Here is a 114,444-nt window from a genome sequence, read left to right as displayed (position 1 = left end):
TGGTACTGTAAGTATTCAGACCCTTTGCTATGAGACTCGAAATTGAGCTCAGGTGGATCCTGTTTTCATTGATCATCCTTGAAATGTTTCTACAACTTGATTGGAGTCCATCTGTGGTAAATTAAATTGATTGGACATGATTTGGAAAGGCACACACCTGTCTATATAAGGTCCCACAGTTGACAGTGCATGTCAGAGCAAATACCAAGCCATGAGGTCGAAGGAATAATCCGTAGAGCTCCGAGACAGGATTGTGTCGAGGCATAGATTTGGGGAAGGGTACCAACAAATGTCTGCAGCATTGAAAATCCCCAAGAACACAGTGGCCTCCATCATTCTTAAATTGAAGAAGTTTGGAATGACCAAGACTCTTTCTAGAAAAAATATAGAGAATAAACAGGGATCTCTAAGGTCAGGGCGTGACAAAACTGGAGAATGTCAGCTACAGTCTCTTCAGAAATTCAATTCATGTATTCACAGCCCTTGATATTTTCCATTTTCTTTTGTTTTAGAGTGGAATTCAAATAGATTTAATTGTCATTTTTGGTCAACGATCTACACAAAATATTCTGTAATGTAATTCTAACATTTATTACAAATTAATGAAAAGTAAAAACAAATCTTGATTAGATAAGTATTCAACTCCCTGAGTCAATGTTAGAAACACCTTTGGCAGCGATTACAGCTGTGAGTCTTTGAGTCTCTAATAGCTTTGCACACATGAATTGTACAATATTTGCCCGATATTCTTTTTTAAATTCTTCAAGCTCTGTCAAGTTAGTTATTGATATTTTCTAGACAGCCATTTTCAAGTCTTGCCATACATTTCTACGCCGATTTAAGTCATAACTGTAACTAGGCCACTCAGGAATATTCAATGTCGTTTTGGTAAGCAACTCCATCTAAGATTTGGCCTTGTGTTTTAGGTTATTGTCCTGCTGAAAGATGAATTCATCTCCCAGTGTCTGTTGGAAAGCAGACTGAACCAGGTTTTTCTCTAGGATTTTGCTTGTGCTTAGCTCTATTCCGTTTCTTTTTATCCCCCAAAAAACCCTAGTCCTTGCTGATGACAAGCATACCCATAACATGATGTAGCTACCACAATGCTTGAAAATATGAAGAGTGGTACTCAGTGATGTGTTGTGTTGAATTTCCCCCCAAAACAACACTTTGTATTCAGGACAGAAAGTACATTTCTTTGCCACATTTTTTTCAGTATTACTTCAATTAAGTGCCTTGTTGCAAACAGGATGCATGTTTTGGAATATTTATATTCTGTACAGGCTCCCTTTTTTCACTCTGTCATGTAGGTTAGTATTGTGGAGTAAATACAATGTTGTTGATCCATCCTCAGTTCTCTCATATCACAACCATTAAACTCTGTAACTGTTTTAAAATCACCATCGGCCTCATGGTGAAATCCCTGAGCAGTTTGCTTCCTCTCCGGCAATTGAGTTAGGAAGCACTGTTTTTTAAAGTTTTTTACACATCTACCGATTGGTGCCCTGCTTTGCGAAGCATTTAAAAACCTCCCTTGTTTTTGTGCTTGAATCTGTGCTTGAAATTCACTACTCAATTGAGGGACCTTACAGATAATTGTATGTGTTGGGTATAGAGATGGGGTAGTCATTCAAAAATCACATGAACCACTTTTATTGAACACAGAATGAGTCCATGCAACTTATTGTGATTTTGTTAAGCACATTTTTACTCTTGAACTTAAGATAGCCATAACAAAGGGGTTGAATACTTATTGACTCAAGACGTTTCAGCTTTTCATTTTTTATTAATTTGTACAAAATTCAACAACAAAAAATCCACTTTAATATGTGGTATTGCGTGTAGATCAGTGACACAAAATCTCAAGTTAATACATTTTAAATTCAGGCTGTAAAACAACAACATTTGGAAAAAGTAAAGGGGTGTGAATACCTTCTGAAGGCATTGTATATACTGTATACTGAACAAAAATATAAACGCAACATGTAAAATTTTGGTCCCATGTTTCATGAGCTGAAATATAAGATCCCAGATATGTTTCATAAGCACAATTTCTCTCAAATTTTGACCACAAATTTGTTTACAACCCTGTTAGTGAGAATGTATCATTTGCCAAGATAATCCACTCACCTGACAGGTGTGGCATATAAAGAAGCTGATTGAACAGCATGGTCATTACACAGGTGCACCTTGTGCTGGGAACAATAAAAAGCCACTCTAAAATGTGTAGTTTTTCACACAACACAATACCACAGATGTCTCAAGTTTTGAGGGAGCATGCAATGGGCTTCCTGACTGCAGGAATGTCCACCAGAGCTGTTGCCAGATAATTGAATGTTAATTTCTCTATCATATGCCACCTCCATTTTAGAAAATTTGGCAGTACGTCCAACCGGCCTCACAACCGCAGACCATGAGTAACCACGCCAGCCCTGGACCTCCAAATCCGGCTTCTTCCATTACGGGATCATAGGAGGTGCTGATGAGTATTTTTGTCTGTAATAAAGCCCTTTTGTCTGGAAAAACTAATTCCGATTGGCTGGGCCTGGCTCCCTAGTCATGTGAAATCCATAGATTAGCGTCTAATGAATATATTTCAATTGACTGATTTCCTTATATGAACTGTAACTCAGTAAAATCTTTGAAATTGTTTCATGTTGCATTTATATTTTTGTTCAGTATAGTATATATGTAACGGATGTGAAATGGCTAGTAGCGTTTCAATCGGTTACGTCACTCGCTTTGAGACCTTGAAGTAGTGGTTCCCCTTGCTCTGCAAAAGCCGTGGCTTTTGTGGAGCGATGGGTAACGATGCTTCGTGGGTGTCAGTTGTTGATGTGTGCAGAGGGTCCCTGGTTCGCGCCCGGGTCGGGGCGAGGGGACGGACTAAAGTTATACTGTTACATTGATGCTGTTGTCCCGGATCACTGGTTGCTGCGGAAAAAAGGAGGTCGAAAGGGGGGTGAGTGTAACGGATGTGAAATGGCTAGCTAGTTAGCGGTGGTGTGCGCTAATAGCGTTTCAATTGGTTACGTCACTCGCTTTGAGACCTTGAGTAGTGGTTCCCCTTGCTCTGCAAGGGCCGCAGCTTTTGTGGAGCGATGGGTAACGATGCTTCGTGGGTGACTGTTGTTGATGTGTGCAGAGGGTCCCTGGTTCGCGCGAGAGGACGGACTAAAGTTAAACTGTTACATATACAGGGTCAGTGCCAGTACCAAATGAACAATGCCCAGGGAAACTAGAGTAGTTGAGGTACATGTAGACATGGATTAGGTGACTGGTAGCAGGATTAATAATAATAATAATAAGCAATATGGCAGCATAAGTGGAGTGGGGTGTTATTGTGAGTGTGTAAGAGACTGGTAGCGGGAATATATAAATATTTATGGTAATATACTAATGGTAAAATAATGTATATACATGTAAACAGGAGTAATAGTGACCAGTAGCAGGATAAATATCTAGATACTAATGGTAATGGCAATCAATAATCAATGAACAGCAGCAGAATGGTAGTAATAAATCGAATCAATAATAATTTAGCAGCAGCGTAAGTGTGAGGGGTGTGTGCATGTGGGTGTAAGTGTGTGGCGTCAGTGATTTGTGTGTGTAACATTATTTGAGTAACTGTGGTTTATGACTTGTGACAGACTGCAACATAGTCTTCACTTGATCATAGGTCTCCTGCTGCACCACCCTCTTCTGTGGTTTCTACAACACCCCATCCCTCACAACCTACCACTAACTTCATACCCCTCCCCTCAACTCGCACCTCTGCCCGTGCATGCACCACAGCTGCCCGCAAGACACATCTGTATATCCTTGGGGGTACACTGAAGGTGAGTCTACATCCAACATATTCATGCACACCATAAATTCTACTTGCTTGGTTATTTTTACATGAATCAATACACTGTGCATTAGAAAACAGGACATAGAAGAAGCCACTTTCAAGTACTGGTAGCCATTCTTGATTCCCGATCAGTTTCTTTCTACATCTTTCTACAGGATGAGAATAATGAAGTAACAGAGGGAAAAAAACAACCATTAGAGAATGGAACCTGTCCAAAATTAGACAAGAGAAAAAGACATGGAAGGAAGTATTGTGAAGCACCCCAGATAGTTGTGCCATTGGGACTGAAGGAAGACTCCAGTGAGGATTCCCTCTCAGATTTTGAGTGGGAAGAGGAAGCAGTGAAACTGCTCGTGGACAAGGCAGCTTGCTCTGGACAATGTGATGCCCACCTGAAACTACTGTAGAACTTCAACTGGAAAAGACTAAAGGATACAGAATTAAAATGACTATGGGTAGCATTACCCTACTCCCCTCATATGGGTGGGTTAGTTTTCTGTTCTTTCTTTGCACACAAATCGTATAAAGTATTTTTGTGTAATACAGTGTGTGACTGTGAGTGGTCTTTTGCCTTTAGCTGAGGCCTGTGCTTTCGTATTATAGGTGGTAGAGCAGTAGCCTCTATACCGTAAAACTGTACAGTCGATGCTGTTCTCTCTCCCGCTACACTAGTGGGATTATTATGGTGTCACGGGTGCTGTAGAAGTACGTGTCCCCTGCTAACATGTGGGGCTTTGTGCACAGAGACACTTCTTGGGGAATAGGCTACTGTTTGTGTAAGTGTTTTACTGCTTCTACCCGAGACCTGGGCTTTTACCGTACATGTGGTAGAGCGTGTCCCTCAGCACAGGAAGAAATCGAGCCCCCTGTCAGCTAGTCTCTCTCTTGCGACATTCAAAATATGTTCTTATCTCAAAAGGCATCACATAGCAGGCAACAGAGAAGATCAAGGGATATCAACTGTAATAATAAATAGTGTCAAATAACCAAGTGGTCAATCACTGGCAAATATGTAGCCGTGAAGTTAACCTGTAGTGTAAGCTGGTAGTAACAAACCAAGGGTTTTATACAGGGCTAAATATAGATGTAAAATAACAGTATCTTGCTAATTAATGGCGGCAGCAGTTAAAGTTCTCGCAGTTTGTTCTTGATTTTTAGAGACATTCAATGAACCAATACATGAACAAACTAAACCAGGCTTTCAAATGGTATGCAAAGCAAACAGAGGCGGTGTTGAGTCCCTGATCGTGGCCTGCCTGCAATTACCAGTTAGGTTTCCAGACTTCTTCCGCATTTTCCTACGACTTTCTGGCTGTGACGTGAATGCTGACGGCGGCCTTGGTGCTGGCGGAGCTGGGGGCTGTAGCGATTCTGAGTATCAGTGGAGCTTCGAAAGTCTCGGCCCCTCCCTCCCTGCGCCTGAGCGGCCCGCCCAGCTAGCGCAAACTCCCGATTGAATCCTGCCCGAGTCTGGGGAAACCGGACGGCCTGGAAATCGAGCGACGGAGAGAGGCCAACCCGTACTACAAAATCTGGTAAGCAGGTTATCTTGTGCTTTTTTATGTGCACGGAGCATATGAAATGCCTTGCATATGTGATTGCGTTTACATTATTCTATTTTTCTATCTGACAAGCGGAGAAGCGCACGAGGAGTTGGGCCTTTCTTGCTTATTTGGGCCCAGGCCTTAAGCAGGCCACAATTACGGCCTAGAAAATCAGGGAGGGGATTTTTCTAAACATCGGTAACATTAGGCTGCTAGTCAGATACCGCCACAAAATACAATAGTAGCCACCATGTTCAAATATGATACTGTGCATGCATTATTATGCAATAGTGGGCAAAATGTTTGTCCAGTGATCTCCAACACAAAATGGCGTACTTCTGTTTTTGAAAACACTGGAGGAAATGGGCGTTAGCTAGCCAGGCTAGCCGCCATAGTTACCTATAGCAATAAACCTTTCAGGTGGCTCGCGAAATAGCTAGCAAAATGCATTGATATTGACTATCGGATGGATGTGTGGGCTCTTGTCATGAACTCATGTTTCCATTTAAGTTAGCTAGCTCAAAGCTGCCTCACATTTGTTTTAAACAACATTAACCACATTTAGCTAGACGAGCTACTGTTTGATTTATATTAGGTATGACGTAACCATTTTACTACAACCGCCAGATAATTTGGTGAAATGTCCTTATATTGTTTGCTTGCAGACCTTTTGTCTTAAATGTTGTTTTCTTGCGTACATATACATTATACCAGTCGTTTTTGTACTGAGTTCGTTCCTATTTTCATGTTAGGCCAGCTAAAGGTTTTGAGTCTGATCAGCTCATTATGCAGCTGCACTGCCTGTCTCGCGCTCCCACACTTGTGCGCCACACCACTGCTGTCAGATTTGGCCATGGGGGTGGGTGAATTGAACGAGAAATTAAACGGCACGTTGCCCGAACCCTTTTTGTCTCGATGCATTTCGGCGAGTAACCACATGGATTCCTTCACATTGCAAGACTATGAGGATTAAGACAGTAATGTTTTTGCATGGCTGAACACGTCGCTCGTTATGTCAAAGCACATTACAACAAAAGTATGATATTTTCATTCCTATCATAAATGTAATAAACCTAATCGCTGCCTATACCCTTCCTCAGTAGGCCAAGTAACATAGCTAGCTAGTTTAGATTGCCCCCAAAGGAAGTGCAGACCAATATAATTGATGTCTAGACAGATTGGGACATGGCTACATTTCACAGGATGTGAAATACATGTGCTTAATGATATATGTTACATTGTAACATGATTGCTTCTTGTTAGAGAGAAAAATATGTTTGAGATTTAGGATTTGACTATGGGACATAAACTGGCAGGGGCGACCTCCCTCAGGATTTTTTTGGGCATCTAAAGCTCATTTCCTGTATTTCTACCAGGGCTGTTCCTGACAAAAGATAATATTGGTCAACCAAGAGTAGCCTTTTCTTTCGACCAATCAATTTAGTCAAAATGTTTAAACGTGTGTTTTATCATTATACAGACACACCCTCCCAAATGTAGGCTACTAACCTTGTCTGATGCTTTAAGCACGCTGTTTTATTAAATAATTAAGACACATATATGACTCAAGGGAGCCAGAGATCAAGTTAGCCCAACCAGAAGATATTTTTTTTCTTCCTGACCCCCTTCCTCCCACTGCTGCTGGTATTCGCAGATTCTGCTGTTACTCTCCTGAAGTTGCCAGTAATAGGCTATACCAGTGGTCGGCAACTTTTTCCATTTGGAGTGTCAATTTATTTTAAAAAATCTACCAATCTGCGTGCCAGTTATGATTTGCATATGCTCATTTTCATGGAACAGTTTCATTTAATTTATAACAGTCTTTGTATCTAAAAATCATTGTTTGTGGTTAATCGACGTTCTATCTAAATTAAAATTCTATAAATCTAAAAGTAACTTTTATTGCCATTGTCAACTATGTAAAAATAGCCTACATAAAGCCAACACATAAAAACATTGCAGCCTGCAGGTAGAAAATATCCTGATAAAAATAAATATCCAATAAATCACATTGGCTACGAATGGCCTGTCAGCAACGAACTTGAAACATTGTATAAACTTGGTCTCCCAGAATCTCCTGCTAGCAAACTTGAAACATTGTATAAACTGGGTCCAGAATCTCCTGCTAGCAAACTTGAAACATTGTATGAAATATTCTGGGCCTTCTAGTTGCGCCAGACAGACACAGCTGTAGGCTATTTGTGCAAGGGATAAGAAGTAATCAAATATTTTATCATGTTTCCACTGGATCAGAATATTCAATTTTTCCCTTTCATACTGAATGGTTATCGAAAGGGAGAGCTGGAAATATTGTCATTATCAATTGATTATAAAAAGACTTCGTTTACTTGCTGTTTGAGGGGGGAAATGGCTTTGAGAAGCTCCACAGCTCATTAGTGGTGGTGAGTTAAGGCAATCAGAAATACTCAGACATCCCCAAATGGCCACATTTATAGGCCTACATTTGTGCAGAGGCCAGGTAGACTAGTCCTACTTCTATATGCGTAATCGGGTGCGCATCCTTACTAAACTTTGACTGACAGGAACGTTTCAAACAAAAGACGATAAATAAATTGACAGAACTCGTAAATGGAATTAAATAAACAAAAACGTGTTTCTCTTGTGTAGCATAAGTTGTGAGTTCTGCAAAACAGATGTCCACTCCGATAATGAGAACGGTAAATGACTAATAATAATATATTGAATGCATTAACAGAAATTAGCATAACCAAACAAACATTGCAGATTAGAAATGATGGGAATTAACGGTAAATGTAGGCTACTACTACTGGTGATTATATGTAATGGGGAATTGATACACAGAAAACAATGAAATTATGAAACATTCAATACCCACAAATTGGCGGGAGAGAGCAGCGCATTCTGGAGAGAGATGTGCCTTATGCATCTGAGCCACAATCCTCATATTCTTGGACTGGCATCCCTGTGGTCTCCAATTGATTAGTCCACTGAGACTGGCTCAAATCAGACAGGTGTTTTGTGTGCCATGAAAAAAAGTATCTATTTGCAACTGCTCAACTAAAAAAAATCTAATGTTTTCAATACAGACCCCTTTTGTCATACAGTATTCCACATAAGGCACCCATACCTTATGAAAATTGCACAGTATACTCTTAATCTTATAATGAATCAAAACTAGTGATTGCATATCTTGACATTTTTCCATCCATTGTGACATTGTGGGAAGATAACCAACCTTCCAATTAATAGCAATGCATTTCTTAGCCGCTATAAATGAACATTACTGGACATTCAAACATATCAGTATCCATTCATCATCATCAATAGTGTCTCCCAGGTCTTCCTCACATTTTTGCTTGAAGTGTTTTGTGTCATCGGGAAAAGCCTCTCAAGCCTTGATACTGTTTGGAAATCAACTTTAGAGATTTGTCAGACTGCCTTAAAATAGTTTCAATCTATGAAGCTTCTTGCTTGTCCAGTGTTTTCTACACAGAGATAATAAAGTGTTGTATCTGCAAAAGTTCACCTCAGTGCTGTCAGACTGGTCTTCCCTGGTTGCCTGACCCTGCTGAGTCCCTTGTCACCATCTGATCCTGCTCAGACGAGGCTTGAACAATATTGACCTTGGTGTACATTTATACATTATATTATCCAAGAACAGCATCCGTGATTCACTAATTGAAATGACCGTTATTCCCAGATCCCAGACTGTAGCCTACCCATCAATGCAAGATGGAACTTTGTATCCATTCACTGATTTTTATATACTGCAATATTCACCTGAGCTCTGTAAACTGGTCTTCCCTGGCTGTCTGATCCTGCTGGGACACCTGTCACCATCTGATCTGCTTAGACATGATGAGCATAGTGTTGTGTACTGACTGCCATGACAGTGTAGCTTGTAGAGCTGTTTATACCGTGTCAGACTGAAAAGTAGGGAATTAACTAGAGAAACTGACAGACCAATAATGTTACATTGCTGTACTGACTAATAAAAACTCACATTGTGCTGTCAAAGAAAATTCGGAATATTGTCCTTTAAAATTTTTGGTCACTGGTTTCCTCGTTTGATTCAGGTCTAGTGTAATTGAGGCAAAAATAATAGCTAAAGTTAGTGAGCTGGCTAGCTAACGTTAGCCAACTTTTGACTAGCTCTAATTCTACATCAACTAGCATAAACTAGGCAAGTTAATTTGCTTCTGTTGAAAATGGACAAAAAGGCTACAAAACATTTCCATACACAGAACAGCTGTTAGATGCTGCTATCTGACAGATTGCTAGAGCTGTGGCAGCTACTAGCTAGCTACAGGGGGATACAATCTTCCCAGCTCTGTAGATTCTGCTGTGAGGAGGCAGAGTCATTAGACCATTTATTTTGGTATTGTCCGCATGTAGCTCGTTTTTGGTCACAGGTCCAGGAATGGTTGAAGAATTGCAACATTTGCGTAGAACTAACGCTACAGATAGCAATACTGGGGGATCTGAAAAGCCATAGTCAATCAATCAATAGTATAATAATTATTTTAGCAAAAATGTTTATTTTTAATTTACAATCCGTGGAAGCTATGAGAATGGGAAGATTCAAATCTTTTGTGAAGCATCACAGCACAGTTGAAAAATATATGGCAAATAAAAATCCGAAATGGATGATGTTGGAAGATAGATGGGAAAGGTTGAGTGGAGCTGAAGGGTGGGACTAATAACAAGATAAACAATGTAGGGCATACGGGATCTGTGAAATGTGTATAGGTGCGGGGCTATTGAGAAATAGCACAGTTACAAGTGGAAATCAAACTGGATGGACAACAGAAATAGAGGAAGGGCTAAGAACAAACAAGAGAGAACTATTATAAAGCAGACTGTGTCTGTAAAATGTGTATAAGATGTATAAATTGAAGGTAAAAACAGAAATGTTTATCAGTTTACTCCAATTGGGGGATCGGTGGTAGGGTTTGCGGGGAATAATAATAAAGGTATACTCTTTAAAAAAAGTATGTATGTCTATGTAGGTATGTGTATGTATATATGTGTATATGTATGCATACGTGAATGGATATATATATTTACCCCAAAAAATATGGGGGATTGGAAATGATGCAGACAATTACATTGGAAGCAACATTCTTTCCGCAATATTAAGCTGATCCCCCCCCCCCCCCCCAAAAAAAAGCTAGCTGGTTAGTTCTCTTCAGACAGAACTTCTTGAGAGGGATGAAACATGTCATGTTACATGCCAGTTACACTACTAGCTCAGCACTGGGAATAAATACTTTTTTTCTGTTAACTTCTTATGGCTGCAGGGGCAGTATTGAGTAGCTTGGATGAAAGGTGCACAGAGGTGCCCAGAGTAAACGGCCTGCTCCTCAGTCATAGTTGCTAATATTTGCATATTATTATTAGTATTGGATAGAAAACACTCTGAAGTTTCTAAAACTGTTTGAATTATGTCTGTGAGTATAACAGAACTCATATCGCAGGCAGAAACCTGAGAAGTTCCACTTCCTGTTTGGATTTTTTCTGGGGGTGGCAGATTTTCAACCAAGCTCTCATTGAAATTACAGCGAGATATTGATGAGTCTTCACTTCCTACGGCTTTCACTAGATGTCAACAGTCAATAGAACTTTGTCTGATGACTCTAATGTGAAGGGGGGCCGAAGGAGACAGGAATTAGTCCCCACTGCCACGAGCTGACCATGCTTTGACCACGCGCATTCACGTGATAGGCAGCTCCGTTCCATCGCTCAACTGAAGTCAATCTAATTCTCCGGTTGGAACGTTATTCAAGATGTATGTTAACAACATTCTAAAGATTGATTCAGTACATCGTTTGACATGTTTCTACTGACTGTTATGGAACTTTTGGACATTTCGTCACGCTATAGTGGACGCGCTTTGTGACTTTGGAATTGTTTACCAAACGCGCTAACCAAAGTAGCTAATTGGACATAAATAACGGACATTATCGAACAAATCAAGCATTTATTGTGGATCTGGGATCCCTAGGACTGCATTCTGATGAAGTTCATCAAAGGTAAGGAAGCATTTATCATGTATTTTCTGGTTTCTGTTGACTCCAACATGGCGGCTAATTTGGCTATTGTTCTGAGCGCCGTCTCAGATTATTGCATGGTTTGCTTTTTTCGTAAAGTTTAAAAAAAATCTGACACAGCGGTTGCATTAAGAAGAGGTATATCTATAATTCCATGTGTATAACTTGTATTATCATCTACATTTATGATGAGTATTTCTGTTGAAACGATGTGGCTATGCAAAATCACTTGATGTTTTTGGAACTACTGAATGTAACGCGCCAATGTAAACTCCGATTTTTTGATATAAATATGAACTTTATCAAACAAAACATGCATGGATTCTGTAACATGAAGGCCTATGAGTGTCATCTGATGAAGATCATCAAAGGTTAGTGATTCATTTTATCTCTATTTCTGCTTTTTGTGACTGCTATGTTTCACTGGAAAAATGGCTGTGCTTATTGTGGTTTGGTGGTGACCTAACAATCATTTGTACTACTTTTGCTGAAAAGCATATTTGAAATCGGACACTTTGGTGGGATTAACAACAAGATTACCTTTAAAATGATATAAGACACATGTATGTTTGAGGAATTTTAATTATGAGATTTCTGATGTTTGAATTTGGAGCCCTGCACTTTCACTGGCTGTTGTCATATCAATCCCGTTAGCGGGATTGCAGCCATAAGAAGTTTTAAGTCAAACGACAGTTACCTTGCCAGCTGCATCAATCAAATAAAAAGTAGCCAGTTTCTGCTCTGCTTGCTTTTACAACCTGGAGAAAATGCACAGCAGATGCAGACAGCAGCACCGCGCTGGTTCTATAATAATACCTTTGCCTTTATACAGCCTGCCTGCACGCTCTGTGGTTTCCGTGCAGTCCTAAATCCTGCCTGCTAAAACCGGCAAACAACCTACCCAACCGCTCTGAGGCTTCCGCATGGTTCTTAAGCACACCTATGACGCTTTTAGTATCACACAGCAATCATAAAACGGGGGGAACAAAAATGGAATTTTAGAATATGTTGGGGTCATGTCTCCCCCCCGTCCCCAGTGAAAGTTTCACCCCTGTGGTAGACTCATTTTGGTTGGCCATTAGGCCTATGTGACTGATTTGACTGGTCAATTCTTGCCTCCAGTGCTGCAGTGACCAATGAGGTGTAAGGACAATGGATGAGGACGAGACCAGGCTGGCACTACATTCCCAAGAGCCTAAAATCATTCTCCATGGATCAGGTAATAGCAACATTTTGTATGCGAATTCAAGTAATTCCCTGTACTGTTCGTTGTTCTGCACAAAAATCTAACATGTCTTCCAAGTTTTTTGTTGTTATTGTCTGTGTAAGAGTGCATGAATGTGTCTTCTGCAGCATGTTTATGTAGGCCTATGCTGAATATATCCAACTGTTCCTGTGTTGATGTGTTCCAGATGAGGGTGGTGCTGCAGGGGAGGAGTTTGTGGTGGAGCTGCAGGAGACTGTGCTGGTGTCGGAGGGGGAGGGGGAGGGAATGGCGGTGCATGGATTTGCTTCAGACGAGCTGGTAATCCAGGATGCTGTTGAGGACGTGGTGTCTGAGTATGTGCACTGCGATGAGGACGAGGATGTTGCTGTGGAGACGTGTGTGATGTCACTGGAGGGGGAGGACGAAGGTGTTGCCATGGGGGACATCCCTGAGGATGTGATGGTCGCAGACGGGCATACCCAGGATGAACTGGACCCAGAGCAAGACACAGACGGCTGTGGGGACTACCTGATGATCTCCTGTGAGTACCAGGCTGCTTCTCTCCTCTCCAGTTCTACATCAATACCACTGTCACCTGGCCTTTTTATAAAGATAACATTACAGTTAAACTAATGACCAGTAGTGAATGGATCTCTCACTCTGTCTGTCTCTTTTCATCTTCCTCCAGTGGATGAGGCAGGCAAGATGGTGTCAGACGATGGCACAGAGGTGACTGTAGAGGGAGCCGAGGAGGACCAGGAGGTGGAGAAGGATGAGGACGGCCAGGAGGTGATCAAGGTGTACATCTTCAAGGCAGACTCTGGGGAGGATGACCTGGGTAAGGAGACATTTGAGTAATGTTTAGTACCTCAGGAAAGAGGGATTCTATAACCTATAATAGTTGATCACCAAGGAGTATTATATCAGTGTGTGGTGGTCTGTGTAGGAGAAACAGTGGACATCAGTGATGGAGACACAGAGGATGTGGCACTGACGGACTCTACAGGCCGAACGCTCCGAGAGAAGATGGTGTACATGTCTCAGGGGGACCATGGTAAGTGATCAATTCTGTGTGTGTGTGTGTGTGTGTGTGTTTTATGGTTGTGTTGTAACTAGTATGTTACCCTGCAGGTTCATCAAAGATATCTGATGAGGTTTATATGGAGGTGGTGGTGGGGGGTGAGGAACCAGTGACCCACGAGCGGTCGTACGACGGCACGGCTCTCAGCAAGGACTTCATGCCTGTGGCCTGGGCAGCCACGTATGGTCAGTAACACACTTTATATACAAACATACAGTTTAACAAGGTGGATAATGTCTTCTTGCTCACCTGCCCTCTGTAGTGATAAGTATCTCTGCTCTAGCAGGGGTGAGAGAAGGTGTGCATTTGCATCGAACGTTTGCTGTGTTATTCCAGGTTCTGAGGACAGTGAGAGTTGTGAGAACAGAAACGGTGCTGCCAGTGCTCTGCTGCACATTGACGAATCAGACGGAGGGGACAAGCTCAACAGGCAACGAAACAAGAACAAGAGAACAAGGGCTGAGCCTCGCCAGGTCCAGACAGGTACACAGCTGTCAGATGGGACAAAATAACTATCTGGTACTGATTCTATGGCTTGGGTTTTCATGTTAAATTTTTTGAATACTGTTGTTTTTACACCGTCAAGTGATATCTGTGAGTCATGTATCTGTCCTAATTTTTTTCTCTCTCGCTGTTTCCCATCCTAGCCATCATCATTGGTCCGTATGGCCAGCCTCTGACAGTATATCCCTGCATGCTCTGTGGCAAGAAGTTCAAGTCGCGAGGCTTCCTGAAGCGCCACACCAAAAACCACCACCAGGATGTCCTGACCAGGAAAAAGTACCAGTGCACGGACTGTGACTTCACCACCAACAAGAAGGCCAGCCTTCATAACCACATGGAGGTGCACACGCTGAGCAACAAGGCTCTGTTTGAGTGTGAGGTGTGTGGCAAGGAGTTCCACCAGCAGGCGGTGCTGTTCTCCCATCGATTGCAGCACCACCACCGTGAGCCCAAGAGCCCTGTGCCTTCACAGGCCAACAAGATGCACAAGTGTAAGTTCTGTGACTACGAGACGGCTGAACAAGGACTGCTCAATCGCCACTTGCTGGCCGTCCATAGTAAGAGCTTTCCCCACATTTGTGTGGAATGTGGCAAGGGTTTCCGGCACCCCTCCGAGCTGAAGAAACACATGCGCACACACACTGGCGAGAAGCCTTACTCTTGCCTCTACTGCGACTACAAGTCGGCTGATTCCTCCAACCTGAAGACGCATGTCAAGACCAAGCACAGCAAAGAGATGCCCTTCAAGTGTGAACGCTGCTTCCAGACCTTTGCTGAGGAGGAGGAGTTGCTGCAGCACGGGCTGACACACGAGGAGGCCAAAACCCATCAGTGTGCCCACTGTGAACACAAGAGCTCCAACTCCAGTGACCTGAAGCGCCACATCATATCGGTGCACACCAAGGACTACCCCCACAAATGTGCAGTCTGCGATAAAGGTTTCCACCGGCCGTCTGAACTGAAGAAGCACTCGGCGTCGCACCGTGCCAAGAAACTGCACCAGTGCCGGCACTGCAACTTCAAGATAGCGGACCCCTTTGTGCTCAGTCGCCATATCCTGTCGGTTCACACCAAGGAGCAACAGGCCTCTCCTGAAAAGAACGGAGCCAAAAGGACCTTATTGGGGTCTTCCCCTGCCTCTGCCTCTGCCAGTGCACCGGTGGCAAAGAAGCAGGTTTTGGTGCCTGGTGCTAGTTCTAGTGCTGCGGGCTTGGCCACAGGGCCCAGGGAGAGGAGGGTGTACCAGTGTCAGTACTGTGATTACAGCAGTGGGGATGCCTCAGGCTTCAAGCGCCATGTGATCTCCATCCACACAAAAGACTACCCCCACCGCTGTGAGATCTGCTCTAAAGGCTTCCGCAGGCCCTCAGAGAAGAACCAACATATCGCACGCCACCACAAGGACTTGGTGCAGGCAGAGTGATCCTGGCACTGCCCACTCTTTACCACCAGAACAACACTAATGCAACCACCACCACACCGTAATCAATTGAATGTGTGTGTGTGTGAGTGTGTGTGTGTGCATGTGTGTCTGCTGCATTAACAGGGAACATCTATTATTTTTACCGCAATCACTCTCAAGCCAACTTTCCTGCAACTGAAAATTAATTTACGTGTACATATACCGGTGTAAGGCCTATGGAATAAGTTGACAAAGCCCTGTACAGACTTGCACTTTATCTGCATGTCCCCCTGCTGGTGACAGTGTTGCATGGCGGAATGTGCAAGAGTCGCAGGTCTCGCTGAGGTCTTTGTAGATTCATTGTTTTTACTCCACAGCCACAATCAGTTCTTTATTAAAGTGGCGATTTTTAAGCCTACTTTAACTTGGCACACGACTAAGATAAAATATGATCTACAAGCTGTTTGTATTCACACAATAAAATGGACATTCACCTGCTGAGAGAAAAAGCAGATCCACTGAGCAGAGTGGTCGAGATTAACTCAATTCTAATAGCACTTGCCACCAATTTATTTTAAGAATTATGAATGCAGTAGTCATGAACTCATTAATTATACCTGATGCTTTGAATGCTGAGACACGAAGAGTATGTGTGTTGTATGTAGTTGAGTGCTTGCTTGTGTGTATGCCTGTTGTGAGGGATGTCAGTTAATGTATCTATTGTGCTTCCTGGTAGTCTGACCCCACATCTCCCTGTTGTCTTATCTTTGGTATTCTAAGAACTGTCGTTGTTCTGAGGAGAACTGTCTGTCCGGCCATGTACGTTTGTCCGGTGAAGGAGTTGACTGCATCATAGCAAATAGCCACGGCATTTGTAAAATCTGTGGCTTCAGAGAAGGTTTATTAGTTGATTCACTTAACACAGTGAGATACTAGATGTGGCCAACCATGCCATCGGGTTAGAGGGTTCTAATATACAGGTAAGCAGTATCAACTCCAAACCCATAAACCCCTCTTTATACACATTATTTTACCCCTAATAAGCTTGATTATCAGACACCTGACTGAAGTGTGATGCAGCGCCAGCAAGGCCTTCGGGGTGAGGATGCACACTATCTGGTACCACTAATTCATGACCACAACATTACACGCTCCTCACCTCCTCAAAACCTATTGGATGAGAGCCATAGGTCCATCCCCTCTGACCTTCTCCAATGGGTTTTGAGAAGGAGAGGATGCGAGGAGTATGCGATTGAGATTCTCCCATCTGCTTATGTCAGTGACCAGTGAGCGGTATTAGTTCCCTGAAGAGAGATGTAACTCGTAAAGACTTGTGGTATGTTTGTACTCTGGCTTCGACAGTTCCTTCCCCTGTGATAATTTTTATATTTATTTCATCATCATGAAATTTGTTGTATAGTTCAGTGTAACTAGAATTCTATGGGACGTAAATTATTGTTTTGTACACAAATCTGTAAAAAGTGTGTAGATGTAAACACTTAAATAAAAGGAGGAATCAGAACTGTGTTGTTATGGATGTACTTGACGTATTTGTTAAAAAAGCTATGAAAAAAAGATAATAAAAGCAAAGTATTTTACCTGCATGTTTGTCTTTTTTAATAATTGACCAAAACGTACAGTGCCTTCAGAAAGTACTTATACCCCTTGACTTATTCCACATGTTGTTACAGCCTGAATAAAACATTGAACATTTTTTATTTAATAAAAGTGAAAACATGTTTTTAGACATTTTAGAAAATGTATTGGAAATTAAATACAGAAATATCTAATTGATGTAAGAATTCACACCCCTGAGTCAATACATATTAGAATCACCTTTAGAAGCGATTACATCTGAGTCTTTGGGTAAGTTTCCAAGAGCTTTGCAAACCTGGATTGTACAATGTTTGCACATAATTTTTAAAATAATAATTTGAGCTCTGTCAAGTTGGTTGTTGATCATTGCTAGACAGCCATTTTCAATTATTGCTATAGATTTTCAAGACGATTTTAAGTCGAAACTGTAACTAGGCCCCTCAGGAACATTCAATGTCGTCTTGATAAGCATCTATAGTGTATATCTGGCCTTGTGTTTTTAGGTTATTGACCTGCTGAAAGGTGAATTTGTCTCCCAGTGTCTGTTGGAAAGCAGACTGAACCAGGTTTTCCACTAGGATTTTGTCTGTGCTTAGCCGTATTCCATTTAAAAAAAATCCTAAACAACTCCCTAGTCCTTGCCAATGACAAGCATACCCATAACATGATGCAGCCACCACCATACTTGGAAAATATGAAGAGTGGTTCTCAGTGATGTGTTGGATTTTCCCCAAACATAACATTTTGTATTCAAGACATAAAGTTAATTTCTTTGTCACATTTGCAGTTTTACTTTAGCGACTTATTGCAAACAGGATGCATGTTTTGGAATATTTTTATTCTTTAGAGGCTTCCTTCTTTTCACTCTGTCATAACTACAATGTTGTTGATCCATTCTTCATTTTCTATCACAGCCATTTTACTGTTTTAAACTCACAATGGGCCCCATGGTGAAATCCCTGAGCAGTTTCCTTCCTCTCCGGCAACTGAATTAGGAAGGACGCCTGTATGTTTGTAGTGACTGGGTATATTGATACACCACCCAAAGTGCTATTAATCACTTCACTATGCTCAAAAGAATATTCAATGTCTGCTTTTTTAATTGTTTTGCCATTTACCAATGAGGTGCCCTTCTTTGCAAGGCATTGGAAACTTCCGTTTTTTTGGTTGAATCTGTGTTTTAAATTCACTGCTCGACTGAGGGACCTTACAGATAGTTGTATGTGTGGGGTACAGAGATGAGGTAGTCATTCAAAAATCATGTTAAACACTATTACTGCACACAGAGTGAGTCCATGCAACTTGTTACTTGTTCAGCACATTTTTACTCCTGAACTTATTTAGGCTTGCCATAACAAAGGGCTTGAATACTTATTGACTCAAGACATTTCTAAAAACATATTTCCACTTTGACATTATGGGGTATTGTGTGTAGGACAGTCAGTGGTGTAAATTACTTAAGTAGTACTTTAAAGTATTTTTACTTAAGTCGTTTTTATGGATATCTTTACTTAACTATTTATATTTTTGACTACTTTTACTTCACTACATTCCAAAATAAAATAATGTACTTTTTACTCCATACGTTTTCCCTGACAGCCAAAAGTACTTGTTACATTTTGAATGCTTAGCAGGACAGGAAAATGGTCCAATTCACACACTTATCAAGAGAACATCCCAGGTCATCCCTATTTCCTCTGATCTGAATGACAATTGGGTACCTTTATCCACCACAGGCCATTGACACAAAATCTCAATTTAATCAATTTTAAATTCAGGCTGTAACACAACAAAATGTGGAAAGAGTAAATGGTTGTGAATACTTTCTGACGGCACTGTATGTAATTGTCAACTAATAACTGCAAGGAGTTGGATAACATTTTCCATAGAATGATTGTACACCAAGGTTTCTTTCACAGCTGGGTTTACATTAGGGCATACACGTGATCAATTCAGACTTCTAAAGCAGCTTATATTACTTAGGATCAGAGGTATTAAATACCGTCATATATAAGAGTAGGATACCTGACAAACTGATAAAGCACCGGAAAGCATTTTATTATTGGAACAAATCGGGGAAGTGGAAAACTAGGCTTCAGTGGGTAATGTAGCGTAGCTGCAGGTTAAGGCAGAACCAGATGGGTCACTGCAGCTAAAGGTGGTTCCTGGTTGCCACAGTTGCCATGTGTCTGCCTACCCATCAAGTAGCAAAGCCATGCAGAAGGATCAAGGGAGGACGCTTTGGAAGTGATGAGTATTGATGAAATTACGCAGCGGGACACTCATCTGTAGAAAGAGAGAAAGAAGGCCTGAGACATTCCACACTTCTATCCATAAATATTTTTCAACTTAGGGCTCTGTTCAACCGGTATCGCTGAAGCATTACAGATTGCAGGCTGGAAATGTTAAGGTAAATCTGATTGAGCAGACATATGCAGCGGTTACATATGCACCATGAAATGCAGTCTCCGCTAACGCAGGAACATTGCCTTTAAATTTAAACCACGCTGTAACGCTGAACTTCCGCGATATGGATTTAATAGAACCCTTAAATACACGTCACAAACAGAAATGGGACGAACCGTTTTTGGGGAGGATAGCAATGTTCTCAGGCAGAATGCCAGTGTCCAGGGAGAACTGCTTAAACTTCTGTAGCAGGTCAGGGCTCAAGTCTGTCCCGCGGGCTGTAGACACCACACATGCAGAACATGGCAGACTAAATATACTATGAAAGATACAATACAATTTATAATGCAAGCTTGCTAACAAATTATGGGGGGAAAATAGTGACAAAATGAGACTGAGTTATGGGAATTAACAGAGGAGTGGAAAATAACGTACCATACAGTTTGTTGAGCACAGTTGAAACACCTCCCTTGGTCTTGATGGTGTGAATGAGTGCGTACTCATCATACTTAACATCAACGACACGCATGTCATTTTCATTATTCCAGCCTAGAGAGGGGTGAAAGAAGATGAAAATACACACATATTTGTGTGTGTGTGTGCATGTGTACATATATATATATATATGTATGTATGTATGTATGTATGTATGTATGTATGTATGTATGTATGTATGTATGTGTATGTGTGTGTGTGTGTGTGTGTGTGTGTGTATGTATGTATGTATGTATGTATGTATGTATGTATGTATGAGCAGGGTTCCAGGCGTAAGCAACATATGTTTTTTTTAGGAACTCAGTCAGGTCTCAACAAACAATTTATACATACACTAGACGACTAACAGGGGGCGATGTCTTGAAGCCATCGCGACTCCATCTTGGCACTCCCCCACCGTTGTAAAATATATTTTGGAAGCTATAGAAAGGCTTTTATAAAAGTATACATTTGCTTTTGAAACACTTATTCTATTACAGGCACCTTAGTGCATACTTTTAAACTATATTATGTGAGCTAAACATGAAAAATGAAACATTTGAAAATAAAAAAACAAGTTTATATAATATTTTATATAATACTTAGAAAGTACTAATGTTACTGTCCCCACTACAACAACAAAAACACTTAAATACATGTAATGTTGTTACATTTATTCCTATGGAGGACTGCTTTTCTGAGGAGTGCCAATATGGCCATCCAGTGGCTTCAAAGTCTCTCATTGCCTAATACATAGCATTAGCAATCCAGGGTTTACATACATCATTGGTAAGAATAGTAGAATACACCAGGTGCAATTTGGTTGTGCATCATCAGTTGGGGAGCCCCCATTGATTTTGTTAGTCATTCTCACTCAGACCATATTCATATTCATTTATAACAAAGTTTGTTATAAAACTGCAAAGTTTTCTCTCTACCCCATGGCCAAATGTGTAGAATTGCGGAAAATGTACTTTAAAACTGCAACAATTTATCTTTGCCCCATGGCAAAATGTGTAGAATTGCAGGGAATATTTCTCTACACTGTCTAGAGGGGGCCACTAAAATGTTTTGCTGCGAGGTGGGGGCCCCGTAACCAAATCTCGCTTAGGGCCCACAAAAGGTTAGAACCGGCCCTGTGTGTGTGTGTGTAGGTTCTAGACTTACGCTGGCTCTTGAAGATGAATTTCCCAGGAAGGTTTGTCTTCTCAGCCAGGTGGTTCATTCTCCAGCAGGAGCCATCAGTGCTACAGAGACAATACAGTTCATGCAGAAAGTCACTCACTCACTCACTCACACACTCACTCACTCACTCACTCAGTCACTCACTCACTCACTCACTCACTCACTCACTCACTCAGTCACTCAGTCACTCAGTCACTCACTTACTTACTTCAGGCTAGCATATGCCATGTCCAGGTCTCCTTCAACAGTTGGTGTCAGCATGGCGGTGCCCATCTTCATGCTGGCCCTGTGGCTGACAAACCACTGGGCATTAGTAGCAAATCCAATCAGGTACCACTTTCCTGCAACCTGAAAAAAAAAATGCCAAGATTAGATTACAACACCTTCTCATTCCTGTCTGTGGGGTCACTGAATTTTCCGATCCTAAATCTGTGAGAGCTGATACTGGAATATCCCTGAATCATTTATAAATGAAATTCTCAATTTGAAAATGTGTCACTAGAATTCCCACATTTCTCTTAATCATTTCCGTTTGTATCACAGTTTCTTTTTTGTATTTTTTCAGTACATTTTTTCTCTATAATAATCTCTAGTTTGGTCCTCATCATTTGATTTTCAATGTATCCATGATTTGTTAATCCCTCTCTTCATTCTCTCTCTTACCCCCTGCAGATTGAAGTCTCCTTGGGGCAGAACCTCAGCGGTGACAACCAAGGAGCAGAGCAGTGCTCCTAGCGCTCTCAGCAGCATGGTCGTCATGGCTACAGCTGAGCAGGGTCAGTATCAAGAATTGTAAAGTAGAACAGGAGATCTGTTTTTCTTCGCTGCCTCTCACTCCTATATATACTGTAGAGCATGAGCTTACATAACCAACCCCCCCCCCCCCCCCCTTCCCATACACAACCTGCTACCTGTCACCATCTCTATACCACACCCCCTAGACACACATACACACACACACACAATACCAACGGGTGGAGATGGGGCTTGTGGGGGGTGTGGCCGGGACCTCCCAGTCACCCCTCCCTCTATAGAACCCTGGAGGTGGGATGGGTTCAAACAGGAGCAGCGTCCCCCCCCATCCCCCACAAAGACAGTGATGAACAATGCAGTGTCTGCCTCTCCAGTGCTTTCTGTGGGCAGGAACCAGAGAATCAAAACTAACTGTCAGCACTTTGGATGGTAAACAGAGCTCCCCCTAACACACAAGCCCTGAATCTCTTTTTGTGCGTGTGCGTGTGTGTGCGCGCATGTGTGTGGTTTAATATTAAATCTAACTATCAGTGTAAAACCTTGCTGGAAGAGGTAGAGCAAGCCTTCATGTAATCTCAGTTTGATTTATCTCAGGTCAACATTTTTAAATGTATAGTCCCTTCAAAACACAACCTAATATGATTCCCCACTTATCTTTTTAGGAGATCTGTCCCTTTAAATCAGATACTGCTTCAGGCAAGTAATTCTTATATAACTTCTAAAACACGAGATGTTGTAAGAAACTATTTTCCAGTGGTACATTTTTCACTCTTTGACTGTTGGACTTAAGGTAAGGCGATAAACATACTGGGATGGAACTCCTGAAACAGGTGTGGGCAAGTCTATAAGTCACAGACACACCTGCAACCCACATACCTTGCCAGTTGAAACAGTTGTCTGGAAACCATGAATCAGTCCAATATTGAGAAATCAAATCAAGAAATGTTCTCAGTATCTAATGACAATATTTGTGTGCTGGAACATTCTCTTACTAACAAAAAATGTAATTGTAATTGTAAATGTAAATGTTAAGTTTGACATAAGGTTGCCACTTATGTATGGATTGTAGTCTACTGACTGAACCTGCATGTTTGAGTATTACTATGTTATGTTCTAGATTAACTAGTATGTACTATGAGCAAGAAAATGGACAGTCATCAATTGTACTGAATAAGATAGTGTGCCACTATGTTCATACTGACAGATGGCAGACTCAGTTTGTGGCTTGACTGCGGAAGCTTCAAAATGTTACTGCAAGTCTTTTCACTCCAACTTTGCACCCAGCTGCACCGTAGTATATTCCATGAGGAAGATGACCTCTGCTGTCCATCTACAGTATTGACATGGTGTTCTTTAAATTGAGGACAGAGGAGAGTACAAGTCTTTGAATCATTAGATGATAGAATGCAGAACATCTGTTACAGGGGTATTCAACTCTGACCCTACGAGGTCCGGAGCCTGGTGGTTTTTCTGTTCTACTTGATAATTAAATTAAATATGCGTATTAATACACACGTGTACATGTGTGAAATAGGACACATATAAGCACCAACCTAATTATATATTTTTTATTAAAATCCCTGATAAATAGCTGACTGTAGGGATAAAGGACAGGAGGAGACAAAATGAGGGAAACTAATCAGACAACGGTCCACTCTAAAACGTTCACAGTATGTGTATGTTGTCTTCATTAGGTTTCTATCAATTTTACTATGCTCACCTGTCTTACAGACACCATTAGCAATAACTTTTTCAAAATTGAAATATCAGAAATTATTGTTTTAATCACTGATGAATGCCAGACAGACAGACAGACAGACAGACAGACAGAAAACAGACAGACAGGCAGACAGAAAACAGATAGATTGCTCATCAAAGTCAACCACTTTATGAAGCCAGTTCATCACTGAGGGCAAAAAAGTACAACACAGTAACTACTGTATATAGTCAACCCTGTAAATATGGATATGACATCATCACTTCCATGATTGTAACTCACCTTACTAGAACTAAGACAAAAGAAATACCATTAGTTTTGTCCATAATATCAGAATAAATACTTACATCTCAAATGTTCATTTACAGTGATGTCCTCTGTTACTTTAGCTAAATAAAAAAATAGAAAACAATGTTTGTTTAATGATATAATTCAAGTGCACTAGAAGTGTTTAATTATTGTTTAGGGACGGACATAAGAAGTCCCTAAAATTACTGTTTAAGGTACAGAAATAAATATTGCATGTAGGATAATCTGTTGCCCTCATCCAGATCTTTGAATCCAGTTTTCAATTTAAAAAGTATTTACAATGCCACTAGTGTCTGCAAGAGACACAACCAACCACCTCATGAACAAATTAATGGCCACAAACAACCCTTAAAAATATGGATATGAAACGTAACAGTTTGAACATCAAGGCTCTCAATTCTTAATAAAGTTTTAATCACCACACAGTGTCACATGCAAGGAATCACCCAGAAAACACAGTGGTGGTGGTGTGGGGGAGAGAAACAGAGAGGAAGAGTACACAGGCAAACAAGTAAAGTTATAACGTATGACTCCCCCGTGGCTTCTTGAATCTTCTTCACTCCTCTGGGTAATGACATCCTCTTTTAATGACATCCTCTTTTTCTTGGTTTTGCGTTTCTCCATATAAAAAAAATATTAAATAGGGTAGTCCCGTCAACTGTGAGTCAGTCACTCAAGGTTGTTTCTGTAGCCTATCCTGTAACACTTATCATAATCACATGATTATGTCTGTCCTGAGTGTCATGCTGCACACTATGTTATGTCATACTCGCCAGCTTCAGTAAGCAAGACAACGCCACCACGAGCATTACGATCAGCATTGACCTTATTCAAGGGCGCATGCTTTTTCCCTTCCTGTACTCCCTGTTCACCCATGACTGCCTGGCCAAGCACAACTCCAACACTATCATTAAGTTTGCTGACGACATAACGGTGGTAGGCCTGATCACCGACAACGATGAGACAGGCTATAGGGAGGAGGTCAGAGACCTGGCAGGGTGGTGCCAGGATAACAACATCTCCCTCAACGTGAGCAAGACAAAGGAGCTGATGGTGGACTACAGTAAAAGGAGGGCCAAACACACCCCCATTCACATTGACAAGCTGTAGTGGAGCAGGTTGGGGGCTGTAGTGGAGCAGGTTGAGAGCTTTAAGTTCTTTGGTGGCACATCATCAACAAACTATCATGGTCCAAACACACCAAGACAGTTGTGAAGAGGGTACGACAACACCTATTCCCCCTCAGGAGACTGAAAAAATTTGGCATGGGCCCCTAGATCTTCAAAAAGTCTAGGTCCAAAAGGCTCCTTAACAGCTTTTACCCCGAAGCCATAAGGCTGCTGAACAATTGTCTACTTGGACTGCTGCTACTCGCTGTTTATTATTTATGCATAGTCACTTTACCCCTACCTACATGTTCAGTATGAGCCAAAAGTTTGAACAAACCTACTCATTCAAGGGTTTTTATTTATTTAGACTATTTTCTACATTGTAGAATAAAAGTGAAAACATCAAAACTATGAAATAACACATATGGACTCATGTAACCAAAAAGTGTTAAATCAAAATATATTTAAATTTTAGATTCTTCAAAGTAGCCACCCTTTGCCTTGATGACAGCTTTATAAACTCTTGGCATTCTCTCAACCATCTTCAACTGGAATGCTTTTTCAGTAGTCTTGCAGGAGTTATGCTGAGCACTTGTTGGCTTCTTTTCCTCACTAAGCGCAAACCAGATGGGATGGCGTATTGTTACAGAATGCTGTGGTAGCCATGCTGTTTAAGTGTGCCTTGAATTCTAAATAAATCACTGACAGTGTCACCAGCAAAACACTCTCACACCTCCTCCTCCATGCTTCACGTTGGGAACCACAGATGGGGAGATCATCCGCTCACGTACTCTGCGTCTCACAAAGACATGGCGGTTGGAACCAAAAACCTCAAATTTGGACTCATTAGACCAAAGGACAGATTTCCACTGGTCTAATGTCCATTGCTCGTGTTTCTTGGCCAAAGCAAGTCTCTTCTTATTGGTGTCCTTTAGTAGTGTATTTTCCTTGCAGAAAGTTGACCATGAAGGCCTGATTCAGTCTCCTCTGAACAGTTAATGTTGAGATGTGTCTGTTACTTGAACTCTGTGGAGCATTTATTTGGGCTGCAATTTCGGAGGCTGGTAACTCTAATGAACTGATCCTCTGCAGCAGAAGTAACGCTGGGTCTTCCTTTCCTGTGGCGGTTCTCATGAGAGCCAGTTTAATCATAGCGCTTGATGGTTATTGCGACTGCACTTTCTCCAGATTGATTGACTTTCATGTCTTAAAGTAACAGACTGTTGTTTCTCTTTGCTTATTTGAGCTGTTCCTGCCATAATATGGGCTCAGTCTTTTACCAAATAGGACTATATTCTGTATACCACCCCTACCTTGTCACAACAGAACTGATTGACACAAACGCATTAAAATGGAAAGAAATTCCACAAGTTAACTTAAGGCACACCTGTTAATTGAAATGCATTCCAGGTGACTACCTCATGAAGCTGGTTGAGAGAATGTCAAGAGTGTGCAAAGCTGTCAAGGCAAAGGGTGGCTACTTTGCAGAATCTAAAATATATTTTGTTTAACACATGATTCCATGTGTTATTTCATCACTATTATTCTAAAGACAAACCCAGGAATGAGTAGGTGTCCAAACATTTGACTGGTACTGTGCATATTCTCTCAATTACCTCGACTAACCTGTACCCCCGCACAATGACTTGGTACCGGTACCCCCTGTACAATGTATTCGAAAAGTACTCAGACCCTTTTACACACACTTGTCTAGAGGAAGGTCAGAGACTTCAGCAAATTTATTAAAAATTAAAACTAAAATATGACGTAAGTATTCAGACCGTTTACTCAGTACTTTGTTGAAGCACCTTTGCAGCGATTACAGCCTTGAATCTTCTTGGGTACGGCGCTACAAGATTGGCAGACCTGTATTTGGGTATTTTCTCCCATTCCTCTCTGCAGATCCTCTCAAGCTCTGTCAGGTTGGATGGGGGGTGTTGCTGCACAGCTATTTTCAGTTCTCTTAAGAGAGGTTCGATTAGGTTCAAGTCCGGGCTTTGGCTGGGCCACTTAAGGACATTCAGAGAATTGTCCCGAAGCCACTCCTGCGTTGTCTTGGTTGTGTGCTTAGGGTTGTTGTCCTGTTGGAAGGCGATCCTTCGCCCCAGTTTGAGGTCCTGAACACTCTGGAGCAGGTTTTCAGCAAGGATCTCTGTACTTTGCTTCGTTCATCTTTGCCTCTGTACTTTGCTTCGTTCATCTTTTCCCCCTGATCCCGACTAGTCTCCCAGTCCCCGCCGCTGAAAAACATCCCCACCACCATGCTTCACCGTAGGGATGGTGCCAGGTTTCCTCCAGACGTGACACTTGGCATTCAGGTTTCATCAGACCAGATAATCTAGTTTCTCATGGTCCGAGAGTGTTTTAGGTGCCTTTTGGCAAACTCCAAGCGGGCTGTCATTTGCCTTTTATTGACGAGTGGCTTCTGTCTGGTACTCTACCATAAAGGCCTGATTGGTGGAGTGCTGCAGAGATGGTTGTCCTTCTGACATGCACTGTTAACTGAGGGACCTTATATAGACAGGTGTGTGCCTTTACAACTCATGTCCAATCAATTGCATTTACCACAGGTGGACTCCAATCAAGTTGTAGAAACACCTCAAAGATGATCAATGGAAACAGGATGCACCTAAGCTCAATTTCAAGACTCATAGCAAAGGGTCTGAATACTTATGTAAATAAGGCATTTCTTTTTCTTTTTAATACGTGTTTGCTTTGTCATTATGGGGTAGTGTGTAGACTGATGAGGAATTAAAACAAATATATACATTTTAGAAGTAACGTAACAAAATGTTGAAAAAGTTAAGGGGTCTGAATACTTTCCAAAGGCACTGTATTTAGCCTTATCATTTTATGGTGTTACTTATTTTTGTAGAACTGCATTGTTGGTTAAGGGCCAGTTGTAGTTGGCGCATAGGACAAATACAATTTTATTTGATCATTCTAGTGGTGTTCACCTACTCTCTTAATCTGGTGGCTTATACAGTAGGAGATTTACTGAATGTACAAACTTTAACACCTGCTCTTTCCATGACAGACTGACCAGGTGAAAGCTATGATCCCTTATTGATGTTATTTGTTATATCCACTTCAGTGTAGATGAAGGGGAGAATACATGTTAAAGTGTTTAAGCCTTGAGTCTTGGATTGTGCATGTGTGCCATTCAGAGGGTGAGTGGGCAAGATAAAATATTGAAGTGCCTTTTAACAGTGTATGGTAGGTGCCAGCCAAGCGCACCGGTTTGTGTCAAGAACTGCAATGCAGCTGTTTTTCCACACTCAGTCACCTGTGTGTATCAAGAATGGTCCACCACTCAAAGGACATTCTGCCAACTTGACACAACTGTGAGAGTAATTGGAGTGGGGGGTTCCTACTCAATATTTGGAAGGTGTTTCTAATGTTTTGTACACTGTATTCCTCTCCTCCCATAACCCTCTACTTTTTATTCCCCTCAAACCCCCAAAGACAAAGGGTTAACTAGCAGTTTTCAGATTTGTGTTTGTTTTGGTGGAATGTGGCATTTAACAGGTAAAAGCTGCCATCAGCCAATCATGCTGTCATTACAAGTTGTGATCACCTCTTAGAATGGTTGCAGTCCGTGAGTTGCATTCAGTGGACACCCAAATGTTTACAGCAAAAAGAAAAGCAAAACTATGCAAACCGCAATTGATGCTCCCTTTCCTGTTGCCAACATTTCATTTTGATGTCCAGAACCAAAAGTATTTGCATGCATCTTTATCTTAACACAAAATAGGTTTTCAAATAGTATAGAGCTACAAACAGAGGCTCCTTTACAGGAAGGAAAACTGTACCACATGAAGGTGTCAAATCACTTCCTCCAGCTGTACTGATTTTAAGGAGACCTTTATTTGAGGTCCTTAATTGGAATACTGCATTTAATCTTTTTTAAATAAAAATAAAATCAACTGAATCTCTCCCCGAAATGTACCATGCAATCACGAGAAACATGTTAGTCACTAACCGCCACAGATGGACAAAAACAAGTCTGCTGTCAAATTTGTATTTATGTTCTAACAAAAGCCATTTAGTCAAAGGTGTAGACAGCTTTTAGCACAAAAGACAGACATTTACCAACAGAAGTACACAATACAGGTGACCATAAACAAGGGTACACATGATCCAGGCATGGAGTAGAGGTGTGGCATCCCCTGCAGGGAGTTACAGGTAATCAGAAAAAACCAATGGGGTCATGGTGAGCTTTGGGAGTCTGTACGCCATGAAGCTCCAGTTTCCCACCAGCGTGGGGTAGAGTTCTATGGACCCGCAGGTGCACAAATTCATCTCCACCAACATGGACCTATGAGAAAAGGATGGAATAGGGGCCGGTGAGTGAAGAATACGATGGGAGACAGGACTCTGAGTAATGATCTGTTTGTTTAGAGTTCACATAGCTCTTCCAGTATGTACATGTTCACTCCACAGGAGGCTGCTGAGGGGATGAAGGCTTATAATAATGCCTGGAATGGGGTAAATGGAATGACGTCAACCACATGGAAACCATGTGTTAGATACCATTCCATTAATGCCGTTTCAGCCATGACTATTAGCCTGTCCTCCTCAATTAAGGTGCCACCATCTGCCTCACTCCCTATAACTTTTTGATGCATCCAATGATTTGAACCCCACACTGGGGTTGTGAGGATGTGGCAGGCGGTCACCGAGCTTGAAAACAAAATTATGTATTTGTTGTAGTGGGGACAGTAACATTGGTACACTGAAAAAATGGTTAAGGAATTTAAAAATACTTTCATGTTCAGTTCACGTAATATAATTTAAAAGTAGGCCTATGAATTAAAGGTGTCTAATATAAGTAAAAAACAAATGTAGACATTAATCAATGCATTTCTTTTATAGCTTCCTAAGCATCAAAACATTCCTAAGCATCAAAACATTCCTTGTCAGTCATCTAGGATTAATACATATCATTGAGTGAAACTGGTGACATTTAGTTTTGCAAAAAAAATAAAAAAATTGGCTAGAAATTATATATTTATAAAATTAAACATTCTCACTTTAATGAAGAAGTTGGTCCCAGCCACAACTTGTGTTGTGAATGTTTTGGCAGCAAAAACGTCAAACTTCTTTCCAGCTTTCTCCTCTGCATACGGCTTCATCTAGAAACATTTTAAAATACTCAGGCAATGACTCAATTGTTCCCACAACATCCAAATTTCCTCCATATAGCCTACGCACATGCACACCTACATATTGAAGGTTTACGATACACACACCACTGTAGATCTTATTATGCAATAAGAGGTTTAAAATTACACCTCATCAAGTCTGAGTCTCAACTCTGTTAAAAAGATGAGGATGTTCAGTGGGACAGATGAGGAACGCGCAACTCCGTTCTTATATCGAGGCGGAGGTGACAATTGATAACTGGTCACGCGATTTTCTAGCAAACGTTGAGTCACCATCAGTCGATACTAGTAATAATGACGATTCTGAAAAAGCTTTCCTGGATCTGTTTGTCCTGTACAACTGCGATCCTTCCGCAGGGTGCTGAAATTCATAATTTTAATAAATACTAATTTCGAAAACCACCGACTTTTTCCTAATTTGTATTAATCAACTGGAGACGTAGCGGCCTTGACGTAGTAAACTGCGATTCAATTGGGACTGGCGCTGAGTTGAGCAACACATAAATCGGTGGTTGTATTCGATAAATGTTCATTAAAAGTATGAATTTCAGCACCCCGCTGAAGAACCGCAGTTCTGCAAGACAGACATAGGTACAGGTAAGTGTTTACATACTTGTAAAAATATAAATGATCAAGGAATGGGAACTCAATGTTGTTAGCAAATCGCGCGACCAGTTATCAGTACTCAACTCTGCCTCGATAACGGAGTTGAGCGTTCCTCAGCTAGACTATGCAGGATAAATGAAGGAAATATGCTCACCTCATCACAGATTTTCTGCACTTCGGGTGTGGCATCTTTCGCCTCGGCGGTACCGCCACACTTCATTACGATTAATTGCAGATTGAAAGTTACTTACGACTGAAGTATTTCACAAACGGATTTTAACTTCCTTATTTATATTGTCACATCACATGACTCGAGTCATGTTTTTTTAGAACGTACCATTATGTTTATGAAGTGGAAAAACAGCCGCTGCATCCTTTAATGAAAAGCATAGGGCACTTAAACCAAGCTTTAACATTTGTAGTTAATGCATGTTTGAATTCATATATTGTGTCATTTAGGGTATATGTGACCAGAAAGGTGCTCTTTTAATCATGTATAAAAATATGCTAAACCCCCTTCAACCTAATAGTTTAGGCGGAGGTGCGGCTGCAGTAGTGGGCGGTTCAGTCACGAGGCAAATTGCTGCGTCTCAATCCACTGTATGTCGCCCTTCCGCATCTGCGGTGGAAAGTGGCAGAGCTTCAGCCGTGTTTTTCAGACCAGGAGACATCCCTAAAATCGGTCTTCTCGCGAAAACGTCTGAAGCATCTGAACGTTTGGCCTAGAAAAAAATGACCACTCTATAGAAAGGGAAGACTCAAGTGTCATGCGACTCGTCTAAAGGTAACCCATATAAATGAATGGAAGTATAGAGTTAGTTTCGTCCCAACAAAAATAAGGGGTTAAATATGTAAAACCTTATGATTTATTTTTGACTGTCTTTTTTGCCATTTATGGATGTTTTATTCAATGTGTTTCTATGGGGGCTATAGTAGTAAAGGCCAACTTCAATACATCACATAGCTAAATTAACCATGATTTGACCTTAAAACAATTCCATATGTTTAGACTTTTAAGAATTAGCAGAAAATTACAAAACTGAAGAATTCCAGTAGGCCCAGCCTGATACTGATCTTTCTGGTTAATCCCCATTGTTTAAATGAAAACAGACAATTTATGGCAGTCGGGAAAGTTGAACCAGCTCTAGGCAGGTAAACCCCCCCAGAAAACAACCAAACTGCAAAGAATTCCAGTAGCCTGGAGATACACTGAGACATTGCTAAAGCAGTATATTTATTTTACCTGCTACACTGGATGGAAGTAGAAGGTGCTCAACCAATGTGAGTAGAGGTGCAACCTAAAAATGTGTAGACATCATTGGACAGGAAACGGTGCAACGCTCCCTCACCATTAAAAATGCATCGTTTTATTAGACAAGTTTAAAGATGGACTTTCGGCCTTCTTTTGAATAATCACTAAGCAAATGGACAAGACAATTAGGGAGAACTCTCTTCAGCTGGTGATGCTAATGAGAGACAGTGTGGTAGACCATTCAGGTTGGTACTCAGGGGCTGCAGTCCAAACACGTAATTTTTTACCCCCTCAGTCCTTTTTTAATTTTAATTTTATCAACAACAAATCAATACAGAAAGTACATGAGGGAACACAAGTATATATAGATTATATATAATGGACAATCGAGCTAGGGGATACAATATAACATTACAAGTACACAAGGACCCTAAGGGACATACATACACTTACAATTCTAACAGCTTTTTTGTTAGTAGAGTATTTAACTGTCTTAAAATACAGTTCAATTTCTTTTTGTAGGGTAAGAAAATGTGTTTTTTTGTTTGTAAATTTACATTTGTGTATATGAAATTTGGCCAAAAGAATAATGAAATGAATTACATAAAAATGTTTCAGCTTATTTCTATCGTATGTAAAGAATCCAAGCAGTACATCTCTCCACAATAGTGTAAAATCTTCATAAATGTGTTTAATTATAAATCTACTGATGTTTTGCCACAGTTTTCTTACGTGAATACAATGCCAAAAAAGTTGCAACACTGTTTCTGGGTGGTCATTACAAAAGGAGCAATTTGAGTTGTTTTCCTTAAACTTCTTCATATAGTGGTTGGCAGGATAATATTTATGAATAATTTTAAAGGAAACTTCCTTAATTTTGTTAACAAGTAGGTATGTGTGTGGCAACATCCAAACTTTTTTCCAACAGATATTATCAACAAATCCATTCCAATAAGGCATGACATAAGGTATAGATAGATACAACATCCTGCTGAAACAAGGTTCGTATCGCTCTGTTGTTGAATGGAACAAATGAGAAACAAATTTTTCCTACTGATGAGTCAATGGGGTCTATTGAAGGTAGGCTCTGAGGGTCAGGTCTTGACACGTTCCTGAATAACAGAGCAACACCTGAGGGAATGGCATCTAAAACAATTGCAAAATCTTTAGGTGTTACAGGGACCTTGTAAAGTGATAAGAATTGCTTATAACTGAGTAAAAGACCCTCTGCATTTACCAGTTGGCTCACCAATAGGATATTATTTCGGAACCAATATTCTAAAAACAAAGAAGTATTTTTATACAATATATCCCGATTATTCCATATATAATATCTGTGTGGAGAAAAATTGTGTTTATAAATTAAGGACCATGACAAGAAAACCTGCTGATGAAAAGCAGAAAGTTTCACTGGAATTTTGTCAATATTATAATTGCAAAACAACATGAAGTTAAGGCCACCAAAAGTAGAGAAGACATGTTGAGGAATAAAATTCCAGATAGAAGTGGGTCTTCTTAGGAATTGTTTTATCCAATTGATCTTAAAAGTATTATTTAAAGTAGTAAAGTCCAGAAAATTCAGTCCACCATTCTCATAAGTGTTCATTACAACAGTTTTCCTAATGTAATGGGTATGGTTCCTCCACAGAAAGTTGAAAAGCATCTGGTCTATCTCCTTGCTTATTTTACTGTCAAGATATAAAGATAGAGCGCCATATGTTAGTCTAGATATACCTCCAGCCTTTGTTATTAGGACTCTACCTTTTAAAGATAATTCCCTCTGTAGCCATTGATTTAGCTTCTTCTGGGTATTTTTAATAAGAGGGTTAAAATTTAGTAAGCCTCTAGACTTCTGATACTTTGTAATGGTTATGCCTAAATATGTAAGTTCTTCTTTTACTGGAATACCATAATATGAATGTGTCACATAATCTTTGACAGCTATGAGTTCACATTTATTAATGTTAAGATATAGACCAGATGCTTTGGAAAAGGATTGTATCACATTGATCGATATGGGAATTTGGTTAGCGTCTTTCAGAAAAAGTGTAATATCATTAGCCAGCTGGCTTATAATAATTTCTTTACCAGCTATGGAAATACCTTGTACAGGACTATTATTTAAAGAATTTTCAAGAAGTTGGGTGGTTAATAAAAACAGGTATGGGGAGATAGGACAACCTTGCCTAATTCCTCTCTAACTCAAATCTAGGTGAGGTGCCATATTTCAATTTGATAGAGCAGTTCCCATTTGCATAGAGAGTCTTAATAGACTTACAGAAAAAATCCCCAAAGCCAAGTCTCTCAAGGGAGTGGAAGAGAAACTGATGCTCTACTGTGTCAAATGCTTTATAAAAATCAAAAAATAATATGAAGCTATCCTCAGTTATTAGGTCTGAGTAGTCAAGTATGTCTAATACTAGTCTGACATTGTGTAACGGTCCTGACCTGTTTTATGTTGTTTTTGTATGTGTTTAGGTCAGGGCATGTGTTTTGGGTGGGCAGTCTATGTTATCTGTTTCTATGTTGGTTTTGGTTGCCTGGTATGGCTCTTAATTAGAGGCAGGTGTTTTGCGTTCTCCTCTAATTAAGAGTCATATTTAGGTAGGGTGTTCTCACTGTTTGTTTGTGGGTGATTGTCTCCTGTGTCTGTGTCGATGTTACACCATACGGGAATGTTTCGGTTTGTTCGTGCGTTTATGTAGTCTGTTCCTGTGTCAGCGTGCTTCGTGTATTTGTAAGTTCGTTTGTTCAGGTCTGTCTACATCGTTTTGTTATTTTGTTAGTTATATCAAGTATAGTTCGTTTTCGTCTTTGTCTGTTTTGTTTATTTAATAAATCATCATGTATTCACAACCCGCTGCGCCTTGGCTCGATCACTACTCCACCTCTTCTTATGAAGAGAGAGTGGAACGCCGTTACAGAATCACCCACCATTCCAGAGCCAAGCGGCGGAGTAAATGGAGTAAGGGACAGGAAAAGAAGGAGCAATGGACATGGGACGATATATTGGACGGAAAGGGTTGCTACACATGGGAGGAGATCCTGGCTGGTAGGGATCGCCTCCCATGGGAACAGCTGGAGGCACTGAGGAGTGCAGAGGCTACCGGAGAGAGGAACCGGAGCTATGAGGGAACGCGTCTGGCACGGAAGCCCAAAAAGCCCGTAAGTAACACCCAAAAATTTCTTGGGGGGGGGCTAAGAGGTAGTGGGCCAAGGGCAGGTAGGAGACCTGCGCCCACTTCCCAGGCTTACCGTGGAGAGCGGGAGTACGGGCAGGTGCCGTGTTACGCAGTAGAGCGCACGGTGTCTCCTGTACGAGTGCATAGCCCAGTGCGGGTTATTCCACCTCCCCGCACTGGTAGGGCTAGATTGGGTATTGAGCCAGGTGTCATGAGGCCGGCTCAACGCGTCTGGTCTCCAGTGCGTCTCCTCGGGCCGGCATACATGGCACCGGCCTTACGCATGGTTTCCCCGGTTCGCCTACATAGGCCGGTGCGGGTTATTCCACCTCCCCGCACTGGTCGGGCGACCGGGAGCATTCAACCAGGTAAGGTTGGGCAGGCTCAATGCTCAAGAGTGCCAGTACGCCTCCACGGTCCGGTATTTCCGGCGCCACCTCCCCGCCCCAGCCTAGTACCTACAGTGCCTACACTACGCACTAGGCTACCAGTGCGTCTCCTGAGCCCAGTTCCTCCTCCACGCACTCTCTCTGTAGTGCGTGTATCCAGTTCGGTGCCTCCAGTTCCGGCACCACGCACAAAGCCTCCTGTGCGTCTCCAGAGCCCTGAACACACTGTATCTTCTCCCCCTACTAATCCTGATGTGCTTGTCCTCAGCCCGGTGTCACCAGTGCCGGTACCTCGCATCAGGTATAGAGTGGGCTTTGAGAATACAGTGTGCCCTGTCCCTGCTCCCCGCACTAGTAGAAAGGTGCTTATCCTTAGCCCGGTGCCTCCAGTTCCGGCCGCACGCATCAGGTCTACAGTGCGCCGTATCCGGCCAGAGCCATCCGTCTCCCCAGCGCCATCTGAGCCATCCGTCTCCCCAGCGCCATCTGAGCCATCCGTCTCCCCAGCGCCGTCTGAGCCATCCGTCTGCCATGAGCCTGCAAAGCCGCCCGTCTGCCATGAGCCTGCAAAGCCGCCCGTCTGCCATGAGCCTACAGAGCCGCCCGCCAGACAGGAGCCGCTAGAGCCGCCCGCCAGACAGGAGCCGCTAGAGCCGCCCGCCAGACAGGAGCCGCTAGAGCCGCCCGCCAGACAGGATCCGCCAGAGCCGCCAACCAGACAGGATCTGCCAGAACCGCCAACCAGACAGGATCTGCCAGAGCCGCCAACCAGACAGGATCTGCCAGAGCCGCCAACCAGACAGGATCTGCCAGAGCCGCCAACCAGACAGGATCTGCCAGAGCCGCCAGCGAGCCATGAGCAGCCAGAGCCGTCAGAGAGCCATGAGCGTCGAGAGCCGTCAGCCCGCCATGAGCGTCGAGAGCCGTCAGCCCACCATGAGCGTCGAGAGCCGTCAGCCCGCCATGAGCGTCGAGAGCCGTCAGCCCGCCATGAGCGTCGAGAGCCGTCAGCCCGCCATGAGCGTCGAGAGCCGTCAGCCCGCCATGAGCGTCGAGAGCCGTCAGCCCGCCATGAGCGTCGAGAGCCGTCAGCCCGCCATGAGCGTCGAGAGCCGTCAGCCCGCCATGAGCGTCGAGAGCCGTCAGCCCGCCATGAGCGTCGAGAGCCGTCAGCCCGCCATGAGCGTCGAGAGCCGTCAGCCCGCCATGAGCGTCGAGAGCCGTCAGCCCGCCATGAGCGTCGAGAGCCGTCAGCCCGTCATGAGCGTCGAGAGCCGTCAGCCCGCCATGAGCGTCGAGAGCCGTCAGCCCGCCATGAGCGTCGAGAGCCGTCAGCCCGCCATGAGCGTCGAGAGCCGTCAGCCCGCCATGAGCGTCGAGAGCCGTCAGCCCGCCATGAGCGTCGAGAGCCGTCAGCCCGCCATGAGCGTCGAGAGCCGTCAGCCCGCCATGAGCGTCGAGAGCCGTCAGCCTGCCATGAGCGTCGAGAGCCGTCAGCCTGCATAGACCTGCCAGAGTCCCTCAGCCAGGATCTGCCAGAGTATATCAGCCGGGACCTGCCCCTTGTCCCGGTGTTGCCCCTTGTCCCGGTGCTGCCCCTTGTCCCGGTGCTGCCCCTTATCCCGGTGCTGCCCCTTATCCCGGTGCTGCCCCTTATCCCGGTGCTGCCCCTTATCCCGGTGCTGCCCCTTATCCCGGTGCTGCTCTTTATCCTGTAGCTGCCCCTTGTCCCGGTGCTGCCCCTTGTCCCGGTGCTGCCCCTTGTCCCGGTGCTGCCCCTTGTCCCGGTGCTGCCCCTTGTCCCGGTGCTGCCCCTTGTCCCGGTGCTGCCCCTTGTCCCGGTGCTGCCCCTTGTCCCGGTGCTGCCCCTTGTCCCGGTGCTGCCCCTTGTCCCGGTGCTGCCCCTTGTCCCGGTGCTGCCCCTTCTCCTGGTGCTGGCCGTTTATTTAGGGGATGTGAGTTTTAGGGTGGTCATTGGGAGGGGAAGACAGAAACGGGGAGTGACTATGGTGGTGTGGGGACAGCGTCCAGAGCCGGAGCCACCACCGTGGTCAACTGCCCACCCAGACCCTCCCCTGGACTTTGTGCTGGTGCGCCCGGCGTTCGCACCTTGAGGGGGGGGGTTCTGTAACGGTCCTGACCTGTTTTATGTTGTTTTTGTATGTGTTTAGGTCAGGGCATGTGTTTTGGGTGGGCAGTCTATGTTATCTGTTTCTATGTTGGTTTTGGTTGCCTGGTATGGCTCTTAATTAGAGGCAGGTGTTTTGCATTCTCCTCTAATTAAGAGTCATATTTAGGTAGGGTGTTCTCACTGTTTGTTTGTGGGTGATTGTCTCCTGTGTCTGTGTCGATGTTACACCATACGGGAATGTTTCGGTTTGTTCGTGCGTTTATGTAGTCTGTTCCTGTGTCAGCGTGCTTCGTGTATTTGTAAGTTCGTTTGTTCAGGTCTGTCTACATCGTTTTGTTATTTTGTTAGTTATATCAAGTATAGTTCGTTTTCGTCTTTGTCTGTTTTGTTTATTTAATAAATCATCATGTATTCACAACCCGCTGCGCCTTGGCTCGATCACTACTCCACCTCTTCTTATGAAGAGAGAGAGGAACGCCGTTACACATTGTTAGAAATATGTCTGTTCGTCATGAAGCCAGACTGTGTTTCATCAATGATTGCATCCAGGACTTCTTTAATTATTTTTGCAAGTAGTAAAGCTAATATCTTATAGTCATTATTAAGAAGACAAATTGGACGCCAGTTATCAATGAGCAGCACTTATTTTTTAGGCTTGGGTATCAGTGTTATTAACCCCTGACTCATTGTAGGAGGAAGAACATTGTTTTTAATACTCTCTAAAAATACTTCAAATAGGAAGGGAGCTACTTGTTCAGAAAATAATTTGTAAAATTCTGATGTAATTCCATCAACACCTGGTGATTTATTGTTCTTTAGATGTTTGATAGACTGTTTAGATTCTATATCACTGACAGAGTAAACATTATTCAGTGAGTTAAAAAAAAATCTGTGGATTCCTGACAGTACGTAAAGCTATACAATTTTCTGTAAAAATTGCTACAGTATTTAGCGATTAATTTTTGGTCATCTGTAATAACACCATCACTGTTTAATTTATGGATAGTGTTATTTTTAGAGTGAAATTTCTCAAGTCTAAAGAAATAAGATGAATTCTGTTCTCCCTCAATACATTTTTTCCTAGATCTAATAAAGGCTCCTTCTGCTTTTAATCTATATATATTATCCAGTTTATTTTGTAACTCAATTAGTTCCATCTTCTCCTCCCCCGAGAGGCCGGCTGGGGACCTCTGAGAAAGGGAAGTTATCTTAATGATCACCTTTTCCTCCTCAGCTCTTCAGGTCTTAGCAAGATTAGAAAATAAAGGAGAGCCGCACACTCTACCATATTTTCAAAAGTATTTGGATACCTCAAATTTAAAGAGCTCCCAGTTCTTGCAATAAGATTTTTCTTTACAAGCCCTTTCCCAAAAGTGTGAGAGCAGATCTTTAACCTCAAATTTAACTATATAATTATTTAATAATGAGCTATTTAGCTTCCAGTAGGATGCTCTGCCAAGGTTAGTATCAGGGGTAAATATTTTGATATCAATGTAAATGGCCCTATGGTCTGTGAGGGAGTAGTACAGATACTGTATTTGTAGTAACACAATCACTATCAATACATTTGGATATAAGCCAAAAATCTATTCTGGATTGTCTGGAACACACATACCTACTTGTTAACAAATTTACAAACAAAAAAAACTACTAGTGGCTCAGTTTGTTAAGTAACTGTTTCTCACACCGGAGACCCGAGTTCGTAAACGGGTCCTGACAGTAAGTGTATGTATGTCCCTTAAGGTCCTTGTGTAATTGTAATGTTATATTGTACCCCCTAGCTCGATTGTCCATTGTATATAATCTATATATACTTGTGTTCCCTCATGTACTTTCTGTATTGATTTGTTGTTAATAAAAAATAAAAAGGCATTCAGTTGTACAACTGACTAGGTATCCCCCTTTTCCCTTCACATGTCAAACTCTAGTGGCCGCGAAGGGTCAAAGTTAATCAACAAGGCTGCATTTTAGGCATGTGGGGGGAAAAAAACTATTAACACAGTTTGCTAAAAATATATAAACGACATTGATTTTAGCATTGGCAAATTGGCGTAGTCTCGTAGTGATGAGATAATAAAGCGTATGTCACGTTCCTGACCTGTTTCTGTTAGTTTTGTATGTGTTAGTTGGTCAGGACGTGAGTTTGGGTGGGCAGTCTATGTTTTCTGTTTCTATGTTTGTTTAAGGGTTGCCTGGTATGGCTCTCAATTAGAGGCAGGTGTTTGGCGTTTCCTCTAATTGAGAGTCATATTAAGGTAGGTGTTTTCACACTTTGTTGTGGGTGGTTGTCTCCTGTGTCAGTGTATGTCGTTGCGCCACATGGGACTGTTTTCGGTTTGTTTGTATGTTCGTTCGTTTTATGTAGGCATTTTCCTGTTCATGCGTTCTTCGTGTTTATGTAAGTTCGTCATCCAGGTCTGTCTACTCCGTTTGTTGTTTTGTTAGTTTATAGTGAAGTTCGTGTTTTCGTCTTTTCTTTAAATTATGTCAACTCAAGACGCTGCATTTTGGTTTAATCCCTGCTCCTCCTCTTCGGATGAAGAGGAGGAGGAAAACCGTTACAGCGTACCTAGATTCATAAACATATTTCAGGGAATTCTGAAATGTATTGGAATAAATGACCAAACTATAAAACTAGCTAGCCAGCTATAGCTAACTGTAGCTAGCTACCTGACATGAGTGCTAGCTATGTTAGCTTACTAGGTCAATCAATCAAGTTTATTTTATATAGCCCTTCGTACATCAGCTAATATCTCGAAGTGCTGTACAGAAACCCAGCCTAAAACCCCAAACAGCAAGCAATGCAGGTGTAGAAGCACATGAATAGTACACGAATAGCTTTAGGTTGGTTGTTTTTAAGCTCAACTTCAAGATTTTCACCAAGGACGTTGCCTCACCGAACATCACTCTTCCTGAGTCATCACTTTTTTGAGACCGTATACCACGGATATTACAAAACATTTATTTTTACTGTTCTAATTACGTTTGTAACAAGTTTATAATAGCAATAAGGCACCTCGGGGGTTTGTGGTATATGGCCAATATACCACGGCTAAGGGCTTTATCCAGGCACTCTGCGTTGCGTCGTGCTTAAGAACAGCCCTTTAGCCACGGTATATTGGCCATATACACCCCCCCCCCCCAGGTCTTATTGCTTAAATAAGCAAAACTAGGGCTAACAACTATAAACATTAAGAGCTTAGGCAAAGAAATTTAACAAGTGGTTTGGACAACAGTTAGTAAACTAGTAAGCTCCATGTGTAAACAAGAAGTGGAAATGGGGGGTTGTCACTGGACCAACAAAGGGATGGGGCACTTCACAAAAGCATACTATAGTCCTTCTCTAGACTAAGACCTCAGGGGACTAAAGTGTCTAAGGAATGGATCCAGAATGTCTCTCTGGAACTTCGGTGTTTGTCGACATCACCACAGCGTTTGTTTTTACTGACTTGTTCAATTCCAAAATAAAAAAACTCACAAAGTGAGTGTCTTCTCTCTTTGAAATGGAGGGCCACTGGGCTGTTGGGTTCAGCAAGTAAAATGGCCCTTCGGTGCTCACACATTCTAGTGCGTAACTAGATGTAAAATATAGATCAGGTGTCCGCAGGAGGCTGATTCTACCTAGGTGTTACCTAGAGCTGAGTCTGAGCATAGAACATGACAATGTTTTTAATGATGCTTAGTAGTTCTGGACTTTTGGGTATAGGTAGTGGCCATTTGGATAGGAGGTCTTGCTCTCTAGGGCTTGTGGGCTTGCTCAGTAGTTGTGCTCTAGGAACATCCAGGACCTCAGCGACTTTAGGTCACCCTTGTAGTAAAACAAATGTAATCAATGTAACGTTTCCAGATGACCAGGATCTCGAAAAAAAAGTGTTGGACATCTCATTTAGAATGTGAGATTTTTCATCACTAGGTGGAGACATTAACCATAGCACACCACACCCTGACTACCAACCTGTTTGGTCTACGACAGTCTCTCATTAGCACCACCAGTTGAAGAGAATTTTCTCCCTAATAGTCTCCCCCATGCCCTATATGAACTTGTCCATTCCCTTTGATTATTCTGAAGGCCAAGCTTTTAAATTTGTCTAATAAAACGACGTATTTTTAATGGTGAGCGAGCGTTGCGCATTTTCCTGTCCAATGAGACCTGCTACACTGGAAGCATAACTAGCAGAGTGCGAATCATTTTATTCTATTGCTGCGGGTCGAAATCTTATTCTGCTAACCCTCCGAAAACCGGACACAGGAATGTTCTTGCAACGTTCTAGTAGAACGTGTCTAGAACATGATCTTATATTTGTAGAACATAGCAACCGTGTTCTGTGTAGGTTGAGTGTGACGTTGATGGAATATTCTCACAACCCTCAGAAAACTGGACACAGGAATGTGCTTGCAACGTTCCAATGAAACGTGTCTAGAACATTAATATTGAATATTCTGAGAACATGGTAACCACGTAGAAATTATATTATTTAAATGTGAAACTGTGTGAGTCACCAATGCCCCGCAACCGTTCCCACATGCAGGGTGGGGGAGGCAGCCTACAATGAGGGGAAACATGAACTTCGACACTCAGGCCTAAACAACTCTAGGAGACATTGAAAAATGTTAGGAAAAAAATGTCAGGCGACATTCAACAATGCAGAAGATTATTATCGTAGTGTGCACGCCGTCGCTACTAGCGCTCCCACTGGTTGCCGTGGCGACGCACTGTGGTGGCGCGCTCGACAGTATGTGTGACGTGAAACCTGGGGCACTACGAGGAGCCTTCGACCACAAGTCTATCTGTTTACTCGTGACAGGTGCAGCATCTACAGTAGGCCTACCGGTATGCTAATTTATAGTGTATTTATTGTCTGTTGTCAAATAGGCCATGCACATTTCTAGCCAGGGTATCTGAGACACTATCGGGACAAACTAGCCTACAATTCACTAATTAGGTGAACTGAAAAATGTGCATGATTATAGAAAAGTTGGTTTGTATGAGTTCCATGAGTCTAGTAGATTGTGTAATGGAAGTCAATGACTGCTCAGTCATTTTGACAATGTGAAGGCCTACAGTCAGTAGAGTGGCATCAACTCAAGGTTTCACCTCTGCCTAATCATCTTTGAAATATGGGTATTCATGTGAATGTCCCTAGGCTAACCCCCAGAAAATGTGTTGCAAAATTTTGTACAAACCACTATCCCTTTTGTATGTTGATATGGTTGATAGATTTCCTGTCAACTACACCCACCTGCATCCTGGCCAAGACTGTGTACTTGTATACTAGGCTACAATTACACCAGAGCGAGAGGGAGAGAGAATAGCCTTGCTATTGAGAGAGGCTGCTGTAGGCAGACCTGGCTCTCAAAAGAAGACAGGCTATGTGCACACTACCCACAAAATGAGGTGGAAACTGAGCTGCATTTCCTAACCTCCTGCCAAATGTATGACCAAATTAGAGACACATATTTCCCTCAGATTACACAGATCCACAAAGAATTCAAAATGAAATCACATTTTGATAAACTCCCATATCTTTTGGGTGAAATACCAGTGTGCCATCACAGCAGCAGTTTACTGTTCATTTTATATTGTTTATTATACTTTTGTTTATTATCTAGTTTACTTGCTTTGGCATTATGTTTCCCATGTCAATAAAGCCCTTTGAATTGAATTGTTAGAGAGAGAGCGAGAGAAAGACAGAGAGAAAGACAGAGACAGAGAGACACCTGTAGGCATGCAGGCTGGTGCCACCTGTGTCCCAGCCTCTGTTTCCAATAGAACTAAAATCTTTGTTTCAACATCCATTCAAAACCAATAACCAACCACCTGAATAGGGTAGATGCATTTAACACCAATAACTGACCACCTGAATATGGTTGATTCATGTCAGCATAATAGACATGGGTTTCTACTGGTGACTCCCTCTGATAATCCAATGAGGCTTATATATGGCTGTTGAATACTGCTCTAAAATGTTAATCTTACTTTATTGTCCTCACTGTCTGATTTAATGTGTTTTTTTTTGTAGATTCTGAGGTGGTGTAAAAGCAGTTGAAAACCATGTTGTCCAACAGCAGTATCCAACTGTTTGATGTCCGCAATCCAGATGAGTTTGAGGCTGGACGTAATCCTAGCTCCACCACAATGTTCTGCCCCGCTGGGCACATACTGGTTGAACTAACATTGTTTCCATATTACATTGAACCAACGTGAAATACAGCAGATGTTGAATTGACGTCTGTGCCCAGTGGAGTGTGAGACACACACACACACCACATATATGTTTTGTGTTTGTTTGTTTACAGCGCTTTAACAGGTGTTACCATAGGGGTATGCTACAAAGCAGATTCAATTAGACAGCTAATTTCAATAAACAACCAGAAATAACTATAGATTTTCTGGTTCATTACGAAAACTAAACTTAGATATGTATTTTTGGTTGCTCAGTCAATTAGACCATGCCAATTTCAAGCTGATCTTTCTAAAATATAAAAAGTTATTTAAGAATATTTAGGCATGTTAGCTGGCTAACTCATTGATCCTGCTTTGTAGTATACCCCTCAGGGTTGAAATGTACTTGCTGTTGTTATGATTCATGTTGTCATGTATTTTTTAAACTGCTAGTTAGTTCAACCAGTGTGTGTCCAGTGGGACGGGACATTGTGGTGGAGCCAGGATTACGTCCAATCAATTTCCCATTTTGGGTCAATAAAGTGAACTACTACTAACAGTTCGGGTACTGCAGGAGGCTCTGAGGCTGAGCCCAGACCAGTTCAGAGTACGAGGCCCTCTTAATGAGGATCCCAGCATTGTGGTCTTCTGCCACAGGGGTCGCCGGAGTGCCACTGCACTTGACGTAATGTGGGCTCTGGGCTTTAGCAAGTAAAGACCATTTACAATCACCTTTCTGTCTGCTAGCATCCTAACCTGAGTGATGTACTCATACATATCAGTGTTGATACTACACTACGTTCATCTCCTGGTCATTCATCTCACCTAGAGCTCATCATTACAGTGGAAGATACAGTGACTGGGTCCAGCGTGAAGAGCAGTGAGGTGTACTGTACACTCTTAGAAAAAAAATGTGCTATATAGAACCTAAAAGAGTTCTTTGGTTGACCATTGAAGAACCCTTTTTGGTTCCAGGTAGAACCCTTTTGGGTTCCATGTAGGACCCTTTCCACAGGTGGTTTTACATGGAACCCAAAAGGGTTCTACATGGAACTGGTTCTACCTGAAACCAAAGAGGGTTCTCCTAAGGGATGGGCTACATCTAAGTTTACTCTCAAGCAACATTGGCAGCTGTTTTAAAGACTGACTGTCTGTAGTGAAGACATTGTGCCTTTGTAAACTTTTATAAATTCCATCCAACCTGTATACCCCAGGCCCAGACTACAAAGACTACAAAAACAGCCTGGATCAAATGTGAGTAATCTCATTACCATACAAACCCATCACATCTCTGCTAGAGGCCCTAAACAATTTATCAAACTTGGCCTATTGCAAATTATATCTCTCAGTCCTAAAGCTGGTATTACAAACAGTAAGATAGATAGTATGAGTTTAACAGAGACCTGGCTGAGACTTGATGAGTATGTGTCTCTAAATGAGGCATCTCCAATGGCTTTTTTAAACTCACAGACATCTGGTGAATCAGGTGGTGGGATAGCCATGATACATGAGCCTGGACACCGTTTAAAACCTACTGCTGCTACTGACTTGTACTCCTTTGAGGTACTCACTCGGAACTATACTATGCCAATGGCAAAATACTATTTGAATGATTGTATTATTGGCACTGTTTATAGACCACCTGGTCCTTATACTACGTTTTTGACAGAAATTGCAGATTTTTTTTATCAAGCCTTGTAATCCTATCTGACAAAATAGTATTTGTAGGTGATTTTAATGTACAAGTGGACAATAACAGTGATGCTCTGGGAATAGTGTTTTCCTCTCTTATAGAGTCTTTTGGCTTTGCTCAGAATGTATCCGTGCAAAGCCACGGGAAGTAGGGGTGCACCCCTTAATTTGTAAAAAAAATATATAAATATATTTCTTTAAATGTATTAACAACAGTATCTTGCAGGATTCATTAGTTGGAATTGTAAGAGTTGTTGCCCTGTCCCTTTCTCTGCGATCGTCGTTCTAATGGAATCCAGAAAGAACAAAACCCTGTCCTCAAACATTTACAGTGCCTTCGGAAAGTAGTCAGACCCCTTGACTTTTTCCACATTTTGTTACATAACAGCCTTATTCTAAAATATATATATTTTTAAATTATTCAGAAATCTACACACAATACCCCATAATGACAAAGCAAAAACAGGTTTTTATACATTTTGCAAATGTATAAAAAACAAAACCAGAAATACCTTATTTACATAAGTATTCAGCCATTTTGTGTGAGACTCGAAACAGGTGCATCCTGTTTCCATTGATCATCCTTGAGATGTTTATACAACTTGATTGGAGTCCACCTGTGGTAAATTCAATTGATTGTACGTGATAGGAAAAGACCCATAACATCCACATGAAATTAAATATTTTTCTTGATCAAATAACATAGAAAACAATCCTTTTTTTGTGCAGTATTAATTTACCATCCTTACAAACCACTTAATTTAAATGTACATTACTGTATTGAACATAGGATGGTCATCTAGGTTTGTACCTGTAGACTTTCCATCACCATGAAAGAAAACAATGTTCAATACAGTATTTGAGTACATTGAGACATCAAAGGGTTTGTGATGATGTGATGTGATGAGATGATGTGGCTCAGTTGGTAGAGCATGGCGCTTGCAATGCTAGGTTTTTGGGTTCAATTCTCACTGGGGACCAGTACAAAATCTATTACAATGTATGCACTCACTACTGTAAATTGCTCTGGAATATAATGTCTACTAAAATGTAAAATTAATGAATAGACCATTTTCAGTTATCACATAGAAACAACATGACGGATGATTTACTCTTACAACCGCCCTAGATACAGTGGCACCTATTAGAAAGAGAAAATGTACCCTAGAAAAGCTTGCCCCCTGGTACACTGACCATACCCGAGCCCTGAAGTGTGCCGCCAGAAAGCTAGAGCATAAATGGCATTCCTCCAAGCTTGAGGTATACCGGCTGCCATGGCAAGACAGCATCATCGAATACAAGCAAGCCCCAGCATGCGTCCTACTTCTCTAAATTAATAGATAACAAAAAGAACCCTAGATTTTTCTTCAGCACTGTAGCCAGCCTCACAGAGGAGCAGGCCCCAGCCTGCCCGAGCCAGCCTCACAGAGAAGCAGGCCCCAGCCTGCCCGAGCCAGCCTCACAGGGAAGCAGGCCCCAGCCTGCCCGAGCCAGCCTCACAGAGAAGCAGGCCCCAGCCTGCCCGAGCCAGCCTCACAGAGAAGCAGGCCCCAGCCTGCCCGAGCCAGCCTCACAGGGAAGCAGGCCCCAGCCTGCCCGAGCCAGCCTCACAGAGAAGCAGGACCCAGCCTGCCCGAGCCAGCCTCACAGGGAAACAGGCCCCAGCCTGCCCGAGCCAGCCTCACAGAGAAGCAGGCCCCTGCCTGCCCTGAGCCAGCCTCACAGAGAAGCAGGCCCCTGCCTGCCCTGAGCCAGCCTCACAGAGAAGCAGGCCCCAGATATCCCCATAAATCAAATCTAAACCAAACTTTATTTCAAGTGCATTTAGAATCTTTTTACATTATTACAACAATAAAAGGAAATAGAAAGCAAAAAAAGCCCGGCTAAAAAGGTGGGTTTTTAAAAGCGATTTAAAAACCTCAATGGTGTCAACCCCTTACCTGACAGGACAAGCTGTTCCACAACTGAGGTGCTTTAAAAGAGAACGAGGTCTGCCACTTTGTACGTTTCTTGTGACCAAGTAGTATTATTTCCGTCTTATCAGAGTTTAAAAGCAATAAGTTGTTTGCCATCCATTGGTTAATATCTGTGAAGCAAGACCCAAGGTGGGCTGACTGTAAAGCATTGTCTGGTTTAAAATATAAATACAATTGGGTATCATCAGCATAGCAATGAACGTGCATGTTGTAATAACAGATGACATTACCAGGGGGTAGCATGTACAAGAAAAATAAAAGGGATCCGAGCAAAGAACCTTGGGAACGCCACATTCAACCTTGGAAAGTTCAGATGAATTATTTCCCATCTGAACAAATTGATACCGCTCAGAGGTATGATTTAAAACAATTGAGAACCTGTCCTTGTAGACCAAGCAAGTCTTCTAGCCTCTTAGTGAGAATAGCATGATCAATCGTATCAAAGGCAGCTGTCACGTTCCTGACCTATTTATGTTAGTTTTTGTGTGTTAGTTGGTCAGGACGTGAGGTTGGGTGGGCATTCTATGTTATCTGTTTCTATGTTGGTTTCGGTTTGCCTGGTATGGCTCTTGATTAGAGGCAGGTGGTTTGCGTTTGCCTCTAATTAAGAGTCATATTTAGGTAGGGCATTCTCACTGTTTGTTTGTGGGTGATTGTCTCCTGTGTCCGTATGTTATGTTCGTACCACATGGGACTGTAGCGTTTGTTTGTTTCGTTTTCGTTTCGATGTCGTCTGTTTCCTGTACGTAAGTTTATGTTTAGTTATGTAAGTTTATGTTCAGGTCTCGTCAACGTCGTTTTGTTATTTTGTAGTTTTGAAAGTGTTTGTTTCGTTTCGTGTTTGCCATCATCGTTATTAAATAAAAGATGGCTTATTTCCCAAAGCCTGCGTTTTGGTCTTCAGATCCCTCTCTCCTCACCTCGTCCGAGGATGAGGAGAGCGTCACCCGTTACAGCAGCACCTAAATCTAAAAGAACAAGAATAGAGACATCATCACAGTCAGAGGACAGCAGGAGGTCATTTACTGCCTTGAAAAGTACAGTCTCAGTGCTGTGAAATGGTCTAAAACCGTCTTGATAGGTTTCAAATATACTGTGTGAATTTAAAATCGATGTCAGCTGCTGGGCTATGGCCTTCTCTAGTATCTTAGAAAGGAAGAGGAGGTTTGAGATCGGCCTATAGTTTTTTTGTTCATCTGGATCAAGTTTTGTAGTTTTTTTTTTAGATGTCTAATTACTGCCAATTTAAGAGATTCAGGAAGTATCCCCATTTGGAGAGATGTTTTTCAAATGTTAAGCATTGACCTGCTTTTTGGATATAGGGTCAAGTTGGCAGGTGGTATGCTTGGATGTACGCTACGGTACCAAGACGCAGGCCTCCTTACTGTCCCTAGAATTTCTAAGCAAACAGCTGGAGGCAGGGCTTTCTCCAATAGAGCTCCATTATTATGGAATGGTCTGCCTATCCATGTGAGAGACGCAGACCTTTAAGTCTTTATTGAAGACTCATCTCTTCAGTAGGTCCTATGATTGAGTGTAGTCTGGCCCAGGAGTGTGAAGGTGAACGGAAAGGCACTGGAGGGAGCAACGAACCACCCTTGCTGTCTCTGCCTGGCCGGTTGCCCTCTCTCCACTGGGATTCTCTGCCTCAAACCCTATTACAGGGGCTGAGTCACTGGCTTACTGGTGCTCTTCCATGCCGTCCCTAGGAGGGGTGCGTCACTTGAGTGGGTTGAGTCACTGACGTGATCTTCCTGTCCGGGTTGGCGCCCCCCCTTGGGTTTGTGCCGTGGCGGAGATCTTCCTGGGCTATACTCGGGCCTTGTCTCAGGATGGTAAGTTGGTGGTTGAAGATATCCCTCTAGTGGTGTGGGGGCTGTGCTTTGGCAAATTGGGTGGGGTTATATCCTTTTCTGTTTGGTCCTGTCCGGGGGTATCGTCGGACGGGGCCACAGTGTCTCTCGACCCCTCCTGTCTCAGCCTCCAGTATTTATGCTGCAATAGTTTGTGTTGGGGGCCTAGGGTCATTCTGTTATATCTGGAGTATTTCTCCTGTCTTATCCGGTGTCCTGTGTGAATTTAAGTATGCTCTCTCTAATTCTCTCTCTTTCCCTCTTTCTTTCTCTCTCTCTCTCTGAGGAGCTGAGCCCTAGGACCATGCCTTAGGACTACCTGGCCTGATGACTCCTTGCTGACCCCAGTCCACCTGGTCGAGCTGCTGCTCCAGTTTCAACTGTTCTGCCTGCGGCTATGGAACCCTGACCTGTTCATTGAACGTGCTACCTGTCCCAGACCTGCTGTTTTCAACTCTCTAGAGACAGCAGGAGCGGTAGAGATACTCTGAATGATCGGCTATGAAAAGCCAACTGACATTTACTCCTGAGGTGCTGACCTGTTGCACCCTCGACAACCACTGTGACTATTATTATTTGACCCTGTTGGTCATCTATGAACATTTGAACATCTTGGCCATGTTCTGTTATAATCTCCACCTGGCACAGCGATAAGAGGACTGGCCACCCCTCATAGCCTGGTTCCTCTCTAGGTGTCTTCCTAGGTTCTGGCCTTTCTAGGGAGTTTTTCCTAGCCACCGTGCTTCTACACCTGCATTACTTGCTGTTTGGGATTTTAGGCTGGGTTGCTGTACAGCACTTTGTGACAACAGCTGATGTAAGAAGGGCTTTATAAATACATTTGATTGATTGACAGCCAAAGAACCATTTTTTTCTAATAGTGTAGTGTGACTGTTTAAATTATGCTGCAGGGCCATTCTGTGCGTTTGAGAGACATTGAATTCCTTTTTATTACAAAACACAAGATATTTAGGATGCAGAGCCGGCACAATAAGACTGGTTTTACAATGACCAAATCTAACATTAAATCTTTACTTCAAAATAGGGGAGATGCTAAACTGGAAATTGTCCCAAACCAAATATTTAACTGCTTTTGTGTCAGTAAGTGTGTATACAGTATATTGTGTCTTTATCAATACATGTCTTTGTTTGTATTTTATTCTGTTTGTATGAGAGTGCAGTATTCTCTAGCTCTTCCTCAAGGCAGAGGAGGCAGTAGCTGGAATTCTGGGGAGGCGAAGCACTGTAACGTTCAAGTAATCCATTTCCCCGTTCTCCTCCTCCTCCTCACTGTTACTCCTCTGTGGTGGGGGAGCATTGTCCTGGCTTTTCTGGAGGATGGAGGGGGGGTTTTGTGGAAGTCCCCCTGGATGAACTGCCACATGAACAGGGTCCTGCACTGGTCTTCTACACCTCTGTGAATATGGGAACGTTCCATTAAACACTTTGGAGAGAAATGGGGTTGTATAGCAGCTTGGCGTCACAACATGTATCAATCGCAGCCACCAAGCTACACTGCAGTTCCGATTATAGCCACCTAAGGGCATTAGAGAATTATCTCTAGCCCTCTCTCAGAACCATTGAAATAACTATGAAGTGAGAGAGGAGTTATGGGTAGATGTGAGAGTCTCACCTGACAGAGCAACAGTGCTGTTATGGTCCCTCCCAGCACCAGCACTCCCAGAATCCCACTCGCAATGGACACAATCATTATGAGAGGAGATTCACTGAAGGCTGACAAAACAGGAGGGAACTAGTTAGAAATGTCTTATCTTTTCTACATCCTTGTTCAGATTATTACAATAGCTGATGTATAAGTTAGTGTGAGAGTTCAAAAAGCAAGCACGCGCGTGGTGGCTATGGGTGTCATCTTGGTGACTAGGTGCTTCTATGGCAGAACAACTTGGCGTAGAATAGAAATATGTGAGGTACATGTCAGCCTGGTTTGGAGTTGGTGAAGGTGGGCCGTACCTGTTTGTGGGTCCTCACTAAGATACAAAAAAAGGTGACATTTCAGAGACCCAAGTGGGAAGGTTGTGAGAGAACAGCAGTACGGCCCAGCGTCATTCCTCTGTGTCCCTAGTAACATGAATCCACGCATCGTCACAGCAGAGACACGGTCGATATAGTCCTGCTCCACGACAACTGGGTTGTTTGTGTTAGAAACCAGAATCCTACGGCCATCACACCCTCCAATCCTCCACTCAACCTGGGACACATTCCCGTCTCCAGACGGCTCACAGGACAGAGTCACAGGATGACCAATCTTTGCTGTGATGTTACCAGAAGTTCTTACCCTGCTGTCTGCAAAACAACCTGGAGGGGATGGGGGGGGGGTCTTATTTTGGGATGATCTTACATCATCATGAAAACTTTGGCACACATTTCTAACTTTGTTCTCTATAATTATGTAAAATTAGAGATACAGTGCATTTGGAAAGTATTGCGACCCCTTCCCCTTTTGACATTTTGTTACGTTACAGACTTATTCTTAAATGGATCAAATTAAAAAAACAATCTACACACAATACCCCATAATGACAAAGTGAGAACATGTATTTAGATTTTTTTTCAAATGTATTAAATCTAAAAACAGATACCTTATGTTTCCATTGATCATCCTTTATGTTTCTACAACTTAACTGGAGTCCACCTATGGTAAATTCAATTGATGGACATGATTTGGAAAGGCACACATCTTCTATATAAGTTGACAGTGCATGTTAGAGCAAAGACCAAGCCATGAGGTTGAAGGAATTGTCCGTAGAGCTCCAAGACAGAATTGTGTCAAGGCACAGATCTGGGGAAGGGTAGCAAAATTTCTGCAGCATTGAATTTCCCCTACAACACAGTGGCCTCCATCATTCTTAAATGGAAATCTGCTCCAGAGCACTCAGGACCTCAGACTGGGGTGAATGTTCACCTTCCAACACGACAATGACCCTAAGCACACAGCTTAGTCATACTTTGGAGGCGCGCACACCACCCACCGCTTCCGAGTATATTACTCACTAATGTCCAGTCCCTAGATAACAACGTTGACGAAATCTCCAGAGAGACATCAGGGATTGTATGATTTATATGATCTTGTTTGATATTGTACATTTAATTGTTTAATTATCGGTGTTTGTTTTTCCGTTTGCCTTTTCGTATTACAGTAAATGCAGTACTTACACTGGAATTCCCCTCAAAAGACAAATAAATATTGCAAATATATATTGCACAAGCTAGTTCAACTCTTGCCGTTTCAACTCTTGCTGTTTCACGCAAACTTGTCTCTCTCGGGATATGCTGTCAGAGTCGGTACAGCCACCGAGATTCTCAGTGCATCGCGCCGACAGGAATAAACATCTCTCTGGGGATAAGAAGGGGGGGGGGGGGGGGGGGGTGTATGTTTCATGATCAACGACTCATTGTGTAATTGTAACAACATACAGGAACTCAAGCCATTTTGTTCACCTGACCTATAATTCCTCACAATCAAATGCCGACTGTATTATCTCCCAAGAGAATTCTCTTCGGTTATTGTCACAGCCGTGTATAAGCCCCCTCAAGCCGATACCACAACGGCCCTCATGTAACTTCACTGGACTTTATGCAAACTGGAAACCATATATCCTGAGGCTGCATTTATTTTAGCTGGGAATTTTTAAAAAGCAAATTTGAGAAAAAGCCTATCTAAATTCTATCAGCATATATTGCTTTATCCTATGAATACTGCTCCCCTTACCCAAACAAATCTAGTCTACAGTATATTAAAGGCCTGGCATAAAATATTATGCATTTTATAAATTTCAGATTTAATTTAAATCATAAATATGTTGCCATCTCTTGTACCCCCTTTTGTACCCCACACACTCAAATGATTGGCATCTTACCATTCAAACAATGAATCCTGATCTAGGATAACTTTTCAAAGCACTCGCACTGGAAAAACACTGGACCACTGATACTATAACTTCCACGATGCATACAAGGCCCTTTACACCCTCATTTCGGCAAATCTGACCACAACTCCATTTTGCTCCTCCCTTTCTATAGGCAGAAACTCAAACAGGAAGTACCCGTGCTAAGGACTATTCAAAGCTGGTCTGACCAATCGGAATCCACGTTTCAAGATAATTTTGATCACCAGGACTGGGATATGTTCCAGGTAGCCTCAGAGAATAATATTGATAGACACGCTGATTCGGTGATTGAGTTTATAAGGAGGTGTATAGGAGATTTTGTACCCACTGTGACTATTAAAACCTACCCTAACTAGAAACCGTGGATAAATGGCAGTATTCGCGCAAAACTGAAAGCACGTACCACTGTTTTTAACCATGTAGACTGGGAATATGGCAGAATACAAACAGAGTAGTCATTCCCTCCGCAAGGCAATCAAACAAGCAAAATGTCAGTATAGAGACAAAGTGGAGTCGCAATTCAACGGCTCAGACACAAGATGTATGTGGCAGGGTCTACAGACAATCACGGACTACAAAAGGAAAACCAGCCATGTCACGGACACTGACGTCTTGCTTCCAAACAAACTAAACACCTTCTTTGCCCACTTTGAGGATAATACAGTGCCATCAACACGGCCCGCTACCAAGGACTGTGGGCTCTCCTTCTCCGTGTCCAACGTAAGTAAGACATTTAAACGTGTTAAACCTCGCAAGGCTGCCGGCCCAGATGGCATCCCAAGCCGCGTCCTCAGAGCATACTCAGACCAGGCTGTTGTGTTTACAGACATATTCAATCTATCCCTATCCCAGTCTGCTGTCCCCACATGCTTCAAGATGGCCACCATTGTTCCTGTACCCAAGAATGCAAAGGTAACTGAACTAACTGACTATTGCCCCGTAGCACTCACTTCTGTCATCATGAAGTGCTTTGAGAGACTAGTCAAGGATCATATCACCTCCACCTTTCCTGTCACCCTAGACTCGCTTCAAATTGCTTACCGCCCCAATAGGTCTACAGACGTTGCAATCGCCATCATACTGCACACTGCCCTATCCCATCTGGACAAGAGGAATACTTATGTAAGAATGCTGTTCATTAACTATAGCTCAGCATTCAACACCATAGTACACTCCAAGCTTATCATTAAGCTTGAGGCCCTGGGTCTCAATCCCACCCTGTGCAATTGGGTTCTGCACTTCCTGACGGGCTGCCCCCAGGTGGGGAAGGTAGGAAACAACATCTCCACTTCGCTGATACTCAACATTGGGGCCCCACAAGGATGCGTGTTCAGCCCCCTCCTGTACTCCCTGTTCACCCGTGACTGCGTTGCCATGATGATTGAATTGGAGGGAAGGCATGCATGGCCACGCAGTCATGGGTGAACAGGGAGTACAGGAGGGGGCTGAACACGCATCCTTGTGGGGCCCCAATGTTGAGTATCAGCGAAGTGGAGATGTTGTTTCCTACCTTCCCCACCTACCTTCCCTCCAATTCAATCATCAAGTTTGCAGACGACACAACAGTACTAGGCTTGATTATCAACAACGAGACAGCCTACAGGGAGGAGGTGAGGGCACTCGGAATGTGGTGTCAGGAAAATAACCTCCCACTCAACTTCAACAAAACAAATGAGATGATTGTGGACTTCAGGAAACAGCAGAGGGAGCACCCCCGTATCCACATCGATGGGCAAAGAGTGGAGAAAGTGGAAAGTTCGTACATATCACTGACAAACTGAAATGGTCCACCCACACAGACAGTGTGGTGAAGAAAGCGCAAAAGCAACTCTTCAACCTCAGAAAGCTGAAAAATGTGGCTTGTCACCTAAAACACTCACAAACTTTTACAGATGCACAATTGAGAGCATCCCGTCGGAAATCCTGTCGGGCTGCACTGCCCACAACCGCAGGGCTCTCCAGAGGGTGATGCGGTCTGCACAACGCATCCCCGGGGGCAAACTACCTGCTCTCCAGGACACCTACAGCACCCGATGTCACTGGAAGGCTAAAAAGATCAAGGACAACAACCAACCGAGCCACTGCCTGTTCACCCAGCTACCATCCAGAAGGTGAGATCAGTACAGCTGCATCAAAGCTGGGACCTAGAGACTGAAAATCAGCTTCTACAGTTGATGTCGGAAGTTTACATACACCTTAGCCAAATACATTTAAACTCAGTTTTTCACAATTCCTGACATTTAATCCTTGTAAAAATGCCCTGTCTTAGGTCAGTTAGGATCACCACTTTATTTTAAGAATGTGAAATGTCAGAATAATAGTAGAGAGAAGGATTTATTTAAACTTTTATTTATTTCATCACATTCCCAGTGGGTCAGAAATTTACATACACTCAATTAGTATTTGTTAGCATTGCCTATAAATTGTTTAACTTGGGTCAAACGTTTCGGGTAGCCTTCCACAAGCTTCCCACAATAAATTGGGTGAATTTTGGCCCATTCCTCCTGACAGAGCTGGTGTAACTGAGTCAGGTTTGTAGACCTCCTTGCTCACACACACTTTTTCAGTTCTGCCCACAAATGTTCTATGGGATTGAGGTCAGGGCTTTGTGATGGCCACTCCAATATCTTGACTTTGTTGTCCTTAAGCCATTTTGCCACAACTTTGGAAGTATGTTTGGGGTCATTGTCTATTTTGAAGACCCATTTGCAACCAAGCTTTAACTTCCTGACTGATGTCTTGTGATGTTGCTTCAATATATCCACATCATTTTCCTCCCTCATGATTCCATCTATTTTGTGAAGTGCACCAGTCCCTCCTGCAGCAAAGCACCCACACAACATGATGCTTCCACCCCCATGCTTGACGGTTGGGATGGTGTTCTTCAGCTTGCAAGCACCCCCATTTTTCCATCAAACATAACGATGGTCATTATGGCCAAACAGTTCTATTTTTGTTTCATCAGACCAGAGACTGTGGTCTGTTTCATCAGACCACAGTCTGGCTTTTTTAATGGCGGTTTTGGAGCAGTGGCTTCTTCCTTGCTGAGCGGCCTTTCAGGTTATGTCGATATAGGACTCGTTTTACTGTGGATATAGATACTTTTGTACCTGTTTCCTCCAGCATCTTCACAAGGTCCTTTGCTGTTGTTCTGGGACTGATTTGCACTTCAGGAGACAGAACGCATCTCCTTCCTGAGTGGTATGACAGCTGCGTGGTCCATTGTGTTTATACTTGCGTACTATTGATTGTACAGATGAATGTGGTACCTTCAGGCGTTTGGAAATTCATCCCAAGGATGAACCAAACTAGTGGAGGTCTACAATTTTTTTTCTGTAGTCTTGGCTGATTTCTTTTTATTTTCCCATGATGTCAAGCAAAGAGGCACTTAGTTTGAAGGTAGGCCTTGAAATACATCCACAGGTACACCTCCAATTTACTTGAATGACGTCAATTAGCCTATCAGAAGCTTCTAAAGCCATGACATAATTTTCTGGAATTTTCCAAGCTGTTTAAAGGCACATTCAACTTAGTATATGTAAACTTCTGACACACTGGAATTGTGATATAGTGAATTATAAGTGAAATAATATGTCTGTAAATAATTGTTGGAAAAATTGCTTGTGTCAACAAAGTAGATGTCCTAACCGACTTGCCAAAACTATAGTTTGTTAAAACTTCTCTAGGGTAGGGGGCAGCATTTTCACGTTTGGATGAAAAGCATACCCAAATTCAACTGCCAGCTACTCATCCCCAGGAGATAAGATATGCATATTATTAGTAGATCTGGATATAAAACACTCTGAAGTTTATAAAACTGTTTAAATCATGTCTGTGAGTATAACAGAACTTATTTAGCAGGCGAAACCCCGAGGACAAACTATTCAGATATTTTTTTTGAGGTCACTGTCTTTTCAATGAGATTTCATTGGGAAACCAGATTTCTAAGCAAATTGCTTGCAGTTCCTACGGCTTCCACTGAATGTCAACAGTCTTGAGAAATAGGTTGAGGTTATTCCTTTGTGTAATGAAGAAATACGGTCATCTTGAAGTCGAGTCACTCCAGGTGTCGTGTTTGATTGAAGTGCATGTCCAAAAGGCATGCTACATTTAGTTTTAATCCTGTATTGAACACAGATCATCCCGTCTTCAATTTTATCGATTATTAACGTTAAAAAATACCTAAAGTTATATTACAAAAGTAGTTTGACATTTTTTGGCAAAGTTTACAGGTAACCTTTGAGATATTTTGTCCTCATGTTTGAGCAGGTTGGAACCTGTGTTTTTCTGGATCAAATAAATGCACATTTTGGATATATCGATGGAATTAATCGAACAAAAGGACCATTTGTGATGTTTATGGGACATATTGGAGTGCCAACAACAGAAGCTCGTCAAAGGTAAGGCATGAATTATATTTTTCTTTCTGCGTTTTGTGTCGCGCCTGCAGGAAATATGCTTCTCTCTCTTTGTGAACGTGCTATACTCAGATAATAGCATCGTATGCTTTCGCCGAAAAGCCTATTTGAATTCTGACATGTTGGCTGGATTCACAACCAGTGTAGCTTTAATTTGGTATCTTTCATGTGTGATTTAATGAAAGTTTGATTTTATAGTAACTTTCATAGTAATTAATATTAATTTGGCGCTCTGCATTTTCTCAGGCTTTTTGCCAAGTGATAACGTAGCGTCCTGCCTAAACTCAGATTTTTGGATATAAATATGAACTTTACCGAACAAAAAATACATGTATTGTGTAACATGAAGTCCTATTAGTGTCATCTGATGAAGATTATCAAAGGTTAGTGATTAATTTTATCTCTATTTCTATTATTTGTTACTGCTCTCTTTAGCTGGAAAAATGGCTGTCTTTTTCTGTGACTTGGCTCATACCTAACATAATCGTTTGGTGTGCTTTCTTCGTAAAACCTTTTTGAAATCGGACACTTTGGCTGGATTTACAACAAGTGTAGCTTTAAAATGGTGTAAAATACTTGTATGCTTGAGGAATTTAAATTATGGGATTTCTGTTGGTTTGAATTTGGCGCCCTACAGTTTCACTGGCTGTTGACGAGGTGGGGCGCTACCGTCCCACATACCCTAGAGAGGTTAACAAGAAATTTGTGGAGTGGTTGAAAAATGAGTTTTAATGACTCCAACCTAAGTGTATGTCAACTTCCGACTTCAACTGTATATACTGTATTCTATACTATCTATTGCATCTCAGTCTATGCCGCTCTGACATTGCTCATCCATATGTTTATATTCATATATTCTTATTCCATTCCTTTACTTAGATTTGTGTGTATTAGGTATTAGTTGTGGAATTGTTAGATATTACTTGTTAGATATTGCTGCACTGTCGGAACTAGAAGCACAAGCATTTCGCTACACTCGCAATAACATCTGCTAACCATGTGTATGTGACCAATAAAATTTGATTTGAAGATAACGCAGGAGTGGCTTTGGGAGAAGTCTCTGAATGTCCCAGCCAGAGCCCGGACTTGAACACGATCTAACATCTCTGGAGAGACATGAAAATAGCTGTGCAGCAACGCTCCCCATCCAACCTGACAGAGCTTGAGAGGATCTGCAGAGAAGAATGGGAGAAACTCCCCAAATACAGGTGTGCCAAGCTTGTCGTGGCATACCCAAGAAGACTTGAGGCTGTAATCAATGCCACAGATGCTTCAACAAAGTACTGAGTAAAGGGTCTGATTACTTATGTAAATGTGATATTTACGTTTTTTTATAATACATTTTCTAACATTTCTAAAAAAAAACTGTTTTAGCGTTGTCATTATGGGGTATTGTATGTAGATTGATGAGGATTAATAAACATGTATTTAATCTGGTTTAGAATAAGGCCGTAACGTAACAAAATGTGGAAAAAATGAAGGGATCTGAATGCTGTACATTTTTTGTTAAAGTAGAGTATTGAATTTGTCCTGTCATTTCAGCTCTGGTCGACAATAGTTTGTTCCTAATTGCTGTACATGTTTGTACTATGCAGTGACCCTGTTGATAATCAGTTGTGATCTTCCACAGTCTTAGTTGCGTGGTATTCATGATTAATTTACAACAAGTCCTCTTCTTTTCTTTATAGAATTATCACCAATACTAATTAGCTCAGAAATGTAGGCATATTCGTACACAGAGAGAACCAGTCAGAATAGATTTGTCAGGACCTATACTCTATACCTTATCAGAACAAAATGTCTAATAACACATTTATTAACACAGTCTCTCTCCAGTGGGAACTTGGGTCTCTTACCAGAACAGAGGAGCAGGAGGACCAGTGGTGCTGAGGACCAGTAGTGGACAAGCAGACACTCTTTAGTACTGACACTCATGATGGGAAATACAGCAATGTTGGGGGGGATGGAGAACATCTCTGAGCTTTATGAAATGACAGGAAATGACAGATTCAACGCCAGAGAGTGAGAAGGGTCCAACAAGAAACACAGATGGCACACCAAGAAATACAATCAGTGTGTGTGTGTGTGTGTGCGTGTGCGTGTGCGTGTGTGTGTGTGTGTGTGTGTGTGTGTGTGTGTGTGTGTGTGTGTGTGTGTGTGGATCAGTCTGTTTGTGTGTGTGTGAGCGAGTAAGAGAGAGAGCATGTGCATATCTTCAACAGTAGCCACTTTTGCAATCCAAGTTGAGGTGGATTTTAAACAGTTAAAATATTGAAAATACTGTGTACACTTACTAACAAACTAGTGACAGTTCTACACAGACTCTCATTATGTAGGTTTGTTGCCGTGATGACACAGATAAAGCCTACTGAGCTTCTAGCCACTTCCTTTGAACAAAGCAGCCCTGGTCGACTGTTTTTTATGTCCCACTAATCCACATTGTCTCCCACTCTTAGCCGTTAGATAAGATATGCTTTATTTACATAACAAACAAACAAGATACAAAGGAAGATGAGTCTTAGTCTAATACAAGTAAAAGGTTAGTTGAAATATAAGTAATGTACTGTATATTAAAACTTAACAATAATAGCACTTCAACTACAAAGAGTGCGTGGGTGAGAGGATGTGTGTCATGTCTGGCAGAACATGTACATCTTTCCTCCCTTTGAAGTAATCTTATGGTCAGGTGCATTCTGTCAATAAGTAGTGTACAGTTTCTTAAACATGTTCTCTAACTCATGTATTTCTATTAATCTATTGCTATTTAGTCTACCATGGTTACAAATCTTTACATCATTTTGGAAAAGATAGAGACAGCAAAATCAAACAGATATTTGTAAGAGGTTAAAACTTATCCTATTAGTCAGAGAAACCCTTTATATATTTACTACTAATATTAAGAGTGTCAGATCCATGACAACTTGGAGGATCATGGTTATTTTCTCTACCTGGCGTGTTTGGAATGTAGAGGTATATAACAATTAAAAATGAACACCTCTGAGTTGCAATACCTAGAGATCCAGAGCAGCTCACAGTCCCTAAAGCCACACAGTTGAAACCCAGCAATGTTGACCTGCTTAGGCAGTGGCATGGTGTTAAGCCAAGGCTAAACCAAGTCAGTGAGGACGGAGGATGGTCTATCGACAGGCTCTCCCATTGCCAGGAATTCAGCCCAGTTCTGGCAGAAGCCACGTGAGTAGACCCCTGTGTCGTCAACAAGGCCACACGGATGACTCTGGCCATTTTTCCTCCGCAGTGCAAGTTGTGCCTCCCGTTCTGTCACATTGTAGCTGATATTGATAAGTTGCAGCACCAGCAGGTTTAGCAGGCCTGCTGTGACAATACTGCTGTACCAGGCACAGGTGAAGCACAGGGCTGAGCTGGAAAAACATCAGCATGAGCAGAGTTACACTTAGAAATCAGCATAATGTTTTATCTTTCAGTTCTATTTCAGTTGGTTTTAGTTACCTGATTCTTTAAGTAAATCTTCTTGTACTTATTTAAATAACTCAAAACATTTGGTAACTACCTGGTGCCAAATAGCAGGCAATTTAGTGGTGCTTGTTTCAAAGAATCCTAAATACACCAAAAGTAATTATTAGGTAATTACTATGTAATTACAATTGTCATTGTGTAATACATTTTAATGTGTGTACATTTTAAGCAAATACCAGGTACCTTAGTGTACCTGTACTGACTGTAGACACCAGGGCAGTAGAGTAGGGCGGTAAGCAGGTTCTGTTGGGGACACACGCTGCGCAGCACCAGACTGACCCCATACAGAGAGGTCAACAGAAAGAGGAGCAGGGTCAGCAGGAAGCTGCGATGATTAGCCTGGCCCACACAGCTGTTAATCCTGCCTCAGCAGTGATGCACAAGACAACAGAGACACAGACACACAAAGACACCCTCAGTTCAAATGACAGACTTCTGCTGTGTTTGCATGTGAGAGTACAATTAGCATGAATGTGAGAGAATGTGACTATGTGCTCTAAATGTGTCTGGTTGTGTTGGTGCATCTATCTAAATGCCATAGATAACAGATTGTCCTGGTTTGAGGTCGCCTCACCCTGCTGAAGGGTGAACCCCTGTGGGCCCTACACATGTCTGTACAGCCTGGTCTGCTTTGGTGACGTCTTCTTGGCCTGACAGTACGACACATTTACATTTACATTTAAGTCATTTAGCAGACGCTCTTATCCAGAGCAACTTACAAATTGGTGCATTCACCTTATGACATCCAGTGGAACAGCCACTTTACAATAGTGCATCTAAATCTTTTAAGGGGGGAGGGGGGGCAGAAGGATTGCTTTATCCTATCCTAGGTATTCCTTGAAGAGGTGGGGTTTCAGGTGTCTCCGACACTTAGTGAGATCATGATTTTGTGTTGAAGAGAAGTGTTGAGCGAATATAATTGTGGGGGTTCTGAGAGATTAAAATATTGCATGTGTATATAGCAGGGAAGTAGAGTCAGACGTGATTACGCTGTGGTTAGCTGAGTGTTGCAGAAAGGTATTTCTGTCATCCTGTTGTTGAACAAATAATGGTGTACTAAATGACTGATCCTCCACAACAGACAAAGGTGTTTAATGAAACTCACCAGATACAGTGGTGGTCCAGGCGCTGGACACAGCCTCCACAGATCCGGCAATGTCCCGCCCGAGGGGGACGCACCACTTTGCACAGAGGACACCTGCCCCCCTTCACTGTCAGCGACTGTGTCTGCTGTTCCACTGGTCTGGCTGGGGGGGCTGGCAACACTGACTGGTCCACTCCATTCTGAGAGGCAGAGTCTTTGTCAGACAGTTGGTAATGATTGGTGCTGGTGCTGTGCGTGTCAGCCAGGGAAGGCTGCACGAAGCCTGGCCCCATCTTTGTGCGCACGAAAGATATAAGAGTAAGAACCACACCCATTGTCACGGTCACCAGCTGCAGGTGACTTACGTCCCCACGAGGTAGGATCTCTGTGATGAAGAGGAAGTACATGTAGGCTAGGGAGAAGAGCGCTAGGCTGAGGAAGAAGAGGGTGCGGCCCTTCTTCCGGTGTGTGGCGTAGTAGTACCACAGCACCAGGCCAGGCAGGGCTGTCAGAATGACCAGGCCCAGCAGGAAGTGCAGGGCTGCCAGCCGCAGTAGCATGGGAAGCAGCCCTAAAGCTGGGACCATGGAGATCTCCACCCGCCTGTCCCCTGATAACAGTCTCAACCTCAGCCGGTCCATCACTGCACCAAACACAGGCAACGCACAGTCAGGTTTCTGAGGCTCACCCTTCAGCCACCTGGAAAATACATGAGTGCAGGGATGACAGAGAGGAAACACAGAGAGGGCAGGGGGTTAGACCAAGAACTTGACTTGGGTAGGAGCTCACCGGAGCGGAATACTGGCACCTCAAATGTTCTACTGCAAGAGCTCCTGTTCCTTTTATAGAATATTAGCTCAAAAGTATTGTGGAGATCATGAACCTAAATATAAACAGTACCAGCACCCAAAATGAGTACTGGCAAATATTTCAGTCCAAGTCAAGCACTGGTAAGACGTGAACTTGGACTGCTGAGTCCTGCCATGATCCTCTTTCCCATTCCACCCACCTCACCTGCTGCAAGCTTCATCCAGATCATCACAGTCATAGCAGCATCCATGTGGGTCCAAATCACATTCAAAACAGCACATGGCATCATCTGGCTCTGGAGGCTTAAACTTCTCCCATTTCATTCTGGCTATTCACAGATCCTCTTGAAGGTCCTGTGCAAAAGAACAGCAACAATAGAGAGACACAGTCAAACCACATTATAACTATACTTAACAAACATATAAACACAACATGCAAAGTGTTGTCCCATGTTTTATGAGCTGAAATAAAAGATCACAGATTTTTTCCATATGTACAAAAAAGCATATTTCTCTCAATTGATGTGCACAAATGTGTTAACATCCCTGTTAATGAACATTTCTCCTTTCCCAAGATAATCCATTCACCTGACAGGTGTGGCATATCAAGAACCTGATTAAATAGCATGATCATTTCACAGCTGCACCTTGTGCTGGGGACAATAAAAGGCCACTCTAAAATGTGAAGTTTTGTCACACAACAAAATGCCACAGAGGTCTCAAGGTTTGAGGGCGCGTGCAATTGGCATGCTGACTGCAGAAATGTCCACCAGAGATGTTGCCTGAGAATTTAATGTTAATTTCTCTAACATAAACTGCCTCCAACATAATTTTAGAGAATTTGGCAGTACGTCCAACTGGCCTCACAACCGCAGACCACGCATAACCACACCAGCCCGGGACCACCACATCTCGCTTCATCACCTGCGGGATCGTCTGAGCGTCTGAGACCAGCCATCCAACAGCTGATGAAACTGATGAGTATTTCTGTCTGTAATAAAGCCTTTTGTGGGGAAAAAAAACTATTCTGATTGGCTGGGCCTGGCTCCCCAGTGGGTGGGCCTATGCCCAGTCATGTGAAATCCACAGATTAGGGTCTATTGAATTTATTTCAATTGACTGATTTCCTTATATGAACTGTAACTCAGTAAAATCATTGAAATTGGTGCATGTTGCATTTATATTTTTGTTCAGTATATACATTATTTGTTCTTTCGGTGTGGTAAGGATATGGAGAGTAGTCTTCAGTCTTCATTCAGTGAAGTGCTTCAGTAATATGGACTGTGTTGGAAATCTTATTCCATCACTGAGGTAATGGTTACCAGTGACTCGTTCTATAAAAAAGTGGTCAGATGAAGCAGATGCTAAACTACAGGACTGTTTTGCCATCACAGACTGGAACATGTTCCAGGATTCTTCCGATGACATTGAGGAGTACACTACATCAGTCACTGGCTTCATCAATAAGTGCATTGATGATGTCGTCCCCACAGTGACTGTACGTACATACCCCAACGAGAAGCTATGGATTACAGGCAACATTCACACTGAGCTAAAGGGTAGAGCTGCCGCATTCAAGGTGCGGGACTCTAACCCGGAAGCTTACAAGAAATCCTGCTATGCCCTGTGACGAACCATCAAACAGGCAAATACAGGGCCAAGATGGAATCATACTACACCGGCTCTGACGCTCATCTTATGTGGCAGGGCTTGCAAACTATTACAGACTAAAAAGGGAAGAACAGCTGTGAGCTGCCCAGTGACACGAGCCTACCAGACGAGCTAAATCACTTCTATGCTCGCTTCGAGGCAAGCAATACTGAAACATGCATAAGAGCATCAACTGCTCCGGACGACTGTGTGATCACTCTCTCCGTAGCCGACGTGAGTAAGACCTTTAAACAGGTCAACATACACAAGGCTGCGGGGCCAGACGGATTACCTGGGCGTGTGCTCCGGGCATGTGCTGCCCAACTGGCAGGTGTCTTCACTGACATTTTCAACATGTCCCTGATTGAGTCTGTAATACCAACATGTTTCAAGCAGATCACCATAGTCACTGTGCCCAAGAACACAAAGGCAACCTGCCTAAATAACTACTGACCCGTAACACTCACGTCCGTATCCATGAAGTGATTTGAAAGGTTGGTAATGGCTCACATCAACACCACTATCCAGAAACCCTAGACCCACTCCAATTTACATACCGCCCAAACAGATCCACAGACTATGCAATCTCTATTGCACTCCACACTGCCCTTTCCCACCTGGACAAAAGGAACACTTATGTGAGAATGCTATTCATTGACTACAGCTCAGCGTTCAACACCATAGTATCCTCAAAGCTCATCACTAAGCTAAGGATCCTGGGACTTAACACCTCCCTCTGCAACTGGATCCTGGACTTCCTCATGGGCCGCCCCCAGGTGGTGAGGGTAGGTAGCAACACATCTGCCACGCTGATCCTCAACACTGGAGCTCCCCGGGGGTGCGTACTCAGTCCCCTCCTGTACTCCCTGTTCATCCACGACTGCATGGCCGGGCACGACTCCAACACCATCATTAAGTTTGCAGACGACACAACAGTGGTAGGCCTGATCACCGACAACGATGAGACAGCCTATAGGGAGGAGGTCAGAGACCTGGCCGGGTGGTGGCAGAATAACAACCTCTCCCTCAACTTAACCAAGACTAAGGAGATGATTGTGGACTACAGGAAAAGGAGGACCGAGCACGTCCACATTCTCATCGACGGGGCTGTAGTGGAGCAGGTTGAGAGCTTCAAGTTCCTTGGTGTCACATCAACAACAAACTAGAATGGTCCAAACACACCAAGACAGTTGTGAAGAGGGCACGACAAAGCCTATTCCCCCTCAGGAAACTAAAAAGATTTGGCATGGGTCCTGAGATCCTCAAAAAGTTCTACAGCTGCAACATCGAGAGCATCCTGACTGGTTGCATCACTGCCTGGTACGACAATCGCTCGGCCTCTGACCGCAAGGCACTACAGAGGGTAGTGCGTACGGCCCAGTACATCACTGGGGCTAAGCTGCCTGCCATCCAGTACCTCTACACCAGGCGGTGTCAGAGGAAGGCCCTAAAAATTGTCAAAGACCCCAGCCACCCCAGTCATAGACTGTTCTCTCTACTACTGCATGGCAAGTACCGGAGTGCCAAGTCTAGGACAAAAAGGCTTCTCAGCAGTTTTTACCCCCACGCCATAAGACTCCTGAACAGGTAATCAAATGGCTACCCGTACTATTTGCATTGTGTGCCCCCCCCAACCCCTTTTTTTACACTGCTGCTACTCTCTGTTTATCATATATGCATAGTCACTTTAACTATACATTCATGTACATACTACCTCAATTGGGCCGACCAACCAGTGCTCCCGCACATTGGCTAACCGGGCTATCTACATTGTGTCCCGCCACCCACCGCCCGCTAACCCCTCTTTTACGTTACTGCTACTCTCTGTTCATCATATATGCATAGTCACTTTAACCATATCTACATGTACATACTACCTCAATCAGCCTGACTAACCGGTGTCTGTATGTAGCCCCGCTACTTTTATAGCCTCACTACTGTATATAGCCTCTCTTTTTACTGTTGTTTTATTTCTTTACCTACCTATTGTTCACCTAATACCTTTTTTGCACTATTGGTTAAAGCATGTAAGTAAGCATTTCACTGTAAGGTCTACACCTGTTGTACTTGGCGCACGTGACAAATAAACTTTGATTTGATTTGAACATCTTAAACTTGCATGGTAATGTCACCTCTGTCAAGGCCTGAAGTCAACTTTCGCCTCCTACAGTGCATTCGGAAAGTATTCAGACCCCTTGACCCCTTGAATTTTGTTACGTTACAGCCTTATTCTAAAATCGATTAAATTGTTTTTTCTCCTCATCACTCTAGACACAATACCCCATAATTACAAAGCAAAAAAAGTTTTTTTAGACATTTTAGAAAATGTATCATAAAAAAAACTTCAATATAAAATTTCCATAAGTATTCAGACCCTTTACTCAGTACTTTGTTGAAGCACATTGGCAGCAATTACAGCCTCAAGCCTTCTTGGGTATGATACTACAAGCTTGGCACATCTGTATTTGGGGAGTTTCTCCCATTCTTCTCTGCAGATTCTCTCAACCTCTGTCAGGTTGGATGGGGAGTGTCGCTGCACAGCTATTTTCAGGTCTCTCCAGAGATGTTCGATCGGGTTCATGTCCGGGCCCTGGCTGGGCCACTCAAGGACATTCAGAGCCTTGTCCCAAAGCCACTCCTGCATTGTCATGGCTGCGTGCTTAGGGTTGTTGTCCTTTGGAAGGTGAACCTTCGCCACAGTCTGAGGTCATGATTGGCGGTGTGCTGCAGAGAAGGTTTTCCCATTTTCACAGAGGAACTCTGGAGCTCTGTCAGAGTGACCATCGGGTTCTCGGTCACTTCCCTGAACTTCTCCACCGATTGCTCAGTCTTGGTGGTTCCAAACTTCTTCCATTTAAGAGTGATGGAGGCCACTGTGTTGTTAGGGACCTTCAATGCTGCAGAAATGTTTTGGGACCCTTCCAAAGATCTGTGCCTCAATACAATCCTGTCTCTGAGCTCTTACGGACAATTCTATCAACCTCATGGCTTGGTTTTTGCTCTGACATGCACTGTCAACTGTGGGACCTTATATAGACAGGTGTGTGCCTTTCCAAATCGTGTCCAATCGATTGAATTTACCACAGATGGACTCCAATCAGGTTGTAGAAACATCTCAAGGATGATCAATGGAAACAGGATGCACCTGAGCTCAATTTCGAGTCTCATAGCAAAGGGTCTGAATACTTATGTAAATAAGGTATTTCTGTTTTTTATTTGTAATACATGTGCAAAAATTTCTCAACCTGTTTTCACTTTGTCATTATGGGGTATTGTGTGTAGACTGATAAGGGATACTTAAAAAAAAAAAAGTCTGTAACTTAACAAAATGTGGAAAATGTGAAGGGGTCTGAATTCTTCCCGAATTAACTGCATACGAAAAGCTAGCTTGCTGCTCTAGCGGTATGTACGGTTGGAGCATCACCTTTCTCAAATCCGGCCCTCAAGGTGTGCAGGACTGATTCAAGGACTGACTGGCGCCCCAGATGAGGGGTAGTTCTCCCGGGTGGGGCACTGCATCGCAGTGCTAGCTGCGCCACCAGAGTCTCTGGGTTCGCGCCCAGGCTGGGCTGGGCTGGGTTTGCGCCCAGGCTCTGTCGCAGCCGGCTGCAACCGGGAGATCCGTGGGGCGATGCAAAATTGGCATAGCGTCGTCCGGGTTAGGGAGGGTTTGGCCGGTAGGGAGGGTTTGGCCTGTAGGGATATCCTTGTCTCAGTATGTAAAAATGTAATAAAATGTATGCACTCTACTGTAAGTCTCTCTGGATAAGAGCGTCTGCTAAATGACTGAAATGTAATGTATATCTGGGTGCCAATAATCAATCAGTTAACTAGCAGGGAGAGAAAGACCTTGAAAATATTATTTGACACTGAGTACTCTCTTAGATGGTCTACTTCATGGATATAATTTAAGAATCTCTTTGTCTTGACCCCCCACAGACAGTTCTTCATCAAGGTTAAGTTGTCTGAAAGGTCTCCACTACTTGCGCTCAAATCGATTGCAAGTGCACACACACATTTTACTAGTCTTACCAACTAGGAATACTATACCATCATCTGCCTCATGAAGTGACATGGGGAGTCAATTAATGGAATCAATTAAAATAGCTTTTGATTTTAACAAGTTTTACAATAAAATGCCTTTCCTCTAATATGTGGCTTTTAGAAACAAGGCCGTCATTTCCTTAGGGAAGACCTATCTGGGCCAACTAAACCCCGGTCCCCAAGCACGCCAGTCGTACAGTGAGATAGAATGTACGTTGTTGGAGTGACTGCCAGTGTTGGCTTTGTCTTCTGGCATTCTACTTCAAATATAGCCCAGCTCTTCGATAGTGAGTGAATTTAAGTTAAAACTGCAGAGGCAGTCTAAATATTGACTTCAATATTTTCTTCTCATTAAATTAACTTGAAATAACTGTAGGCTATAGTTACAGTTTAAAGGGGAAGGTTGAACAAACAATGCAAATGTATTAAACAATTATTAAGTAAATATGTTTAATGTTTCAATCCAATATTCTAAATGAATGGGATATCGCATACCAATAAACAAGGTAGTCAATATTTTGACCAATTCTGCAGTTTAAACTTGTTCCCAGAGAATTACATCTCATAACGCCTATGATTGCTTCAGTAGCCTGCATTGTGTAAAATTGTGTGCATCTAGCTTACCTTTGAGAGAAAAGAAGTGCATAACCTACATTTACCTGGACCGAAGATTTCTTCGGTGGAAGCACCTTTTCCTCGAAGACTAGGCTAAAGACCCTTTGTTTTAGGAACATCAATCATTTTTATTTATTTATCTTATGTTTTTCCTGAAATATATGTCTGATTTTCCACGTCAAACCAAATATCCGTTTCAATCTGTTTTAGTTTATGGTCGGTTGACACGTCTACACTAGAAAAACTTCAGTCCGAATTTACGTGGCCGCGAATTCCAGGTGGTACCGGGGTATCCAACAAGCTTTGATAGGTGTGATATCCGTTTCAGTCAAAAACTTTGTATAGTGTAATATCCTGTAATCCAGACGTTTTTTTTGGCGGGGAGAGCTTGATTAGGTTTTATTCCTCCTCATGGGAAAGCAACATGTCGGTCATTGTAGAGGAGCAGATTTGATGAGAGGAGATAGCCAGATTGGCTTGGGTGACAGTGTTGAAAAAGGTAATTGGCATGCTTTCCAGTGGCAGGGATAGCGTGTGGCAGCGAATGGAGGTGGTATGCATGCCGCGTATTCTCAGACAGAAAGTGTCACCACTGCGCCTGACTACTTTGGAGGGGGCAACACAATTTAAATAGCTCAAATGGTCTATTGCGATACATCATGGGAGGATGGTATACTTGTAAATGTGCTGATGTAAACAGTAGGCTAAAGCTTTGTTGGACATTAACAAAATGTATTTGTCTGACATGATATCCCGACCTCCACTCAGTGCTGTGAATGGCTGAGGCTGATGGTCCTTGCAAAGTCAATGTTCTGCACCTGAGACATTGCATAGTTTATCATTTTTCAACATCTCTATAGAAATACATGATATTAGACTATACTGAAATTGCCTTAAATGCCACGATAAGCACAGATGCATAGACCTCACCCCTGATATTACCATCACCCTGCTCTAATGTGGTATAGGTCAATCACCCTTCTCCAGCCAGTTGTTCCCTTCAATAGCCTTTAAAATTAGTCTGATACCATTTTGTTATTACGGCTGCAGAATTGTTGGCTTGGAAAACTTTAGGTAACTTTAGCCTGGTGTTTCTGCTGCTACATGGACAGTATGTCATGGGTGTCCCTTTCCATGAATGATAACACTGAGGTGTTAAAAAGTCCAACAACAGCCCTGATAATCCACACTGAGTTGACTTGGTGTGGGAGACAAGACAGGCGACATAGTCATGCAAGAGGGGAGTAGGAAGATCAGTGGGACAGACCCACCCTTCGGCATCATATTTCCTCCAGCCAGCAATATGACCCGTCCCCATCAAGTGTATGTGTGATGGGAAGCAGGAATCACATTATGTTAATAGGTAGAGTAATACAAAAGCAGTGCTTTCTGATGTAAGGTTATACTGAAAATAAACAAAATGATAATTGACTTTTGACAAATAAAAATGTGCATATTCAGAGGTGACATATTATAGCTCTAACCTAAATGAGGCATCTTAGTAAACCAAGCCCCAATGAGCAGCAAACAACCAAAACAGACAATTGTCTACTGACAAATAATTGTGTGTGACTCACAATGCACACAAACATTTGAAAAAACCAAACAGTTATGTAATTTGTACCAGTTTACATGGATTCTGATTATATGGTTATGAAAAAACATTATTGTGTACAAGTGAATGACATGAAATACATTTTAAAAAGTGTGCATATTTAGATTTCTCTATAGATTTCACTTGTAAATACCCAATCACACGCACACACACACACACACATTGGGATATCGGTACACAGCTGACTTTTCACTTTACAGTAATGTCCACTCTGGTGATGCAGTGTAGATGGACTGGATCAATACACAGGATGAAGCTCCCCCTGCCACAGGTTATTGGATATGGTCCCATTAGTCAAGCTGTAGTCCGGAACCATGCAGCAGTTAAAAAGCCTGGCGCACATAAGCTCTGTCAGATACAGACTCTCTAATCTATTTTGGTGGGGTTAATGCAGTCAGTCACAGACAATAACAAGTGCAACGTCTGACTAGCATGTACAGCTGTTGTCAGCAAAAGTGGAATGAACGAGTGTAGACCACTGGAGTCTGGTGGGAGGAGCTATAGGAGGACGGGATCATTATATTTGCTGGAATGGAATCAGTGGAACAGAGTCAAACGTGTGGTTTCTATGTGTTTGATATGTTTGATACCATTCCATTTATTCCATTCCAGCCCTTACAATGACCTTGTCCTGCTATAGCTCTTCCCATTAGCCTCCACTGGTATGGGCCTATGTGTAAAGACCTAATAGGGTTGAGGAGGTTGTTGTATGGCATCTGCCTGTGTATGATGACTTGAAGTCACCCCTGAGTTTTTTTGTTGCCGTTAACCTTTCCTTTGAAATCCCATCATGATATCAAAATGTGAAAATATTCCAAAAAAAGGTATTACTTATGCAAAGGATAATAACATGCAGCACATACTCCAGATGTGTTTTAAGTTCAGTTCTAGAATTTTGACAATGTCAGATCTGCTGTGATGTCTTTCTAGTTTGCCTATTCTCCTATTAACTGTCTGTGTAAATCCATGGTGTCCTTGTTGTCCTTACTAGAATGTGTGAACTGTTGTAAGCCAATATCTGTGTAGAGGGTGTGTGTGTGTGTGTGTTTATTAGTGGGTGTGGGTATTTGGTTGTGTGCGTGTGTGTGTGTCTAAACTGTTTCTCTCGTTGACCGGGGGGATTCTCTGGTGCTTCTAACCCCATGCAAGATGCTGCCCATACCGAAGGTCCTGTAACAGACACCACGACAGTGACGGTACTATCAGAGCCTGGCTCTGAGACAGAAAACACTTCACTTTCTTCTGATGTCCGTACTGATGTCCCAGTGGAGGAAGAGGGCCTTGTGGAGGACGACGGACTTGTGGAGGAGGAGGGCCTCGCAGAGGAGGAGGGCTTTGTGGAGGAGAAGGGCTTCGTGGATGGGGAGGGCTTCGTGGAGGAGGAGGGAGTTGTGGAGGAGGGGGCCTTGTGGAGGAGGAGGGCCTTGTGGAGGAGGAGGGAGTTGTGGAGAAGGAAGGACTTGTGGAGGAGGGAGTTATGGAGGAGGGGGGAGTTCTGGATGAGGATGGCCTCATGGAGGAGGAGGGCCTTGTGGAGGAGGAGGGGGTTGTGGAAGAGGAGGGCTTTGTGGAGGAGGGGGGCCTTGTGAAGGAGAAGGGAGTTATGGAGGGGGGCCTTGTGGGGCATTGAGGACTATACCACCTCAGTCACCGGCTTCATCAAAAAGTGCATCGATGACGTCGTCCCCACAGTAACCGTACCTACATATCCCAACCAGGACCCATGGATTACAGGCAACATCCGCACCAAGCTAAAGGCTAGAGCTGCCGCTTTCAAGGAGCGGGACAGTAATCCGGATATTTATAAGAAATCCTGCTAAGCCCTCAGACGAACCATCAAACAGGCAAGCATCAATACAGGACTATTGAATCCTACTACACCAGCTCTGATGCTCGTCGGATGTGGCAGGGCTCTCCGTAGCCAATGTGTGTAAGACCTTTAAACAGGTCAACATTCACAAGGCATTCCCAGACGGATGACCAGGACGTGCACTCAGAGCATGCACGGATCAACTGGCAAGTGTCTTCACTGAACGAATCATGTGTCAAGCAGACCACCCTGTGCCCAAGAAAGCGAAGGTAACCTTCCTAAATGACTACCGCCCTGTAGTATTCACATCGGTAGCCATGAAGTGCTTTGAAAGGCTGGTCATGGCTCACATCAACACCGTCATCCCGGAAACCCTAGACCCACTCCAATTCATATACCGCCCCAACAGATCCACAGATGACGCAATATCAATTGCACTCCACACTGCCCTTTCCCACCTGGACAAAAGGAACACTTATGTCAGAATGCTATTCATTCACTACAGCTCAGCCTTCAACACCATAGTGCCCACAAAGCTCATCACTAAGCTTAGTCCCCTCCCTGTTCACCCACGACCGCGTGGCCAATCATGACTCCAACACCATCATTAAGTTTGCTAACGACACAACGGTGGTAGGCCTGATCACCGACAATGATGAGACATCCTATAGGGAGGAGGTCAGAGATCTGGCAGTGTGGTGCCAGGACAACAACATCTCCCTCAACGTGAGCAAGACAAACGAGATGATCGATGGGGCTGTAGTGGAGCGAGAGTTCCTTGGTGTCCACGTCACCAACAAACTATCATGGTTCAAACACACCAAGACAGTCGTGAAGAGGGCATGACAACGCCTTTTCCTACTCAGGAGACTGAAAAGATTTGGCATGGGTCCCCAGATCTTCAAAAAGTTCTACAGCTGCACCATCAAGAGCATCCTGGCCGGTTGCATCACCACCTGGTATGGCAACTACTCAGCATCCGACCGTAAGGCGCATGACCCAGTACATCACAGGGGCCAAGCTTCCTGCCATTCAGGACCTATGTACTAGGCGGTGTCAGCGGAAGGCGCAAAAAATTGTAAAAAGCTCCAGTCACCCAGGTCATAGAGTGCTCTCTCTGCTACCGAATGGTTAGCGGTACCGGAGTGCCAAGTCTAGGTCCAAAAGGCTCCTTAATAGCTTCTACCCCCAAGCCCTAAGGCTGCTGAAACATGTATCAAATGGCCACCCGGTCTATTTAGATTGACCCCATCCCCCTTTGTTTTTACACTGCTGCTTCTCACTGTTTATTATCACTTTACCCCCTTTATATAACCTCATTATTGTTATTTTGTTGTTACTTTTTTATTTTAGATGTTTTTACTTTTGTTTATTTAGTAATTTAGTATTTTCTTTAAACTGCATTGTTGGTTAAGGACTGTAAGGTCTACAACTGTTGTATTTGGCACATGTGACAAAATAATTTGATTTGAGTTCTGGAGGAGGGGGACCTCATGGAGGAGGGTGTTGTGGGGAGGAGGGCCCTGTGGAGGAGGGAGTTGGTGGTGGAGGGGGGCCTCATGGTGCAGTAGCAGCCCGATAAAGAGAATGCGATGGCGGGAGACAATGTGGTCTTCTCCTGCTTGCTGTCTGTAGGTGACCCAGATGGGGTGGAGGTATAGTTGGTGCTCCATGGGCACGAGGAGAGGCACACCATACTAGAGGGCAACCAGACGTCTGAGGATACCTTTGCAGGCTGGGCATTCTTCTCTGGGAATCCCATTGCTGGGGACTTCTCCATGATGCTGAGGAACACATCAAGAGTTTGCCACTGTCTCCCCATAATGGCACCACTGTGGAGGGGAGTGGAATTAAGCTCAGTTTCTGCAAGGACCTGGATTAGTGGTGTGGTTGTCAGGTGAGAGAGTGTGTGTTCCATTTAAAAACAGCATTTAGAACCGTGGGAAATAGTGATGCTCAATAAGATTACATTAGAAGTTGTTTCAGATGTATACAGTATAAGCTGATTTTGATGCAATTGAGAAAAATACTTGTTTGTTTTGTTTTCCAACTATTTTCTATTATTTACATATTTTGGGTTCTGTTAGTAAAACGTTTACTGTTGACAGGAGAACAAGAGGAGACAATAGGACGAGGTGGATAATTTTATAATAAGGCCGTTTAATCACATGTAAAGATATCTTAGTAAAATCTTGCAGCAAGGCTCTTTCTGTCTGATTCTTATTGAATCGTCCGGAAAAGAGATAGTTTCAAGAAATGTACAGTATTATATAGACAACAAGCAAAGTAGGTAGATCTGCGAGTCTGGCCTTCCGATTGGTCGATCTGGGTCTTGGGTAGTCCTGAACAGGCCTGGTGTCCACGTTCCATTGGTTCCTGAGATAGTTTTTTGTCTTGAGCTCCAACCATGGGTTGGGTGTGTTCTGTGGTTATTATGGGGGAGGGGAATTATGTTTGTCTGTAGTTGGTGTCTTAATAAGTCCAGCATATGTCCAAGAGAAATGAGGAGTATGTATATTTTTGTATAAAATATGGCTTATGTTGAAATGTAGTTATTACTAGTTTCCAGTCTCTATTACAATTTCTTACAGTTCGATGAAAAGTAACAATGTTTCAATACAGGATTTTTTTTTAAACTAGACATTTTTGTGAATTGTTTCTTTTGAAGGATACAACTTTTATGACAGTAGCTAGGTTTCCATCCAATTGGTGACAGATTTTCATGCGAATATTCTAAAACCCACATAAAAACAATATGCGCATTTTCCCACCAGAGATGTGTTTCCATTAAATTGACTTGTTGCGGATAAAAAGCTGTGCGTGATCGCATAGTGCACATAAAAATTACATTTGCGGTTAAATTCCCCTGTATGGGATAAAAACAATACAAGTTAAATGGGTTTCCATCACATTTTCAACTCTACTGATGGTTATGTCACAAAAAAATGTTGTGTTGTAGACAGGTTAGTGGTTTAGCAACAAAACCAACGTGTGCGCAACTATGGGGCAAAACAGACAGGGTTGTCTTAGGTTGTTGACAACATGTAAACTAGATTTTGTCTCCAATGTTTATTGAAAATATAAATACATTTGCACAATGAGCACTTGTCTCTCAAATACATTGTTACAGCTAGCTAGCGAATGGTTCAAACACACGCATACAGTCATGAAGAAGGTGCGACAGCGCCTCTTCCCCCTCAGGAGGCCCAAAATGTTTCCCTCAAATCCTCAAAAAGTTCTACAGCTGCACCATTGAGAGCATCTTGACTGGCTGCATCACTGCTTGGTATGGCAACAGCATCGCCTTCGATCGCACGGCGCTACAGAGGGTGGTGCGGATAGGCCAGAACATCGCTGGGGCCAAGCTCCCTGCCATCCAGGACCTCTAAATAAGGCGGTGTGAATGGAAGGCCCGGAAAATCGCTAAAGACTCCAGACTGTTCTCTCGGCTTCAGCACGGCAAGCGGTACCGGTGCATCAAGTCTGATACCAACAATCTCCTGAACAGCTTCTATCCCCAAGCCATAAGATTGCTAAATAGCTAACAAAATAGCTACATGGACTATCGTTTTTTTCCACTCTCACGCACACTGACACTCCAACACCCACACAAACACTCACTCCATCATTTGATCACACACACACATAATATGCACATGCATTTATACTGACTCCACACACACACACTCACATACAATCATCATAGACGCTGCTGCTACTCTGTTTATCATATATCCTGATGCCTAGTCACCTTACCTCTATACATACACCACATGACCAAAAGTCGAACATCGCTTGTCGAACATCTCATTCTAAAATCATGGGCATTAATATGGAGTTGGTCCCCCCCTTTGCTGCTATAACAGCTTCCACTCTTCTGGGAAGGCTTTCCACTAGATGTTGGAACATTTCTGCGGGTACTTTCTTCCATTCAGCCACAAGAGCATTAGTGAGGTCGGGCACTGATATTGGGTTTCCAATTCATCCAAAAGGTGTTCGAGGGGGTTGAGGCCAGGGCCCTGTGCAGGCCAGTCAAGTTCTTCCACACCGATCTCGACAAACCCTTTCTGTATGGACCTCACTTTGTGTACAGGGGCATTGTCCTGCTGAAATAGGAAAGGGCCTTCCCCAAACTGTTGCCACAAAGTTGGAAGCACAGAATCGTCTAGAATGTAATCGTATGCTGTAGCGTTAAGATCTCCCTTCACTGAAACTAAGGGGCCTAGCATGAACCATGAAAGACAGCCCCACACCATCATTCCTCCTTCACCAAACGTTACAGTTGGCACTATGCATTTGGGCAGGTAGCATTCTCCTGGCATCCTCCAAACCCAGATATGTCAGTTGGACTGCCAGATGGTGAAGCGTGATTCATCACTCCAGAGAGCACGTTTCTACTGCTCCAGAGTCCAATGGTGGCGAGCTTTACACCGCTTCAGCCGACGCTTGGCATTGCGCATGGTGATGTTAGGCTTGTGTACGGCTGCTTGGCCATGGAAAGCCATTTCATTAAGATCTCGACGAACAGTTCTTGTGCTTACGTTGCTTTCAGAGGCAGTTCGGAACTTGGCAGTGAGTGTTGCAACCGAGGACAGACAATTTTTACGCGCTACATGCTTCACCACTCCGTGGTCCTGTTCTGGGAGCTTGTGTGGCCTACCACTTCACGTCTGAGCCGTTGTTGATTCTAGACATTTCCACCACAATAACAGCCCTTACAGTGTACCGGGGCAGCCCTAGTAGGGCAGAAATTTGACAAACTGACTTGTTGTAAAGGTGGCATCCTATGATGGTGCCACATTGAAAGTCACTGAACTCTTCAGTGAGTCCATTCTATTGTCAATGTTTGTCTATTGAGATTGATTACACAGCCATGCAATGTTATACACCCGTCAGCAATGGATGTGGCTGAAATAGCCAAATTCACTAGTTTGAAGGGGTGTCCACATTCACTGTATATACAGTGCATCTTCCTCAATCACCAGTATCCCTGCACATTGTAAATATGGTACTGGAACTGACCCTGTATATAGTATGCTTACTATCTTTCTCGTGTTGTTATTTTTATTTCTTGTGTGTTTTTGTTCTACGGCGGCAGGTAGCCTAAGGTAGCTAGATCGAATCCCAGAGCTGACAAGGTAAAAATCTGTTGTCTGTATCACATCTGGACGTGATTGGGAGTCCCATAGGGCGGCGCACAATTGGCCCAGCGTCATCCGGGTTTGCCGGGGTAGGCCGTCATTGTAAATAAGAATTTGTTCTTAACTGACTTACCTAGTTAAAAGGTTACATAAAAATAAAAACAGATATACATAATTTACATGAGTATTCAGACCATTTGCTATGAGACTTGAAATTGAGTTCAGGTGCATCCTGTTTCCATTGATCGTCCTTGAGATATTTCTACAACTTGATTGGACTCCACCTGTGGTAAATTCAATTGATTGGACATGATTTGGAAAGGCACACACCTGTCTATATAAGGTCCTACAGTTGACAGTGCATGTCAGAGCAAAAACAAAGCCATGAGGTTAAAGGAATTGTCCGTAAAGCTCCGAGACAGGATTGTGTTGAGGCACAGATCTGGGGAAGGGTACCAAAAATGTCTGCAGCATTGAAGGGCCCCAAGAACACAGTGGCCTCCATCATTCCTAAATGGAAGAAGTTTGAAACCACCAAGACTCTTACTAGAGCTGGCTGCCCGGCCAAACTGAGCAATTGGGGGAGAAGAGCCTCCTTGCTCAGGGAGGTGACCAAGAACCTGATTGTCACTCTGATAGAGCTCCAGAGTTCCTCTGTGGAGATGGGAGAACCTTCCAGAAGGACAACCATCTCTGTAGCACTTCTCCAATCAGGCCTTTATGGCAGTGGCCAGACGGAAGCCACTCCTCATTAAAAGGCGCAACAGTACGCTTGGAGTTTGCCGAAAGGAACCTAAAGGACTCTCATACCATGAGAAACAAGATTCTCTGGTCTGATGAAACCAAGATTGAACTCTTTGGCCTGAATGCCAAGCATCACATCTGGAGGAAACATGGCACCATCCCTACAGTGAAGCATGGTGGTGGCAGCATCATGCTGTGGTGATGTTTTTCAGCGGCAGGGACTGGGAGACTAGTCCGGATCGAGGGAAAGATGAACGGAGCAAAGTACAAAGAGATCCTTGATGAAAACCTTCTCCAGAGCGCTCAGGACCTCAGACTGGGGCAAAGGTTCACCTTCCAACAAGATAACGCAGGAGTGGCTTTGGAACAAGTCTCTGTATGTTCTTGAGTGGCCCAGCCAGAGCCCGGACTTAAACCCGATCGAACATTGACGAGACCTGAAAATAGCTGTGCAGCGACACTCCCCATCCAACCTGACAAGAGCTTGAGAGGATCTGCAGAGAGGAATGGGAGAAACTCCCCAAATACAGGTGTGCCAAGCTTGTAGGATGTAATCGCTGCCAAAGGTTCTTCAACAAAGTACTGATTAAAGGGTCTGAATACTTATGTTAATGTGATAGTTTTTGGAAAAATGTATACATTTGCAAAAATTACTAAAAACCTATTTTTGCTTTGTCATTATGTTTTTTTTCTTTGATCAATTTTTTAAAAAGCCTGTAACGTAACAAAATGTGGAAAAAGTCAACGGGTCTGAATACTCCATCCAGCATAAAACACCGGGCAAATGATTATTTCCCATTCATTTATTTTCTTTAGACTTACACAATACATGTGACATAAATATGCCTTCAAGGTGGAGACAACTGATTCTAACACACACACACACACACAGTTTCTGTCTCACACAACAGAAAAACAACAACATCGACAACATCTAAATATCCACAGAGAGAAGAACATAAAATACCATCTGAGAGGCATTGAGAGGAAGAGGGCCTCAACCTCCTGAAATAAACAAGGTGCCTCTGTCCCTTTACCCCTGTGTACATTCCCATTTTTGTCAACCATCTATTGGTGGTGGTCAGTCACACCTGGGAGATGAAGGTAACACTCCACGTGTTTCAGCTAGTAGTTAAGTACAAGTGTAGTACCTGATCGGGGTCCACTGATTATTGTCTGTAACCAGGGCTGTAGTCGTGTGCTCTTCATGGATGACAAGGGGGCTGAAGGGAGGAGAACATCCATACGATGGGGTCACGGATGATGGTTTTGCTAATGGTAATAGATTTGGTAAACATGAATTCAAGTTTAAACTGAGAAAAAAAATGATTCCAGTACTGCCTTGTACATGACAGTATGGTGAAATTAAAAGAGAAATAAAGGGGTTGAACATCGTGTTGGAATGTGGAGGAATGAACACTTAGGAATGACTGAGGTGTGACTGTCACTGGCCTAAATAGACATTCACAAACAGCGGCCAGAGAGCACTGGGGGCTAGGAGGGGAGGGAGGGGAGAGCTCAGTCCTCCAGGGTACGGAAGGCATTCTGCATGTCCTCCAGCAGCTGAGAGTAGTCTGCTTTGATTTTGGCCTCGCCCTCCTTCACTGGATCCTGAAACAGTTACACAATGACACCCCAAGACAAAGTCCCACATTGGATGTACAAAGACCAGAGTTGGTAGAGGGATTGAGGAAGATGATTTCGAATGCAGATGAACATGGATAAAGGGGCTGAACAAGCATGTACCTTGAACTTCATAGAGCTGAGTCTGTAGAGGATCTCTCCCATGTGCTCCCGGATCATGGACCAGGTGATCTTGTTGTCACTCTGAGCCGTGGTCTCCACTGCATGGCGTGCCAAGTCGTAGAACGCAATTGTGTTGGAAAGGATGCCCACCGTTTTGTAGAAAGGGCAGAACCTTCAGGAAAAGGACAAAAAAGTCAATCAATTAACCAATATGGGCTTAATAACCGATGATTAAGTCATTTTAGTACGTTTATGACATAGATTAATGTGTGCCAGAGTGTGTATTTACCTGTCATACGGAGTATAGCCATTCTGCTGCAGGAAGTCATCCTTGAGTAGTTTAGCAACCTCCAATGTGATCTTGTCGGTCTCAGCGAGAGATGCCTGTTGTTAAGTTGACATGGGGGACAGCAATAAGTGCCTAGTGCGTGCATACACATGCCAACCATCAACCTAGGCAGTATATCAACCCATAACCCTTCCTCACATGGGCTCAGCCTCACCTTGCCTACAAGCTGTACAATCTCAGCCAAATCCTCCTCCTCCTGCAAGATCTCCTTGGTCTTGGTGCGAAGCGGCACAAACTCAGGGAAGTGCTTGTCGTAGTACTCGTCCAGCGCCCGCGTGTACTTGCTGTAGCTGATCAGCCAGTTGACCGAGGGAAAATGCTTTCTCTGAGCCAGCTTCTTATCCAGGCCCCAGAACACCTGAGAGATGGAGAAAGAGACAGAGAGAAGATAAAAACAGGAATGAGGAGTAGGAAGAGTAAAGGTTTGAATTGTCAAAACTTTGTAATATATACACAATTGAGGCATTACCTGTACAATACCCAGTGTAGCTGAAGTAACAGGATCAGAGAAGTCTCCACCAGGGGGAGACACACTAGGGGAAATAACACCAGGCCAAATTATTCAGACACCAGTCTGCCATCACTGTATCATACGTTCCAAGGTGGATAAGACTACATGGTTCAGGTATCTGGTGTTGCAGGACTGGTACAGAACCTGTCTGACCCTTAGTGCCAGGAGGTAAGGGGGGGGGTGATAGAGGTTCCCCCTGCTGGTAGAATGATATAGTACTCACGCTCCAACAATGCTGACGCTGCCCTCTCTCTCTGGGTTGCCCAGGCACTTAACCCTGCCAGCACGCTCATAGAAGGAGGCCAGTCTGGCTCCCAGGTAGGCAGGGTACCCGCTGTCTGTGCACAAACAGCACACAGAGCTCTGACTGGCTCAAAATGGCAGACATGTTGCTGTGATAGTATTACCAAAAAAAAACATGCTCTATTGCTATTGGCTCATTGTACTCACCAGCAGCTTATTGTACTCACCAGCAGGCATCTCAGCCAATCGTCCTGAGATCTCCCTGAGAGCCTCGGCCCACCGGGAAGTGGAGTCGGCCATCATGCTGACGTTGTAGCCCATGTCTCTGAAGTACTCAGACAGAGTAATTCCTGCAGTGGCACAAAGTAGATACAGTCAGAATCAAAGGCACAGAATTCCAGTCACCACAAGGTTATGAGAATGAGTGGTGACTGGTGGCTAATCCCCCCACATTCTAGACCAAAAGATTTACAACTACCAACAACGATGATGATTCAAAACAGCCGACACCAGCTTTATAGGTTGCCATCTGTAATGTGATCGCCTGGTACCTGTGTAAATAGAGGCCTCTCTAGCAGCGACAGGCATGTTGGAAGTGTTGGCCACTAGAGCTGTTCTCTTCATGATACTTTCCACCTTTCCATCCACTTCCATTGTAAGCTATGGAGCAGGGAGGAATACCATTAGTAAGACTGAAAACACATCAAACTGGTGATCGGCTATGCCAGACACCCAAGTAGTGTAATTCACTGATCTCATTAACATGTCAATGATTAGAACTTGACACACGGACTATCACTAACCTCAGGGAAATCTCTCAACACTTCAGACATCTCATTTCCACGCTCTCCACAGCCCACGTAGATGATGACATCACTGTTGGAATACTTGGACAGGGACTGTGAGATCACAGTCTTGCCACAACCGAAGGCTCCTGGGATAGCAGTAGTACCACCCTGGACACACCTGTGAGCACAGACAAACACCGAGCCAGAAGCAGGTGACTTGTCAGAGGCTTAAGTAAAGGTCAGGAAGAAAGGATATGAAGTGGGAATGAGTCAGTAGAAAAAAGGAAAAGAAAGTAGAGATATGTATACACACGGGAAGAGGGCATCCAACACTCTCTGGCCGGTGAGCAGGGGGTGATTGGCAGGTAGCTTCTCTGTGACTGGGCGAATCTGTCGCACTGGCCAGACCTGGATCATGGTAAACTTCTCCTTCAAACCCTCAAACTCCAGTTCCAGCACCACATCCTGCCGAAACACACACAATTGACCAAACAACAGAGACAAGACAATGGCATTATGCCATTCAGCTGTCAAGATGTTAGTAGGTGGAGGATGACTCACATTTAGGGCTGTGACGATACCAGTATAGCAATGTTTTTTTCCCAAGCCAAACATTTACACGAAGCAGACCAAATTCTTTGGTCCTTTAAAAACGTTGTAACGTATTGTGTACTATAGTTTGGAAAATACATAAATATGACTCCGGACGACAACATAATGATGTTTGTTTCCAACGTTAGGGCTGTTTTCATTAAGAAGTTAAACCCGCTTTGTGTTTCGTTTCCTTGCCACGATACTAACGAGTATCGCGATACTGGTATCGTCCCGGCTCTACTCACATTGACATCATAGTTTCCAGGTGGGGCCACGTAGGTGACAGTGCCTCTGTTCCGGGGAGGCAGCATCAACTTGTGTTTGATCAGCGAGTTCTCAAAGACCGTACCATAGATATCCCCACCTGTTATGTGACTGCCGGTCTGAGGCAGAGATGGACAGGGGGGAGAGAACATAATATGTAGATTCAGGAGATGGATCATATTTCAGTGGAGACACATTCAAACACATCTTGCTTACACACTCACAAGGAAATACATTGTTTTCTTACTCTAAGACTCTGACCAGGTGTAAACTCCCACTTGAGGTCACGGTTGAGGGCTCCAATGTTGACTCCTCTAGGGATGTAAATGCTTTGAGTGAGGTCATTGATGTCTTTGAGGGGCCGCTGGATGCCATCAAAAATGGACCCCATGATTCCCGGACCCAACTCTACAGACAGGGGCTTTCCTGTCCGAAGGACAGGGTCTCCGACAGACACACCAGCTGTGACGTACTTTCAGGAAAACGAACCATATAGCCTAGTAATATGCCAGACAAGAGGACAGGCTAGAATACATCAGAAAAGAAGTACACAAAAGTAAGTGAACCGTCAACAGTTACTGAAGGTGGGAGTAACTGTATGTCTAGTTGAGAATGTATGACTGGAAAGGATACAGGTCTCCTCGTAGACCTGAATGGTTGCCATGTCTCCCTCCAGCCTGATGATCTCTCCCACCAGCTCACTGTGACCCACACGCACCAGCTCGTACATGGCCGCTCCTGCCATGGCGGTGGCCGTCACCACTGTTGATTAAACAGGTTAGACAAAGAACAGATGACACAAAACATGTTTTTGAAAGTAGCAGGCAGTCTGGCTACATGATCAAGTCGAAATATATATTTTTGCCATGCTGGAAAAGAGCAGGCTGAATTGACCAGGTGCTATAGCATGTGCTGAAAGCATTGTTAGCTCACTGCACTAAAGCCCTAGGCACAGGCATGAGAGTTATCACTCCCATGCCAGAGCCTGAGATCCTTGATTTGAACTGCAGACACTGACCTGGACCAGAAACTCCATGCACATATCCAAACTCGCTTTCCCGCTCTTCATCACGGATCTTAGGAAGCTTGGAAGTGTCCATCCTGAGTGTGTGTGTGTCTGCAAAGAGTAAGAAGAGGAATGTGACACTCCACTATGACGACACATGAAAGACATGACACTAGTTATATATTGATCCACTGTTTCAATAAATTAAATGACTTAATGGAATGAAAATAATTCACCATAACCACACAGAATCAAAAGACACATTTCATTCATTGGTACAGTGACATGTAAGCTTGCTCAGCGCTAATACCTGGAGAGCTTCGATACCATCTGCTTGGCAAAAGCAGGAGAAAAACAACGAGCTATGAAGCTAGTAAACTAGTCTCTACAGACCATAATACAACTACAAAAGTTCTGAAATACAGTCTTAGTTTCAGTTGTGTATCACACAAACAAGCAAATCATACTAGCTAGATAGAGCTAAACTAATCGTAGTCAGGCAGGTGACACTGACAGAACGGAAATGTAACAACAGCTAACGTTAGCTAATCTGCGTGGTTTATCATAATTTATTAGCCAGTTGCAATGAATTGACAATAATGTTACCAAACTATAATGGATTCATATGATATGGGTTGATTACCTTCTCTTAGTATTCAATGGTCCAGGGCCCTTCAGAATTTTCTGTCGGATTAGGAGACTGATCAACTGACAGGCGCAAGACTATTTTGGGAAACAATCACCATTGTGGCTCGGAAGCCCTAGATTACATTAGAAAATACGAGCTCTGGGAGTCAAAATGGCGTAACAGCGCAACAGTTTCCTTCCTCTTTCGGCTCGTTTAGCTCGAATGCGGCAGCGGCTGCATTCCAATATCATTGACGTGATTTCCTCGTCTCCTTTCCTCAATGACAAAGTTTACTTAGACACTCAGTCAAAATCAAGCTATTGCTTTGATGTAGCAACACAGTCGAATGATATCCAATCACTTAGCCCATTTTGGCTGTGATAGGCCTATTGAAGCAGAACATTGGAAAAATTAACTTGGGAGATATATTAGCCGAATAAACTGCCCAGTTAAGATTTATAAATCAAATTGGCCTAACTATGCTAGGCTATTTAATCAGCAAAATAGGCTACATAGCTACATATATATTCATGTGCCCATACAGTAGGCTAGCGTCTGTAAGGAATGGTCTAAAATTAGTGTCCCATGACACAAATTATGGAGAGAACAGATCCACAGAGCAGAACCAACTCATGTTATGATGCATCACATGGCGTGAATCCAATGGTAAGCCTATGCGTTCATTTTACATAGCGTACCTATAGCTCCCTGCATGATTTTATTAGCCTATTCTAGATATGTCTAGTTGCGCTTTCGAAATAGGAACAAGCGCTGCGTTCATAACTTTTGATCGGTTTAAATAGCCTAGTTGTCATGGGATATAGGCCTAGCCTATTGTAGAAAGGGTGGTCGATTGAGCCACATATGTTATATGTTATTTATCATCTTTTAGGATTTATTTCCAGGTTATTATTTTGTGATAACAAAAATTACCGACACGGGATTCGTCTCTCCAGTTGGAACGGGATGAGGACTGTGCGTTTTGCTGTTGGGGCTTTTATCAGTCTGATTTTCCAAGTGGGCATGACGCAACAGAGGACGAATGGTGAATATTGCCATAGTTGGAAGGACGCTCAATCTAACTGGCGAGGGGGTTTCCATTGTCCGGAGCGCCACGATCAAAGAGAAGCTGCGATCTGTTGTGGAAAGTGTGAGCTGCGCTACTGTTGCGCACTAAAAGGAGCTAGACTGGATCAGGGTAACTGCAACAACCACGAACAAGTTCTACAGCCTGGCACGTCTGATGACGAGAAAGATGCCAAGAGCGCAGGTAAATTTTAACTTTGGCTACTGAAATAGGAACAAATACTTGGTCAATTATTATTTTTCATTAAGACCTAATGTGCTAGCTATAGAAGGCCTTTTTTTTAGGCATAGCTACCTATTCCTTGATAACACACACAGTGAGATTCCTTATAAATGGTATTGAGGAATGAGAAAGCCTAATGCAGTGTGTGCTTGAATCCAACCCACCAAATGTGCCTTAAAGGGTGGCCTCATGTCCAAGCATTTATTCTATTCTTCAACATGCAGTTAGTCTACTCCTCACATCACGAGCATCAAGTTAAGACTTGATCTTCTGCCAAGGATCTTTCAATGAACCGTTTTTTTGTGTTTCATGTTGCACAGTTTAATACTTTTTTTGGAATATGAACACTACCCCAGCCTTTTAAGGTCATCCTTAAAATGTCTTTCTTTCCTTTCTACTCAATCAATCCTTCCACTTCTCCCCTGCCCTCTTTATTTTTGTGTTTTCTTTTCACTCTGTAGTACCTGTCTATGTCCCCTTTGTGATCGTGGGCTCTGTTTTTCTGGCCTTTATCTTTCTGGGCTCCATGGTGGCCATGGGTGTCTGTCTGAGTCGTAAACAGGAGATCTACCAAAGCCCAGACGATGCTGCTGGGCCCCAGGGTGGGAGTGGAGAGCAGCAGCAGGAGGCTGTACCCATGACTGTGAGTACAGGGACGTCCTGTGGTTCCACCTCATCTCTCTACCCTCCCAATGCCAGCCAAGCCTGTCCAACTGGACCCACACGGGTCCACCAAACCTTAAAGAGGCAGGAAACTCCCACCAGCCCACAACCCTCCATGGTCCAACCTTTTACCATGCACCCCTCCATGGTGTTTTCCAGCCTGGTTCACCCCTCCATGCTTCATCATTCCATAATGCATCCTTATATGGCTCAAATGCCTACTCTGTATACCTCACAAGGGGAAAGCCGTCGTCTCCCATCTCCCTGCCCTCCATCCAGCTATACCAGCACTACACCCAGGCACACTGAAGTGATCATATAATTTGTGGCTTTGACTTTGAAAGACTCCAGTACGGAGTATTTGGGTATTCAAATAGGAAAATATTAATAAGCCCAGGAAATGGAATGTAAATGTGTGGCAGCCAGTTTAGACTAATAAAAATGTTTAGGAGAATAATTGCAATTGCAATCAGTTAACAATAATTCAATCATTCATATTTTATTATTCCTTCAAATGTATAGTGTTTCTTTGTAAATATTCTGTACTCATTTCTACAATTTCCACATTCAATTGCTAGACTTTTTCTGATGTTTTTTGTTGTTGTCCATAATATAGTTAGTAATATTAGGCCTACTGTTAAGTATTTCTGATGCAAAAGCTACACTATGCACATAACCCTGTCACATAATAATAATAAAAATAGTTTGGTGGGTACTTTTATTTTGTCCTATTTCACACATGTACAAGTGTCTATTAATACGCATGAAGAGTAATAATAATAATTTGGTGGGTACTTATATTTTGTCCTATTTCACACATGTACAAGTTGAAGAGTTGGACATGACACCATGATTTAGGTGACATGATACCATATCATGATACAGTATCAGGATCATGACACCCTCTTTTACCACTATTTTATCTAAAACATTCCTCAATGTGATCTTTATGCATGTCACGACTTCCGCCGAAGTTGGTCACTCTCCTTGTTCGGGCGGCGTTTGGCGGTTGGCGGTCGACGACACTGGCCTTCTAGCCATCGCCGATCCACTTTTAATTTTCCATTTGTTTTTTCTTTGTCTTACACACCTGGTTTCAATCCCCCAATTACTTGTTCATTATTTAACCCTCTGTTCCCCCATGTTTGTTTGTGAGTGATTGTTTATCTGTTATTTTGTATGCGCACGTTCGGCTGGTAACGCTGGGTTATGTTAAACCCTTATTTTATATTTCGTGTTAGTTTGTGCCGTGTGCTTTTGGGTCGCCAAATAAAGGCTCCGTTTTGCTACCAACTATCTGCTCTCCTGCGCCTGACTTCCTACAGCCCTTCACGCATACCATTACAGAATCACTCACCAGTAAATGGAGTCAGCAGGAGCAGACGGCCCCCCCTTCACGGTCGAGGAGCGCGTCCAGCAGCATGCGACCTTGTTGCAACGTCTGGGCACCGCCATGGATCGCGTTCTGCAGACAATGGATAGATGGGAGAGAGAAGGAGGCCTTCCAACGCCTCCACCAGCCCCACTACAGCAGGCCCCACTGTCCACCCCTCCTTCACCCGGTTCAAGCGGGAGTATGATGGGAAGGCTGCCGGATGCCAGGGGTTCCTACTCCAGCTGGAGCTGTACCTGGCGACCGTCCACCCAGCTCCTTCGGGGACGTGAGAGCGTGTCCGCCCTCGTCTCCTGTCTCTCAGGCAAAGCCCTGGAATTGGACCATTACGCAGAGTTTACCCGCCGCTTTCGGGCAGTTTTCAACCACCCGCCTGAGGGTCGAGCGGCGGGTGAACGTCTGTTCCACTTGAGGCAGGGGACGAGGAGCGCGCAGGATTTTGCTTTGGACTTCCGGACCCTGGCCGCTAGCACGGGATGGAACGACAGGGCCATGATCAATCACTACCGGTGTAGTCTGCGCGAGGACGTCCGTCGGGAGTTGGGCTGCCGAGACACCACCCTCACATTGGACCAGCTGGTAGACCTGTCCATCCGGCTGGACAACCTGATGGCTACCCACGGACGTCCGGATCGGGGCCTGAATTTCCTGAGTTTTCCCCGCATTCCCAGCATAAGGCGCTCGTAGATTCAGGCGCAGCTGGGATTTTTTTGGACTGTTCATCTGCCCATAGTTTAGGGATCCCCCTTGTTCCTGTGGATACGCCTTTCCCTGTGCACGCCCTAGATAGTTAACCATTAGGGTCAGGGCTGATTAGGGAGGCCACCGCTCCACTAGACATGGTTAGGCAGGAGGGTCACAAGGAGAGAATCAGTCTCTTCCTTATTGATTCTCCTGCGTTTCCCGTGGTGCTGGGCCTACCCTAGTTGGCCTGTCATGACCCCACTATTTCGTGGCAACAGAGGGCTCTCAAGGGGTGGTCACGAAAGTGCTCAGGGAGGTGTGTAGGGGTTTCCATCGGTGCGACTACAGTGGAAACTCCAGACCAAGTCTCCACCGTGCGCATCCCCTCAGAATATGCCGATTTGGCACTTCACCTTCCTCCTCGAGTTTCTTTTTTGTGAAGAAGAAGGATGGAGGTCTGCGCCCGAGTATTGACTATCGGGGTATCAATCAGATCACTGTGAGGTACAGCTACCCGCTGCCTCTCATCGCCAGTGCGATCGAGTCAATGCACGGGGCGTGCTTCTCCACAAAATTGGATCTCAGGAGCGCTTACAACCTGGTGTGTATCCGGGAGGGAGACGAGTGGAAGACTAGCATCCACCTCAGGGCACTATGAGTACCTCGTCATGCCGTACGGGTTGATGAATGCTCCATCAGTCTTCCAGGCCTTTGTTGACAAGATTTTACGGGACCTGCACGGGCAGGGTGTAGTGGTGTATATCGACGACATTCTCATATACTCCTCTACACGCGCCGAGCATGTATCCCTGGTGCGCAGGGTTCTTGGTTGACTGTTGGAGCATGACCTGTATGTCAAGGCTGAGAAATGTTTGTTCTTCCAACAGTCCGTCTCCTTCCTAGGGTACCGCATTTCCACTTCAGGGGTGGAGATGGAGAGTGACCGCATTTCAGCTGTGCGTAATTGGCTGACTCCCACCACGATAAAGGAAGTGCAGCGGTTTCTAGGGTTTGTCAACTACTACCGGAGGTTGATCCGGGGTTTTGGTCAGGTAGCGGCTCCCATTACCTCACTGCTGAAGGGGGGACCGGTGCGACTGCAGTGGTCGGCTGAGGCGGACAGGGCTTTTGGTCACCTGAAGGCTCTATTTCCCTCGGCTCCCGTGCTGGCTCATCCGGATCCTTCTTTGGCGTTCATAGTGGAGGTGGACGCATCCGAGGCTGGGATAGGAGCTGTGCTCTCTCAGCGCTCGGGCACGCCACCAAAGCTCCGTCCTAGTGCTTTCTTTTCGAAGAACCTTAGCCCTGCGGAGCGAAACTATGATGTGGGGGACCGGGAGCTGTTGGCTGTTGTTAAGGCTCTGATAGCGTGGAGACATTGGCTTGAGGGGGCTAAACACCCTTTTCTCATCTGGACTGATCACCGCAATCTGGAGTACATCCGGGCGGTGAGGAGACGGAACCCTCGCCAGGCAAGGTGGGCCATGTTTTTTTACCCGTTTTGTTTTCACTCTGTCCTACAGACCAGGTTCCCAGAACTCTAAGGCAGACGCACTGTCCCGGATGTATGACACAGAGGACCGGTCCATGGATCACACTCCCATACTTCCGGCCTCTTGCCTGGTGGCACCAGTGGTGTGGGAGCTGGACGCGGACATCGAGTGGGCGTTACGCACAGAGCCCACTCCCCCCCAGTGTCCAGCTGGGCGTCTGTACGTTCCGTCTGCTGTCCGCGACGTTTGATCTATTAAGTCCACACGTCACCCTCCTCTGGTCATCCTGGCATCGGTCGGACGGTGCGTTGCCTTAGTGGGAAGTACTGGTGGTCCACCTTGGCCAAGGACGTGAGGGTTTATGTTTCCTCCTGCTCGGTGTGCGCCCAGTGCAAGGCTCCCAGGCACCTGCCCAGAGGGAAGTTACAACCCCTCCCCGTTCCACAACGGCCGTGGTCGCGCCTGTCGGTGGACTTCCTGATGGATCTTCCTCCCTCACAGGGCAACACCACAATCCTGGTCGTTGTGGATCAGTTTTCTAAGTCCTGCCGTCTCCTCCCTTTGCCCGGTCTCCTTACGGCCCTACAGACTGCGGAGGCCCTGTTCACTCACGTCTTCCGGCACTACGGGGTGCCTGAGGACATAGTCTCTGATCAGGGTCCCCAGTTCACGTCCAGGGTTTGGAGGGCGTTCATGGAACGCCTGGGGGTCTCGGTCAGCCTCACCTCAGGTTTTCACCCCGAGACTAACGGGCAGGTGGAGAGAGTAAACCAGGATGTGGGTAGGTTTCTGCTGTCATATTGCCAGGAACGGCCGGGGGAGTGGCGGCGTTCATCCCCTGGGCAGAGGTGGCCCAAAACTCACTCCGCCACTCATCTACTAACCTCTCCCCCTTCCAGTGTGTACTGGGGTATCAGCCGGATCTTGCACCTTGGCATCAGAGCCAGATCGAGGCTCCTGCGGTGGACGAATGGTTTAACCTCACTAGGGTATGTGGGACGGTAGCGTCCCACCTCGTCAACAGCCAGTGAAACTGCAGGGTGCCAAATTCAAAACAACAGAAATCCCATAATTAAAATTCCTCAAACATACATGTATTTTACACCATTTTAAAGATACACTTGTTGTAAATCCAGCCACAGTGTCCGATTTCAAAAAGGCTTTACGACGAAAGCAAACCAAACGATTATGTTAGGTCAGAGCCAAGTCACAGAAAAACACAGCCATTTTCCAGCCTAAGTCACAAAAAGCAGAAATATAGATAAAATGAATCAGTAACCTTTGATCTTCATCAGATGACACTCATAGGACTTCATGTTACACAATACATGTATGTTTTGTTCGGTAAAGTTCATATTTATATCCACAAATCTGAGTTTACATTGGCGCTTTATGTTCTGTAGTTCCAAAACATCCGGTGATTTTGCAGAGAGCCACATCAATTTACAGAAATACTCATAAAAAACATTGATAAAAGATACAACTGTTATTCATGGAATTTTAGATCCACTTCTCCTTAATGCAACCGCTGGGTCAGATTTTTAAAAAACTCCCTCATTTTTCAGAGTAAAAGCCTGAAACAATGCCTAAAGACTGGTCACATGTAGAGGAAGGCACAGAGCTCGTGAACTGGGTCCTAAGTCTTTGTATGGTGGATAGGCTTTCAATGGAAAAACAGCCTTTCAAAATAATAGTACTTCCTGGTTGGATTTTCCTCTGGTTTTCGCCTGCCATATCAGTTCTGTTATACTCACAGACATTATTTTAACAGTTTTGGAAACTTTAGAGTGTTTTCTATCCAAATATATTCTGGGACCGAGTAGCAGACAGTTTAATTTGGGCACGCTTTTCATCCAATATTCCGAATGCTGCCCCCTACCCTAGTGAAGCTAAGCGCTCGGAGGAGACCTGGGATGCCGCCCATGTGCACCTGCAACGGGTCATGAGGCGGCAGAAGGCGAGCGCCGACCGCCACCGCAGCGAGGCCCCGGTGTTTCCACTGGGGGACCGGGTCTGGCTCTCGACCCGAAACCTGCCCCTCCGCCTGCCCTGCCGGAAGCTGGGCCCGCGGTTTGTGGGGTCATTCAAAGTCCTGAGGAGACTGAATGAGGTATGCTACAGGTCACAGCTTCCCCCAGATTACCGTATTAATCCCTCGTTCCATGTGTCTCTCCTCAGGCTGGTGGTGGCTGGTCCACTCCAGGAGTCTGAGTTGCGAGAGGTTCCTCCACCCCCTCTGGACATCGAGGGGGCCCCGGCGTATGCTGTTCGAGCCATCCTGGACTCGAGGCGTTGGGCGAGGGGCCTTCAGTACCTCGTGGAGTGAGAGGGGTACGATTCGGAGGAGAGATGCTGGGTGCCGGTGGAGGACATCTTGGACCCTTCGTTGCTGCGGGAGTTCCACCGTCTCCATCCGGATCGCCCTGCACCTCGTCCTCCGGGTCGTCCCCGAGGTCGGTGCGCGTCAAAGGGGGGGGGGGGGGGGGGTACTGTCACGAATTCCGCCGAATGTCGGCCCTCTCCTTGTTCGGGCGGCGTTCAGCGGTCGACGTCACCGGCCTTCTAGCCATCGCCGATCCACTTTTCATTTTCCATTTGTTTTGTCTTTGTCTTACACACCTGGTTTCAATCCCCCAATTACTTGTTCATTATTTAACCCTCTGTTCCCCCATGTTTGTTTGTGAGTGATTGTTTATCTGTTATTTTGTATGCGCACGTTCGGCTGGTAACGCTGGGTTATGTTAAACCCTTATTTTGTATTTCGTGTTAGTTTGTGCCGTGTGCTTTTGGGTCGCCAAATAAAGGCTCTGTTTTGCTACCAACTATCAGATCTCCTGCGCCTTACTTCCTACAGCCCTTCACGAATATCATTACGATGCATGAATAGAATTTACTCTGGTGGCTGTAGAATAGATCAACAAACCTTTCTCAGGGTCGCAACTTTGGTTTTAGAAGTGGGGGGGACATTAAGAAAAATGTATTCAGTCGGATAAACACTTCAAAAGGCCTACCCGATTGCTCAGAGCGGTCAGTATGGTCCGAAAGCACACTGTTGCATCGTTTTGCATCACATTCCAATGATAACACTGTGAGGGGGGAGGGGGGGGGGGGGACTAAAATGCAATTTCAGAATGTGGGGAGGACATGTCCCCCCTGTCCCCAGTGAAAGTTGTGCCCCTGGCCTTTCTGCAGCCACAGCCTCGCAACAGGTGTGTTGAAACGTCTCATTATGAGCTGCCTGGGAGTGGCGCTGTTCAACCGCCATGCTGCTGAAGTGGCGACCAATCCTGTGCTTTAGTTCGCGCTGATTGCTTTGCTGGCCATGGTGCTAAATGTTTACGCGGCTAGTTATGTCTCGTGCCAACTTTGGCTTTTACAATTTAAGTTAAAACACAGTTTTTACATTTTTACTTCCAATGTTAAGAAACGATTTGATCCATAATTCCATGTGTGTAACGTCCTGACCAGAGTTCTTATGTGTTGTGCTTATTTTAGTGTTGGTCAGGACGTGAGCTGGGTGGGCATTCTATGTTGTTTGTCTGTTTCTGTGTTCAGCCTAATATGGTTCTGAGGCAGCTGTCAATCGTTGTCCCTGATTGAGAATCATATATAGGTGGCTTGTTTTGTGTTGGGGATTTGTGGGTGGTTGTCTCCTGTGTCATTGTTTGTGCCACACGGGACTGTGACGGTTAGTACGTTTGTTGTTTTGTATTCTTGTCTAGTTTTCATGTCATTAAATTATGGAAACTTACCACGCTGCACATTGGTCCTCCGATCCTTCTCGCCTCTCCTCGTCTGATGAGGAGGACGACTTAGACTGCCGTTACAATGTGTCCATCTGAAGCATCTATCTCCTGCAGTATCTTATTATGGAGATTGTTTTAGGCCTAGGCAATCAGACAGAATCAGAATCATGTTTATTGTCCTACAAGAGGAAAATCTTGGCATAGATCACAAATAACACACACAAAGCATATAGAAAACACAGCAGGAAACAACCCATAGCAGGAAGCTGCATGGAATTGCTAAGGAAGCAAACTTAACTACCACAAGAGAAACTGAAGGATAATTGTTGGGTAATGGTGGTATAGGCCTAGATATAATCATCACAGAAAAAGTGATACATGGAGGATACATGTTATAGTGTCTGGGGGCTCAGTGTCATGGATAGTGTCGTGTCTTTGGCATCATTAAACTGAAGATTAATCTTTATCAAAAATTCTCTGTAATTATTATTACGTGATTAAACTACTTAATCATGTAACTGTAATTAACTAGGAAGTCGGGGCACCAAGGAAAATATTCAGATTAGAAAGTTATAATTTTCCTAATATAACTTTCAGATATTTTAATATCGGATCACTTAGTCTTCTGATTAACGAATTATTATTTACCTCATTCCAAACGTCGTAAATGGTTGGTTATCTGCACGAACCCAGTCTTCACTATGAGTCATCCATACATCAATTGTCTTAAAATCATTTATTTACTACCTAAGTACTCACAGATGTTTCGGCGGTTGTCAGTCTTCGCGTTCAATGATACCGAATTCCTAGCTGCAGACTAGTAATTAATATCAAAGACTTGTTCTTATTCTGTCGGTATCGATAGTCTAAGAGTTTAACCACGTGGGATGGTTAAAAGATTCATCTACTCAAGCCTTATTTCCCTCTGTGATAGAGGTACTGGTCTCGTCTCAACCCTTAGCCCTCTCTTAATTGTGGTAAGCTCGGTCTGGTGATAGAAAACCCAGGTGGGGTTTTTATTCGGAACATAGAAAAGGGCTGTTTCATGACGCCGGGTCCTGTCTTTGCCCCTGGGGGAGTGCTAATGACTTAGTGAAACTTTAAACAGAAATACAATTCTCTCACATTAACATCATTACATAGCATCACATAATTTCACAAATAGTTTAATCTTTACTCATTCATTTTATACAACAATTAGATGTAAGCTGAGGCTGAGGCTATTGTATAAACAGGATTATGGTAATGTGGCCGTATTGTCTCTCACGAGTTTCACAAAATTGTACCAAACGGACCAGTTCGTAGCTGGATTCTTCACCGATCTTTTATACATTCTCCAGAACATAAATATTGTTCGGACCTCCAGTTCTGTGAGGTGGAAGAAATTAATTTGTTCTCTCTATGAAAACGCACTCTCTCTATACTCTGGCCATGAGGAGAGGATCTCCTCTAGGAGTTTACGATGGTGCAGAGGTAGGGGGATGGTGCTCGCTGTGTCCCAAGAGGGCAACGTCATGACAATAGCCTAATAGAGGTATTAGTGACTGGGGGTGTACATGGGTGCAGTGATAGCGATGTGTGAAAACATTGGGATGAACAGTGGCATTGTCATTGAGGGTAAATACTGTATTAGGGTTAATAGGGTTGAGCTATTGAAATTACAGAAGCACCAATATGTTACTCTGTCGTTTAGTTCTTATTAAGGCCCTTCCCTTCTGTTAGATCATGCATTAGCGCACAGTGATCTACAGACCTCCATTAACGTCATATCAGCAATAATCACTGTTCGTTTTAGAGCCAATTTATGCTTGATCTGAAAATGTGGTTGGAGGTGCTGCATGGATGGTGTGACGCAATTACTGAGCCTCCAGAGGCATGCGGAGGCCAAATTGAGCTCCTTACTGCATCGTCGTGTGCCGCCCAAATTTTGTAACAATGCGGAGGGCTCCGTATAGCTTCGCATTGATATGATTGGTTGATGGTAGGTCAGGGCGGGAGGTCCTGTACTCACTTCCTTGACAACAGCCCTGCTGCGCAAAGCACAATAAGTATGCATGCCCTGACTACTGCAGAGGCCGTATCACCGTAAACGCTGCAAAGCCTATGCAGAAGTCAGAACCATGCAGCGCCTTTAAGCTCCCAGATCTCCAATCCACTTCCACGGTCCAGATACCATCTGTCAGGACGGGCTAATCTGAAAGGGGACTCTATAAAACCACACCACTTCGATACAGCTACAACCGGAAGTTACTTTTCGTAGCAGGTTGGGAGATCATTTTCACTAACCCTTTCCCTAACCTTAACCTAATTCCCCTTACCTGCTACGTTAATTATCCTAACCTTCTGTGTAACTTCTCCTAACCTGCTAGGAAAAAGTCACTGTATCAAAGTGGCATGTTTTTAGGGAATCTCAATCTGAAAGGGTGGTGTTTATGCCCACACACCATAAGGTGGTACCTGGCTGCAGGGGCGCAACTTATAATTCCTTTTTTTATCTAGTCGGATAAACACTCTAAACAGCCTACCCGGCCGCTCGGAGGCGTCTGCACACAGTTGCCTCGTTTTGTATCACATTCCAATGATCAAACTGGGGAGGACAAAAATGCAATTACAAAATTTGAGGGGGATGGGGGGGACATGTCGTCCCCCCCGTCCCCAGTGGAAGTTGCACCCCTGCCTGGCTGGGACCAACACTAGTATGGCCCCATGGTTCTTCTGAGAGACAGAATCCAGCTGGACTAAAGAGAAGGAGAAACCGAACGGAGACAGAGAAAGACATCCTTAGGTAATCACTTCCCTGTGTGCAATATGGAATTGCACTGGTTATATCCATTTGGTAGCAGGATAAGAGTTTAATAGACTATAATGCTGATCATGCAATCTAAAAGATAAAAAATCTATCTTGTAATTACAAATTGTTATCGACTGTGGAATTCCATCATCAAGAATCAAAAATCACAAAACTCACTAATCGTGACTATTGTTTTCTCATGTAGGCCTAGTTGAAATTAACTATTTGTAGAGCTGCCAGACAAAAATGCTTGAATGTGCCAAAAAACAAACTCCTAGGCCTAAAAGTAAGAAAATAGGTTGTTTGACAACGGGCGTGACCATTGTGGTGGTAGGATGCCTGCTGTTAGGTGGGGTCAAACGGTCACCCCCTGGTTGAATCCATTCTCTTTTGAAACAATTCATTGACAATCCGAAAGTGGTCATATCGTCGAAGACACATTTTTGAGTGTTTATTTATACATTTCAGAATAACTGGGCTAAACCAGTCACAAAGGCCTAATAATGCAATTTATGTAATGTAAGCTTGTGTTCTAAAATAGGGATTCTCGTCATCATCCCGAAAACTCACTCATGTCGCGCTGTCAAACTGCCCATGGTTGTCACGATGGATGTTTTTGGCGATCCTGATTGGACGACACAACTAAATCTTCTAATTAAATCTCTGAGCCTGGATGCTGATTTGTGCTGGAGATTGCTCCTCACAGAAAGAATCCTGGTGAGATGAGTGGACAGGATGGCAACTCTACCGGTGGACTGCAGCTGAATACTCCTAAAAGGACACATTAGGTGAGCGTCCCGTCTTTATCATCTCCCCTCCTTTGTTATGTCTGTTTGTGTATTATATGTAGGCTACTACAATTAGGGTGATGCTATTTAAAACCCTCGGTCACTCACGGGTCACAGACCACCGTTCTTCGGTAATAAACCGGTCCATCTGGAGTTGCAGGCACTTAATTGTTACAATCAAGATAAGGCATCACTCTAAAGTGGTTTGAAACAAACGGTGCGCTGTTCGCCCAGTTGAAACTGTTGTACTTATTGACTCTTCTTAACACCTCAGAGCATCTGGTTGGGACAACCTTGCCATTCTTGCTTGCGTAATTGGTAAATCTGTAGGATGCTTTGGATTCATGGTTTGTTGATACATGTGTGATCAAGGTTGCCATGATGATCAAGCCCACAGGGCACAGACGTCAATTCAACGACGCTGATTCAACCAGAGTTTTTTTTTTATTGTATGGTGAGTTTAACATTGCTGAGGTTCCTCCCAGTCTTGCATGGCATGTGTCACCATTCATAATATGTTGCACAGCAAGGCCCCTAACTTAAAAATGTAGCATAATCCTTACTTCAAATAAGATTTTATAAACTGGGTTGTTCAAGCCCTGAATGTTGATTGGCTGACAGCTGTGATATATCAGACCTTATACCATGGGTATGACAAAACATTTATTTTTACTGCTCTAATTACGTTGGTAACCAGTCTATAATAGCAATAAGGCACTTCTGAGGTTTGTGATATATGGCCAATATACCACGTCTGAAGGCTGTGTCCAGGCACTCCACGTTGCGTCGTGCTAAGAACAGCTCTTAGCCATGGAATATTGGCCATATACCACCACTGGCTGTTTCAGGGTCCAATACAATGAATTGCCTCTAAGTAATTTTCCATGAATTAAATGAAAGACTCTGGGATGAAGTAAAGAGTAGTTTGTTCCATGATAACTTGTATGTGCTCTGATGGCATTACATAAAGACGAATGGGATTTGGTTAGTAATGTAATCCGGACAGGTTTGACTCGACTGCCTCTGTCTCACACACCTTCTGGTCTGAATTGTCTGGCTGTGTCTAATGGAACGTGGAGGTTATCGTCAGTGGCTGTGTCCCAGCAGGTGGTGTGATGTGAGGGGATGCCCCTGGTCAAGAGGAGCATAGATCCCCGGCACCTCTGCCGCGGGGCGCTGCCCAAGGGGATTGGCAGTGAGCTGGAGTGCGTCACCAACAACAGTCTGTCTGCCATAATACGTCAGCTCAGCAGTCTAAGTAAGACACACCTTCCAGTCACCCCCCCCCCCTGTTATGTATATTAAGTAATCACCTATCTTTTAACCAGATGCATGCATCTATGCTCCAGAATGGTGACCTATACACCCTCATCCCTGTTACACTGGAAAACTGAACAACTTATGCAAATAAATTAACTTTGTGCATTTAATGATTGGAATCGATTTGGTAAAATACATGTTGATATTGACAGTGGTGTACGTTGTAGTGTGGGGAAGGATAGAGAGAATTAGAGGATGAGACATCTGGCCCATACATATCCATATTACTGTGTGTCTGTGTGGGGTGGGATTGTATAAAGTCACTGGAGATTAGAGCTTACTGTAGAGCTTAGTTTCACAGAAGCAAATAAAGGAGAGAGGGAGGGACAGAGAGCGAATCGAGACAGATTTCACAATCACTTGCTCTTGTCTCAGCGTTGTTTGATAATTCTCAATCATTTGGTTGGTTGTCTGAATCTCCATCACTAAATTGCTCCGGTCTGTTTAACTTTACCTCAATTTACAGTTGAAGTCGGAAGTTTACATACACCTTAGCCAAATACATTTAAATTCAGTTTTTCACAATTCCTGACATTTAATCCTCGTACAAAATTCTCTGTCTTAGGTCAGTTAGAATCACCACTTTATTTTAAGTATGTGAAATGTCAGAATATTAGTAGAGTAATTTATTTCAGCTTTTATTTCTTTCATCACATTCCCCGTTGGTCAGTAGTTTACATACACTCAATTAGTATTTGGTAGCATTGCCTTTAAATTGTTTAACTTGGGTCAAACGTATCGGGTAGCCTTCCATAAGCTTCCCACAATAAGTTGGGTGAATTTTGGCCCATTCTTCCTGACAGAGCCTGTTTAACACATGCTTTTTCAGTTCTGCCCACAAATTTTCTATGGGATTGAGGTCAGGGCTTTGTGATGGCCACTCCAATACCTTGACTTTGTTGTCCTTAAGCCATTTTGCAACAACTTTGGAAGTATGCTTGGGGTCATTGTTCATTTGGAAGACCCATTTGCGACCAAGCTTTAACTTCCTGACTGATGTCTTGAGATGTTGCTTCAATATATCCACATAATTTTCCTCCCTCATGATGCCATCTATTTTGAGAAGTGCACCAGTCCCTCCTGCAGCAAAGCACCCCCACAACATGATGCTGCCACCCCCATGCTTCACAGTTGAGATGGTGTTCTTCGGCTTGCAAACCTCCCCCTTTTTCCTCCAAACATAACGATGGTCATTATGGCCAAACAGTTCTATTTTTGTTTCATCAGACCAGACGACTTTTCTCCAAAAAGTATGATCTTTGTCCCCATGTGCAGTTTCAAACCGTAGTGGCTTTTTATGGCGGTTTTGGAGCAGTTGCTTCTTCCTTGCTGAGCGGCCTTTCAGGTTATGTCGATATAGGACTCGTTTTACTGTGGATATGGATACTTTTGTACCTGTTTCCTCCAGCATCTTCACAAGGTCTTTTGCTGTTCTGGGATTGATTTGCACTTTTCGCACCAAAGTACGTTCATCTCTAGGAAACAGAAAGCATCTCCTTCCTGAGCGGTATAACGGCTGCGTGGTCCCATGGTGTTTATACTTGCGTATTATTGTTTGTACAGATGAACGTGGTACCTTCAGGCGTTTGGAAATTGCTCCCAAGAATGAACCAGACTTGTGGAGGTCTACAATTTTTTTTTCTGAGGCCTTGGCTGATTTCGCCATGATGTCAAGCAAAGAAGCACTGAGTTTGAAGGTAGGCCTTGAAATACATCCACAGGTACACCTCCAATTGACTCAGGCTAATTGACATCATTTATCAGAAGCTTCATGGCATCATTTTCTGGAATTTTCCAAGCTGTTTAAAGGTACAGTCAACTTAGTGTATGTAAACTTCTGACCCACTGGAATTGTAATACAGTGAAATAATCTGTAAACAATTGTTGGAAAAATTACTTGTGTCATGCGCAAAGTAGATGTCCTAACCGACTTGCCAAAACTAGAGTTTGTTAACAAGAAATTTGTGGAGTGGTTGAAAAACGAGTTTTAATGACTCCAACCTAAGTGTATGTAAACTTCTGACTTCAACTGTATCTCTTTGCTCTTTTCTGTGTAGTATGAAGTGTACTTCTCCATTCATCTTGTTGGACACGGTGGAAGTCTGTAGTAATGACTCCTCTCTGTCCTCAGGTAAACATGCAGAGGATGTCTTTGGAGAGTTGTTTAGTGAGGCTAACACCTTTTACCTGCGCGCAAACGGTCTCCAAGACCGCATCGACCGCTTGGCTGTCAAGGTCACCCAGCTGGATTCCACTGTGGAAGAAGGTCAGTTGGGGTCAGGGGATAAGGGTAAAAAATGAATCTCTAATGTTGATTGAGAATAACTAAGTCATTAGTTATCCTCCAAATCAAATTTTATTTGTCACATACACATGGTTAGCATTTGTTAATGCGAGTGTAGCGAAATGCTTGTGCTTCTAGTTCTGACAATGCAGTAATAACCAACGAGTAATCTAACCTAACAATTCCACAACAACTACCTTATACACACAGTGTAAAGGAATGAAATAATATGTACATAAAAATATGAATGAGCGATGGTACAGAACGGCATAGGCAAGATGCAGTAGATGGTATCGAGTACAGTATATACAGATGAGTAATGTAGGGTATGTAAACATTATATGAAGTGGCATTGTTTAAAGTGGCTAGTGATACATTTTTTACATTATTAAAGTGAGCTGGAGTTGAGTCAGTATGTTGGCAGCAGCCACTCAATGTTAGTGGTGGCTGTTTAACAGTCTGATGGCCTTGAGATAGAGACTGAAAAACAGCTTCTCGGTCCCTGCTTTGATGCACCTGTACTGACCTCGCCTTCTGGATGAAAGCAAGGTGAACAGGCAGTGGCTCGGGTGGCTGTTGTCCTTGATGATCTTTATGGCCTTCCTGTGGTGTGGGTGTCCTGGAGGGCAGGTAGTTTGCCCCCGGTGATGTTTTGTGTAGATCTCACTACCCTCTGGAGAGCCTTACAGTTGTGGGCGGAGCAGTTGCTGTACCGGACGGTGATACAGCCCGACAGGATGTTCTCGATTGTGCATCTGTAAAAGTTTGTGTGCTTTTGGTGACAAGCCGAATTTCTTCAGCCTCCTGAGGTTGAAGAGGCGCTGCTGCGCCTTCTTCACCACGCTGTCTGTGTGGGTGGACCAATTCAGTTTGTCCGTGATGTGTACGCCGAGGAACTTAAAACATACTACCCTCTCCACTACTGTCCCGTCGATGTGGATAGGGGGGTGCTCCCTCTGCTGTTTCCTGAAGTCCACGATCATCTCCTTTGTTTTGTTGACGTTGAGTGTGAGGTTATTTTCCTGACACCACACTCCGAGGGCCCTCGCCTCCTCCCTGTAGGCCGTCTCGTCGTTGTTGGTAATCAAGCCTACCACTGTAGTGTCGTCTGCAAACTTGATGATTGAGTTGGAGGCATGCATGGCCACACAGTCATGGGTGAACAGGGAGTACAGGAGAGGGCTCAGAATGCACCCTTGTGGGGCTCCATTGTTGAGGATCAGCGGGGTGGAGATGTTGTTACCTACCCTCACCACCCGGGGGCAGCCCGTCAGGAAGTCCAGTACCCGCCCCCACAGGGCGGGGTCGAGACCCAGGGTCTCGCGCTTGATGACGAGTTTGGAGGGTACTATGGTTAACACCTTTAAATGTTTTACGTCGGCTGCAGTGACGGACGTTCCGCAGGTTTTGGTAGCAGGCCGTGGCACTGTATTGTCCTCAAAGCGAGGAAAGAAGTTGTTTAGTCTGTCTGGGAGCAAGACATCCTGGTCCGCGACGGGGCTGGTTTTCTTTTTGTAATCCGTGATTGACTGTAGACCCTGCCACATACCTCTCGTGTCTGAGCCATTGAATTGCGACTTTACTTTGTCTCTATACTGACATTTAGCTAGTTTGATTGCCTTGTGGAGGGAATAGCTACATTGTTTGTATTCGGTTATGTTTACGGTCACCTTGCCCTGATTTAAAAGCAGTGGTTCGCGCTTTCAGTTTAGCGTGAATGCTGCCATCAATCCACGGTTTCTGGTTGGGGAATGTTTTAATAAACGCTGTGGGTACAACATCACCGACGCACTTGCTAATAAACTCGCTCACCCAATCAGCGTATTCGTCAATGTTTGACGCAATGCGGAACATATCCCAGTCCACGTGATCGAAGCAATCTTGAAGCGTGGAATCAGATTGGTCGGACCAGCGTTGAACAGACCTGAGTGCGGGAGCTTCCTGTTTTAGTTTCTGTCTATAGGCTGGAAGCAACAAAATGGAGTCGTGGTCAGTTTTTCCCGAAAGGAGGGCGGGGGAGGGCCTTGTATGCGTTGCGGAAGTTAGAATAACAATGATCCAGGGTTTTACCAGCCCTGGTTGCGCAATCGATATGCTGATAGATTTTAGGGAGTCTTGTTTTCAGATTAGCCTTGTTAAAATCCTCAGCTACAATGAATGCAGCCTCGGGATATGTGGTTTCCAATTTACATAGAGTGAAATGAAGTTCGTTCAGAGCCATCGACGTGTCTGCTTGGGGGTGAATATATGCGGCTGTGATTATAATCGAAGGGAATTCTCTTGGTAAATAATGCAGTCGGCATTTGATTGTGAGGAATTCTAAGTCAGGTGAACAGAAGGACTTGAGGCCCTGTATGTTATGATCGCACCACATCTCATTAATCATAAGGCATACACCCCCGCCCTTCTTCTTGCCAGAAAGATGCTTGTTTCTGTCGGCGCGATGCGTGAAGAAACCAGCTGGCTGTACCGACGCCGATAGCGTGTCTCGTGAGCCATGTTTCCGTGAAACAAAGAACGTTACAGTCTCTTATGTCTCTCTGGAATGCTACCCTTGCTTGGATTTCATCTACCTTGTTGTCAAGAGACTGGACATTGGTGAGTAGTATGCTCGGGAGCGGTGCGCGATGTGCCCGTCTCCGGAGCCTGACCAGAAGACCGCTGCCTGACAGAAGATCGTCTGCACCTTTTACGGCGTTGTTGTTTTGGTTCGCCGGCTGGGATCCGATCCATTGTGGTGGGCAAAACAGAGGATCCGCTTCGGGAAAGTTCTATTCCTGGTCGTAATGTTGGTGAGTTGACGTTGCTCTTATATCCAATAGTTCCTCCCGACTGTATGTAATAAAACCTATGATTACCTGGGGTAACAATGTAAGAAATGACACGTAAAAAAACTAAATACTGCATAGTTTCCTAGCAACGCGAAGCGAGGTGGCCATCTCTGTTGGTGCCGGAATAATGGACCCGTCCTTCTTGTCTCTGGTTCTGCATGGCCCATAATGTTTATTATTTTCTATCTCAGTATCTTCTAATTGCTTACCTTTCTATCAATCTCACATTCTCTGTTTTGATCTCCAGTCTCTCTGCAGGACATCAACATGAGGAAGGCATTTAAGAGTTCCACAGTCCAGGACCAGCAGGTGGTGTCCAATAGCAGCACGTCCAACCCTGTGGCAGAGATGTACAACACCAGCGACAAGCCTCCTCCTCTCAGCATCCTCTCTGCCTACAGGTCCACTGTGTGGATGCATCACAATCACCAGACGAGCTTTAACCTCAAGGTCGTGACGAATAGCTAACTAATCTCTCTTTTTTGACACAGAGATGACCACACTGATGGGATGAAGTTCTATACAGACCCGTCCTACTTCTTTGACCTGTGGAGAGAGAAGATGCTGCAGGACACGGAGGACAAGAGAAAGGAGAGAAGAAGACAACGGGTGAAAGACTCTTGTATATCACACTTTTAAAAAAAGACTCTTGTATTTTGCTTCTGAACAGCTCATTTCTTCTGAGCAACTTGTGTATATAATATCCTGTATAACTTCACACCTATTTGCAAAATGACCTCTCTCTCTCTCTCTCTCTCTCAGGAGCAGAAGCGATGTGTTGACAGCACACTTCAGCGTGAGGTGAAGAAGGTTCGTAAAGCCCGAAACCGCCGTCACGAGTGGAACATGATGGCGTTCGACAAAGAGCTCCGCCCAGACCATCGCCACCCTCACTCTCTCCACCGGGGGGCGTCATCTGAGGGCTCCCTCTCCCCGGAGAGCAGGTCAGTGGTTCCATCCCCCAATTAGGACTATATTCATCTCTCCTGAGCAAAGGATTCCTTCACCGTTTGTTTTCCAAATGGCATATTAAAAGGTTATCAGTGTAGAGTTAATTATGACTTTTTGTTGTCTAGATATGATCTGCCAGACTACCCAACTGCTCCAGGCCTTCCCCATGCTACATCCAACCACACCCTGGCTCACCCCTACCAGCCTGCAGACATCCATGAGTCTGTAGAGCATGAGTACCACAGCATCGGAGTCGGCTACAGAGAAGGGACTCTTAACCGCACACACTACCCCAACCCTCTGCATCACCCCACTGAGAGAATGAATGGTACGATAACGCTTCCACCTGCAGACTACAGGTATTGTTACTGTAACAATAAGAAATCTGTAATATAGATTAGTGAATCTGATTTGTTTATACTAATTGTTACCTCAAATGTAGAGTTCTAAAACTGAAAATCTTCTTTCTCTCAGTATAATGGAGTACTATGCCAGTTCTGGACCACCACCTCCTCCCCCAGCCCCTCTTATCCCATCTGCACAGACAGCCTTTGGCTCTCCCATGGTGTCCCCCAACCCCCTTACTGGATCCTCAGGCTGTTGTCCCCCAATGCTATCTCCCCCAGGACCCCATATGATTCCACCTCCCCCAGGTCCTCCACCACCACCAGTCCCTCCCGCTCCCCCCCAAGTGGCAGGACTCGGTGATTGGAAGAGACAGGACACCCAGCCTGTCACTGGTACACGAAGTGACCTTCTGTCAGCAATTCGCATGGGTAAGTTTAGCTGTACTTAGATGTTTACCATTCTTCTGGAGACAGCAGAGGTAAAAAAATATATACAAAGAAGTATTTGTACAAAAGTTCATGTTTAGACTGTGTGTGACTGGGTTTGTGTTGCTCAGGTATCCAGCTGAAGAAGGGTCAGGAGCAGCAGGAGCAGCAGGCCAAGCGGGAGCCTGTGGGGAACGACGTGGCCACCATCCTGTCCCGACGCATCGCAGTGGACTACAGCGACTCAGAGGACGACTCCGAACTGGAGGACAACGACTGGTCAGACTGACCCTGACACCGCCCCCACACGGTGACCAAACACCATGGACACATCTCTCCTCCAGCCCAACTATCCCACAACGGATATGATGTGGTACAGCTGTACAGATGAATGAGTCTCATATGCGGTCAGGGACACTTTTTACAGACCGATGACCATATTATGGTTCATAGTGATTAGTGGGCATTGGCTGAGGACAGTTTCATTTTAGTTTTAGCCATTTTGTCCAGTAGGTGAATTAACTTAATTTTAAGGCAAATTAGTTTCCTGATGAACTGAGATTCAGCTGAAATCACTCAAAGGTATGTGGACCAAATAACCAAGTGGTGAATTTTCCTACTGTACCTACAGAGCTGTATGAGCTCTTTTACTCAGACACCAACATGATCATTTCATCTAAATGAATCACCAACACTGTACTCTCAATGTCACTAATCATCATTTATATGATTTTTATCTGAATTTGTCATCTTCTTTTGTTTACTCCCATGTCTGTGCCACGACCTGTGTCAATGTGTACACTCCTGATAAGACAATTACCGTGTAGGCTACTTATTGTCTTATGCCCTTAAATGTTAACGCCAATAAAATTCCAACATACTTAGCTGATCTTCATGTGACTTTTCATCACCTCTGAACTGTCTTAGTCGACCATTAGAAAGATCAGGTTCTCGCTGTAGCATATGAGACTGTCTCTGAACAGACATTCCAGCTCGACTGTGTTTAAAATGGGATGGAGTATAACCAATGACACAAATTAGGAATGGCTTGTCAAATGTATTCTAGAGATATTTGAGATGATTTGCAAGCTGACCCGAGTGGCACTGTGCTCATGTTTAATGCACCTTATACTGAACAAAAATATAAACAACAAACGTTAGTTAAATGGCAACTTAAATGAATTCATTAGGCCCTAATCTATGGATTTCACGTGACTGGGAATGCAGATATGCATCTGTTTGTCACATACCTTAAACAAGGTAGGGGCGTGGATCTGAAAACCAGTCAGTATCTGGCGTCACGCATGAGGCAAGGGGTGGTCTTATCTCTTTTGCATAGAGTTGATCAGGTTGATTGTGGCCTGTTGTCCCACTTCTTCAATAGCTGTGCGAAGTTTGCTGGATATTGGCAGGAACTGGAACATGCTGTCATGTGTGGATCCAGAGCATCCCAAACATGCTCAATGGGTAACCATGTCTGGTGAAAATGGAAGTACTGGGACATTTTCAGCTTCCAGGATTTGTGTACAGATCCTTGCGACATGGGGCTGTGCATTATCATGCTGAAACATGAGGTGATGGCAGGGGATGAATGGCATGACAATGGGCCTCAATCTCATCACGGTACCTCTGTGCATTCAAATTGCCATAGATAAAATGCAATTGTGTTGTCCACAGCTTATGCCTGCCCATACCATAACCCCACCACGGGACACTCTGTTCACAACGACATCAGCAAACTGCTTGCCATACATGCTTTCTGCCATCTCCCTGATACAGTTCAAAGTGGGATTCATCCAGCACGCCAGTGGCCATCAAAAGGTGAGCATTTGCCCACTAAAGTTGTTTACGATGCAGAACTGCAGTCAGGTGAAGATGACGAGCACACAGATGAGCTTTCCTGAGACGGTTTCTGACAGTTCTTTGGTAGTGCAAACCCACAGTTTCATTAGCAGCCTGGGTTGCTGGTCTCTGATGATCCTGTAGGTTGAAGTCGGATGTGGAGGTCCTGGGCTGTCATGGTTACGTGCAGTCTGCGGTTGTGAGGCCGGTTGGACATACTGCCAAATTCTCTAATACGATGTTGAAGGTGACATATGGTAGAGAAATTAACATAACATTATTTGACAACAGCTCTGGTGGACATTCTTGCAGTCAGCATGCCAATTGCACTCTACCTCAACTTGAGACATCGGTGGCATTGTGTGATAACTGCACATTTTAGAGTCGTGTTTTATTGTCCCCAGCACAAGGTGCACCTGTATATCGATCATGCTGTGTAATCAGCTTCTTGATATGCCACACCTGATTAGGTGGATGGACTATCTTGACGAAGGAGAAATGCTCAGTAACAGGGATGTAAACAAATTTGGGCACAAAATTTGAGAGAAATAAGCTTTTTGTGCATGGACAATTTCTGGGATATTTTATTTCAGCTCATGAACCATGGGACCAACACTTTTTACATGTTGCTTTTGTATTTTTGTTCAGTGTAGATTGATTCATTCTTAATGTTGGGATTAAGATATGAATGATAGATTTCTCACTATCAACAAACTGCAAACGTTTATCATGCTGAAATGTTATGACAACTGTAACTATCAGGGAAGAATCCACTCTATATGATGACTCCTAAATAGTTATGTACTTGAAGAGAGGAAACCATTTCCTGTATCATTCGGAATGGGATTGCCCACTGCTGAAGGTACTCTGTATCTTTACTGCTGCCAGACTGAACAGGTAAACAAAGAGACACAATTTAGGTCAGGAGTAGACATGAATGAAGAGTGACAGTGTGAGTAGAAGACCTCAAGTAGACTGCAGACTAGTCAAGGACTTCATACAGCGTGAGCTGTCTAATGTACTGTCTGTATGGACAGGCTCCTATGACTGAATGACACCTGTGCATGAATTCTATATGAGGCGTCAGTAGGGTTGAACATTTTGGGGAATATTCAGAGGTGGAAACTTTCCGTGGGAATTAACAGGAATATGGGAATTAACGGAAATATGCAAATTAATCATTTAAACGTAGCTGTTTTTTGCATTGAATATATTTACTGTATCATATGGAGACAACTTTTTACCTTATCATAAGTAGACATAATTGCAAATGATTAAATCCTTCCAATAGAAAAACAATTGTTACGAATTTAACTTTAAATGAGTTGACTCTAAACGACAAAAGGGAATATTGAATGATCCCCAATTATCCATCACATCTCCCAAAAACGTTTTCAACATACATCTGTAAAATGCTAGTTTCTAGACTAAAGGTTTGGTTGTCTTCCTGTCAGGATTCTGTGTCTTCTCCCTGGACCTCCTCATTGTCCACCTCTTGAACATCAGACTGACCTCATCTTCACTGTCACTTTCCAATCTTGTTGAGGATGGCTCGTTGTCAGGCTCAAAAAGCCTCAAACGTGCCCTGATGGCCACCAATTTTTCAACCCTTGTATTGGTCAGCATGTTACATGCTTTGGTGTGTGTGTTCCCAAACAAGGACCAGTTGCGCTCTGAGGAGGCTGGTGTTGGTCGGATTTGGAGGATGATGGAGGCAACAGGGGAAAGAGCCTCAGATCCAGAAAGTCCCTTCCACCAGGTGGCTGATGAGATATGTTGGGACGACTGCCATATTGCTTCTCCATCCCAAAGCCCTTGCTTGAAAGTGCACTTCGCCAGACTGCCAAGAACCTTACCCTCATCCAGGCCAAGGTAGCGAGACACGGTAGTGATGACACCACAGGCCTTGTTGATCTCTGCACCAGACAGGATGCACTTGCCAGCATACTTGGTTCTGCTTCAGGCAGAAGTCTTCACGCTTTTGATGTATTTCAGAACTGCAGTTTCCTCTGCATGAAGCAACAGTGAAGTGGACAGGGCAGTATGGATTTCTTCTCTTACATCTGCAAGCAGAGTCTGAACATCAGACAGGATGGATTTGTCACCCTCAATCCATGCAATGGCTACTGCTATAGGTTTCAGGCTGCTTACCACGCTCTCCCAAAATACATAATCCAGGAGGATCCTCTTGATGGGGCTGTCCATATCGGCAGACTGATATGGCCATTTCTTGGAGAGACTCCTTCCCCTCCAGGAGACTGTCAAACATGATGACAACACCACCCCAATGGGTGTTGCTGGGCAGCTTCAATGTGGTGCTCTTATTCTTCTCACTTTGCTTGGTGAGGTAGATTGCTGCTATAACTTACTTGATGACCCTTCACATACATAACCATTTCCTTGGCTCTCTTGTAGAGTGTATCCATTGTTTTCAGTGTCATGATGTCCTTGAGGAGCAGATTCAATGCATGAGCAGCACAGCCAATGGGTGGGATGTGAGGGTAGGACTCCTCCACTGTAGACCAAGCAGCCTTCTTGTTTACAGCATTGTCTGTCACCAGTGCAAATACCTTCTGTGGTCCAAGGTAATTGATGACTGCCTTCAGCTCATCTGCAATGTAGAGACCGGTGTGTTTGTTGTCCCTTGTGTCTGTGCTATTGTAGAATACTGGTTGAGGGGTGGAGATGTAGTTAATTATTCCTTGCCCACGAACATTCGACCACCCATCAGAGATGATTGCAATACAGTCTGCTTTCTCTATGATTTGCTTGACCTTCACTTGAACTCTGCATCCAGCAAATGAGTAGATAAAGCATGTCTGGTTGGAGGGGTGTATGCTGGGTGAAGAACATTCAGAAATATCTATCTCAAGCAAGCTAAAACCCACATGGTAGCAAAAACGAGTTATAAATGATTTAAACACACTTTGCTGTAGGCTACTATTTACTAGTTAACAAAAAAATTGTCATATAAAATATATTCACCCCACCCAGTATTGTAATCAAAACTTACCAGAAAGCAAGTAGTCCTTGGCTCAGACAGTAGTGTAGGCTCATTAGCATCTCATAATACCCTGACTACACCGCTTCGTTGCGTGCGCAAGCGTTGCAAAATACATTTTAGAAATCTGTTATTCAATTATTGCACCCACACTGCTCGCACGCGTCAACGAGCGTCTGCGTTGTCAAGGGCTAAAATGGAAGATCTTTCTATTTCTTACGCAGATCGCATTGCAAGTCCTGCCCCTCCCATTTCCTCATTGGTTTATAGAAGCAGGTACCCACATGCCATCTCCTCATTGGTTATACCCACTTGGGTGATTGAAAGACGAACTGTGTTGCCAGTCGTTGTGGTAATACTATGAAAGTTTAGATGCCAATCACCATATAAGTTCAAAGATGAAAAAGCTGGGAAGGAGGAGAGATGACAAGAAACGATTCGGTTGACCGTTTTATGTGTGGATTAATTGTCGGAGTAGAGGACCTTGTGCATTTCAGGTAAAATAGCTCAATGTTTATATCCCAGGACAAATTAGCTAGCAACAGCAAGCTAGCTAAATAGGACAAATTAGCTAGCAAGTGCAAGCTAAATTGCTATAAATGTTTAATGCTTTTTGACCTGTCCCCAAATTAATGTCATTGGTTCAGAGTTTGTTTTGATATTTTAACCTGCGTGTCGTGATCACGTTTGGTGATCACGTTTGACTTGTATTAACAAGTCTCCCTCCCCTGATTAACTCTTTAGTCATATCACAGTTTAACTATTTGCTTATGGTTTTGCCTACACCTAGTGACCTGCTTTTTAAATTATATGAACAAAAAATATTCCATTTTATTTGGAACGGCAAGCCAGATAAAATTAAAAGGGCCTATTTATATAACGAATATGAATTCGGAGGGCAGAAATTATTAAAGCATTAGACCTCTCACTAAAGGCATCAGTCATACAAAAGTTATACTTAAATCCAAACTGGTTCTCTAGTAAATTGGTACGAATGTCTCATCCTATGTTCAAGAAGGGCCTTTTTCCCTTTATTCAGATTACACCTGCTCACTTTCGGTTGTTTGAAAAGGAAATAATCTCCAAAATATCCTTATTTTTCAAACAAGCCTTAGAAAGTTGGTTGCAATTTCAGTTTAATCCACCTGAAAGGACGGAACAAATAGTACAACTAATATTGTGGTTAAATTCAAATATAGTAATTGATAAAAAAAAACTACTTATCGAAGATTTTTTTTAAAAAGGTATAATTTTTGTGAATGATATCATAAATAGGACTGGTGGAGTTATGTCACACATGCAGCTAACACAGACATATGGAAATGTCTGCTCTACCCAAAATTACAACCAATTAATTGCAGCATTACCACAATGGAAGAGGCAAGTAGAAGGGGAAAAAAGTAAGGAACTTGTTTGTCGGCCCTATATTAAAGAACATAAATGGTTAAAGAAAAGTGTGATAAATAAAAACATATACCAATTTCATTTAAGGACCAAAAAACTGACAGCTGTGCCATATAAATTGCAAAATAGTTGGGAAGAGATTTTCGATGTACCCATTCCATGGCACGTGGTTTATGAATTGATACGCAAAACAACGCCGGAATCAAAACTTCTAATTTTTCAATTTAAATTACTGTACAAAATTCTTGCAACTAATAGAATGTTATATATATATGGGGTATACAATCTTCCCAGCTCTGCAGATTCTGTTGTGAGGAGGCAGAGTCATTAGATCATTTATTTTGGTATTGTCCATATGTAGCTCGTTTTTGGTCACAGGTCCAGGAATGGCTGAAGAATTGCAACATTTGCCTAGAACTAACGCTACAGATAGCAATACTGGGGGATTTAAAAAGCCATAGTCAATCAATCAATAATATAATATTTATTTTAGCAAAAAAAAATATTTTTAATTTACAATCTGTAGAAGCTATGAGAATAGGAAGGTTCAAATCTTTTGTGAAGCATCACAGCACAGTTGAAAAATATATGGCAAATAAAAATCCGAAATGGATCATGTTGGAAGATAGATGGGTAGGGTTGAGTGGAACTGAAGGGTGGGACTAATAACAAGATAAACAATGTAGGGCATACGGGATCTGTGAAATGTGTATAGGTGCGGAGCTTTTGTGAAATAGCACAGTTACAAGTGGAAATAAAATTGGATGGACAACAGAAATAGAGGAAGGACTAAGAACAAACAAGAGAGAACTATTATAAAGTAGACTGTGTCTGTAAAATGGGTATAAGATCTATAAATTGAAGGTAAAAGCAGAAGTGTTTATTAGTTTACTCCAATTGGGGGATCGGTGGTAGGGTTGCGGGGAATAATAATAAAGGTATATTCTTTAAAAAAGTATGTATGTCTATATAGGTATGTGTATATGTATGCATGCGTGTATGGATATATATATTTACCCCAAAAAATATGGGGGATTGGAAATGATGCAGACAATTACATTGGAAGCAACATTCTTTCCGCAATATTAAGCTGATCCACCCCTAAAATAAAAAAAACAAAAAAAAAACACAAGTCTCCCTACAGGTACACAATGTAAACTCCTGCCATCTCTCCACTCCTAATGCCTCTTCCGCTGCGGGAGGGTTAATCCCTCTAAGCACAGACAGACCTATACAAGTATTAGGTAACTCTGAGTGCATATTGCACTCAGATAGCGTGAGACTCTTGGATAAAACGCAGATACAGACCTCTGTGTTCACTTTTTGATGGAATGTGCCTTCCACTGTACTCCTTTGTTTCAAAGATGAGGATGAGATATTAACTATGTTCAGCTCTTGTTGCTGGTTCTGCTGTGGAGGTGGTGCACTGGTTGTACCATTGTTAAGCTGGTAGGTGCATCAGCTCTGTGGAGGTTGCCAACCTATAGGTGAAAGTGCTCATAGCCATACCGCTTCGGTGTTTGGCGCTGTTGGACTGGGCGTCTAAAAAACAGTAAAACTGATTTGGCATTGCTCCTTCTTTCTTTCTATCATTCAATTCAAGTCTTACAGAGAGCTGGCTAAATGAGAATGTCTTCTATACAGTCTTTTTGGGTAGCCACCAAATCCGCTTGAAGGACCATGTAAGAAATGGTCTAGTTTTGAAAAGACTGTATGGCTGGTTTTAGTGAACGGTGATGCCCCCCCCAAGGGCTCCTGTCATAGAGATTCAAAACTTCTCTTTGATCCGTTTTATTTGTGCAGGTCAATCAGAGGACATTTAAGTTATGCAAAATGTATTATGTATGGTTCAAAGGAAACAAGTGACAGTTATTAACATAAATCCACAATAAGCTACAATTACCAAAGGCACAATTCATCAAGACATTTTCCATATAATGCTAAACAAAGGGTGGTATAAGTAGCAATACTGAAATGGCTTAAACTTAAATGAACAAAATGCTAACGCTAAATAGCCACAGGCAAACAATAGGGCGATTTACAGCATCAAAAGTAAAGTTCAAGAACATCATCTGATAAGTCATAAACTATTGGTCAAATCAAAGTACATAGTAAGACAAAACATCAG

General features: G+C 43.5%; 8 protein-coding genes and 1 long non-coding RNA gene across 15 annotated transcripts; 4 read left to right on the top strand and 5 right to left on the bottom strand.

The window, feature by feature from the left end:
• Positions 1-9,897: 9,897 nt before the first annotated feature.
• On the bottom strand, positions 9,898-22,121 carry LOC129863390 (lipocalin-like). 2 transcript variants are annotated; one of them, XR_008760957.1, is made up of 7 exons: positions 21,948-22,121; positions 21,493-21,632; positions 21,267-21,346; positions 20,061-20,174; positions 19,802-19,903; positions 19,417-19,505; positions 9,898-13,470 (listed from the first exon to the last, which is right to left on the bottom strand). XR_008760957.1 is itself a non-coding variant. In XM_055935345.1 (6 exons), exons 1-6 carry the CDS (start codon positions 22,041-22,043, stop codon positions 19,486-19,488), a joined length of 552 nt encoding a protein of 183 aa, XP_055791320.1. In that variant the 5' UTR covers positions 22,044-22,121; the 3' UTR covers positions 19,257-19,485. The 2 variants fall into 2 exon arrangements, 1 of the variants encoding a protein (XP_055791320.1); XM_055935345.1 differs by lacking the exon at positions 9,898-13,470 and having other exon boundaries at positions 19,257-19,505.
• LOC129863387 (zinc finger Y-chromosomal protein 1-like) lies at positions 12,559-17,221 on the top strand. Its single transcript, XM_055935339.1, has 7 exons — positions 12,559-12,648; positions 12,842-13,177; positions 13,325-13,474; positions 13,583-13,690; positions 13,768-13,902; positions 14,054-14,200; positions 14,365-17,221. The coding sequence occupies exons 1-7, from the start codon at positions 12,582-12,584 to the stop codon at positions 15,642-15,644; spliced, it is 2,223 nt and encodes a 740-aa protein (XP_055791314.1). The 5' UTR covers positions 12,559-12,581; the 3' UTR covers positions 15,645-17,221.
• Positions 22,122-29,179: 7,058 nt separating the features above from the next.
• Positions 29,180-31,260, bottom strand: LOC129863392 (cystatin-B-like). 2 transcript variants are annotated; one of them, XM_055935348.1, is made up of 3 exons: positions 31,098-31,260; positions 30,206-30,307; positions 29,180-29,490 (listed from the first exon to the last, which is right to left on the bottom strand). In XM_055935348.1, the coding sequence occupies exons 1-3, from the start codon at positions 31,161-31,163 to the stop codon at positions 29,362-29,364; spliced, it is 297 nt and encodes a 98-aa protein (XP_055791323.1). In that variant the 5' UTR covers positions 31,164-31,260; the 3' UTR covers positions 29,180-29,361. The 2 variants fall into 2 exon arrangements, with proteins under 2 accessions (XP_055791323.1, XP_055791322.1); XM_055935347.1 differs by lacking the exon at positions 31,098-31,260 and adding an exon at positions 30,467-30,656.
• An 83-nt stretch (positions 31,261-31,343) lies between these two features.
• On the top strand, positions 31,344-52,178 carry LOC129863393 (uncharacterized). The gene is made up of 2 exons (XR_008760958.1): positions 31,344-31,727; positions 49,871-52,178. It is a non-coding gene; the product is annotated as an uncharacterized LOC129863393 (long non-coding RNA).
• LOC129863389 (uncharacterized) lies at positions 50,536-59,995 on the bottom strand. The gene is made up of 4 exons (XM_055935344.1): positions 59,764-59,995; positions 51,553-51,897; positions 51,215-51,315; positions 50,536-50,996 (listed from the first exon to the last, which is right to left on the bottom strand). The coding sequence occupies exons 1-4, from the start codon at positions 59,879-59,881 to the stop codon at positions 50,769-50,771; spliced, it is 792 nt and encodes a 263-aa protein (XP_055791319.1). The 5' UTR covers positions 59,882-59,995; the 3' UTR covers positions 50,536-50,768.
• Positions 59,996-60,366: 371 nt separating this feature from the next.
• On the bottom strand, positions 60,367-70,178 carry LOC129863388 (palmitoyltransferase ZDHHC23-B-like). Of its 3 annotated transcripts, none has more exons than XM_055935340.1 (5): positions 69,649-70,178; positions 63,501-63,649; positions 62,508-63,185; positions 61,596-61,763; positions 60,367-61,287 (listed from the first exon to the last, which is right to left on the bottom strand). In XM_055935340.1, exons 2-5 carry the CDS (start codon positions 63,617-63,619, stop codon positions 61,014-61,016), a joined length of 1,239 nt encoding a protein of 412 aa, XP_055791315.1. In that variant the 5' UTR covers positions 63,620-63,649; positions 69,649-70,178; the 3' UTR covers positions 60,367-61,013. The 3 variants fall into 3 exon arrangements, with proteins under 3 accessions (XP_055791315.1, XP_055791318.1, XP_055791317.1); XM_055935342.1 differs by having other exon boundaries at positions 61,025-61,287; positions 61,586-61,763; XM_055935343.1 differs by lacking the exon at positions 69,649-70,178 and having other exon boundaries at positions 63,496-63,585.
• A 9,524-nt stretch (positions 70,179-79,702) lies between these two features.
• LOC129863384 (V-type proton ATPase catalytic subunit A-like) lies at positions 79,703-85,211 on the bottom strand. Its single transcript, XM_055935336.1, has 15 exons — positions 85,059-85,211; positions 84,428-84,526; positions 84,043-84,171; positions 83,657-83,871; positions 83,391-83,528; positions 82,865-83,016; positions 82,567-82,729; positions 82,315-82,423; positions 81,991-82,113; positions 81,744-81,858; positions 81,479-81,542; positions 81,164-81,367; positions 80,950-81,044; positions 80,661-80,832; positions 79,703-80,525 (listed from the first exon to the last, which is right to left on the bottom strand). The coding sequence occupies exons 2-15, from the start codon at positions 84,507-84,509 to the stop codon at positions 80,433-80,435; spliced, it is 1,854 nt and encodes a 617-aa protein (XP_055791311.1). The 5' UTR covers positions 84,510-84,526; positions 85,059-85,211; the 3' UTR covers positions 79,703-80,432.
• An 86-nt stretch (positions 85,212-85,297) lies between these two features.
• Positions 85,298-87,730, top strand: LOC129863385 (protein shisa-2-like). 2 transcript variants are annotated; one of them, XM_055935338.1, is made up of 3 exons: positions 85,298-85,709; positions 85,936-86,313; positions 86,814-87,730. In XM_055935338.1, the coding sequence occupies exons 2-3, from the start codon at positions 86,010-86,012 to the stop codon at positions 87,335-87,337; spliced, it is 828 nt and encodes a 275-aa protein (XP_055791313.1). In that variant the 5' UTR covers positions 85,298-85,709; positions 85,936-86,009; the 3' UTR covers positions 87,338-87,730. The 2 variants fall into 2 exon arrangements, with proteins under 2 accessions (XP_055791313.1, XP_055791312.1); XM_055935337.1 differs by lacking the exon at positions 85,298-85,709 and having other exon boundaries at positions 85,875-86,313.
• A 6,394-nt stretch (positions 87,731-94,124) lies between these two features.
• On the top strand, positions 94,125-106,775 carry LOC129863383 (actin-binding protein WASF3-like). Of its 2 annotated transcripts, XM_055935334.1 has the most exons (9): positions 94,125-97,910; positions 99,018-99,168; positions 101,362-101,496; positions 104,593-104,746; positions 104,837-104,954; positions 105,108-105,289; positions 105,422-105,655; positions 105,771-106,072; positions 106,201-106,775. In XM_055935334.1, exons 2-9 carry the CDS (start codon positions 99,036-99,038, stop codon positions 106,356-106,358), a joined length of 1,416 nt encoding a protein of 471 aa, XP_055791309.1. In that variant the 5' UTR covers positions 94,125-97,910; positions 99,018-99,035; the 3' UTR covers positions 106,359-106,775. The 2 variants fall into 2 exon arrangements, with proteins under 2 accessions (XP_055791309.1, XP_055791310.1); XM_055935335.1 differs by having other exon boundaries at positions 94,125-99,168.
• Positions 106,776-114,444: the final 7,669 nt, after the last annotated feature.

Source organism: Salvelinus fontinalis, chromosome 10 (assembly GCF_029448725.1).
Source record: "Salvelinus fontinalis isolate EN_2023a chromosome 10, ASM2944872v1, whole genome shotgun sequence".
NCBI lineage: Eukaryota > Metazoa > Chordata > Actinopteri > Salmoniformes > Salmonidae > Salvelinus > Salvelinus fontinalis.
This window is presented reverse-complemented; position numbering and strand designations above follow the sequence as displayed.

Excerpts from the sequence above, each read along its gene's own strand:
- LOC129863388 (XM_055935340.1), bottom strand. The coding sequence starts at position 63,619 with ATGAAATGGGAGAAGTTTAAGCCTCCAGAGCCAGATGATGCCATGTGC. Across the intron at positions 63,186-63,500 it reads CTGGATGAAGCTTGCAGCAG|GTGGCTGAAGGGTGAGCCTC; the intron begins GTGAGGTGGGTG and ends TGTATTTTCCAG. Across the intron at positions 61,288-61,595 it reads GGTGTCTACAGTCAGTACAG|CTCAGCCCTGTGCTTCACCT; the intron begins GTACACTAAGGT and ends ATGTTTTTCCAG.
- LOC129863385 (XM_055935337.1), top strand. The coding sequence starts at position 85,908 with ATGTTATATGTTATTTATCATCTTTTAGGATTTATTTCCAGGTTATTA. Across the intron at positions 86,314-86,813 it reads GAAAGATGCCAAGAGCGCAG|TACCTGTCTATGTCCCCTTT; the intron begins GTAAATTTTAAC and ends TTCACTCTGTAG.
- LOC129863384 (XM_055935336.1), bottom strand. The coding sequence starts at position 84,509 with ATGGACACTTCCAAGCTTCCTAAGATCCGTGATGAAGAGCGGGAAAGC. Across the intron at positions 82,424-82,566 it reads TGTTGAGAGATTTCCCTGAG|CTTACAATGGAAGTGGATGG; the intron begins GTTAGTGATAGT and ends CCTGCTCCATAG. Across the intron at positions 80,526-80,660 it reads TCAGCTCTATGAAGTTCAAG|GATCCAGTGAAGGAGGGCGA; the intron begins GTACATGCTTGT and ends TAACTGTTTCAG.
- LOC129863389 (XM_055935344.1), bottom strand. The coding sequence starts at position 59,881 with ATGTTCTCCATCCCCCCCAACATTGCTGTATTTCCCATCATGAGTGTC. Across the intron at positions 51,316-51,552 it reads TAGTGAGGACCCACAAACAG|CCTTCAGTGAATCTCCTCTC; the intron begins GTACGGCCCACC and ends CTGTTTTGTCAG. Across the intron at positions 50,997-51,214 it reads CAGCACTGTTGCTCTGTCAG|AGGTGTAGAAGACCAGTGCA; the intron begins GTGAGACTCTCA and ends CCATATTCACAG.
- LOC129863392 (XM_055935347.1), bottom strand. The coding sequence starts at position 30,613 with ATGGTGACTCAACGTTTGCTAGAAAATCGCGTGACCAGTTATCAATTG. Across the intron at positions 30,308-30,466 it reads TGAGACTCAGACTTGATGAG|ATGAAGCCGTATGCAGAGGA; the intron begins GTGTAATTTTAA and ends AAATGTTTCTAG. Across the intron at positions 29,491-30,205 it reads GGACCAACTTCTTCATTAAA|GTCCATGTTGGTGGAGATGA; the intron begins GTGAGAATGTTT and ends CTTTTCTCATAG.
- LOC129863383 (XM_055935334.1), top strand. The coding sequence starts at position 99,036 with ATGCCCCTGGTCAAGAGGAGCATAGATCCCCGGCACCTCTGCCGCGGG. Across the intron at positions 105,290-105,421 it reads TCCCTCTCCCCGGAGAGCAG|ATATGATCTGCCAGACTACC; the intron begins GTCAGTGGTTCC and ends TTTGTTGTCTAG. Across the intron at positions 105,656-105,770 it reads CTTCCACCTGCAGACTACAG|TATAATGGAGTACTATGCCA; the intron begins GTATTGTTACTG and ends TCTTTCTCTCAG.
- LOC129863390 (XM_055935345.1), bottom strand. The coding sequence starts at position 22,043 with ATGACGACCATGCTGCTGAGAGCGCTAGGAGCACTGCTCTGCTCCTTG. Across the intron at positions 21,633-21,947 it reads GAGACTTCAATCTGCAGGGG|GTTGCAGGAAAGTGGTACCT; the intron begins GTAAGAGAGAGA and ends TTTTTTTTTCAG. Across the intron at positions 19,506-19,801 it reads TGCTATCCTCCCCAAAAACG|ATGAGTGTCCCGCTGCGTAA; the intron begins GTTCGTCCCATT and ends CTCTTTCTACAG.
- LOC129863387 (XM_055935339.1), top strand. The coding sequence starts at position 12,582 with ATGGATGAGGACGAGACCAGGCTGGCACTACATTCCCAAGAGCCTAAA. Across the intron at positions 12,649-12,841 it reads AATCATTCTCCATGGATCAG|ATGAGGGTGGTGCTGCAGGG; the intron begins GTAATAGCAACA and ends GATGTGTTCCAG. Across the intron at positions 13,903-14,053 it reads GGCCTGGGCAGCCACGTATG|GTTCTGAGGACAGTGAGAGT; the intron begins GTCAGTAACACA and ends GTGTTATTCCAG.